Source organism: Cyclospora cayetanensis, unplaced genomic scaffold (genome assembly GCF_002999335.1).
Source record: "Cyclospora cayetanensis isolate NF1_C8 unplaced genomic scaffold, CcayRef3 CcayRef3_contig_67, whole genome shotgun sequence".
NCBI lineage: Eukaryota > Apicomplexa > Conoidasida > Eucoccidiorida > Eimeriidae > Cyclospora > Cyclospora cayetanensis.
The window spans coordinates 67,011-201,730 of record NW_020312667.1 but is presented as its reverse complement, the minus strand read 5'-3'; the positions used below and the strand labels follow the sequence as shown (position 1 = coordinate 201,730).

Here is a 134,720-nt window from a genome sequence, read left to right as displayed (position 1 = left end):
ACCGGCAGGGCGAGTGGGGCGAAGGCGAGGGATGCGGTGTAGGCTCGTCCTCTTGGAGATTGAATTGGCGCTGTAGATGACCCTGCGGCGGCTAGATCTTCGCTTGTAGTGGTAGATGTCTTTTGGAAGCCACGAAGAAAGCTCTCTGAAGCAGACGGTCCTCAGGGCAACCTGCGTGCTAGGTAGCTAGCTGATGTATAGGATTTCTTTTAGTTCCCAGGGCAGTGAGCTCGCAGACTAGATAGCCAGGGAGGTCACTGAGTGTTTTACATGAGTATCTCGGAAAAACCGACTGGGGGTTAGCCCGCCCAAAAGAATAGTAGAGTGGTCGGCAGCAGCTCTGCCTACTGGGGATCTTTTTCACTTTGCTAAAATAACTCTAAGCAGTGGAATGCACATGGCCGGTGCCTGACGAGGCAGCAAGCACAGCCCACATATATGCCGCTACTATAGCTGCATAGATCGCTGCAGCTGCCACTGCTCCGTCTGCAGTTACGGCTACGGCACCTGACACGCCTGTAGCAGCAAGGGCTGGACCAAAGCATGACGAAGGGTGGACCAGATAATAAATAACCAAAAATTCTGCCTTCGGCGTCTGAAAGCTTGGCTTCGGTCCTCTACCACTCCATCGCTGCCCCTCTGGCTCCCACGTCTTCGTGCAGAAGGCGTCCCTATACAGACGGCAAGCGTAAACAAAGAGGAGGACAGAGTCAAATGCCGACACAGCTGCAAAGTATCCAAGTGGCTACGAGCAAATATCTGGCCTTACCGCACAGTCCAAGGCGCAGCTAGCCAGTGTGCGTGTGAGCTCGCGGCCGTGCTTTATTTGACTTCCAGGCGCACCCTGATGAAATGCACGCGTTCACACATAGTCGATAACAGCTGCTTCTTACCTCAGGCAACTAGTTAGAGGCCTAGAGAGGTAATTCAATGAACTGATGCTTGTGCAAGATCTGCCCTCGCCAGCCATGGCCTAGCCACTTTTCCTGATGCGTGCTCATTGCTGGCTGATCGCTTCTCCGTAGGCTAGCATAAGCCACCGACTTATGACCCTATCTCTAAGGGTCCGCCACCAGGGATGCTTCAAGGCTTCTCGCACGCACGAAGAGCAAGGAGATATGCAGCAGCAAAGACATCCGAGGCAAGTGCAAGATATATCGTATGAGTACAAACAGCAGAAAGAATAGGGTTTGAGGGTGAGAGCAGTGACAAGAAAAAGCCATTTGCAGCGGAGAGTTGCATATTGAAGTCTCAGATAGGTGTGCTTTCAACAATGGCAGCTGTCTGCAGCGCCCCATTCGTGAGGCTAGATGCCCTAGATTTGTTGTGCCTAAGAAACTGGTAATATTGTATTATAAGGGTCTAGGATTGGCGAGGAGACTTTGGGGTTTTAATTTATGAGCACGGTCTCGCTGGCCGTCATGACATGAATGGAGCTGTCAAATGAATATTCAGAGAAGGCATTTACCTTTTCTGATGGGGGTTTCGAGCCTTCATAGGAAGTGCAGTCGAAATCGGCGTCCCTCTCTTCGCACTTCAGAAATCGCAGATCCGAATGCGCAGCACGCATCTCGATCAGTGGCGAAAGAGAGACAAAGGAAAATGACTTTGCGTTCAGCCAAACACAAAGCGCACAGAGCAAGCTGGCCCCTAATCCGAGCACACCCATGACGGGCAAAGAAAGCTGATCACTGACTACTTAGCTCACAAGGAAGGCCACGAAGCACCACAACTAGTACCGGCATGAGCCGAGAAATCGCGTGGCAAATGCCGTCCGCGAGTTTATCCGCAGGTAGTGTAGCATGAGAAGCACCAATAGAAGCCACCGGCCACCAAATCGAAGTCAGAAATTGTAGTCATCTACAAAGTAAGCAGCAGCAAGCTCGGCAGAAACAGAAACAACTACCGGCAGATCACTACAAGCTTTTTCAATGAGCCCACCGTTCAAGTTCCGAAGAATAAGATCTCCAAGTGCCTAAATATTGGATTACAAATATGGGTCACATGTCTCACTTTTCGTTGTAGCAGGGCCTGCGCAAAGCATCCGTATCCACGGCAAGAGAGAACGCTGCCAGAAGTCAATCACAGAGAAATAATGTAGGCGTGCTACTTGGGTAGGAATGCATTCAGGGGCGCCTGCATTGCGCACCCACATCATCTTGCTTCGATGTCTCTGCTAACTCCTCGTCCGTGTACATGGTGTACCGTCCCTCCAGCATTGGCCTGGAGACACTCAAAGCTACACAAAGATACTACATGTAGCTACAAGCCAACGAGGCAGCAGCGAAAGTCGAAATAAGGCAAAATAAAGATTGGGTAAGCCGAATGCATGGGTATTGACCGTTCCTTTTTTAAGTGCGGAGGCAGCCAACAAAGGTAGCCGCACACTGCACAAGGTGCACCGCCTGTGAACGTCATTCTACATCCGCTATTGGCCGTTCTGTTGCATTGTGGCAACGCACATCACAAGGAGGACGGCATCATTTTCTGTGAAGCAGGGCAAGTGGTCATTCTCCACGAGGGGCCGCTTCCGCTACATTAATCGAATACCTGTACAGACACGCATGCAGATGCGGAATGCGGGGTGGCAACTAGAGAGAGAATCAGTGAGACCGGTGCAGTGATGCCGGCCGAAGGGCAGTTAGAAGGCCATGAAGCATACAGTGAGGCAAGGGCCAATGCGCGAGAGAGACGGGCGGAAGAAAACCATAAATACGACCATCTCGATTTGTGCCAGTGGGGGAATAACTGCACCAGCATGTCCGAGTCCGCTGCGGTGCTTGGTGGCTTTTCTGCATTGCGAGAGGCAATATGCGAATCGTTACCCTCTTATCAAGTAAACTTTTCCAACAGCAGGAAGAGGAGCGCCCAGAGCAACAACAACTTGAGATATACGCTTTTCTTTTGTTCTCGCTTAGCCGCATATAATGGCATCGATTTTCCTACCCGTAATTTCTCTTCATTGCACCCCTCATGTTAGAGAAAGAGAGCAAATGTTGGGACTCATAAGCAGCTCAGTAGGAGTTTTCTTGCATCCTGGTGCAGCTACTGCTGCTATTTAAACGTCGATAGGCGCCGGCTTGCTGAGGCCCGAAAGGCGACAAAACAGGCTGAATCATCGGCTGCATGCAGCACAGAGCCGAAATCAGTGTAAGAAGTTGTTGGTGGCGCTCCCGAGCAGGAAGCCGGTGAAAAAGGCACAAGTGACCCTGGGTCTGCAAGCGGTCTCCCAGCAGCAAGACGGGGGGTATTCCGCATCTTTTCCTTCTTCATGCAGTTCTTTGAACAGAAAGCTACATAATTCAGCTAGAATAAAAAAGGATGCATGCACAAAACCGCCGCCGTTGCATGTGCTGTATAACACAGCACCATGTGTGTCTCGATGCATTAGGGCCTCCTGACGCACTAGTCCCCCGCGCTCAGGCCACAGATGTTCTCGCCTTACAGTAAATATGATCATATATTCTAGTATCTGAACAGTTTACATTTCTGTAGGTGCCGCTCCAGCAACCGCAATAGAAGCAGCGTCAAGGGCCCTCTTAAATTTCACACGCTGGAGCAGCAAAGACAGCAGCAACACCAAGGCTAAAGAGGAGTAGTTCTGGCCTCTCGCTGAGACATAGCATACGAGACAACAACAAGCGCCACCCCAAAAGGAAAGACGCTGTAGTTCCCCTAGCAGCAACAGCCCCTGCTACCTCATTTGCAGCCAAAAGGCGGTACTAGGAAGGAGTACCCACAATCACAGCCATCGCAGGAAAGAAAAAAGAATTGCACCAAAGCAACTGAGCAAAGTAGAATGTGTTGAGGTAGAGCATCGATAGCAGCAGCAAGATCCGCGGCGAGATCCAGCTAGAAATACACAGTAGACACGAAGGGGCCAGGAAAGAAGTGATTGCGCTTACTGAGGCAAAACTGATTCCTAAGTGCAAAGAAAGAGGGATACACGAAAATACATATGAAAAGCCACACAACGGTTGTAATGCGCGCTGCGGTTTTGGCATTTTGTACTACCGTAGTTGCTAGTGCTACTACAGCTACGGGCGCCACTGTTGCTGGCCCCCCTGGCAGCCTGAGGGGATATAAAAAGTGGGAAAACAAGTGAGATGTGCTATCCTTGGGGGCAGCAGCATCCGCGGCATGAGTAATAGGGGGAGGACGGACACTAGCAGCGCAAAACAGGCATGGTGCAGCGCAACATCCGCTGTTTTTCCTTTGTATGTTCTTTAGATGCATCCCTTCCATGGATTCCGTCTTTGCTGCTTCTCCGTGCGCGCCTCTTGAAAGGCCTAAGACGCCCATTCTCCTGTGATCTTATGCCAGCTCGCAGCCTCGCGAAGGCTTCACTGCCACGCCAGGTATGCCGTGGGCGTGGGCCCTCTGCTAAGCCCTCCAGCACGGGGGAGGGGGGCCCTAAGCCAATCTGAAGGCTTTTCTCTCTAGTTGATGTGCTCTGCTTTCCTTGTTTGTGGTTCTCGTGTTCCCAGTTGTGCTTGCGTTCTCACGCGCTACACGCTGTGTGCTAGATGCCAACCTCGGCGCTTATCCTGAAATTTGAGCCTGTAACTTCTGCGCTCTAGATTCTAGATGTCCCCATGTAACGAAGAAACGTTTAAAGGCATTGATCGTATATAGCGAGCTCCTTCTCGGTAACATGGCGAAATTCGCCCTTAAACATATCGATGACCTATGTGCATAATCCCCGTACACAGCGCGCAATCACTACTCTAAATTGCCTTGCCACTACGGCCTACAGTGTCGGCACTCGGGCTTCGGAGTTACGATCTGAAAGGTTTAAATCCTTTCGCAGAGTCTGGCAAACTCGTCGAAGTTGAGGAACTGCTTTCCTTCTAGGCGCTCCAAGAGGAAGAGTTGCTGCACGTCTGCCGGCGACAGCTGCTCCCCTAAGCAAGTCAGAATCTGCTCTATTTCATTTCTTGCACACACTTGAGTGCCGTCAGGGTCTAAGAGAGAGAAACAGACACGCAGTTCCTCGATCTCTGCGAGGGACAAGCCAGGGAAAGGATCAGCTACGGAGTCCCCTAGAGCACTGAGAGCATTCAAGGAGTTCTTTTTCTTTTGCTTCGACTTGTTGAGGCTCTGGAGCTCTGCCGCCCGTTTCTTCCTTGCCAGGGATTGGAAATCGAACAATGTGATTTCTCGTTCGCCTTGCTTGTCAACCACTTGCACGATTTCTGCAAAACTCCAAACTTGGCCCAGGGACCGTAGCATGGATCCCAAAACTCCGGCGGGGACACGACCTTTCTCGTGAATGTCAAAATACCTGAAGACGAAGGTGACAAGACGCTCAAACTGCTGCTGCGAATCCATCTTCTTCTGCTCAGCGATCTCAGCAAAGTGGAGTCGGGGGAGCGACGAGCAAGGGGAAAACCTGGAACCGGAGAGGAAGACCAATATGAAATGAAATTGAGTAGGAAACAAATGAATAGTTACGTTGAAAGCCACAATAAAGAGAGGAGCACCACTGGCCGGTCGATTCAATCAGCAGTGGTTAGTGGCACAAGGAAGCCGCTGCTCTTCTAGTTCGCAGAAAAATACTACCTAATAAGTAAACAAAGGAAATAATGCGTTTGGCGGGAGGGTATCATTGGATGAAGGAAATACTGAACAGAGTGCAGAAGGCTATTTGCCATGACTAGCACAACAGGGCTGCTGCATTGCAGGTACCATGATCAGGGGACACACCACCGCCGACCGGGATTTTCCTTCTGTTCTTTACGTTACAGTTTGCATCAATATGTGCATACAATGCTCATTTTAGTACATGGACTCTTATTATCACATTTTTGGGGTCTTGTCTCTCTCCCTGCCGTGCCAGCTGAACAGCTGAACCTCCACGCTTCTGCACGGTAGCCGACAAACACACCTTCCCTTGAAGGCCAGCGGTTGCAATTTTCCCTCAGTTTTCACTTTATTTGCTGTATGCATGTGTTGCTGCTTTGGTGTAGGCATCGTAAGCCACAGGTGGTTCTACTATCCTGAGCCATGCATGGCGTTCTAGCCCGTTTGCGGTTTAAGCAAATATAACCCGTGAGATGAGAGGCATAAAGGGCCATGTGGAATGTCCTCCGGGCATCGGCGGGCCTTTAGTGGGGAAAGATCCTCATTGCAGCAAACACTCACGCTTGGATACGCGCTAGAGAGGGCCTATATGGGCTGTGAAACAACTCAAGGAGTGGTATCTAACACCTGTACTTCTAAACTTAAGACCCTGAATCCTATTCGTGAAAATCTGGAAATCCGTTATGAAAAAGAATTGGTATCTAAAACGGGGGCAGGCTGCATCTGAATGTGAGACCCTCTAGTTGCTTTCCCCGTCCATTTCCTTGCACATTACATTGAATGTGGCTTGTCACAACGACATATCTGCTGAGGTCATCACAAATCATTCATAAAACCTACAGAACTCTCACAAATAAACAAAGGCCAGAGGGCACATTGGCAGTGTGCCAAGGCACTGCGCTCCACAACCGCAAGGGAGGGTGCCCTCAGAGGGTGTTCTCCTCATGCCTTGGCAGACAGAATATGAGGCGCAAAAGTGCATTTCCAGTCTTTGCTGGCTTGTGCTGCTGAGGCTCGTCTAGAGCCTATGCCTCAAGCCATGACAGAGGATCTCTGGTGAGACCCTCTTCTGGAAGACCTGCTTCGGAAAGGGAGAGGCCACCTGGGGCGTCGCGGGGCCCAGAGGCCCCAATAACGCCTTTTTGCTCGTCGGTAGGCTGATCATAGAGCGATGTTGGGCTTGCTGCCAGAGAGTGATTTTTGCTGCTGCTGCTGCTGCTGCTACTGCCACGTCGGAGGAGGTGCATGGCTTGGCTGATGCTCTTCCGGAAGCCTTTAAAGTTTTGCGAGAGCTGCAGGGCTCCACTAGGCGACTTAATCAGTGCCCCCATGGGGAGGCTACCTGAAGGTGTGGAGAGCATCTCAGCGCCCTCCTCACGGCGCTCCTCCTCAGCACCCGCTTCTCCCACAGGCCCATCAGTCCTACAGGCATCGTTTTTTGTAGAGGCCTCTTCTTTAGGAGTTTGAAGCCCAGGTGGCCTTTGATTGATGTAATCAAGCGGCTCGTCCTCATGCAAAGAGAGAGAACGACCCAAGGGTTCTCCTTCAGGGCCCGCCTCCACTGCAGTTTTCTGCAGGGCCTCCCCCACAACGTGAGGATCCCCCGGGGGCCCCTGAGGGCATTCCGAGCTGCTTTCTTGTGTACAATCGGGTAGAGCACCCAGTATATCTGTTGTGGGGGCTTCTAGGGAGCTGAGTCTCCGCTCAGGGCGTCCTCCACTGCTGGTGCTCTTGTTGCTGCGGCTATTGCTCTTACTAGAGCTGTCGCTGTAACAGCTCCTACTGCTGCAGCTGTTGCTACTACTGTGCATTCTGCCAGCGGAATAGCACCTGAAAAGTGCTTCCCTCCTAGCCGATGCATGAACAAAGGGAACCGCCTCGGAAAGGCCTGACTGGCATCTCAGTGGGGGTACCTGGGGGGCCCTCCTAACGCTGGGCGAAGTCCTTGGGGGCCCCTCATGCAAGTCGGAAGCTTCGTCTGCATCTTTTGGAGTTTTCCCCATTATACGAGAAAAAAGCTTGCGAGTTCCACCCCCGATAGAAGCGCCCCAACCTCTTTCCTCTCTGGGAGACATTGGTGTCTGCTGCGGCGGGTGCTGTTGCTGCTGCTGCTGTCGCTGTTGCTGCAAGGGGCTTTGCTGCTGCAGCATTTGTAGCTGAAGAGGTGGGACGAAGGGGGATGAAGAGGCTTTCACAGGAATGGCGCCCCTCGGCGAGTAGTACGAATTGCCATCTGGTCGCGGTTGCTGCTGCTGCCCTTGCTGCTGCAGCATTTTTTGTTGTTGTTGCTGTTTCTGCGCAAACGCAGCTGCCATACTAGGCCCAGTGCAGTGATCGTTCGTGTGTGATACGCCTCTGAAAGTTAAAAAGCCCCCAAAGAGGCTCTCTAGTCCCCTAGGCGAAGGTGGAGAGACAGTGCTCTGCTGAGGCGAGACCCCTTGAAGGGAAACTCCAGTTAAGGTGCGCTGAAGGGCCCCCTGACGTGCCCCAAGTTCTTCGTAGGCGCTTTCTGCATATTTGATTTTATACTGGATTAGCTGCGACTGCAGCTGCTGTCTCTCTGTTGAGACTGTTTCCATTTGCTGCTTCAGTTGTTGTAGCTGCTGTTCATGCTGCAGAGGTAGCGCAGAACCAATCGCAAAAAACAACCGGCGCTGCACGAAAAGCCGTTAGAAGGTTCTCCTCACAGGTCACCAAACGGCAGCAGCAAAAGCAATGCAAGCAGCGGCAGTCCCAAATATAACCCAAGCACTACCAAGGCGCCACAGCAGCCACAGCAGCAGCAGGAGCAGTCGCAGCGTTTGAAAAAGCAGTTCAGACCTCTTTGCAGGTAGCTGTGGCCTCGGTGAGCTGCGTTGTTAGCTCCTGATTCTTCTGTTGCTGATGATACAACCGGCCGATAAGATCATCGCGCTCAGTCTTCAACGAACTCAACTCCGACGAGAGAAGTTTCATATCCTGAACCACAAGTCGTACAAGAAAGCCTAGACAACCATCCGCCTCTTCCGTGAAATGCCTCGAGGCCAGGGAGTACACCCCAGCCCTCAGAGTTCCTGCTACACGGAAACGCGCGTGCAGCAGGGCGCCAGTGAGGAGGAAATCTTCCAAAAGGCCAACTAAGACGTACAGGGTGTGTGGTGTCTTCATTTGGGGCGTCTTTGTTCCTTCGTTCGGCTTCTGCAAGTGCTGCGTTTGCGGTGCCGAGAGAGCGTCTAAGGCAGTAAAGCTCTTCCAGGAGACCGTCCCTTTCCTTCTTCGCCGCTGCTAGGTCCTTCAGCTGTTGAGTGCTGATTGCTTCTTGGAGAAGCGCCTTCTGTTGGTGGTGGTAGTCCTGCTCTAGCAGCAGCTCCTGCTGCTGCTGGAGCTGCTGCTGCAGCGAGACGGCACGCTCCAGCCACAAGGCTAAGTCTCCCTCCACCTTGTAGAACCAGAAGCCCAGGGCCCCCAGTCTTTTCCTGAGCGATTCCACATCGTTCTCTTTCTCGACTCCCTCGAACAGCTCCCAAATTTCCAGATCCAGGAGCCGCGGAAGCCCCTCGCCGAGGACTGCCCGTACTTGGGGGGCCTCTCCGCGCGACGAAGACGCACCCTGCGGCGGAGCGGGAGAGCCTTCTTGCCAAGCAGGCCCAGCTGCAGCCTGGAGCTCGTCGGCCTCTGCGAGAAGGCGGGTGGAAGCAGCCGACGCCAAAGAGAATGCGAATCGGTGATTTCTGCCCACGCCCGAGCCACGGCTGCTCGTCCGCGAAATAAAGCTTGCCAAGGACCCCGCTTCGGGTGCCCCCTCCGCCTCCCCCTCGGAGTCGAATGCCAAGTCTTGGCGAGGCGCATGCTCCAGGGAGCCCACCAGGGAAGCTCCCAGAGGCCTATCCCTCAGTCCTCCAAAAGGGCTGCTCGCGGAGAGGCCCCCAAACCCCGAGCGCCCAGCAGGCCGTGCCGGTGCAACAAGGCCTAACGGCAACGCGAAGCCTCGAGCCTGCGTAGGAGCCGTGGAGGCTCTCCTTATGCGGATCGGGGGGATCGCAGAGCTCGAGCCTCTCGAGGCTCCGTCCTCCGAGACATCCGGGGAGAGCGGGGAGGGCTGGGGAGGGGAGAGGCCCCCTTCTGAGACAGAAGGGGCTTCGGAGGCACCGGGCACACCCATTAGTACTCCGTGATTCGCCTCGCTGCTGCCCGTGTGGCTCCAGCGAGAGAGAGAGCGAGGGAGCTCTGGAGGGGGTTCGAGCGGCGAAACGCAGGGAAAGAGAAGATCCCTTTAGTCTCAGTTCGCGAGAGCACAGTCAGGCATTTAGCGGCCCCCCCGACGCCTCTGGAGGCTCGAGGGGCCCCTGCAGTAACACAGAGTCTCCTCAGGAGCCACCGCTCGAGAAGTCGGCCACCTGACCAGGACGCTAGCCAGAAGAAGATACTGAAAGAGGCGCCTTCCTACCAAAGAAAGGGAGGGGATGGGACTGTACAAGGCAAGCCAAAGCCTCGGGGTTGAGGCTCAGAGAGCGAGGCGGACAGGGTGCTTGCGACCAAGTGAGAAGAACCTTCCGGGCTGGAGGAAAGGAGAAGGAATCGATCGAAGCATGGAGAATTTAGAGTGAAGGCTTTCGGAAGGGGTGTGCCTCAGAAGGACCGGGTGACAGAGTGAGACCGCTGGTGCGTGTTGCGGCTTCAAGAGGGGAGACGTGGAGGAAGGGGCTGTCGTTAGGGTGGTCTACTACAGCACTGTTATTGCGTGCGCAGGTAAAAACGGAGCAGAACAAGCTAAAAAAGCGGCTAAACGGGCAATGGGCTCCTAAGAAGAGCAGCCACAGCCCTAGTGCAACACGCCCCGCGGTTGTCGCTAGTGGCGCCGTTGCCTCACGATAACAAATCTTGAAGCATAGACCTCGTCCCTGAATTGTAGAGTCAACACCACAAACTTTAAAACAGTCATTTTCAGCAGAGCAGCGTCCAGGTAACAAGTACTAAAAGAGCTAGCCTTCGCCGACAACTCCTAACCACGGTCATCACAGCGTTGAGAGAGCGAGAGAGAAAGAATGCGCATGGATAAATCAGGAGGCACTGTTCTAGCGCTTTATCCTCAGGTCTTAACGTGTATTAATAGACAGCCGTATCAAGCGTTTCACTCCGCCTAAAATTCGGTTCTAATAGGTGTATCTAGCGCCTTGCGCTCCCGATGTCTTCACGTCTGTTTAGCCAGCCTTCGATGTCTCTTCTCTGCTTTGCCTTCTTCTGTGTCTATCCCTGCGTCCTCTTCTTCTTTACTCATACTGTTTCTCTTGTTTCGCTGTCTGTTCCTCTTTTACGTCTTCTGCACAGGCTCCTGCAGTGCTGCCCACCCCTGCACCCCACCCTTCCCCTGGACACGTTCCGCGGGATCTTTCCGTTGCCAAGCCTCCTACGGTCTCAGCTTGACTTTTCTTGCCAGTGCATTCGTCTCAACTCTCCCTGTGTCATGCTTTTCCCCCCCTGTCCGCGAGTTTTCCTCCAAGGCTCCTAAAACTGGGGTGCCTCCGATGGTCCACCGCCAGGTGTCTCGTGCTTGCTCGCCTTCCTCTTCATCCTCGCTTTCTCTCCGCTTTACCTTCTGCCGCGCCTCCTCCTTTTTGCACTCCGTGTATCTTCATGTGACTCTAGAGAGGCCTTCGCTGCCCGCAACTGCGCGCACGGCGTGGACGGCATCGCTCGTGGCGCCTTCAGGCTTTATTCCGTGGTTCCAGGGTGCGAGAGGGGCTAGAGCGAGAGTGACACAAAGCCTGACGAGCGCTCCCTCATTAACATGCGTTCGCCGAATCTTTGAATACCCAACTAGAATAGGCCCCTCTTGCAATGCATCCCGGAGGAAGTACAAGTCCCACGGGAAGGCCCCCACCCCCAAAACAACAAACCGCTCCACACCCAAAGTAGAATCGCCAAGCCATTGAACCTAAACATTCTCTCTCCACCACTCATAAGGGCCCCCCTTGTGCTTATTCCCCGACACGCAACGCCACGCAGAACAGCCTTCTGTGAGAGAACAGAGAGACCTCTATAATCGGAGCATTATTTCACGGGTTGGCGCTTCCCCATCCCCGTTCCCGTAGCCCGTCAGGGGTGGCAAGAGAAGATAAACTCAGCAGCGTACCACAGCACAAAACCCGGAGAATTCCGACTAAGAGACTAGCAGGGCTGGCTAACGGATGGTGCAGCGTGCACTGACAGAGCGCCATGAAAAGAAGCGGGCTACAGACAGAGAGCCACCGTCGCGAGGCCACGTAAGCACGGAAGCGCAACAAAAATTAGCGTCCTGACCCTCCAAGGTAAGTAAGAGAGAAGAAACGAGGCAAGAGAGGCAGGAGGGCAAGAGCAGCGTTCCATAGGCAAAAAGAGACGCCCCACTCTGCTCACGCGCCTCTCCCCTACCACCTGTCTCCTACTCTTTCCTTGCCTTGTTTTTTTTCGCTTTTGATGCCTGCTTCTTTCTACAAGAAGGCACAAGGACAGATGGATCGGGCTGCCTGGAAACCGCATTTACGCGCTTGTGCTTTTTTCTCGGAATTTGATACCCTGCTTCTCTCCCCTTCTCACTATCCCCACAAATACTCATTGCATTCCTCTGTGCCTCCATTGCTGCATGCCTCCCTGGAGCTTCTTCATCCTTCGAATGCTCGCCGCTTTCGGCATGCCCCCCCTCCCCTACTAACCTCCTATTTCCCAAAGTGGACTTCCCTTTGCAAACCTCCATCACCACGAGCCGCGTCACACGACAGCCCGTATGGATGACCCTGAGGTGCAACAACAAAGCGCTCCACAATCGGAAACACAGGCAGCAAAATTTTTAGGCAGCCAACACCACCAGCTTACAGTGCACAGCAAAGATATTTAGACAATGCACAGAGACACGTCTTTAAGAATGCCATACATCTTGCTATACTATACGCATGCGCCAAAAGTACATGCATATATGTATATAGCTGCATAGAGAATTTCAACACAACATCCAAAGACAGAGACGGCAGAAATCGCCGTTTTCGCAATGCTGCCGCATACACTCAACAAAAGGCAGCCATCCTGAGCGTGAATCCATGGATGTGCAGACATACTCCTTCCTGGAGATGTCGTACCTATCTTCAAGGATTATATAGGGCTTTGTTTATAATGATACACACATAACCTTGTACAGATATATACATACGTATGTGTGCTGGACGCTATCTGTGCGAGCACACATCGTCAGCCATGTGGGAAATGCTGTACAAATCAGCAGAGAGGGCATACCTGATAGGTTCGATCTGTGGAAGGGTTGCATCTCCCTTTTCGTTTCGCTTGCCGCCGTCCTTATTGGCCTGTGGGTTTAGAGCCGTTGCGTTCTTGATGGCTGCAGCTCTTTCGAAAGTCCAAATCGCCACGGTGCCGCTGCTGTCGGCGCTGAAGAGGCATCCCTTTGACGACTCTCTGGCGTCCTGACGGCAGAAACGGAAACAGAAGGGGCAGGAAAAGCGTAGCGTTGCATTCGGCAAGCATGAAGCAATGCCTAATTCGCTTTATTGCGCCTCTGCAGCAGCAGCGGGGGGGGGGCGGGTGGGGAACCCATGTCAGCGGTTGGCAATGCAAATTAGGAGAACGCATATCACAAGCAGCGCAGCGAAGCATGCAACACAGCGCTCTTCCTGATTCGCCATACCTTGCAGAAATAGCTGAGGGCTTTGATCCTCGTCTTGTGGGGTGAAACGAGAAGGGCCGTCTCCCTGATGTTGCCTCCCCCTGCTGCGTCTTCCGCGGCGCTAGCATTAGGGGAACAAGAAGGCCTTCTTTTGAGAGTTTGAGCAGCCTTTGTTGTGACTGCCGCGGCTCTGGAGGGGGCCCCCTCCAGAAGAGAGAAGCAGTGCACCCCTCCGAGAGAAGTTCCCGCGAAAAGTGTGTGCTTGTCCTCTCCGAAGCAGAAGGCACTCCCTGAGTAGCCGCCACGAAACAAGTGATGCATACTGAGTTCATCAAGTGTCGCTCCCTCCCAAAGTAGCCTCTCTCTCTCCCCTCTGCACGCTGCCTACAGGGATATTTGCATGCAGCGGCACGCGCTTACAAGCAGCCTGCGGGGTGGGTGTCGTCGTCGGGGGGGCCCCCACGACACAAGAGTCTCCGGAAGCGGCTTCCGCCTTCGCCAGCTCCTTTGTTAGAATTTTCTTCGCAAACAGTACGCCAAAGGAAGTGCCACAGGGTGACCAGCTCACGCTGAGGGGCCCTAGGGCAGACGCACATGCGCAAAAGAGCAGACGAGCACATCCGGGCAGTAGCTGCGCAGTCGCCTAGCGCTGTTAGCTTTGCGCGAGGAAGGCCCCTCTCTGCTACACCCACGCACGCTTACCCTCGTCGAGTTCAAACCTAGCCGTACAGACTCCGCGCATCAAATCCAAAAGGAGCAGCGCCCTGCTACCGTTCAAACACAGCGCCAGTTTACAGCTTGCATGCACCACCACTTGCGAGGCTGCTGCTGCCCCCGACAAAACTGCTTTCTTCTGCCGCTTCTCCTGCGTATTCTGCCGTGTTTGAATCGTCTTCAGGAGCTGCCAGTCTCCCGTGCGCCTGAGGGAGAGTGCCCCTCCCTCAGAGAGGCAGAGGCAGAGGGAGGAGCCTGCAGCTGCCAAGCTGCTGACGGTCTGCTGCTGCTGCAGCAGAATTAGGCCCTTCTCTTGCATGCTGCCAACGTCGTACAGCCTGCAGCGCAGCACCAGCAAGAAGCCTCTCGCAAGCGCTCTCCCACTAGCTCGTGTTGCACAGGGCTTCCGCCGAGACAGACAGACACGCAATACCGTGAGAGAAGACGACGAGCGCAAAGCGCCTCTATTGAGCCGCCAAGACACAGGCACGCCTAGAACCCCGCAGGGTAACTTTCAAGCAGAGAGGCTGCAGGGAACAGCACTTCCAAAGGGTGTGGCTGCAAGTGCGAAGGGCCTCACTTCAGCGTTTCGTCTGTGCTCCCCGAGACCAGGAAACGACCTACAGAGCAAAGGGCAGTCACACAGCCCTAAAGCAAAGCGCACAGAAGGAGAGGGATGCTGCACATAAACAGGCGAAGTGATGGCTCCACAACAAGGAACGGCCAGAGGGGGAGGGGGCTCCGGAGAAGGCAGGCGCTTGCATCGACGTAGCCAAACGCGAGATCGCTCATTTGTTCGGAGCCAGCAACAACCTTCGGGAAGTTCTGACAACAGCGCGAAAGGGAGGATGAGGCAGCGCAGGATCGACATCGGGGCGGGGGGGCTGGTTGGTTCGTCGTGAGGCCTTACGGCGTGCGCGTTGACAGCGAAGATCCTTTGAATGCCTTCCTCCGACTCCTGGCATTCGCTCGCATCCTTAAAGCTGCAAGAAGAGGGCCCTATCAAATGGGAGGCATCCACGCGATAGCCGACGAGGCCTCCCTCATAGGTCCCCAGCGCAAGGATCAACTGCGGGAAGGAAGGCTTTTGAGGCCCCTCTACGGGAAGCTGCGCCTCCTGGGGGCCCTCATGATGATCAGCGAGCGCTAGCAGCCTCTGCCGCTTTTTGCCGTGCATTTGCCGCTCGGAAGATGCAGGTTGCACACGAGCAAGGCCCTCCTAGCGGGCAGGCAGCCAGGGAGGGCGGTCAGCAGAGGCTTCGAAACCCACAAAAAAGACTCTTTTTAGACGGCGCTTCCCCTAAAACTGGTAACACAACTCAAAAGGGAGAGAAGTCTACTTGTATCGATGGGGACGCCGACACCCCTCACAACCCTCAGGGGGCCCCTCGTGAGGAGGGGGCCCCCTTCTTGTGCGCCGGCTTTCCCGACGGGCCGGGGCGTTTGGCCCCCTGAGCCGCTAATTACTTTGAAAGGTGCTATTTTCAATGAAAGAAAGAAGAGCTTGACAAAAATATCGGTCTCTTATTCTTGGAAAGGCGAACGACGCACGCGCGCAAGAGTGCAGCTGGCCCAGTGCCTCTATAGCAGTTGCACCGCATTTCCCTTCCCTTCTACACCGGCATTGTCGGGGGCCCCTTCAGTGAAAAGCCCTCTAAGGCCTGCTGCAGTGCGTCAGCGAGCACGCGGCTGTGTAAGAGCCCAGTGCGGTGTGGCGTCGGGAAGGCCGTTCCAGGAAAGCCCTCGCTTCCACGTAGAGGGCCCCCCCTAGAACCCCTTTTACGTGGATTGAGATGTCACTGCACGGGTAGTGCATCTTTTAGGCGCCTAAGAGTCCCGCATGGCACATGACACTCAAACTGTAGGCACCGAGCAGAAGAGCCGAAAATGCCAGTAGAACTGCCGCTGTAGAGGGAGGGGAGGGGGGCTGTTGTTGTAACTCTTTACTTTCCGCAGTAGCCGCTTATGCGAATACTGCTTTTACAAGAGCGCTCAGCCTTTGCGCTCGATCACCGGCCTTTCGCTTTCCTAAGGGCGATGACTTGTGGCTTTCGGAGGCTCCCTTTTCGGGAGCTCTCGCTACGTTCTTCCTGTAGGCACCAGGAGGCCCCTGAGGAGGGCCTCTTTGTTGTGGGCCCCCCTCCACTGCCGATAGGAGAGGCGCACCAGGCGCCACCCGAGGTTCTGAAAAACAAAGCTCTTGAACACAGAGGATCCGTCCAGCCTCTCCGTAAGGAAGGGGCTAAGGCCACAGGGAGCAGGCCTCCCAGCAACTCCTCCCTGCCCCCTCCCTTCTCGCTCTCTCGCAGTTTCTGCATTCGCTGCAGGCCACACAACCGTTACGAAGTGTGTGGGCCCGTCCACTTCGAGCAACAGACGCGCTGAGGAATTCCCTCCGTCTGCAGCGAGAAAGCGAGACCCCCCGAAGCAGTGCTCCTGCTGTAGCGATACCCGCAGACCGAGTAAGGGAGCGAGCGTCTCGAGGGCAGTCAACACCTGCAGGCACACTCACACGCGCAATTGGCGAAGAGCTGTAGAGTCGTTTTTGCAACAGGAGCTGTAACGCCATGCACAGGCCCGAGGCCTAAAATTTGTTGCGGTAAACAACGGAGAAAAAGGGCGCTAGAGAAACAACGGCAGGGCTCCAGGAAACTCGACCGAGAGTCTAACACGATGAAAGCCCATAAACGCCGTCGTTATGCCCCACCTCGCGCTGAAGTGCTGAGTGCTCGTCTGCTTCTTGGGCCCCAGGAGGAAGATGCGGACTCGCGTGTCTAGGAGCCTCGCGCTCGAGGGTGGCTTGCCACGCCAGCAGCTTACTATGCAGAGCTTCTAAAGATGTACTGACAGCGGCTTCAAGCGCCTCCTCAAAGCCTAAAGAACTCCTCTCGGTTGCGCTCCCCAAGAAGGCCCAGGGGCCCTCCGAAGGTTCGCGCAAGGTCCCTAGGGAGGGGCCCCAAAAACGTCGGTGATGGAGTGCTGCTGCCACTGCCTCTAAGGTAAGGGCCCCCTGTCGCGCCTGAGCCGCCTCCAGTAGCGGCAGCTCTGCGGGGAGGCCCCTTAAAAGAAGAAACAGAGTCTTCAGTAAGGGGCCCCACATAGACGAGGGGGGGCCCCCAGGGCCCCAGGGGGCCGGAGAGAGGGGCAGCTGCAAAGCGAGGCCCCAGGCCAAAAGCGCAGCGCAAGAGGGCCCCAGGGGAAACAGCGGAGAGACCACATGAGGAAGGCAGTGCGAACCTTGACAGCGCTCTTGTTGCTGCTGCTCTTGCTGTTGCTGCTCTTGCTGCTGCACCGCTGCTATACAGACGGCCACGAGATGCGGGCAGGCTTCGCCTAAGCGGGAAAACGCAGTAACTGCAAACTCAAGAACTTTCCATGCCTCTGAAATGTGGCTCCCCCTCAAAGGGGGGGTTACCCTGAGAGCAGCTTCCTCTTTTGGAGGCAGTGGGGTCTCCCAAGTGTACTGCTGCTGCTCCAGCTCAGGTACTCGTCGTTGCTGCAGCATCACAGCCTCCAGCTGCTTTGCTGTTGCCATGTCCAGCTGCTGCAGCAGGGGCGGCACAGAGATCCTGCACCGCTCAAGGGCCCCCAGCAGCTGCCTCTGTGCAGCAAAGGGGAAGGAAGGGCCCCCATGGGGGAGGGGGATTTCCTGGAAGGGCACTCGACAGGGCGCATCCAGCAACTGCCACAGCACATGGCTGCACTCCACTAGGAGGCCCCACTGCCGCTGCTCTGGCTGCTGATGCGCGACAGTGGAGAGGAATGCGGTGAGAGCAAGAGAGAGGTCAAGGCGCTTGGCAGGCAAGGGCCCCCCGTCGGTTGAAAATCCAGGCAGATGGTGCCCACCAGGGGCCCCCGAAAGCAGCCGGAGGCTTCGGCTGCAGAGGGCAGCCCCAAGAGCAGCCGCAGTGGGGCCCCTTAGCGCGCCGACGGTGGCAAGTGCAGAAGCAACCCCAACAAAAGCCGACAAAGGGGTGTTATCGATATTCGGGGTTGCCCAAGGCGCCCCGAGTGAGTCCGTTGCCGCTGAAGCGGCAATGGCCTCACTCGTGTGAAGGGGCTGTACACGTGCTGCTGCGCTGTGGGTTTTATCTTCTGCGAAAAAAGCGGTAGCCGCAGCAGCAAGGCGCTGGTCTGCCCATCGATGCAGTCGCCAAAGCGAGCACTCAGCGTGAGCACGCAAGTCCTCTGACGGGGCCTGCAGGCCTCCAAGGAGGCTTCCTTGCAGCACTTCTTCGGGAGAAGTTTGAGCGGATGGCTGCGGCGCATCCTGCAGCAGACGTCCATGGAAGAGCTGCGGAGAATCTCCCCGTGGAGTCTCCCCGTGGGGAGCCGCGAAACCATGCACTCTCGATAGGGGACCCCCAGGTTGGCCCCTGTGAATAGCCTCTTTTCCGTGTGTGAGCTTGTGATGGAGAAGGCGGGAAGCCCCTAAGAGCTGCGCCGCATCTTGAGGGCCCCACGAGGGCAGCACGTCGAGAGCTAGCGTGACGAATGCCTGTAGCGTTTCCCAGTTTAAATGGGCAGTTTTCGGTGTGTCGAGAGCAGAAGTGCAACCTCCTTTTCCTCCGCCTCTTTCGAACGCGGAAGGCGCTACCGGAAGGCGAAGGAGAACCTCCGAAAGCATCTGGATGTCAGCTGGAAGAAAATGCCACCGAGGAGCTGACTCTGGAGGCCCCTCTCCCGCCAGGTCCTTTGGGGCAGTTCTTTTTCGCGAGGCACCCACCAGAGAATCGGATGGTTGTTGGGCAAGCGGCCGCGTCTGCTGCTGCATATTCTGCGGATGCCACTTTCTCAAGAGGGCTGAAAGTAAGACTGCAGCATCGTTGTCGCCCATGGGTAGGGGGGGCCCCTCCGGGGCCCTCTCTTGCACAATTTTTGCAGAGGCCCAGAGAACGGTGCAAATGTGCCGAGCTCTCAGCGCTTGGTGTTTCGCACTAAGGCCGCCATGCGGGGGTTGCCGATTGAGGCTTTTTTGAGGATTCTTTGCCTGTGCAAGTGCTGCGAGGCAGGGTGGCTCTTGGAGCACCTCAACAAGGCGGCGTCTAAGAAGAGCCATGAGGGCCTCCAGCCGCTGTTGCCGTTGCTGCTGCTGCCGTTGTTGCTCTTGCTCCTGCCGTTGCGGCTGCTTTGTGAGCTCGTTGAGGACTGCCGCTGCCCAAGCGAGGCTGCTGCAGCCCACTGGACTGAACGCGTCCTGCTGCTGCAGCGTAGCGCTGAGGAACGCTTCCAGGAGAAGGGCTGGCGCGTCGAGCAGATTTCCGCTTGGCTGCTGCTGCAGGGTGCTGGCAGCCTTGTGCGAGTGTCTGAGTTTGCAAAGCAGTGCAAGCCCCCATCCCGCCATCGCCAGATGCCTTTGGGAGAGCTTCCAGAGGCCTCGCTGCAGCAGCCGCTGCAGCAGCTGCTGCAGCACCGGGCTCTCTAGGGCCCCTTCTACGCTGCTCGCTGAGGGCCCCGAGGGGCCTAGGGGTCCATAGCCGGGGGAGCTGCGGGGAGAGAGGCCCTCGGGATGCAGGCAAGAGGCAAGGCCAGGGGGCACATGAGGCAGCTGGCAAGCCTCCCCTTGTTGCAGGAGCCACGCAAGGCGGTGCAGGGCAGCGGCAGCGTTGGCAGGCGTGATCAGCGGCCAGAAGCGCCATAGATTGTTGTACAGGACGTGGGGACTGGTGGCACTTGTTAGGGCCTGGGTGAGCAACACGTTGAGCTCCCGGAGGGGCCCCCTATGGGGGCCCCCTGGAGGGGCTTCTAGTGCATGCCGCGGGGCGGAGTGGCCCAAGGCCTTAAGGGCCTCGACTGCAGCAGCGACGTCTCGAGAGCCATGTTGAGAAAAGGCCGCTGAGGGAGGGGCCTCTGGGGGGCCCTCTAGGGGGGCCTCCTTGCCGTCGGGGCAGAGGCTGCGTCGTCGCCGCCGTCTCCAGAAAAAGGGAGGCGAAGATCTTGACAGCCCTCCAGGTTCTCCCTGCGCAGGCCGTCTCTCGAGGGTGGCTTGCTCAGCAGGGGGGGCAGTTCCGTCTCTCCAAGAAAAGCCCTCAGTGGCTGTCGAGCGTCTCGCCTCTACGGGCCTCCTTTCGTGGTACGATGCGCAGGGCGGGGAGTCGGCAATTCTCGATGGACTCGAAGACAGGAAGCGGCTCCGTCCCCCCGACAGCACTACGCCACAGCCGCCTCCGATGGGCGAAGGCAAACACCTCCTTGCAGCTTGTCGCGAGGCCAACTGAAGTCGGAGGCTGGAAGGCGGAGAGGGGCCTCCGCAGCGTCCTACCCTAAAAACAACGTGCAGGGCAGTCGCTGTGCCGCCTGCACGGCAGCCGATTCCAAGGCTCATGCAGCAGGACACGTTCTGCTTTTCCTGAGCGCACAGCTGCTCTCGCTTGGGAAACGGGTTTCCTCGAAAAATCAAAGGCACGAAGCAGCAGGAAACACCAACAGGAGCCCAGGTTCCCCCCCTCGCCCTCCCGCGGAGGAGCAACTTTGAAAGGCAGCAGGGGGTAACACACTATTCTCACCTTCTGGAAGCAAAATGGCAGCAGAAATGATGAAAACCAAAATAATATTCGAAGCAATGTTCGCTAGTGCCCGTTGAACCTTCAGCGTACAGAAAAGGCATCGATGGATGCAGGGGGCCCTTGGTGAGGGGCCCAGGCGGTCTCGAGCGCCTTCGCCCCAGCCACTCTAAGAAACTACCGAATTCCCTTCCCCTTCAATTTTTAAAAGGAGAATCAACTTTGCCAGTGATTCCACTGCTGAAAGGGACATGTGTTCGCGGGGGTCTCTCGTAGGAGAGGCCGAGGGGGCAGCCGCTTTTTCGGCTGTCGGTTGCGCTCAACAACCCGGAGGGGCACAGACTGAAACGTCGGAAAGAAAACGGCATCCACTTCAATCACCGTTAAGTTTCGGAGCATTCATAGAAGAAAAAGCAACAGTACGTGGCTTTTTGCCCTGTATAACAGTATACGGCCTCGTTCGAAAATTTGAGCCTTTCTTTGTAAGCACGAGATACAAAAGAACACTGTACGGTCTACGCGTAGAATGTGCCTGACCTTTCCATGCCTGCAAATAGGAAGCTCCTTCTTAAGCAGGCAGATACGCAGAGTTCCTCAGCGTCTCTCAATAATTAGTCTCCCCCACCAGCAGATTGATCCCGCGAAAGTCTTGCTGAGTCTTTGAAGGTTTCTGCAGTTTTATCAAAAATCTTCTTCCGCGTGATATGCAGTCTCTCGACTCCATCGGGGGTTCTCAGACTCTGGTCTCGACAGATGAATGGCGTGAAGAATCGCCGCCACCTGTGCGAGTTGCCTCCTGGCCACTAGGGCACGTTGGAGACCACGAAAGCCAGAGTGTTTACACGATGCTGACTCTACGTAGCTTTCTCGCACACAGGCGACTAGAGAGCGAAAAGCAGGAACCTTATGAAACTACGATATTCAGAAGGAAAGCACTCCTCTCACTTGGCACGCAGCATTCCGCAGTGTCAGTGTTTGCCTTCCTAAGCGTCGCACACTGTATTCGCCCACAATCTCCGTCCTCAGCGGCTATAGAAGTGTAGTGGCAACACGGAGATTCCTACAGTAGGAAACATATCATATAGTGGGAAGACAGTAGAATAACAGGCTTACTATAGAGCGGTAGACACCGAGGTACGCTCTGCTGCCTCTCTTCACGGGTTGCCTGTTCTCAACGACCTAGTTTGCCAGCCCAACACCCTATCGGCGAATCGAGTTGCTAGCTTGCCAGGCAAAACGACCAAAGAAGTCACACCCGCAAGAGGAATGCATTCGGGGGAAGGGTAGCGTAGTGCTTCCGATGCATAGGAAAGGGGGTGTGGACGGACAGCTTGCCCGCTGTACATTTCTACACATTTCTGCCTCTTTTCCGTCCTCAGAAACTGGCCTGTGAAACAAGGGCGAGCAGGAGGCTGCAGCGCGACCCGGTACGTCGTGGACTATTGCTGCGGTCTGGGGCGTGCAGTAGTTAACATGTGCGATCCATCATGCCTTCGAACTGCTGAACTATATCTTTTGACGTATGAAGGATGTGGCAGCGCTCACCGGAAATCGGCGCGTCCGCCGTTTGTGGTGGCTACGTCGTCTGCCTGTCTGTATAGGTGTATTTCGTCCTGTTATGTAGCGAGCCAGTTAGCTTTTGCGGGTCCTTCTTGCCCACGGTTGCACCCCTTTACGAAATAACGGGCGCAGCATCAGCGTGGCGCTTTCACAACATCACGGCCTAAACCTGAACCTCTAGACCTTCTGGAAAAAAGAGAGAAAGAAGGAAATCTTCAAAAGCCTCAAGACGCGGAGGAATGCGCGGACAGCCCATGGGTATCGGTGCCGAGGTTTCCTACTCAGCATAAACAGAACAAGCCCGACAACGAGAAAGCTAGCCGAAAGTCAGGAAGCATCATGCAGAAGTGGGGACACGCCCGTGGCATGAAGCGTGGACAGAGATAGTTGAGGCTGGCCAAGAAGCGCAGCCACAGTTAAACAGGCAGAGGAGACAGGGAGATACACAGCAAACGGGGCAGGCTAGTGGCAACTGAATTGCACAAAAAGTGGCTGTCAAAGCCTTCATCGCCTTGGCGCCCACTTCTTACCTCCTCTTCCTCTTCTTCCGTATCCAAATGAACCCCCATTTCCGGCAGTACAAGCTCAGTTATAGGCCCGAGAAACGCGAATTCCGGGACTTCTTCTGAGCTCCTACGAGAAACAAGGCGTGAAATATCTACAGTCCTCTCTCCACCCTCCTTAAGAAGGCCTGTTACGTCTAGAGAGTCCTCTAATTGCCCCTCGCTGGAAATGTCAGTCCCCCAAGTTGCCACAGAGGCATCGACGGCCCCCACAAATTTTCTGGTGGGAAGGGCAGACGCATCGGTGGGCAGCCGATTGTCCGGAACAGAAGAATAGGGATGATAGCGTGAGGTTTCCCTTAGAAAGTTGGAAGGACTAGCACCTCCTGAGGCGAAAAGCCATACAACCACCGCCTCCCTCCGTCGCTGGAGTGATTAAAAGGGATTAAAAGAACGCAGAAAGACTGCCCTTTCTGCATTTTCGTTGATGGACAAAGACCTTTCGGTGAACAGGAATACACACATAGTATGTAGGCAGCATTTGACCACGCATCTTTGCGCACACATACGGCGATCGAGCACGCATAAAGGGGGGGCTAAAAGCACTGATGGCAAAAGAATTGGAGTAGTAAGGTGGATCGATAGATAGCAGTTTAGTTTTGAGCAAGCTCTGCGCCCCCGTTGCCCTGCTGTATGTGCTGCAAACTAAGAGCTTGGGGGAGCCACGAGAGTCCCCCTAAGCACAAGTTATTTTAGGGCCTTCCAAGCCAAAGGACCCTCGCCCCTACGTCGCTTTTGTCCTCAGCTACTGAGTTTGTACCTTTCAGGAGTGAGGAAATCTTGGGGGTTTTCTTGGTGCCTCCTTGCTGTGACTCTCCTTCAGCACGTGAGTCATCGGCTACAGCGGCCTCTCCTCTTTTCTTCTTTTTGCTCTGTCCCCTCCCAAAAGATAATGAGCTCAATAAGCCACGCAGCCTATACTGAGGGTTGGTGCCTAGAGCTCGAGGGGACCGTTGAGTGTCCGGCTCGCCTCCTGCTGCAGAACGTGCTTCTTCTTGCTCTTCTTGAGAATACACAGAACTAGGGTTACTCTCCACTGACTCCACGACATCCTCACACTCTTGCTACACAGGCAGCACATACGCAGGAGTAGGGAGGCTAGGCTTTGCAGTTGCTGGGATTACAAGGGCTTAACCCTGAATCGTAGGCTCCGCGTCCTCCTAGATGCGGCACCAAACTCTCAAGATTCCGCCCCCTACTATTCAACCGTAAACTCTGACGCTTAACTCACGTCTGCTGAGGGTCCTTTCATGAGCTCCCTAAGGACAGAAGTAGCAGAGACTGAAGGCACCAGCTCCCCTAGGGGGGCACCCATGGCCATGGCAAAAAATGCAGAGAAGAGCAGGCTAAAGCTTCCTGAAGGAACAGCCACGTAGGGGGGGGGTAGTGCCGAACTACTGTCCATTCCTGTCTCAGTAGAGGAAGTAACAGAGTCTGAGGCGGCCGACCCCTCGACAGGAATCGATGAACTTCTATAGTATCCAAGGGTTTCTGAGCGGACATGCCCTACAGAGGCATCACGCGGGGGGGAAAAGCTGCTCGCTGATTTTGCTCTTATCGCGCTCTTTGCGGGGTTCGGCGCCCCCATCTGAGGCGCCAGAAGGACACAGCGCATACAGAAGCAAGCGGCTAGCGGATAACCAACAGGGGGAAGGCAAGGTATGTGAAACAACAGCACAAGCAAAGCAGCCCTCGTACAAAGTCCACTTCTCTAAACCTGCAGGTGGCAAGTAAGATGAAGGCTAAAGAGGCTAGCTTGATCCCTCTCAGAACCAAAAGGAATCACACAACCCTCCACAACACCTCCCAACTTTGAGGCAACAAAGGTCCGTCGTATATATATGCCCCTAAAAGCCCGCGTTGTCCTTCGACGCAGGAGTGTGAGTCTTTGAAGCCACAACACAGCTCCTTACTCTGCAAGCTCTCAGTTTGAAGGCTGAGAACCACCAGAAGGCGATTTGGGTGCAAACGCGGACGCAGTTTACAGGAGCTATAGCGCACAGCCGATAGGGCTTGTGCTGTTGCTGACTCAGGTGCTCGCGGTGATGTTGGTGATGAGGAGGGTGAGGGACGCTTGAGGCGAGAGTTACGAAGGGGGCGCTCGCTTGCTCCAGACGCAGCTCTTCGCCTTGCTGCAGCAGACCATCCGGGGAATCGTTTCGGATGTGCCGTGACTTCGCTCGCCCCCTGAGCCTTCTAGGGTTGCCACGCTCCAGATGCCCCCCATAGCCCATCCAGTTGCCGTTAAAGCCCCAAAACGGACTGCTGGGTGCTTTTACATCCTCAGCTTGCCGCTTGTCTCCTCCAGAGGATTCCGCCGCCTCCTTACGCGGCTTCCTTGCCTGCCTTCGCAGCAAAGAATCCCTTAGCTCAAAGAGATGCTTCAGGCGCCGGCTCTGTAGCGCCCCTTGTACAACTGCTTGACACTCAGAGAACTGCCCTGAGAAAAAGAGACAGAGCACTACAGAAAATCAGAGTATGTGTGAGTAGCTTTATAAAAGACTGCAGCTCTGGCGGAAGGCATAACTGTGCCCGCAACAAAACGCGGGAAGAAAGCACCCAACAAGCAAGGAACACATCCCCCCAGGGCCCTCTTTCATGTTCATACACCCCCGTCTCTCCGAGGTGATTGATGCTGTTTGTCTATTTCCCTGCGTCTCTCCTCGCTCTTCATCATTGCCTTGAGCTCCGAGGGCTGCATGCAGTGTCCCACCGTCGATTTCTACACAAAAAATATTTGTGCCTTGCAGGGCCGCGAGTTGCTTGCGCCTATGCTGCTTTGTATCCTTTGAGAACGCCAGGACGAGCTCCACGAAAGGGAGGGCCTTCAGGGCTGGAGATCGGCAGCATACTCAAGCCTCGATGCAGAGCAATGAGCATGAAAGAGAAAAGAAGGCAGGACGAAGAAGAGGAAGTAGAGAAAAAGCACGATTGCCTGCCTGCCTTTTGCAGCACTCAAAGGCGAATTGAAATAAGATCAACAGGCTAGTCAATACGTTCTCCCTCCTGACTCTGCACAGAGGCTCAACTACAGCCGAACAAAGTGCTGGTACGGCATAACTCTACAGGTAGAAATGACATGCGGAGTGAGTGGAACAAAGAAGGGGATGCAGAAAACAATAAGAAAGAAATGCGGGCTAAACACAGGAAGCTAGACATGTAAACGTACACGAAAAGGCGAAGCAATCAGCAAAAAGCAATTTCCACAGCGACCAGCACAGCTGAGCACGGAGAAAGCAGCTCGACCCTCTCTCACCTTCCGCTGCTGCAACCCCGATGTCTCCAGTTGTTGGACATAGTAATATCATGTGAAAATTCTCCAGAGGCCGTTGCTGTAGGAAGTGCAGTAACTGGGCTGCGCGCAAATAATTGGCATTATTCCCGCAGCGGTCTCTAGCAGAGGCGAATGGAAATAGGCAAAAAGACTACTCAAGCGAACCAGAGAGAGACCTCTGAGATACTATGCATGCTGCTGTTCCTTTGCGCCCCCGTGATACAAATCTCTGCGCGTCTCTACCTACTCCCCCTCTAGCCCTTGTGCTTCCTGTTATCGACTTCTCGATCTGTACCTCCACCTTTACTCCACATCATTAGCTCTCTGCGTGCCCTACTCTCCTCCCTCCGCGTTTTCGCTTTCCTGCTCTCTTTCTATGCCTTGGGCCGAAATCTCCGCCTCCCCCCCTCCCGGTTCTTCACCCGCGCGCCCTCTCTCTGCCCACTCCCCCGTCTACCCCGTCTACCCCGTCGCCTTGCCGCACCGGTAAGCTTCAATGCGATATCCAGCAGTCTGTAGCTTATGCCGTCCTTCACACCCAACAGGAACACTTCATTCGTGTCTAGAGTGCTGTATTGCGCTGTTAGTCTCTGAAAAGGAGCCCCCATGAAGCTCGCTAAAACACTTCCTCGGGGGTGCAGTGTACGGCCATGTTTCACCAAAGGATCCTCCGGGGCTGTACTGCTACGCTGAGGGCGGATACGGGAGAGTCCTGCGAAGGACTTGCGTTCAAGATCATCCTGCGGCAAGATCGTGGAGGACTGCTTACTTAAAAGCAGCCTGGGAGAACCCCTGGGGGATAGAGGCGGACAAGTGGGCACTTCTCTGCTGCTTGGATGCTGCGGGACCTGCTGTTGTTGTTGCTGCTGCTGCTGAAGGTGCTGTCCTTCAACTCCAGATTTTCTGTGTGGGGCCAGGTGCTCTAGCACTGTCTGAATCCTCGAGGGTTTCCCGCGATGTCTGTGGATAGCGCCCCCTCTGCTCCTCGCAAACTTGGGACGTGTGGTGGGCTGGACACTGTCAAGCTTCGAAGATGCCCAGGAGGCCGGCGCTTCGTCTTGCTGAGAGGAAGGGCCCCCCTCTGCCAGCGAAGAATAATGCTGGCGCGAGAATCGAAAAGCTTTCACTTCTAGCGCCTCCGAGTCTAAATTGGCAAACGCCGTTCTGACCAAACGAGGAAGGGCCGTGGATAGTCGGTTCTCACTACTGTCTTCTTCTGTGGGAAAAAGAAGGGAGAGGAACGGAGAACGCAACACGACGGAGTGGAGGTGGAGCACGGGCATGCAAAGAGAAAAGGGTAGGAGAAAAGCCCGAAGGGGAAAAGCAGAGACAGCGGTCAATTGGGTGTGCCTTTGAGAGACTCCACTCAGAGCAACAGTGCATAAAAAGGGTGGCAAAGCCTCCAAAAACTTAGAAAACACACAGAAAAAGCTTGCCACGAGAACACACGAGCTTAACCGACGAAGCCGGCACGGGAGAAAAAGAAAAGCGAGGCAAGAGTTTTTGAGAGCCGAGTTGAGCAGAGGGAAAGCCGCACCTCTGGTGTCAATAAAAAGCTGCAAGATCCTCTCGAGCAATTCCGGAAAGGACAGCTGACTGCAAGCAGACACTTCTCAAAGAAAAACATCCTTTTATGCCCCCAGGAGGTTCTTGTATGCGGGCCTCCCCTAGGAGACTTCAGCGAACACAGCGATCGAACGAAACGAAAAATCCACAGGTGCCCAAGATACATAAACAACAGATGGAAAGTGATGCCCCCTCAAAGTCTGCTTACCTCCAATCTCTTTGGGTCTCCTGAGAGATTTCCGGGATGAATGCTGGCAGTAAGAGGCCTCCGTCCTCGGCAACACCTGAAGCCGCTACGCACAACTTTACACAGCCGGATCCTAGAGAGGGAGTAAAAGGGGTCATGCCAGGCTGTACTCCCTCCTACCTGCTGCTGGTCCCTGTGGTGTAGTGGAATCGGGCATCTATGTGCGACAAAGCGAGTCGAATTGACGAAGGCCTATAGTTTGGAATGACTACACTCTAAATTTCCTTTGCAAGCCCTCCTTTGCCTCTGGAATCGGCAGTGACGAAGCAGACAAAGCAGTGTATAGTCTCTTGAGACCCCAACAAAGGCGATGGGGAAGCATACCTGCGAGAGCCGCCTGGATGAAAGTGTACTGGCGGGGGGAACCCCGAGTGCTAACGAAGCGCATATCGGAAGGAGCCACAAAAAAGAGACTCTCTGGAGTAAAACCCCCCTTTTGTGGGGAGGAGGGGGGTAGTAGAGAAGGCGGCACTTTACTTGAAAGAGCGAATCTGCCGCTGTAGTGCAGCACCAGGTCTGTCTCAGGAGACAGAGACACTGGGCACCCTCTCAAGAGTATGGCCAAAATGGGTGTGGCAGAAAAAATCGGAAGTAGATAGTGCTGCGGCCTCAGAATTCTACAAAGGCTTTGAGGCTGTCGCAGAAGCGTAAAAGCTCATGTTCGGAAGGTACTTGGGGGTGTGCAACTCAGGGTGGATATTCGCGCAGAAGACCATTCCAAAACCTTCAGCAATGTATCGGATGAGCAAGCTCTACCTTCATTCTCGAAAACTATAGGCCGTTCTAAGGCTCCTTCCTCTGGAATTCCTTCACGGAGGATTTGACCAGAGCTTTCTTGGGGGCCCTTGCTTCTCTTCTCCTCACCCCTCAGTGAGACAAACAGCCACAGTCGTGCGCTAGTAAGAACCTAGGAAGAGAATCCTCAAGTTGTGGGGTGTCCACAGGGGCATGTTGGCATGGGGGCTCAGGTGGCCCACAACCAGTTTTCTTCGTGTCTGATCGCCTAATAAGAAGAAATGGCAAGGTGTGTCACGCTTGAAGGGAGTGTTAACAACGAGAAGAGGTGTATACGCTAAAAGGCCCCTTAGAGGACAAAAACTGCTAGGCAAAGGACATCGGGGCGTTGGCGAAGGCCCTTTGCACACCCTTCCTTGAAAGCGAAGCGTTTTACGAGATGAAGGTGCAGAAAAGGCACTGCTTCATGGCAAACCCTTCGAATAAACTTGCTGGTTGCTTCGCGTGTAAAACAAAATAAGCAGATTTTATACTCTGGAAGGCATGACATCAGACCCGCACTAGCTGCCTGTGGCACTGTAGGGGGCTCTCAGTGTAGGAAACGAGGCGCCTTTTAGGCAGCATTCGTCCGCAAATTTTCCATTACCGTCTAGCTGAAGCGTATATATTAAAGTCTTTAAGTGAGCCCTGTGCTTTGAGAATGGGGGGCGGGCTGAATCCCTCAAAGCTGTCGCTCCCTGCCTCGAAGTGCCACTGGTCACTTCCAGTGGTAAGGAGCTAGTATGAGAATTGGGGAATCTGCCTCATCTCAAAGGCACCCGAGAGGCCAAACAGAGAGCAATATCTTGCTGAGTTTGTGCAGAAATTGGTGTCTTCAGTTAGCTGACTAGTAATTTGTCTCGGCTCCCAGGCTTTCAAGTCGCACCAGCGACCCTCTGTTTAATTGAACTCTTGCACACTTCTTTAACGGGAAGGATGTTGGTTCCGTTGTCCCTTATAGAGGTTCTGATGATCTTTTATAGCCGTAATTTTGACGTATCTGCCAGCGTTTGCTGGGTTAAGAAGAACCTTATCGGGGCCTCACTATAGAGGCCCCTAAAGCTCCCAGGAGCGTCGCTCGTTGTGCGCTTTGCTTTGAATAGGATGGGAGCTTCTCGTGTGTTGCGCGTGAGCGCCTTGTGTATAGCTGCATGTGCCAAGTTTGAAGGACTTACTTGCCTTTTTTCCTCTGATTTCCTTTGGTCCATGTGGCGGGTGCGTTTCGTGTTCGTAATCTGTCTGCTGAACGACTAAGCTCAATTCTTCTTGGCTGAATATTTCTTTATGCTGTTAGGCCTAGGAAATGCAGAGAGCCGTAAACACAAGGCTCTGTTGGGCTGCTAGACTGTTGCTCCTCTCTCCAGTTCGTGCAGCTAAAGAAATTCCACGGAAGAGCATAAGGCCACGGTGTTCCCTCGTGGTCTTCGTACAGATGCGGCAAGGAGGTGGGACATACTCGTGGTCTCCTGCCCATGTGTGTTGCCACACCAGAATCTGCGCGGGGTGAAGGTTACTGAATGGTGGCTAAATGCATTTGCATGTGGCACCTGGAAGAAGGCAGAACCGCGCTTGACCAAGGCTGCCTAAAGGAACCCTGCCCAACGTGCATGTTGCGGTCAAGAGCAAGGGGAAAAGCTGTGCTAGAGAAAAATCAAGGTATCCCTACTTGTGTGTCTTGAAAACATTCTTCTTGTGGGTGTGAGGGTGAGAGGGTGCTGGGTATCAGAGACGACAAGCACGTCCAAACAGAAGTGTAGGAGAGGAGCTGAGATATTAGGGCAGAAGCCTCCTGCACAGATGCCCTCTGCAGCTGCATCCAAGGAGAGATGAAATAGCAGAAAAGGGTTGGAACGGTGTCGACCCCTGAGGAATGTAAAACTACCCAATGACCAAAAGGTGCTTCGGTGCTAGGCCAGCGTATAGGAAGCAGAGTTGCTGATGCGGAGACAGTGTGTAAAAGACGTAAGTTTCTTAGCAACACGCGCAGCCCTTCCAAGCTCTAGTGGCCCCTCCAGGTGTGGATGCTTCAAGTTTACATAGCCACCACACTGCTTTATAACTGAAGGAGACCCCTTGAGGTCGGTCACGAGAGCCGTTTTTTAAAGTAGACGTAGACATCAGCATGCAGTTTGCCGTAAGCCTCTCCAAGGGCTTGAATCTCTTGGGAGCATAGCAAAAGCCTCCCATCCTTGGTGGCATGCAAATTCCATCATCCTGAGGATCCGTTGTAGGCGGAAGCAGCACCCACCTCGCCTGAGGGGCCTCACACAGAGCGACCGACTTCGTGGCTCTACCGTGCCAGGGGGCATCGACCCCTAAATTCCTTCATAGAGCAAATCAACAGCACACAGCATCCCAAAGCACGGTGGATTTTCTGCCCTTCACTAATGGAGATTAGACACCCTCCACGCAAGCCTGAAAACCTATGGCCAAGCAGAATCTCCTAGCTGGACGCGGTCCTTCGACAGAAAACAACAACCAAAGGGCACAGGGGCGAGCGATCCGTGTTGCCTATTCTTGTACTGTCCGAACAAGCTGGCATACGCGGCAAGAGGCAACAGAGCGCGCATGCTTTGATAAAAGCCCCCCAAAACACGAAAGTGGATCGAGAAAGAGATACAACAGAAGTAGCTCCTTTCTGAAGAGCGCGTCAGTTCTGATTTGATTCTCACGCGCACGACACCCGAAGACTTTCGAAAGTACATTGCGAAACACGCTTGTTAAGCTTTGCAGACTGCTGGTGAGCCGTTGCTCTTCCACTACACAAGATTTGTGCTGCTAGAGCGCGCTGCACGGGCGCATCCATCTACAGCTGCGGAAACTGTATTTTACATTGATATTTCCAATGTACTTCGGCGCTACACAGTCCCCTGTGCGTTTTCTGGCCTTTTAACGGGCTTCTGCCTCCCGCAACGTGTGAGTGGTATCGGCTTCCTGCTGCCTGCGAGGAGGCTCAACCCCTGTGCTTCTGCCACTGGTAAAGCGGGTTAAGCTGCGCGAAGGCCGACACTACCACACTCGTTGTACTTGATTGAAAGTTGATAATGAATGGACTCATTGGTTGAAGTGTTCGGATATCTAGCTTGTTGTCGAGTAACGCCAGCTAGATGCAAAAAGACGCATCCTTGCTGGTGCTTGCGCTAGCTTTCTGTGCGGCTAGCTGGGAATGCTTTTGCTTGGAGAGCTGAAAGTACGTGCAGCAACACGCACCTTAGCGGCGCTTTTATTCTGTTGCTGGCACCATGAGGGGCGCTGGCATGGGGGTATCGGTTTCAGAAGGGTCCTCAGTAACGCGATGGAGTGTATTTCGATAGGCTGAGTTGAGTGTTTTCCTAAATAGACCTTAGATAGAGCTGACAATTCATACATCCATCTAACCTATGACGTGCAGCTTTTCTGCTAGGCTGCCCCCGCAACCACGTGGAGGGGTCTCCTCCTTTCGAGTTGGAAGAGGGGTTCTGTGTTGTTAGCAAAGGTGGGAGAAGTGCTGTGGCTAACCTAGGCCTGCTTTCCTCTCATGGGGTGTCGCAGCTCAATCTTAGTGTGCATACACTCTACAACTGTGGGTGTGCTTCATAGAAAGCGTCTTATACTTCTCAAGCCAAGGACGTGTATGAGCGGGAAGCACGCCTCTCCTGCGCTTCGCTGCCCCCCCTGGAACCGCCGAGCAATGCAAGAAACGAGCAGACAGCCTGCGACAAGACCCTCCGCACTGCCTTAAGAGCCACAGCGTTCTGCAACGTTGGCAAATGTGGGGAGTTGAAACGGTGATGAGCCAAAATCTACTAGGGGCAGCAAGCGGAGGAAGTAATCGGCAGCGTTCCTGAGGGCCCCCCGCTGCATTCGGAACCTCGCACGCAGCACCGGAAGCGGACACCCCACGAGACTTCAAACACCCCCAAATGAGGCTTTTCTTGCAAAATTGTCTGAGAAGAAACGCAACTACCGCGCCATCGGCGCGGCATACACGCAGTCGCCCAGCTGCGCAAGGCGACTGGACGCGCAAGAGCATACACCCGCACACCATATCAAACGTCTTCCTGTACTGCCGCCATTGACACAGCTGGACAAGGCAGGAAAGTTTCGATGTGCACAAAGTTTCGCTTTGACTCCCAGCCGCCTCCCTTCCTCTGCGCGCGTAGTGGGGGGGCCCCCGTCGAAGCCCCTTGTCCAGCCAAGGGGGCCCCTGCTGTCTGCCCGTGCCTCCTGCGTCCTCGGTAGTGCTGCGGAACCGCATTTTTCGTACTGAATCTTCTGGCATTTCTCTTGAAAAAAATATCCTCTCAAGAGCGCGCGGACGGACAGCTGCGCGCGTACTGTCCATTCGGCTTTTTGCAAGGGCCTCGAAGACAGCGGAAAGGGACCGACAGCCCGCCACAGCAGGAGACTCAGCGTCTGTCGTCGAAAAACACCCTTTTTAGCGCTCTGCCCTCTTCCTACTGCTGTTCCTTCCTTCTTGCATCTAGCCTTTCCCGTCTCTTTCTTGAACGGCCTTCATTAGCGCCACTTTCCCCCCCGTCGAGAGGAAGGCGGGCACGCGAGAGCACAGCAGCGTCAAGAGAGACTGTCGGCTGCGAGGGTACATACACACACGCCTTTCTGCTGCTGCTCCTCCCCCCGCTCCCCGAGAAGGCGTGTCAACACATTTGGTGAATTCTGTGGAGCAGCTCGCCAGGCAAGCAGGCAGGCAATGGAGCTCTTCTCGGGCATGGCTATCAGGGGGCCCCCCCCCCAAGACCCCCCCCCAAAGGAAGCAACACCGCCCCTGCAGGGCCTCCTCGCTCTGGGGCGGTGGGCCCCCCTGCTACGGGGGCCCCTTCCACGGCAGGAATAACGGGGGCCCCTTCCACGGCGGGAATAACGGGGGCCCCTTCCACGGCGGTAATAAGGGGGGCCCCTTCCACGGCGGTAATAAGGGGGGGGGCCCCTTCTCCCCTTTCCGCTGCCCCTTCGAGTGGAGGCCCCATAGGGCAGCAGCAGCAGCAGCACGACGGGGAAGATCCCCGCCTGGCTGCTTTCCGTCCCTCCCAAGGAGGCCCTCCTGGGGGGCCCCCAAGAGGGGAGGGCCCCCCCCCCCCCTAGCGTGGGAAGTTCGTACGCATATTCGACGCCATCCGAGGGCAGCACTTTCGCCCGCGCAGCGTCGTCTGCGTTCTCCTTTCTTTTTGCATCACGCAGCCGGCAAGAAGGCCATGCTGCCCCCCCCCTCGCTGCCAACACCTCCCCATCAGCAATTTCCTCTTCCCATGCAGCACAGAAAGGCATGCAGGAGACCTCCCCCAGCCGGATGTATGGCTCTGGCTCTGCACAGCCAGCACCCTCAGGCACACCTAGGCCTCTTCCCGTCTCCCTAGAGACTTTCCAACAAGAGCGCCAACAGCAACGCTTGCAACATCTGCCATTGGGGGAAGCCAGCCTCTCCACTGACGGACTGCCATCCCGCCCCCCCCTCCAAAAGGCGCATGCTGAAGCCTCCAGTTCTGCGGCTCTTCTTCCCCCAAGCAGCAGCAGTGAGGGGCCCCTGGAACTGCTGCAGCATGCCTTTGCAACGGCTCACAGGGGCCCTTTTGTCGAAAGGCACGAAGAGGCTTTCTTGCCGGAGTCTTTGTTTCCCGCAGTGTCTTCAGAAACCCCCGTGCAGCCTTCAGGACAAATGCCAATTCTACAGGCACCAAAGATCGTTAAAAAAGCAAAACGCACAATTCTACCAGGTGTTGCTTGCTGGTTGCAACAGCAACAGCAACAGCAACAGCAACAGCAGCAGCACAGGCAAGAAGTAGAGCAGCAGCAACAGCAACAGCAACAGCAACAGCCGCAGCACAGGCAAGAAGTACAGCAACAGCACCAACAGCAACCGCACCAACAGCAACAGCAGCAGCAGCAACAGCACCAACAGCAACAGCAGCAGCAGCACAGACAAGAAGTACAGCGCCCGTTGCTTACCGAGGAGCGTCCGCAGCTGCAGACGCAGCTGCCACACGAGCCGCAGCAGAAATCGCTGGCTTCTTCGACTCCAACGTTATTGAAACCAGTCTCTCCATCGTGCAGCGCAGTTTCCAGCTACTCGGAGACCTCTCACTGGGTAATGCCTCTCAAGGAAAGCACTACTTCTCAGTCTCAAAATGCTGCAGGCAGCAAGGAGGATGTCTCTACGGGCGGAGGCTTCATCGCATCTGAGAGCTCCCCCAGCAGTCATAGGACGACGTCTGTCCTCGCTGGAGTCTCTTCTGTGACGCATGCAGCACAACGCCTCTCACAGCTGCCAGATGCTGCGAAAATCGGGGAGGAGCTTGAAGCTTTTTACTTCATTTGCCGCAGCAGCGCTCTGCAGGACCAGAGTGCGGTGCTTGCAGATCTCCTGGCAACGGCAGAGAAGGAAGCGCAAGCCGAAAAGGTGGCATGTTGCTGCTGCTGCTGTTTATGCTGCTAATCTTTATGCTGCTAACGCTGCTAGTGCTGTATATGCTGCTCATGCTAATGCTGCTAGTGCTGTTCATGCTGCTAATGCTGCAAGTGATGCTAATGCCATTGCTGCAACTGCTAATGCTACTAGTGCTGCTAACGCTCTTGCTGCCAGTGCTGCTAATGCTACTAGTGCTGCTAACGCTCATGCTGCCAGTGCTGTTTATGCTGCTGCTGCTGCTAGTGCTGCTAATTCTAGTGCTGCTAATTCTAGTGCTGCTAGCGCTAATGCTGCTAATGCTAATGCTGCAAATGCTAATGCTGGTAGTGCTGCTAGTTCTAATGCTGCTAATGCTCATACTAATGCTGCTACATCGCGGGCTGTTGCTAATGCTGCTATTGCTAGTGCTGTCTTTCCTTCGTGGTGAATTCTATTCCTCCGCAAGGGCCTTCTCCGTGGTTTGCTGCTCTTCAGAGCACTGCAGCGTTGCGGCGGGAGCAGCAGGAGCTGCTGCAGCAATTGGAAGACGCGATCGAAGCGGAGGATTTTACGGCTGCCGCAAGCTCAGACGAGCACGTTGCCACTTCTAAAGAGCAGGTAGGAAAGATCTTCACGAAAGCGCCTTCTACAGCACAAGTTTTTCCCCGTTGCTGTGTGTGGGTGTGTGTTTCTGTCTGTTTTCGTCTTTGCTGTTCTTTTCCAGCTCAGCGTAATTTGGCCTTGCGGAGTTCATGCCTCGCCTCCCTTCCCCTTGTGTGCCTCCTGCTGCTGCAGCTGAGCGACTTACAGCAGCAGTCCTCCCGCTTCCAGCAGCAGCAGCTGCAGCAGCTGCAGCGGCTCACAGACATCACTGGCACCGTGCAGCAGCAGCTGGAGCAGATGCTGCAGCAAGCGAAGCGAGAAAGGGATAAACTTGTGGATCAGGCGAAGCAGCAAGTGCTTGAGCAGATAGCAGGGCAGCAGCGCCTTAGAGACACCACACAAGAGGTAAAACTCGACGAATACGGCTGTAGCTACACACACTCACACACAATGCTTTTTTGCACTTGCTTGCTGCTGGTGCTGTTCGAAAGCAATCCAGCAGGCTGGCTGGCTCCAAGTGCTGCTACTGCTATCGCTGCTACTGCTGCTGCTACTGCTGCTACTGCTGCTACTGGTACTGCTACTGCTGCTGCCGCTACTGCTGCTGCTGCTACTGCTGCTGTTGCTGTTGCTGTGGGGTTCGCTCCTGCCCGTGCAGCGGCTGAAGCAGCTCGAAGAAGAGGACGCAGTCTGCCGAGCAGCTGCAACAGCTGCCGCGGAGTCCGTGCAAGCAGCAGAAGCGCGCATGCAGCAAATCAAAGAAGAAGAAGGCGCTGTGCTTTCAGAGCTGCAGGAAGAGCGGCAGTAGGTTTTTCTTTTCTTGCTTCGTTCTGCTGCATGTGCTGCTAACAGCCGTTGTTGCTGTGCTACTTTTTTTTTCTCTCTCTCTGCCTCTTTGTCTCTTTCTCTCTCTACGCTTTTAAGACATAGTCCATCCATTCTTCTTTTCTCGAGTCGCAAGTCTTGTGCAAAAGGGCTTCAAGGGGCTTTTGCATGCGCCTTTCGTTCTGACAAGCAGCCGTTAGTGCTGCGCTGCCTGCGGCTTCAGACAGGTGCAGCAGCAGCTGGAGGAGGCACAACGCCGACTGTCTGCCCTAGAGGAAACCGAAGAGATGAAGCGAAACGTCTTTCGAGTGTAAGGAGATTGAACCTTGTTCTCTCTCTCCCTGCGCCTGTCCTACGCGGCTCTGGTGTACTGGCCCCTCACTCTGTCTGTCTGTCTTTCTGTCTGTCTCTCTGTTTGTCTTTCTGTCTGTCTATCTGTCTGTCTATCTGTCTGCTTCCTTGTGCCTCCTTCAATCTGTCTGTCTGTCTCTGTTTGTCTCTCTGTCTGTCTCTCCGCTTCTTTGTGCCTCCTTCGATCTGTCTGTCTGTCTCTCTGTCTGTCTCTCCGCTTCCTTGTGCCTCCTTCGGTTTGTCTGTCTGTCTGTCTGTCTGTCTATCTGTTTCGTCCCTTGGTCTGTCTGTCTGTCTGTCTGTCTGTCTGTCTGTCTGTCTGTCTATCTGTCTGCTTCCTTGTGCCTCCTTCGGTTTGTCTGTCTGTCTGTGTGTCTGTCTGTCTGTCTGTCTGTCTGTCTATCTGTTTCGTCCCTTGGTCTGTCTGTCTGTCTGTCTGTCTATCTGTCTGCTTCCTTGTGCCTCCTTCGGTCTGTCTGTCTGTCTGTCCCTTATGCCTCCTTCTGTCTCTCTGTCTGTCTGCTTCCTTGTGAACCCCTCTGATGCTATACGAGCTTGCCGATCTCTCGTGTTTGCGCTTCCTCCAGCAAGTCTGCCTCTCACTGTCTGTCTTTGAGCAGCCTTCGTGTTGCTTCCTATAGCCACACACAGCGCACACGCATGTACCAACCCCCTAGCACAGCCGCAGCTCTTCACTTGCGTCCGGTGTAAATGCTGATGCAGAGCATCTGTGGAAGCGGCAGCAGCGGCAGCTGATGCGATACAGCAGCAGCAGCAGCTCGAGATGCAGCAGCAGAAACTCACCGAGGAGAACCTGCAGGTACACCTCCACAAGCGTCTGCAGCCGCAGACGCGAAACAGAAGCAACCAACGAGAGGGCAGGAGCAGCACTGGGAGATGGGTAGTAGGATGTCTTTCGTGTCGTTGTTTTCTTTCCCTCTGTATGTTTTTCAGCTTAAAGAGCAGCTAAAGGAACTCGGATTCGCCACGGAAGCCTTGGGCAAGCTTCAGGAGGAGTGCGTACTTGATGGCGTCTTGCAGTTAGCGCTGCCTTCTGCCTCCCAAGGCTTTTGTCGATTTCTCCTGTGCCTCTTGCCTCTCGACTTTCAGATCGCTCTGCCAACACATTTTCGCACATTTCCAATCGTGATATCTCCATGAATGAGGGGCTGCTGGAATGGGTGCCCAATGCATGAACCTCTGGAAGCCTGGCCTGGAGCGAAGGGAGGGTGTGAATGTGTGTATGTATGTGTGTCTGTGTGTATGTGTCTGTGTGTATGTGTCTGTGTGTATGTGTCTGTGTGTATGTGTCTGTGTGTATGTATGTATGTATGTGCATGTATGTATGTATGTGTGTCTGTATGTATGTGTCTGTATACATTTATATGTATGTGTATGTGTATGCGTATGTATACATATATGCGTGTGTGTCTGTGCGTGTCTATGTGTGTCTTTGTGTGTGCAATGCTGCTGGCAGCGCTCGCTTCTTTTGCCGTTTCTGTGTGGGTGGATCTGTTCTCAGAGGCGAGCAGCAGGCCGCAAAGCTGTCGTCTGTTTGCGGCTTTTTGGAGACTAGGGAGGCTTTTTTCAGTGCGCTTCTAGCTTTGAGAAGGAAAATGCACGACAGTACAAGCAGCGCCATGCAGCGGCTTGTCGAGCAACAGTAAGCCGCATGCGCGCCCCCTCTCCCGCCTCTTACATTCGTCCCTGTGGCATCTTACTCTGCTCCCTTTGCATCCATCTTTCGCTTCGCTTGGGGGAGACAAGGGAAAGCAGGGCAGGTGCATGCTTCCGTAGCCATGATACACCCTCTGCGCGTGGGTTCTTTCGGCGTTCTGTGGCGCGCTGCCTCTGGCCTTTAGGGACTTGTTGCAGCAGCTGGAGAGACGTCGGAAAGAGCTGCAGCAGCAGCAGCACGAAGCGCAGCAGCAGCGGCTCCTGCTGTGCGCGGAGCAGCAGCAGCTCGAGTTGCTGCTGCCAGTGCTGCAACAGGAGAAGCGGCTGTCTGCTCAGACACGTGACTTCAAGGCCGCAGCCTCTCTCGCACAGCAAATTCAGGTGTGTTTTGTTTGTTTTACTTTTTCTGCTTTTAAAAGTGGTGTCTCTGTCTCTGGGGTTTTTGCCCATGTGCCTTTTTCTGCCCTGCGGGAGGTGTTTTCGCGCTGCGTGCTCTTAGCTGTTAGCTGCTGCTGCCGCTGCTGACAGGCTGCCTGTGTGTATGCGTGGAGGATGCGGCTTTTTTTCTCGCGCTCAGGAGTGTACTGAGAAAATCGCCGTCCTCAAGACAAAAACTGCGAGTCTGGATGCAGAGAGAGCAAGCATTTTGACGGTCCGTGGCGGCGTCTTGTTCGCAGCGTTCTTTGTTTCCAGGAGAGGTAGCGTGTGGAGTGTTTTCGACGGCTTGTTCTGCAGCCTTAAGTGCTCCTGTGCGTGAGCATGCATGCAAGCTTTGGGGCTTGTTGGTTTTTGTTTGAGCACAGGCACTGGAGCAGTTGCAAAAGGAGTTTCCGGAGGCGGAAAGTGTTGTCTCTCGGGAGGAGGCCGCAGCGCGAGTCGCTCGCCTTCGTTGTCTGCTGCAGCACAAGAAGAATCTACGAAGACTGCGTGCGAACTGCCCCAAGGACAGAGACGAGGTGAGCTCGGTAAAGAAGAGGTAGGGACGCTAAGCGGGAAAGAGGGCAGGAGCAGTCTCTACGGTGAGGCGTGTAGCCGCTGGTGACAGGCCCTGTGCTGCTTGTGTTGTCGCTGCAGCTCTTGTATCAAAGTCTCGATGGAGAGACGCGCTTGTACGAGCAGCTGCTGCAGATCCTGAAGCAAGAAACGCGAGAAGAAATAGAGGATGAGGAAAAGAGGGAGGATGACGAAAAGAGGGAAAGCTTAGACGTCTCCGATATACAGCCAGGAAGAGGGGAAGTTGCGAGTTCTGCCTTCGAGGAGAAACGACTCGAGCAGGCAGACGTCGAGCCGCCCTCCGGAGAAAGCGAAGAGGAGGTTTTGACGCCACGCAGTGTGGCAAACGCGGCCTTTTCAGCAGCAACGGGGGAAGAATCGGGAGTTGCAGAATCGGATATTGCGGCTGCTGCAGACTGCGGGGAGTGCCTTTCTGAAAGCACACCGCATTCGCTTGCTGCTGCGGAGTTGGCAGCAGCCTCTGCCTCTGGAGAAGAAGCGGGGAATGCTGGAAAATCCTCAAGAAGCCTTTCTCCAAGGGGAGACGCGAACGCAGTCGCTGCAGAAGCGGGGGTAGTAGCAAGCATGCATCGAGGAGAGCAGATGTCTCAAGGATGTGGGGAGGAGCATGCAGCTGCAGACTCAGGACCGCTGTCGGAGCCGTTGTTGCAGCAGAGGGCAAAGCAGATGTTGGCAGCAGATGATGAAGGCGAAGCAGAAACAAGTACAGAAGAGACGGCCACAGGCATTGTGGGGAAACTGCGGAGGCTGCACATTCCCCAAGATGACGCTGGTGTTTATGGTGGTGGTGATGGGGCCTCCGCGTCTCAGAGCGCCGAAAGCACAGGCACTGTAGACGTGGAGAGGCAGCTGCAGCAGCAAGAGGAAACGCAGACAAGAGCGGCTGGCAGCTTGTTTGCAGGCCTTGCCCTCAAGGCTTCTTCAGGTGTAACCGGTGTACTCTCGAAGCCTCAGCAGCAGCCTCAGCAGCACGAAGCGGAGGAGGAAGAAGCGAAGGAGGAGCAACAACAGCAACAGCGGCGAGAGCAAGGGGAGGAGAAAGAGAAGGAGGAGAAACAAGAACAGCAGCAAGAGGAGGAAAAGGAGCAACAACGGCAACAACAGCAAGAGGAGGAGGAAGAAGAGGAGCAGCAGCAGCAGCAACGGGAAGAACAAGAGAACGATAAGAAGTTGCTTACTCCGGGGCCTCTTCCGACACAAATGGAGGAGGCAGCCTATGCACCAACGCCATCAGAAGACGCAGCGGCTTGAAAAGAAATACCCCCTAATTGTCAGAGCGAACTATCCCGCAGGACGCGCAGCAGCACACATTTGGCATTTTGCCGTGTTCAAGCAGCTTGCAAGATCGGCGCATGTGGCGTTCATAGAGCTCTAAAAGCGCTGGGGATGCCGCTAGAGACGCTCCCACGGTATTCGCTGCAGCTTCCAGAGTTGCGTCTACGCCATGGCGTTTAGCGGAGTCTTATTGTACCGGCATCTAGGCTTCCTAGGACTCTCCAAGTGGCGTGGGTATGTGTATGTGTGTGTGTATGTGTGTAAGGGGAAGGGGAGGCGTGTGTTGGGGAGGCTTATTTGTGAGAGGGTGTTTTTTTTCACGCGTATTATGACAACTGAGGCCTCCGGCATTTTTGAACACGACGCGCTTGTGGAGCTGTTCCTTCAGTGTTGCCTTTTTACGCGGAGGCGGCTTTTGTGTGGTTCGCATCAAGTGCTGAGCTGCTCTCTTGAGGACGGGAAGGCTGTTGCCTTCGAAAACGCTACAGAGCAACAAGCAGAGGGCCTCCTTTCTTAGCAGTTGCTCCCTGTTTGGACGCAGAGGGGGCAAAAGTTTTGCTTGGTGGCTGCGTTGAGGGGGTTTCCCGAGGGCAGCGGACGGTGCCTGTCTTTCTTTCGAGTTAGGCAGTGTGTATATAAGCTGCTCTCTCTCTCAGGAAGCTTCCTCAAGAGTGCTTCCTCTGCATGTTTATCCCGCGGGGAAGGAGGGAAAAAGGAGGAAAAAAAGACGAAAAAACGGGGGGCGTTGGCGTTTCGCACTGCGTTTCTGTGGGCATGTATGCATGCGGAAAAGGAAGCGGCCTCTAGAGGCCCCTTTGGGTACTAGTAGCTAGACATTTTAGGGGTCGACGGATTCAGCTCCACATCTTCTATTTAAAGTATGTGCGTCAGTGCAAATAGGCATATATAGAATAGGAGGACGCGAACGCTTGCCTCTCTGTGCAAAAGGCCCCCTCTTACATCTACCAGTGCAGCTTAGGGGGGAATTTTTTTTCCGCTAAGGTGTTTCCATTTGTGCAGCGTTTTGTTTGTGTAATGCTTCATTTGCCAAAGCAAATGCCTTTGAGCTCTCTGGAGATGTGCATGCGAAGCTGCCGCCGCCTCTATGTACAAGCGGCGGCCTGGTGGGGTGTAGCACAAGCTGCCCTGCAGCAGCAAGCGCACGACAGCCTTCGCGGATCTAACTTCGCGAGGGGCCCCTACTTTGCACCCTTCCCAGGAACGCGAGCTAGCAAGCAACACCTCACTTTAGGAGAGAGCGCCCTATGCCGCGTCTGCGTTTTTGCACTGCTGCTATCGCTCGTGCTTCTTTGGCCTTCCCAAGCCTCTCCCCGCGCGCGGCAGCCAAGAGGCAGCAGCCCCCCTTGAAAGGACGCCGCAAGAGGAGAGGCCGTGGAGGGAAGGCGGCTGCTGTCGAGCGAAAGGGGCAGACGCGTTAGAGTGAGATGGCTATTCTTTCCGTCCCTCCCGCGCAGCGGAATCTTTCGCATGCCTTGCATAGTGTGCAGGCTTGCTGCCCAGGACCTCCTTGGTCGCTTTTGAGCCGCTTAGTTAGAAGTACATTTGGTTGATGCGTGTGGGGACGCTGCTGCTTGAGCACCGCCAGTTTGTGTCGCTGCTGCCGATGCGGCTAAACAGCAACTGGCCGTGTCGCACTTGCTGCGGGAGCAGCGGCGGCAGCACATGCTGCCGCAGTTCCTGCAGCAAGCCTCGTTCCACGCCCTCCCGAGCAACGCTCTGTGCGGGCTGTACACGCGCTTTGCACGCTTGACGGCGCCGCGTAGCGCCACGCAGCCTTCGCCTCAAGAGGAGCCGCAGGGGGCGACGGCTGCGGGAGCAGCGGCAGCTGCTGCGCCCAAAGAGCTCAGTCTTCATAGAAGCGAGGGGCAGCAGCGCTGAGCTCCTCAAGCGATGCACAGAAGGGGTTTTCTTGAGGGCCCCCTGGGGCCTCTAGGCTGAGGGCCCCCGGGGCCCCGTAGACGTAGCGGAGGCCCCCAGGCGGATAGGGAGTGCCCCTGGGGAGGCCCATGGTCTGGGGGCTGCCGTACGCTCGGGGGGGCCCCGGGGGCCCCCAGAAGCCGTTTTGACTGTGCATCAAATGGAACCAGTACTGCGTGTCGAGGCCCCCGGCCATGGGGCCCACCTGCGGATACACCGCGTGCGGAGGGGGGGCCCCCGCCATGGGGTAGTAGGGAGAACCCCCCGCAGTGAGCGGGGAGAGGGGGGGAGCTCCCATGCCTCTAGAGGCCTCCTGCTGGTGCTGCGCCAGCAGCTGATGGTGGTGCTGCTGCAGTTGCTGCATGTGCTGGTGCTGCTGCTGCATTTGGTGCTGCACCTGCTGCAGCTGCTGCTGGTGCTGCACCTGCTGCAGCTGCTGCTGGTGAGGCTGCTGCTGCTGCACTTGCTGCAGCTGCTGCACTTGGGCCCGCTGCTGCTGCTGTATAGAGCTTCGACCGCCGTTGCTTTGGGAGGGGCCCATGCTGCTTCGCCGCGAGTCGGATTCGTAGTACGGGGAGACTCCCCGCATGCTGTCTGCCACTGCAAAGGGCCTCCCCCCTGCCTCTTCCTCGGGGTGCTCATGCTGCTGCTCTGCATCCGAAGGCGTTGCCGCTGCCGCGTGCTCGGCAGCCGCTCCAGGGGGCCCCAGCTGCCGGCTCTGCGTGCCGTGCTGCAGGTTCGACGACAGCTGCTGCTCGAAGGGAGAGGCCTCCGGCGCGTTGGACTGCTGCTGCTGCTGCTGCTGCTGCTGCAGCAGCAGCAGCTGCTGTTGCCGCTGCCCCCTCGTCCCATGCTGCGCCTGAGCGCCTCCTTCCCTTGAATGCGAGAAGCGACACTCGGCTTCCCTGAAGCACCCACCCTTCCTGTTGATGTACGGACAGAGGAGCTTCCCGTCCTGCTGCTGCTGCTGTAGATCGCCCCCCCCCGGAGGGGGCCCCCCTCCCCCCCCGCCTGCTCTGTGGTGTGGCCGCTGGAACCCCCCGGGGGGGCCCTCCAAAGGCGCACACCCGTATGCGTCGAGGGGCCCCCCCCCAGGGCCCCCTCCTCCTCCTGCGCTGCTCTGGTTGTGGTGGTGATGGCGGCGTGCAGCAGCAGCAGCAGCAGCAGCAGCTGCTGCTGCTGCTGCAGGGCCTCCTGGCGCGTATCGCGACTGCCGCTCTCCTCCTCGGTGCGCGAGGTAAGGAGGCTGCTGCTGCTGCTGCTGCTGCTGCTGCTGCTGCTGCTGCTGCTGCAGATTTGAGGCCCCCTCGGAATACCCCTGCACTGCCGCTGCTCCCCCCCGTACGAGGCCCCCCACCCCCTCTTCCGCGCCTTGAGATTGCTGCTGCTGCGCATGCTGCTGCTGATGCTGCAGGGGGCCCCCCCCGTGCCGGCCCCACCCCCTAGGATTCGCCGCTAGGCTGCTGCCATCCTGCAGAAGATGCTGCTGCTGCTGCTGCTGCTGCTGACGCGTTCCCGGAGGCATCCTTTGCGCATGATGAGGCCCTCCGCCTCCCCCCCCTCCTCTGTAAAAGAGGTTCCCCTGAGCACCCCCCCCACTACTGCCGCCCCCTCCACTCCCACCGCTGCTATTGCCACTGTTCCCCCCACTACTACCACTACTGCCGGCACTGTCTTGGAAGTCGCCTGGGGGATGGCTCCCTGGTGTTGGAGCGCTGTCAGGCCCCTGCGAGACTTCCGTGCTGTGCGCAAGCGGAGGCGGATAGGCTTGCTGCATCTGAGCACTTCCAGCAGCACCGCTGCCTCCTGACCTCCCCTGAGATCCGCTTCCTCCCGAAGTCAGGCTGGCACTGAAGCCTTGCTGCTGGTGCTGCTGCTGATGCTGCAAGCGCGATCGCGCAGAACGCAGCTCGTTTTCGCTGTGCGCAAAGCTGCATTGGGTGCCATAGTTGCATCGCCCCTCAGGATACCACGGGCACATCTTCAGCCTGTAGACAGCGTTGTGGGGGGGCCCCTGAGAGACCCCCCCCTGGGGGCCCCCTCCCCGCTCATACCCCGCCGTGGCACAGCGGTGGTGGTGGTGATGGTGCTGCTGCTGCTGCTGCTGCAGACGGCCACTCGGGGGCCCCCAGTGACTGCGCGCTCCGTGCGCGGGCTGCTGCTGCTGCTGCTGCTGCAGCAGCAGCCCCTGCTGCTGCTGCTGCCGCTTGCTGCCAGAGGCCCCCCCGCTGCTGCTGCGACTGCCGATGAAGGAGGCTCCAGGAGCGTTGGGCGAGGAATGCTGCGCAGTGGGAGGCGATCCGCCACTAGCCATCCGAGGAATTCGCGACATCCCCGAAAGGGGGGCCCCCTTGCCCCCGTGCTGCTGCGCTGCCTGAAGCGGGGGGCCCCCGCCTGCCGCTGGGAACGCCTTGGAAGGGCCCCCCCCTCCCCCCACCGCTACTGCACTGCAGGCAGCGACCCCGCAGGAGGCTGCTGAAGGGGCCCCCCCCTCCTCAGCAGCCTCCTGCGAGTGCTTCGCATGCTGCTGCTGCACGGATTGCTGCTGCTGCTGCTGCTGCTGACCTCCTAAGGCTGTGGCAGCGGCGGAGAGACGCCCCTGAGGAGGCTGCACTTTTCCCGTCGCAGCGACAACGACGCTTGCAGCGCCATGCTGCTGCTGCGGCTGCGGCTGCAGCGGCTGCTGCTGCAGCTGCCGATGTGGGGATTCATTCATTATCAGTTCTCAAAAAAGAGGCTAAGGACCGCCGGAGCGACTAAAAACGGCTGGAGCGAGAGACGGGGGCCCACAGGGTTGGGGGGGGCCCCCGTGCTGCAGAGTTGCGTGGAGTGCTGCCAGAGTGAGGCATACCTGCAGCAGAGAGAGACGCGACAGACACGGGTACACACACAGACACAGACGTACAGCGCACGAGGCATTTGCGCCACTGCTAGAGCCAGCACATACATGGAGGCGGATCTTTCGGAGTGGAGAAGGGGGCGTGGAGTAGTAGAGGGGAGGGAAAAGACACGCTATTTTCTGCACTGCAACACCATGTCTAGAGGCATCTTCAGCACAAGCAACGCGGAGCAAGACACAACAAGCCATGAAAGCCTCCACTAGGAAGGATCAAGGCAAACGGCGAAGAGCAGCCTCCCCGCAAAAGAGAGATGAGGTTGAGTGAAGGCTGTTGGCTGTGCGCTGGCTCCTTGCAAAGTCTCGCCTTCATTTTGAGACTACAGTCATAGTGACGCCGCTGTTTTTGCGCATGGGCATGTGGTGCAGGTTTTGAGCCGCGGCGATATGAAGGCTACATAACGGAAGAGCATCGGGGTTGCCTTACATACATTTATGAGGACGCTGCGGCAGAGAGCCTCAGGAGGATGAAGCCTTTACCAAACAGCAACCAGAAGGGGGGCAAGGGGGGGGAGGGGGCGCCACGGCGCAAGGGGCAAAGGCGGAGTCGACGAAGAGGTTTGGCGCGAAACTGCTGACCAGCTATATCCTAAGGGGCAGGCAGGCAGAAAGGCAGGCAGAAGAGTAGCAGGCATGGAGGCATGGAGGCATACACACACACACACGAGACAGCTACATCCGTGGAGGAGCATTGGGGGAAAGAGTCGTGCGAATGCGACACAGCTGTAATGCAAAAGGTCTAAGGGCGTCTTTCCGCATGCAGAGCCGAGCACGACGCGAAAGGGGGAGTCTACGAGGGAGGGGAATGCAAGACGGCTTTTGAGCGGCAGAGCGGAAGGGGCCCTCTGGGGGCCCTTCCGTCGTCTAGCGAGCAATTGAGGGAGACTCTACAGAGCCAAATTGTCAAAGGACTGGCGACTGAGCGGCTAGAGGCGCTGCTGCAGCGCCTCTAGCCGCTCTCTGTCGTGCCTCCCCGCCGATGCAGCCGCTGCTGCCCCAGAGGCGAGGAAGAAATCGTTGAGGGAATTTTTCGCTCAGAGTCGCTATTTCGCATTTAATGAAGCAACGGACCTGTTGAGCAGGAGGGCGGAGACAGCAGAGGGGTGGCGGAGGGCGTAGCAGCACACAATTTCCCTGCGAGGAGTATCCTTTCGCTGGCGCGTGAGAAGGTAGACGGAGCACGCACAGGGAAGGGGCGTCTCTCCCTGCTTCGTCCTTGTTGCGGCAGAAACAGGCGCAAGAGGATGTCGACAATGAAGTCTGGACGTGGGAATTAACAGCCCTCTGAAGAGACACAAAATGCGCTGGTGTCGGTCGCTACACTGCGGCTGTGGTGTTTGCATCGCAGTCCTACGCTGTAGCGGTGGACGTGCAGGGGCGAACGGCCAAGAGGCGTTCCAAAAACGCCACACACAAGGTTCTTCTATAGGTGCTTCGATTTCGCGTGAAAAACAAACACAAAACCTGGAAACGAACGGCATTGCAGCCTTTCTTTCGCTGCTGCTGCTGCCGCCATTATATATATATATATGCAGCTGCGCCCGCGCTCGCCAGGGCAGCAGCCACGCTGCTGCTGCACGGCACAAGTGAGAAGACGGTAGAGGCGGCTCTCTCTGCATCCCTCCTTTCGTTTCTGCACATAAACATTAACTCCTTAGCCGCTCCAGAGGGTCTAATCTCACTCACAAGCAATTTTTTTGCTCCATCTACGGCCCCCTGTGGGGGGCCCGTGCCGCCCCGAGCACAACGCAGGCGGTGAGTGCCACGACGGGAAAGGCGGCGATTTCTTCCAGCCGCGCATTTTAATTATGCGCCGTTTCGCTGTTCGTTGCAATGCAAATACAGAGAAGCGATCTCCCCGTAGCACATCGGAGAAAAAAGCCTCGAAGCTTCGCTGCATGGACGGGGCGAGCACGAAGCTCGCGCTGGAAGGGGCACCAAAGGAAGTTGGCCGCTCTGCCCTTCCTTCCGACTGTAGAACGCAGCGAAACAAAGGCATTTAAAAATTCCCCAGGCTCCTTGTGCGGCTGTGTCGATGATTTCCGATCGCTTGATAGTCCTCGCCCGGCAAAGCAGGACGGATACACCAGGCCTGTCGTTACACGAGCATCGGCGGCAGCCTGGAACCTCCATACCGCGCCAGCAAGCGCTTCCGCGGACTGCACTTACGCCACTCTCTGCACACACAGCTACTTCCTGGAGAGCACTATTAGATATCCCTAGCGCCTCCAGTTGCACACCCCACGCAGGGCACTATCCCCTTCACCAGGTCATAAAAAGAAGGCAGCCGCGCTCTCAAGGGCCTCTGTAGGAAGATGCCTCACTCCCCGCTTAAGGCGAACTCATAAAACGTCATTGGTCGCTTCTCAAAATAACACCGCCCTCCCTTGTCCATGCTCCTCAGTCTCGCACGCCAGGTAGAGGGACAGCTAGGAGGCGCAAAATATCTGCAGCCTCTAAGCCTTCCCGGCTCGCACAGCTCGTTGCACATAGCCTCTATCGCACATGCACACAGCCTTTCGCGTCTTCTAGTAAAGGCAGGACTCTGCAATCATTCGATTTGCCCACAAGCAAACAATTCAAAAACCTCTTGACTACCTCGCAGATAGTATCAGTAGGGTAGCGTGCTGCAAAGAAGTAGAGCGTAGTGTAGTCCACGCCACCCTCCCCCGACTTCCAAAAAACGCCGTGCTCTGTGCCTGTACTTAGCTCAACTGCGTGGAGGACCGCGGGCTGGAACCCGCAGCATATATCCCCACTAACCAGGCAGGCAGAACTGTTATATGAGTGCTAAGGAAGCAAACCTAGTGCATATCGGCTGCCAGAGAAAAAGACAAGTGGTCTTTCACCGAACTTCACCACAGAGGACGCGTTGGCCTCTCCGACACCCCATCCGCGTGGCAAGCATCGTTCTTCTTCCCTTGCACGGCTACGGCAGATGTTCGTAAACTGCGGCAAACGTGGTGACCGTTTCCTTGTAAGCGCCTCTGCTCTGTCATCGGCTTGCTTAGGCTACACGTGCGTGCTCAAGGTGCTGCGTGGGGACTCTTTCCCGTGAGCTGCCTGTGGGAACGTGAAGCAGTGCGAGTGGACGGAAGCTGTGCTGTCTACCCCGCGCCTTCCGCGTGCTTAAAGAAGCCCTCTCTCTCCTTCCGCTCCCCTCTGAGCTCTAGAGAGACTACCACGTGTGCACTAGCGAGTCTCGCTGTTGCAAGCCGTCCAGGCTTGTCCCCTACGCCCGTCTAGCGCCTCCTCTTCGACCCGATGCGCCCTCGTCCTAAGGCTTTTTTGTAGATCGCAACGCGCGCGCTTGCCTCTGCTCCTGCTGCGATTTTCAGTGCCGCCCACCTTCACTCGCCTACTACAGCCCCCTGTGGACAGCACGCATGTGCACGTCTCTGCAGGAAGGTTGCTGAAGCGCTATTCAGTTTTCAGGCTTCAGGAGTGTCGCTGGAAGAGTCTGGAGCAGCTATGGCGAAGGCAGGGACTGCCTCCGATTCGGAGATGCGGCCTATAGGACTACGTACAGTCGCGCGCAATTCTTCGCAGAGACTCCTACTACTGTTTTCTGGAGAAGCGCATGCGTGCAGGAGAGCTCTATCAGTCAATGCAAGCCTCTGCTACGGCCTCCCAGACCGCCTACGGCAAAAGGCTCCTGGAGTGCTGAAGACCAGCACTACTTTTGAGGCAAGGTGCGATGAATGGCTCGCACTGCCGTAGGTGTCGCTTGTACATTGCCTCAGACAGCCTTCTCAGCTCATTTGTGCAAACTGCCGGTACGTTACAGAGACTCCAATACGGCAGCCAGCACGCCTGCCTGCTCTGCAGGAGCAAGATCAGCAGGCAGTCGCTGGCACAAGCCTCACGAATCAGTCCCCCGAAAATGCAGGAGCTCAGGAAGCGTGGTCACTGTCTTCGTCTGTCTCAACCTCAATGAGGAGCACAACACAGTTGGGAAACAGACCCGCATCTTCCAGCGTCCCTTCCTGCAGCACACCATACACAAGACAGTGCAGCCGCTGCGCAGACGGACGCGTAACAACTGCAGTATCTGCAGCCAGCAAGTATCTGCAGCGAGGCAGCAGGCGGCGCGAAGGCGCTGCACAAACGATGGCTTGGCGATTTGCGATGGTAGGGAGCTCCTTGCCTCGAGGAGCGTCCTCTTTGGGGGCACAATGAGCTCAAACCTCTCAGGCACCGAGTGGGAGGGCTGCTGCTCAGAGGACGCACAAAACAGCAGTGGCAGAGCAGCAGCAGAGTCTTGCCACAGAGCAACACGTTCTGCATCCTTGAGCACGATTGCCCTTGCAGGAAACAAGAGGGGCACAGAAACGGGAGAGACGGAGCGCAGCGCCCGACATGTTTATTATCTGTGCATGTGTGTATAGGTATGGGTGTGTGTATGTGTGTATATATATGGGTGTATGTGTACATGCACATGTACATGTACATGGGTGTGGTACAAGTGTAAACAAAAGTATGTCTATTTGGTACATACACATACATAGATACACGGATATATATGTATATATATGTGGATAGATGTGTGTGCAAATATGTGTGGAGAAAAGGAGGAGAGATTGGCAAACAGAGATGGGAAGGGAAGGCAGGGGTAGGGAGAGGCTTTTTAATGCATGCGCGGAGGGAGAGAGGCAAGGATCCTGCTGGAGAACGCGTCGTGTGCAGCTATCCGGCAATGGCAGGGAATGCCACAGGCAATCCGCCAGAGCAGCGGGGAGGCTGCAACGGCGAAAGGAAGGCGAAAGAAGAAGCGCGAAGACAGAGGCGATGCCGCAGGACGGCGTGTGCAGTGTTAAGGCGTGCAAGCAGAAGCAGCTTGGTGCTTCTTACCGCGCAATACTCCGCAGCGCAGCCAGCCCACTGGTGGAGGTGCCTCAGAGAAGCACCCCTGGGGAAGACGCGCGTTGCTCGCAGTCCAGAGGGAAGTTTGAGGCAGATCTGAGCAAAATACGCGAGGTGAATCCCCCACAGAAAACACACCAGCCAAACGCACTGAGCCTCCTACAATCCTTACTGGCTGGCTGCAGCTGCGTCTGTGTGGGCTGCTGCCTCTGCATTGATCCTCTACGGCTGCGCGCATGCGCAAGCGGCCCCTCTCACTGTGGTTCTCTCTTCTGGCGAAAGCCTCTCGCATTCTGCATCCTGCGTCTTGAACTCTGCCGCAGCAGCGGCTCGTTGCTGCCGCAGCAGCTGTTGCCGCTTCAAGCGCTCCTCCCTCTTCTGGAGGCGACGCTGTGCTTCCTCCTGCTTCTTCTGCTGCAACTCGGCCTGCTGCCTCCTTTCCTCGCGCTGTCGAGACAGCCTGGCAGCAGCAGCAGGATCAGCAACGCGAGGCACCACACAACACGCATACCACAGCAGGCGGCTTAACGCGGGAGCAGCAGCAGCAGCAACCCCATTAGTGGCAGCAGCAACCCCATTAGCGGCAGCAGCAACGCCATTAACACCAGCAGCAACGCCATTAGCGGCAGCAGCAACCCCACCCCCACCAGCGTCAACATGCTAACGTCAAGAGAGAGTACGCGGAAGCAGATCCGCAAGTTTCACTGCAGCGGCAAAACGGCCAACCTGAGAGATTCGTGGCGCTGGATTTCTTCGAAAGCAACTTCTTGTTCTCGACGTAGGCTGCACGTATACATGCGAACATACATACACACATATACACATACATGCACATATTCATATATACATACATATATACATACATACACATATTCATTCATACATACATACATGCATGTATCCATACATCCATCCATACATATATACATACGTACATAGATACATACATACATATATACATTCATACATACATACATATATACATGCATAGATACATATATACATACATATACATATACATTTATACATACATATATGCATACATACATATGTACACCTATACATACATACATGTACACGCACATCCCTGCATACATATGTACACATATCCATACACACATACAAATATACCTATATATACATACAAGCAGAGATGCCGACACGCATGCACACGGCTAATAGCTGCAATGTGAAGCCCTCGATCTTTCCATGACGCAGAGTCTATCCAGCCTTCTCTCTAGCCTATTTTCTCCCCCTTGTTGCACGTTTGTGGACTCAACCGTCTATCGCACGCTGTTAGTTCCCCTTCCACCCTCTCTTTCCCCCTCCCCCTCTCCCTCGGTGCCTTGTGCTTCACATTTGATTTTCTGCCGCCTCTTGCTGGCGTCTTTCGCACTCCTTCTGGAGCTCCCCCAGGTGATCCACGGCACTCAACGCTTGTGAGACAGCTTCAGCCTCTCCCCAAAGCCCCTGCAGAGCCTGAGAAAGCGCGTAGGCAGGAAGCAGGGGAGAAAAATCCCGCAGCCACTGCTGCCGCATGCAGCACACGCACCCCGAGCGATCGCCTCCGCAACGGGAGAAGCAGCAACGCTTCCAAGCGCTCACGCTGTGAATCCACCTCTGAGCAAGAACCTGCCACTTCACGCGAGGATCTCTTGGGGGGGTTCTTGGAAGCAGCGGACTTGGAACGAAGAGCAGCAGGCACGGCAACTGCTGCACGCGCAGGAGCTGCTGTAGCCATGCGCCTTCGCTGCAGCTGCTAAACAGACCCACAAACAAGAAGTTGTGGCTTTGCTGCACGAAAACAAACAAACGCGTCTGCATATACACATATACACAGAGAGAGGGAGAGAGAGAGAGAAATAGAACAGCCAAAGATACACAAACGAAAGCCCCTACACATACACGCCCCTTCTAGCCATTCAACAAGAACGTCCCTTCCCTGTTCTATTTTGCATCCTGCATGCATGCGCATGCATGCAAGATGCATGCAGGGTGCCAAATGGAAGACGCCTTTCTTCAAAAGCGGCAAAGCGGCACACAATCCGCAAGGCAGCTTCTCATCGAAGAACTCCCCAAAACAATGCTGAACGTCCACAGCGGCACGCGTAACCCCCCTGGCTCCCTCCTCTCAGTTCCCCTTCCCCTGCATGACGCAAGAAAGTGGCTGCCACTCACAAAGAGTTCAATCAGCAGCGAACTTCTGAGGGCCCCCTGGCAGACGGCTTCAGACAAAGGGCCCCCCTCGTCGATGTAGACTGCCAGAGGTTTCTGCGAGCTTCGCGCTTCCAGAAAAGCCTGCAGCGTATCCATTCTCGGAAATTCGCGAAAAGACTGCGCAACGTCAGCAGGAGCGAGCGAGCGAGCGAGCGAGCGAGAGAGAGAGAGAGAGAGAGAGAGAGAGAGAGAGAGAGAGAGAGAGAGAGAGAGAGAGAGAGACAGACAGACAGACAGACAGACAGACAGACAGACAGACAGACAGAGACAGAGACAGACAGACAGACAGACAGACAGACAGACAGAGACAGACAGACAGAGAGGAGAAGGGCGTCGCATGCAGCCGCAGTTTGGAGGTGATGTTGCGAGCTCTTTTTTTTCTTACGTCTCTGAGGGATCCTTGGAAGAAGGGGGGATGTCTGTCGCCGTATCTGCTCTCGAATGCCAACAGAAAGCTTGGAGGGTAGAGGAGTCTCGCTGAGCAGTCACGCAGGACAGGTGCTCGCAGGATTCTGCAGATGCGTTTTTGTGTGGAATGTGGGTGATTGCAGAATATTACTACTGCCATTCCTGCTGCTGCTACTGTTTCCGCATGCAGAGCGCCTCTTAGAACCAGAAGCACGTCGAAAAAGAAGCAAGAAACAGCGCAACAACGAGACACTGCCTAGCTGCCGCTGCTGCGAGAAAGAGATATATATATATATACATATATATATATATAGGCTCATGGCAGAGAGGCCATAAGAAAACAGAGACTCTCTCGCGTCGCAGTGCAGACAGACAGACAAGCAGACAGGCAGACAGGCAGACAGTCCTCCTCCTCTCTACGCCCAAGAGCTTGGAAGCCTACTCATGAACTCGTGACTTTGCAAGACTATCCTTCCAAATGCCGCTGTCACAAACTCGATGACTTCCCAACACTGCCCGCAGAGAGTGGCGACGATGCTCGTGAATCGCCATAGCAACGCCTCGCTTTGCCGTTCATCTCGCGAATGCCTGTCGCCGTCCTCTTGGAGCGCGATCGCGTCAGACACCCCCGCAGCTACAAAAGAGGCTCCCCCCTCAGTTGAGACTTCCTCCTGCACCCTTCGACTTCCTGGAGAAACCCCTTCGTTAGTCGGCGAGCCAGAGGAGGCCCTCCCGATCTCTCGATGTCGCAGCTCGCTCATCTGGGAAATGCAGAGCAAAGAAAGAAAGAGAGAAACAGAATGAACCATCGGGAGCACGAGCAACCGCGCAAGCTTCGACAGGTATCCGCATGCCCGTAGGAATGAAATACATTAAGATAATATACATATGTATATATGTATGTATCTACATCTGTATATATGTGTGTGTGCATGTATATACATACCCCTATGCATAGATGCCCATGCATGCATAGATGCATACATTTATACATTTGAATAGGCATTCATACACGAAAATACTCAGATAGGGGCGAATGGACTGGGGCAAGAATCCGTAGGCAAGCGCCTGCTGGCTACACAAATACACGTGTCTTGAGAGATGTGTAGGAATGCTGCCATCAGTGCGCAACGCTTCCCTGCATGCATGCGCATGCGCATGCGCATGCATGCAGGGAAGCGCAAAAATGAGGCCACATCCTCAAGACAAAATCAAGCAAGGCCATGGGCAGAGGGGTGCAGCAGCCACCATGACATGGCGGAAGAAAGACAGGAGGAGAATGTGTCTGCTGCTGACGGCTGCGTGACCAGCGCGAACGCACGGGTATTCTGAATGAAAAGCGTCTTCTGTGCCTTTCTTCCGCCTTGGATTGGATTAGAATTCGGCAGAGCTGAGAGGCCTCCTGCAGGAAGAAGCAGCTGACATGCGACAGAACGGCGTCTTCGCGTGGATCTCCTAGGGGCCTCCTAGAGCTCCCAGCGTTGTACTTGAGGGCACTCCAAGCCTTTCTAAAAGCTCAAAAATGCAGGTTCTTAGTTCCCAATGCTTCCGTCTTTGCCCAAAAGCGAAGCGCTGTGCTCGGCAAGCGGTTCCGTGATAGCCGCCCTAGGGAGTCGCTTGAGCTCCCGACTTCGGAGGCGCAAACCAAAAACGAGGCAAAAAGGCGTTCGGCTGCCTCCATTCGAAAAAATGAAACGTGAAATTTTCCTGTCTGTGCTCCTATCAATTCGGGGGGGGCCCTCCTGCCTCCTAGGGGGGCCCCTCCCTGAACTGTTGCTGATGGGAGTCTGCAGGGGGCCCCTTGCACACGTCGCTGCCCCCCTGCGCGCTGGTAGAGGGGCCTCTGATAGGATGCGGTGTAACCGTCTTTATTTACTCGTAAAACTGTTTGATCGCTTGCTGACGACGCTGCAGTCTTCCTTCGTCTCTCGCAGATAGCTGCCGAAGAAGAACGCCTTTTTCCAATGCGCACTGCTGTACTCCGCCTCTCGCGAGGGGGCCCCCCTCTGAGGCAGCCCGCCGTTTCTTTTGTGGCAGGAAACGGCAGCGCCAAGCATCTCCTTTGCCCCCTTGAGCGTCACGGGGGAGGGAGAGCTGCTGGCTTGGTATCCTTCGCATCTCTCGGGGGGGGCCCCCTGCGCGCCTTTACGACGGGGGGCCCTCGAAACGCCGAGCAGTTCACATCGTTCGGAAACAGGACAGTGCCGATTGAGGAGAAGGAGAAGCTCGTGGGAGGCGTGTTTGATTCCGTTGCAGGTGAGGGGAGCCTCTATCTGCAGCTTTCTTGAAGAGGACAGCTCACATCTTCGCTTCTCCCTCTCCCTTTTTCCTCCCTCCAGTTTCGTGCCCCCTCCCTCCCCAATGCACCCCGCTTTGCAGCGTCTTTTTCACGGCCGTTGCGTGCCCCTCTTGTGTGCAGAGAAGTACGATCTCATGAACGATCTCATGAGCTTCGGCATCCACAGGCTGTGGAAGGACCACTTCACGGAGCTCGTCAATTTTCCCCCTCTTCAGGAGGCTAAAGTGCCCGCGGCGAGGCGCTCTGCAGAGGAGGCCTCTGCGGAAGCCGCCGATTGCGAGGCGGCGACGCCCTTTGCCGTGCTGGACCTTGCGGGAGGCACTGGAGACATTGCCTTTCGACTGATTGACAGGGCGTTGCAGCAGCTCGAGGTGTCGCGAGGGGAAGAGCAGAAGCAGCGACAGCAAGAACACGGGTGTAGCGGCGTGGAAGTGACAGTGTGCGACATAAACGCGGAAATGCTGCGTGTAGGGATGACGCGGGCTTGCGAGCGCGGTCTGCCAGTTCGCCCGCTGGTCGACGCCTTGGCACCTTGCGCAGACGAGGGGGAAAAAGACAGCAACAGCAGCTCCAAGATTCTGCTTCCGCGCTCCTCTGACTTTGGACGGGTGGGGCCTGTAGGCCTGCGGTGGGTGCGAGGCAGTGGCGAGTGTCTTCCTTTTGCGGCTGGATCTTTCGACCTTGTGACGATCGCGTTCGGCTTGAGGAATTTCACTTCTCCGAGCAAGGGCCTTCGGGAGGCGATGCGCGTTTTGAAAGCTGGCGGTCGGTTTCTGTGCTTGGAGTTTTCCGCAGTTGAGAACGCTGTTCTCAAGGGGCTGTACGACGTGTATTCTTTCGCTGCGCTGCCGCTGCTTGGCTCGGCAGTCGCGGGCGACTCCGGGGCGTACAGATATCTGGCCGAGTCCATTCGCCGCTTTCCTCCGCAAGCAGAGCTCGCGAGGATGATGCAGCAGGAAGGCTTCAAGCACGTGTCTTTCTCGAACATGACGGGAGGCGTGGTGGCGATTCACTCGGGATTCAAGGGGTAGACGCTCGTGTGTGCCAAGGAAAGCGGAGCAGAGGCTGTGTCGCGCACTAGCTAGCAGAGAGCTGCACGTTCCACTGAACTGATTCCTCTACAAACCTCCCTCCCCACCCGACGGCGCAGTACGGCCAAACAAAAACCTTGCAGAGCAGAGGAGGCCTCGCAGCAAGACAGCGCCCTCCCATTAGAGGGAGCACAGCCCGCACAGTGCACTCCTTTCGAAGTTCCCGCTTTTCTAGCACCTGCCTTCTGCCTTGGCAGAGAACGCTCTGCCGTGTAGCGGCACTTTTCTGCGGGCTGCCTTGCACAGAGAGAGGCGAGGCCCCTCCAACGCGGGGAGGCCGCTGGCTTTCACGGAAGCAAAAAGCAGCCAGAAAGGGGTACTGGAGGGAGGGGAGAAACTGCAGGGAGAAGGGTTAACGCGAAAGAATTTCCCGAGTAGCAATTTAGCCGCCATCTCGCGGCTGCCGTCACCGGGCATAGTAATAGCGTCCCGTGCATAGAGTACGGAGGCCACGTTGCTGAAGGAATAATTTTCACGTGTTCCTACTATTTTGAGACTAGGCATTGTATTTTAGGGATCTTAATATTTGTTTGAGATCCTGGAACGCCTCTTTTTCGCCCTCTTTCTCTCACTCGCTCTTCCTCTCTCTCTGTCTACGGCAGCGTCTACTGCCGCCAGTGGGCTGGCAGAAGGCCCTGCCAGAGACGACGTCGCAGGATAGCAAGTGATGCGTGCACTGAGCGCTGTTCAGTGCGGAAAGCCAGCTCACGACAGAACCGCAGAAGCGCCAAGGGAGCCGAACGATGACTGCGCGATCATGCACATGGGAGGATACGACACCGACATGGTGAGATTCGCAGTTTAAGTGCTCCTAAGGCTACCCCTGTGCGGAGCGGCTGCTTTTGCCGCATGTTGACGACGCACGCGCCCAAGAGAGCAGCGCTATCAGCAACGGCAGAATCAGCGACAGCCACAAGGCACTCCTACCATGAAGAGGGGGGCCCCTGCGGCGATGTCGTGTGAGGCCTTCATGAGGGGGAGAGCTGCAGCGGCGGATGCGGCGAACTGGCTTGTCTCCCTGTAGCCAGATATTTCACTCGTATCCAGGGGACGACCCGGAACGTAAACGCAGCCCGTTGAATTAACGCGCGTTCCGTATTCGAGCTGCAAGCGTCGCAGGTGTCAGAGGGAGCAGCACAGGCAGGCAAGAGGGGGTGGGATGTGCACACGCGCTGGGCAAAGCTTGGAAGTCACGGAGCCGCCAAGAGAGGGAGTAAGGAGGAGTCTCCTGGATCACAACAACTAAGGCCTTAAAGAGACAGGCAGCGGGCTTCTTCGAAGCTGCACAACGTGAAGTAGAGTACTCTGGCCTTTAGGTCGTGATGACACTTCCAGTTGATAAAGACGAGAGCACCCTGAAGCAAACGAGCGTACAGAGAGCACCTCACGGGCAGAATGTAGGTAGATAGGTGGGGGAAGGAAGACGGGACGTTCATGACTGTAAGCGGGCGAGGCACCTCTCTGCCACTGGCAACATGAATGTACACAAGTGCGAAGGCAAGAGGGGGTGGGAAGGCAGCACGTTCACGCGTTGGCGTGAGGGCGAAGCACTGAAGGCGAGTGAGAAGATGCGCGTTGCTCTGCTAGCGCTGGACTCAGGAAATGCAACGAAGAGAAGGCAGACAGAAAGGAAGGAAAGGAGGGGAAGATGCGCAGAAAGCAGAGCCGAAAATCTTGCCTTCCAAACGCAGAGGAAGATGCTAAAGATCTTGGATATGTCGTGCATGTCGGCTTCCGCTGAGCCTGAAGACGCATTCATGGCTCAGATGCAGCACAGCGCCGCCGTTCAAAGGTTTCGCATGGCAGAGGCGAGCCGCGCGAGTGCTCCTTTTGCCGCGAAGAAAAACATTGAAGCGCAACATACGCGGTCCCATGCAAAGCTTCGATCTTCGCAGCTTTTTGCACCAAACGAGGAGTATATATATATACATATATATATATATACGGCGAAGACTCACCAAGCCTCCACGCGTTGAGATAGACACGGAGCCACCAGAGATCAAAGGAGATGCCGCTGCACGATTAAAGACGCAAAAGCAGCAGCTCAGAGAGATAGACAGAGAAAAAATGCCCTTGCAGCCTTTTTGCGGCTAGGGAGAATGGCGCTTGATCTTCGCGAGTGCCGGTCAGGGTAGATACTACGCGCAAAGAGAGCAAAGACACGGCTCTGCTTTCCCCCTTCCTGTGCGCTTACGCGATGCATGCGAGCATGAGGAACGAGTAGCGCCCAAGCGTCCATCGCTGAGGATCTACACAAGAGCGTGACAACGCGCAGACCGTGGAAGGCAGGTGTTTACGTGTTATCCAGAGGGAGAAGGGGAGGGGGGAGGCGACAAGACGCACAATAGCAGGAGGCAAGACGGTTTCTTAGAGGACAAAGGCATTCGCAGATGCCAAGTGGCTGTGTGCATGCATGCATGCAAGGAGGCACACACAGCTGCACGTGATAGTGCCCGCACAAGCGCCGTTCTGCATGCGTGCGTGCATGCGCTTTTTTCTGTGGAGAAGGAGTAAAGTGGGCTCGAGATATTCGCGCGAAAAAAACAAATTAGAGGGCAAGGCGATGGGAATGCGAGAGGAACGAAGGAAGGCACCCAGTCCAAAGCGCAGATCCTAGAAGGGGCAGCGTTGCGTAGGTGCCAGAGAGGGAGCAGCGGATGGATGCATGCGTTCTCCACGAAGACAGGCACAGAGCCGCGTTCATTCACGTGGCGAGGGTGAGGGCTAATCAACAACAAGCGGCGCCGTTGGAAGCGTCTTCGTGGAAAAAAAGAAAGAGAGCTGCAAAGCTCTTACCAAGGTTATTCCAAAAGAGGAAAGCAACAATTGCCTGGTCTAAAAAGACCGAACGCGAAAATCCCGCGATGCTCGAAAGGAGAAATGTCAAAGCTACCGCATACTGGCTCGTCAGCTGCGAAGCAGATCGCAGTCATCATCAACAGAAAACGTGTCCGTGCTTGAAGTTCTCTCGCAGCCTCCCTAGCTGCCTGCAGAGACAGCCCTTGCTTCCTCTCGATGCCTCCTTTTTGCTGCCTTGGCCCCTAGTCTTGGGGATATTCCAAGCTGGACGCTCTCAGGAAGACTTACGAGCCACCCAGGCAGCTTCAGATAAGTCTTCAGATCGTCTAACTGCCTCGAGAGAATTTCTGGAAGCAGAAATATCCAGCCGCAGATGCCACCTCGCCCTGCCTCAACTGTGCAAAAGGGCCTATTCAGCTTGTCCAGCTGCAAATATATATACACATGTATATAGAGATGTTTATACACATGTGAGCATACTACATATATACATATATATTCATATATATACATGCATGCATTAACACTTAAACACATATCGCCGCCTGATAAGCTTATGGCTTTTAAAGGAACCTTCTACAAGCACCAGCTACTCTAGAGGTTAGAATCGTCCGCGTAAATTGGTGTGTTGGAAGCTTTAAGTGCGGGATGCAGCCTTGGCCTGTGTTGCAGCACATACTTCTTCTTGATAGTCTGACAGCTCCCGAATTTTCGCCTCTCTCCGCAGTGTGAACTCCTGAAGATACTGTTCGTACAGCGTGCGCTGCAAGCGAAAAGAGGGGGGCGCAGGAGCAACAGGGGGAGGATAAGCGCGTTAGGTTGCGAATGCATGGTGAGAGACGCTTTTTCGGACGCGATAAGGGCATACTGGCATACTACCCTCTGTTGCGGCTGCCTTTCCGCCGCCTTCTCCTTCAAGCTGCACTGCTGCGGCAACCTTTCGAGCGCAGAGAGCTTTTCGTGAAAGCCTCACACTCTACCGACCGCACATGCAGAGCTGAGCCCTTGAAGGAGCAGCCGCAACTTCTCCTGTGTAGATATTTATAAATATGTATATATATAAATATATATGTACCTTTGAGAAAATCCACTGGCAGGAGAGAATGATTTCTCCCGCATGGCCCCATATATCTTTCACGATTTCTCGTTTTTTCTGATCTGAAGGGGGCATGCGCAGGCGCAGGGAGCCGAGACACACACACAGACACACGCATGCCAAGCCACCAAGCCGCCGCAGGGGAAGCAGCCCGCCAAGGATGCACAGCGACTCTCCAGTCATCCGCCCTCAACGGCTTACCCGCTAAGTCTTCTAGCAGCACTGAGCAGTCGCCAACGAGCTCCTCCGCTCCAGACGCTGGATCTACCTTAACCAAACAGATTCGGAGGTCGCCTTCCCTGACAGCGATCTCGAAAGAAAACACTTCGTTAAAGTAACAGCTGCCGCCCTCCACTCGAGCAGGCGCTGTCTCGATGACTTGTTGCTGACATTCCAAGTGCACTTTGAACACGTCTGCAAAACGACGGAGAAGAAGGAAGCAGACGGGATTCCCCCCCTCGCATTTCCCTGCCACCTCCCCTCAATATCCTCCCCCAATACACCCCGCCCCCCCTTACAGGAGCTGCACGTCTTGCCGCCAGAGCAGCAGCAGAAGCAAAAGAAGCACGCGGCAAAAGGCACAGTGCTGTAGGCATGCATTCAATGCAAAACACAACACAAGGATTTTACCCCAAACACGCTAGAGCGTCTCAACTCGCGAAAAAAAGACAAACTCACCCCCGTCAGACGCCGAAGGGGAGCCCTGGTTTAAGTTGTGGAGTGAAGCGATTTGTGCCGTCAGTTTGCTGTCTTCTGCCTGCATGCAGAGGACAGAAAAGACGTCTGCAGCGCTGCGCAAATTGCCCCCACACGCGGCAGGAAGGCGGGGAGGTAGCACCTAGCGGCGAGCAAGGGCACCTTCCAAGCGTCCAAGGAAGAACCTCTCTCTCTCTCTGTGTGTGTGTGTGTGTCTCTCTCTCTCTGTGTGTGTGTGTGTCTCTCTCTGTGTGTGTGTGTGTCTCTCTCTGTGTGTGTGTGTGTCTCTCTCTCTGTGTGTGTGTGTGTCTCTCTCTCTCAGGCAGGCAGGCAGGCAGTCGAGCGGTAGGCATAACGCAAGAATGCAAACTTGCGAGACTCCAAAGCTAAAGAACACGGCTAAAATCGGCAGAGAGGGAAAGTGAGGCGGACAGCCCTCGCAGCCACGCCGGCAGAGCAGACTTACGAGTGCAGCGTTCGGATCTACTGCAAGATTCGCGAGATGAGTTTCTGCCTGCTGCAGCATCATCTCTGCACTGTCCAGCTCTCCGCGCGCAGACTCCAAGACAGCAACTAGCTCCCGCCTCTGCACGCACGCAGCATGGCCTTAAGAACCTGTGTGTCAAACTCGATGGTCAGACACGTCTTTCTGACACGCGGTAGGACCCCGCGCACAAAGCACTACTAGACAAGGAGCAACTGAGCAGGCGAACTCTCTCTCCCGTTGGCAAGGGGCGGGGGAGAGGGGTTGAGGGAGAAGATTTGCAGCGAGCACCGCAAAGGGCACACAAGAACAAACGCACAAGCGCATGCATGCATGCGTGCCTTCCCTCCCTCGATGCAGAAGCAAGAGCAGCGGCCTCTAGAATGAGGCTTTTGCGTGTTTTAGGGAGTTGTCACACCCGTTTCATGTAGGCCTCAATGAAGACACGCCCCGTAGTGTAGGCATCGCGTGAGCCCTTGTACGAAGAAAGCGCCGCATAAATGCGCTGCACCATTTCTTCGTCATACTGCCGACTTGAACTCTGCAAACGCAGAGTGCAGGCACTACCGCAAGGCACAGTGTGTTCGAGGCGGCAAGGATGGAAAGACAAAGGAAAACAGACGCCGACCGACCATACTACTTCTTCGCGCAGCGCAGGAAGCTGAGCGGGCAAAAGCTGGCGATTTTCAGAGGCAGCAGCACTGCTAGCGTGAAGTGCACACCCCGCAACCTTACGAAAGGGCTGACAGGGTAAGACATTAAGAAACGCAAGGATCATTCTTACAGAGCACATACATCCCTACAGAATAAGTGCGTTGGCGTACTAGGAATGCAGGCTCTCAACGACACACGCAAACAAGCAAGCATGAAAGTGCATGTATATATACACAGGTGTATCTATAAACAGATGTATAAATAGATGCATAAATAGAAGTATATGTAGAAGACTTATACATTGAGAGGTAGATATGTATAAAGCTTGATATATACTGAGCCACGATGCGAAGGGAAGGGAACTCCTGGGGGCGTGGGGGGAATTTCAATGATTGCGAGCGCTCTACCGCGAGAAAAGCTCAATAATCAGCGGTCGCAACTAAAAAGACACCCTCGCTCTTTTCCGCCTTTGCGGGTTGAGTCAGTGAGCACTTTTTTGCCTAGAAAGGCCTCGAGTGGTCTGTGCGTGGCGAAGGGTAGAGGGCTGTTTGTTGGTATCTTGGGGGAATGCAAACGCACTCGAAGGCGCATCAGAAGCTCTGAAAGGTTCAATAAGGACTCCGGTAAGATTCCACACCGCTGAAAGTCATCATAGAGCAGCCGCCTGCAGAGACGCGGGGAACACAGGTAGCGAAGGCGGAGCTGGAGGGGCTGTGTATGGAAGGAGCGCGCACATAGTAATGCCCATTGACGGACTCGACTATTGAACAGTGCGCCATGCAGAAGAGAGAGAAACACGACCGCTGTTGAGGGAGATGCCTCATAAGGTGAATCGTGCAGGGGTAGGGTTGTTCATGGACAAGGTGTCACTGTGCGCGCGCTTCAAAGACTGAGAGTTGAGAATGTCGATAAGATATGCGGAGATGAAGCAGCGCACCGCTCGACCTCCTCCATTGCATCTCTGCTTTCCTGAATGTTATCTGGTGGCGCTATAAAAGCATCTTCGATGCTTTCGCTAGTTCCTGAAGGGCGCGGTCCACACACATGCGAACGGGATGAGGCATGAGGCAGAGAAAACGCTCCAACTTTCAAAGGCATCCACGAAACAAATCTTGGCATGTTTTGACGTAGAAGAATCGCCTGCCAGCTAGGCAGGGGTAGGAAGCGCGAGGGTGGAAGGAAGCCCTCAATCCTTGTACTGTTGCAACAACCCCCTTGGCAGGTGGCTGCCTACTGGCAACTGGACCCAGCCACGAGGCTGCCGCTGCAGGTAATTTCTAGACTCTTGTTTCCCCAACCTCCACACGCCGTAGGATTCATGCACCACACGACCCTACTCCCAGCGATGGCCATCTCTATGCCGTTAACGCTCTGCCACTCTACAGGGGAGGGCGATCAGCCGGTCGGTGCAACTAAGGCCCTGGGAAACACTAGTGCCACCAATGGCGCAAAGGCTTCATGTGCACCTCAATCCGAGCAGCATGTTCAATTCCATGGGCCTGTGTATTGTATGCGCTGCGATGTGCCTCGCTAGCAGTGGCGAAGGCTGGAGGCCATCGAGTTTCCGACTGTTGCCTTTTTTGTGCTTTGACCTCACCGAAGGAGAAAGGCTGCAGAAGTTGTGCCATTTTCCTGCTCTTTGACGCCCTCGGGGCCTAGAAGCTCCGTGTCGGCTGCGCTCCCCTGCGTTTGTGTCTGCTGGTTTCGTTTGCCCTGCTTTTGAGTTCTGTGCTTTCAGCACGACGAGGCTTCTTCTGGGTCTATGTCATTAAATTTTAATCCCAAAGACATCGCGATTAGTGAAAAATTAAAAGAAGGGGGGGCAAGACTGGCAGAGTTTCAGTTCGCCGCACACAGGGCGGCGACGGGCGGGGCTGAATGGTCGGTTGCCTTATGAACAAGTTGACACGTAAAACAAGGATAAGTTATATTTGTGGAAACGGATCATTTGCTTTGACTCTCATGTCGCTGATTTTCATGAAAACTGCTCGCGGGCAGTGCATATCTTATGTGCCAATATCTTTGTGACGGTGTCGAAAAGAACCGCTCATATGTGTTCGGGGAGTTTCTAGGGACATCCCAAAGAATACACGCACTTTTCTTTACTGCGTTCTTAGGCATGTCGAAATTTTAGGCGGAAGGTCACAGCAAACATGCCGAATATTATTATTCCTTATGCGTTCTTTCGCCGTACTGGCCGGGGGTGTCCTGCGTGGGAAAGAGAACAGTTGAAGACCAAAATATATTTTCTTTCACACACGGACAATGAGAAAAAAATCCTTTTTCCTATGCATAGCTCACTATGCTTACCGGTAGCATAAAGGTTGCTTGATGATTCATATACTCGACAGGAGCTGGTGTATAACTCGGTGAGGGAGGTGGCGAAGGAACAAATTTTTTCAGTCTACAATTCCGTATTTTAGGCACACCGGACATATTGTCTGTCCTTTGCTTCTATGCTTTTGTCGCAAGTATTCAGACAGTCGAAAGCATATTTGCTGACGTACCCGTCAACTAGCTCAAGCCACAGTTTCCTCTCTTGGAGGCAGCTTTTAAAGAGGTTCCGGTATTCCAATTGGCATCGAATAATAAGTATGAGTACTTCATATACGTGCATTTATACCTAGAGTTATTCGATCACGTTTATGTTGTCTTGATTCGTATGCGAGTTGATGAAACAGTACGACACTTCTCTGACTAAACGGCTTGCCTGAAAAAACGAGGAAATCCTTCTCAAAGCCTTTTCACGTCCTTTGACATTACCTACTTTGATATATGCCCCATTTTGTTTAGGTGTGTGCACGCTCGTCGGGTGTCTGCTGCATTAGCAACGAGACTATTAAGGAAACAACGACGGAAAAGCATTGTGGAAGCATGAAGGCTTGGGGGTAGCACTTGGAAAAGAGCTGCACCGTCTGCTATGTACCGCCGGAATAAGTGTAGGAAAACCATGATGTATTGGAGAGGGTACATGTTTGTGACGCGGCACATGAGGTCCCCGTAGGGAGACAACAACTCTCCGATGAGTTTGTATCACTAGGGCTTTTTCCGTAGGGCTCTCTCCTTTGTCGTCAAAGTTCCCACATGAAGGGAACAATAAAGCCAGGATGTTCGCAGCTGCGTCATTGAAGCAGTTCGGAGCATTAACCAGTAGTGGCACACAGCATCCAGCACAGCAGCACAATATTGAGTTTCCTTGTGTAGAGCTTTCAGCCCTTTGTAGGGAATACAGTATCCAAAAAACTAACCAATTAGTCGACTATTTACTGATTCCTAGCTATATATTGCCGTTGTACTAGAGAGTGTATACGCACAGCTCATCTCACTACCAATAAAGTGTGGTGGGAATCTGTTATTTGATCATCTGATTTTATTTCGCAAAAGTCCGATGGGAAACTTTCTGCGTATAAAATGGACGATGGCACAACGCCCTGGGGTCAGAGAGTGGCCCGTGAGCTTATTTGAACGCAGTAGCTCAGCAGCTGGTATAATGGCATGATCTGTCAAGAGATAAACATTAATAACTGCGTCGCTAATGTATGTAATTTCAGAATATATGGCGAACGTAAGAATGGAATAATTATCGAGGATCGTATGAGCCACCAGCAGGTGTACTTTGCCTGCTCATCCAGTTGACGAAAAACGAATGTTCGATGCGGGCGGTGGTCGCAGGTTAGGCAGTTATTCAGCGCTTCAACAAGATGCTGGTGGGGCAATCACAAATAGTGGACTGTTCGAGGCTTACAAGGCAAATGAGCGCACATCCTGTGGCTTCAGCATGAAAGGAAGAGCTATCTGGGGGATTTTAATCTCATAATATTGCGGCTCTGTCAGCCAAGACTAGCTTACACTCTGAGGTGAACGTGATAAGAATGCCGGAGGGAACAAGCGCTCCTCTGCTGCCCTCCTCTTACGCATCTGCTAGTATTGTGTGAGCTCATGTCATATTATCCAGAACTGCAAGCGTGCAGAAAGCCAAGGAACTTGTATATGGGGGGAGTATGACTGGCGAGAGCAGGCTGCTTGGTGAGCATAGCACTTTCACGACGGAAAAGGCAAGTTTCATGCGCAGAAAGTCGCGCAGTAAAGGGGTCCACAGAGGCTATCGTAGTACCGGGGGGGCCCATCACGGACCTCTGCGTAGATTCAAGCTCGCATTGGTGTCATGAGTTGAGAGTTATACTTCACACTGGGTGTAACGCGGATTCATCATTCGGGAAGAGGAGCAAAAGTCCAATCTGCATGCTCACTCGTTAACAAAGTCCCGAAAAACAGTTTTGTTGACGGAAGGTAGAACGCAAGAACTGGCACGACATTGGCAGCTAACTCATGCTTAAAATCAGATTCTGGACCAACTCCAGGAGTTTTTAATTAAAATCCGGCACCTTGATATTTTCGTGGGTACTTCATGATGACTCAGTTGTAGGTGCACAAACAGCCACAGCTGCTCGCTGTGGAAGCTGGTTTGCTGGGCAGCTCTAGAAACAAGGAAATCCTGGTTTCCTCAGAAATGGTCAGTTTACCTTAGGTAGAGGGTAGAGTTGGTGGCTCATCATTGTGGGGCAGAGTCTGTAGACCATCGATTGAGCAGCGCAATAAGAAAATTGCTTTGGGCCTGCATTTCTTTTAGGCTCTGCGAATGGCTAATTATTAAGGATTTTCGATGACATTCTTAGATAAGCAGGGCAAATTAATAAATCTTAAGAAGGTTATTCATGCGCTAAATAATGACGAGGTGCAAGCAGGCAGACAATATGCTCTTCCTCCAGTCCACGTATTGAGCTGTAACCGGGATCTACCCCACACTACCGTACGCGCTGTTGGAAGCCCCACAGCATAAAGTAAAGTTTAAGGGGCAGAGTGATGATCTGTTGGAAAAGGCAAAGCAGAGGAATTAACCAGCGCATTGGGATGATCTCCTGTGCTGATGTCCGGAAAGGATGGAAGGTGGCGCATGTGTGTTAGCTTGAAGGCACTCACAAGATCACTGTAAAACAAAAGCTCCTGACAGTCCTTGGTGGCGAGTGGCTTGATAAGCTACGACGATACACACTTTACATGACATTTGACTTCACATGCGCTCTCTTTAATATCCTCATACACGCTGATGAGATGCGCAAGTCGGCGTTTCATACTCACCCTCGCAAACTCGGGTATACCGTTATGCCTTTTGGACGTGGCAGTGCCTCAGCTGGACTATAGCTGCAATCTGATTGGGACCCATGTGAGCCTACCTAGGATGGCTGGATGGGTGTGTCTCTGGACGATATCTTAGTTCGCAGCCTGAAAGTTCAAGAACACGGCCAGCTCTGAGGTGTACACCTCAGCTGATGTGTGAGATGCAGTAGTATTTGAAGGTATACAGTTGTTTGTTCTCATACTATCACTCGTTCTTCTAAGATTGCGTGCTCCGGCTGCAGAAACTAGAGTCAGATGCGGCAAAACTCAAAGCAAGCAAGGTGTGCCCTTTACTTTACGCGATTCAAAGAACATTTCGCGGAGCTCTGTGGGCTCGCATTGTATTGCCAAACCTTTAGTCCTGAATTTATTGGGTAAGCTCATCATGCGTCTGATCTACTTGAGGCGAAGCCGTCGGTCACCTGGACAGAGGACCGTGATGCTGTAGCAACGATACTAATCCACCTCCCGGCAACGCCTCCGGAATCGGCACTGCCTGATAATGAGCCTTATTTACTGCCAAAAAATATAACTAGTGACGTAGAGGTGAGTGGAGTTATTCCCGAGCAGGCTACGAGTTTTTAAAGCATCAAAATATTTATTATTCTCACTGCTTCAGCGGAACCGAGCAGTGGTTTTCGATAAGAACAAAATTTATTGTGCTGTGGCCGTGGCTCAAAAAAGCCTCTTTTATATAGATGGGCGTCTCTTTGTCGTCCACACGGAATACCAAGCTTAATTCGTATTGAAAAGAGATTTCGACTTCGATAACCCTGGAGACGTTCGCCAGCCAGGGTGCTTCCTAAGGAACGACTTCACAGTAAAGCGTATTCAGAGCATCACAGCGTGGTCCCCGGAACGCGTTAGTGGCGACCCAGCAATTCAGCTTGCGAAGATAATGCATTTAGTCCAAGATGTCCCGTGCATCTTGTGTAAGTTGTCGAAATCGTTTTCTTTTGACTGCAGGACATCCTAGACTATTGCTAAAAGGGATTGGCAAAGGCTCAAAGTACGAGCACATCAAGCGTGACTTGCTCTGGTTCAAAACAATGCGGGGAGACGGTTAGTCGCACATACTGACTTTGCTCCGGAGTGCAATTTTGCGCATAGCCCATAATCATATCTTCTGCACATGGTGTAATTAAAATACAGTACGAAAAGTTCTATGGCGACTTTCAGGGCCTCGGATGCATCCCGCAACAGTGTAGTATGCACTGTCGTGCTTAGATTACCAGCAGCTGCAGCTGCTCAATTCTTCTAAAGCCAGCCTTTTTCAAAGAACACCGGTTCCTGAACGGTTTTGGAGTGATCACTCCATGAAATATATTATTGAATAGCCAAAAACGAAGTGTCAGGATGATATCTACGTCGCTGTAGACAGCCTTAGCAAACATGTCCACGTCACCCTTGTTCCAGCTCTTTCACGAGTAAAAGACTCTCTTATTCTTTGTCAGCTCATGTGTGGAAGCTTCATGAATTTCCCGAAGTTACCACTACAAATCTAACTTAAAGGTCTTTAATACACAGTGGTGTGGCTTGTTGAGCCGCCTACATTTAACCACTAAACGGCCACTTTGTACGGTCCTAAGGCAGACGAGCAGACAGGGCGTGCCAGCAAAAGTTTTTGTGCTAGGTGCAACTCTATGCCCACACAAATCCGATTTCCTGACCTGACTCTTTTTCCCTGTGCTGAAAGACTTTTTAGCACGTCGCTGCACTCACGCATCCGTTGTTCTCCGTGTTTCGTGGCTTACTATGAGGAATGTCTTGTCTAGTCGGACCTGTATCTGGTGGGCCCCGATCGGTAGTTACCTACAGGAGCAGAGGGTTTCAGAGCACAGCTGGGTAGTGCACGCCAACTATGCACAAAGCTTATGACAACCAAAAAGGTAAATAAGGTAAGTGGCTGCCGGCAATATATTTCGCGTCTAGAGCCACGATTTCGGTTAATTGGCAGGCTCTCCAACGTGCATCAGATGGTAACTAAGTGAGGAAGTTTGCGGCCAGGTTGCTAGGATCATCTGCTGTCTTTGCATGAATCGATGTCATTTATTTCTCTACATATTCCTCAAAAAGCTTGAGATGACACAGAGCTAACAATATTGGCCTCCTGAAGGTATGTCATAACCTCCGGATCTCTCGCTGACTTTTATCGCAGGCAAGCGATCCGTGTGGAGGCGTTAGATGCACAGGAAACCGTTGATGCATTACATTCTAGATACGAGTGAGCGATGCTTACACAGTGAAAGAAATCGTTTTGAGATCGATTGAGGAACACCAACCGCAGTGGCTAGTCATTGAGCAGATGTAGAATCAGTTGCATGCCGAGAAACTCGCAGCTCTGGTTAGTTAGTAGAGCTAGTCACCGTGGACCTTTTCCCTCGCAGTCGGTTATTTGCTCCCCTTTCCCGCCTCAAACGCATATTTTGCCTGAAGCAGCTACCTACACCTATGGGTTTTCCTCGAAGCGTTCCCCGTTATTATTGACAGGGCAATTGTATACTTTATTTCATGGGCAGCCACACTCAGAGCCGGCACACACAGGAAGGTTGTCCCTATGTTTCTTCTTCTGCCCTGTTTTGGGCTTCGATTTCGACCATGCTTGATATCAGAGCTGTACCTGCATGCATCTATTGCTTAATGAGGTGCTTTAGCACAGCTGAACTAGTGTTCATTTGAATTGTTCTCATCACAACTTCAAGTTGTTCCGTGCTTTCTTGTAGCAGCAGGGTCACACGGCTCAACACTCTGACACAGGTGAGACAACACCGCAAACTCGGTCGTGTTGGTTTGGTCGCTCATTCTCTGTTGACTAGTGTCTAGTCTTTCCGTAAGTTCCACTTTAGGGTAAATGCTCATACTTTTCTTGTTTGCATCGTTCTCGCGTCACTTCCTGCCTGGTGAATGGCTATAGGGCAGGAATCCTCCAGCTGTCCTGCATGCAGCTCGTATCGACGTACAAGTATGCGTTCGAAACAAGGGGTAAGAAGTAGCATGCTAAGCTACACTTCAATACTTTTAACCACACCTGTGGCTAATTGGTTTGACTGTTCTCATATCTGCCATCCTGTAGAGTGCTTTTAAATCAAATCAGCAAGACGCAATGCAGTGCGTGTGTTTTTTGGTTGCTGTGTCCAGCTAGCTATGAGTGCTAGGATGCATGAGGGCCTAAGAACAACCTAGCTGTTCACCTCCCTTAATTTCGGAAACCCGAAGGTCGCAGGCAGGGGAAGGCGTAAAAGCTTTTTAGAGCTTGCTACTAAGCTTGTTTCGAGTCTAGAACTTAGTGTTTCCGTACGGAGACCTTTAATTGAACATTGCAATGGAGCCTATTGCCCAAGCTCACAGGAGCACAGTGTAATAAAAAGCTGCGCCAACCCTGCTATGCAACAAATCAGGTACCAGAGCGGATTTAACCACTATTTCTTCCTCAATATAGATGAAGAACGCAGCAGAAGGCTTTGTGTCTAGCGTGGCACCGTACATTCATGCACATTTGGGCTTGCATCAAACAGCGCTTCTGTAGGCTACTCTGTATACATGAGGGTAAAAACCAGCCACAGATGTGGTGTAAATCAAGGACGATACGGCAATCTCAGGAGCTCGTTACTTTTCTTTTTCCCTTGAAGGAACCATGGTGTGGCTGCTCTCATGAGATGGAACTAACTGGATTTGGAGATAACCACAGCGATTCCTTAGCACTTCTGGATTCCCATACAAGCATTTTGCACAGTATGAATGCATGTTTAGTGTATACTTGGTTTGCTCTCACTCTTTGTGCCGCATCTTAGTTCTGTCCATTTGTGCAGTTGTTGTGGCGAGTCAAGGGTAGGTGAGGGGTACTGATCTGCATGTGTAGCAGTAAAACATGAACCTTGGGCCAATCCTTGAGAGCTTATGACATATATACATGTAAAAGTGAGAATGTTGTGTCCCTAAGCCGCCATTTTCTTTCCCTACATTGGTCCTGGTTTCACATTTATGGACTAGGAGTAACGGTGGCGACGGCTTGTTGTTCGCTGGGAACATGGTGAATTATTTTGCGTTAATCTCAAGGATTAACAGCTCGATTTATTGCTTTTGGAATCAACTAGAACAATTCTTCCTGGATTCTGAGGTTGGTATCGCTTCATTGAGCAGAGGCCACGTTCGTGGCTGTTGTTGAATCGACTCAAGCAGCGGCCTCACACGAGACGCGGGATTAGCCTCCGTTTTCTCCCAACTTCTTTGGAATTTTGGCACTAAAGTGCGAAGGACAAAACTAGATTACATGGGCATGGGTCTGGCACTAGTACGTGAGCGTTTCTCCCTCATTTGCTCCGCCAAGGCCTAAACCGTGCATCCCCTTCCACTCCCGGTACCAAGAGTGCCAGCCTATGCTTCTTCAAAGCTCTTCCTCACCGTAACACATCTACATGATTTTGCATAGATACGAGTCTGCGGTTGGCTCTGGATCCTGTTGTTTTAGCTTGAGCTCCGCCAGCCACGAGCCTGTCGCATCGGCTCGTTGTTTTTTCGTGAACTGTGGTCAGAAAGTGTCCATCCATTCAGATAGGATGAGTGTCTATTTGCGATATCTGTTGGGGTTTGGCAATAAGGGATGCATAGCTTCAGTTCTGAGTGGTCGCTAATTGTTGCAGGCGCCCTAACTTGATGCCCTTGGCCCCGAAAAAGGACTTTGCGTCATTTTCTGCACCTTGGGCTTCGCCTCTTGCCGCATGTAGGTACGTTTCCTAGCAACCTGAAGTTCCTTAGTCCCTGTAACACCCTGTTAATCCCTCAGCGCAAGTACACATGTGCTGCTGGCAGTAGCTGCGCACGGACTAGCCGGCTTCAAATGAGGGGGCTGCCGCCGCTGCCATGTTCCGGTGGTGGCAGTCCAGAGGGTGCTTTCCAAACGCCCTACACGGTTCCCCCTCTGAAGGGGGGAGCGGGCCCCCCGCGCCGTCTCACCTCTCTCTTGGCAGTCCAAGGCGGTGTTCGACGGATGATGCGGAAATTTCCCTCGTGGAGGCAGGAAACGAGGGGGGACTGCTGAGAGGAAAATCGCATCAGCGGCGGTGTGGCTCATTCCCACCGTTTCGGAAGGCTCGAGAGACTCCCAAGAACCGCCGGCTTGCAAGCAGTTGTGAAGATCTGAGGGTTTTCGGAGGCCCTCAGGACAGCACTTTTATTCTGCATTCATCTCCGCCTGAAAAGCAGAGCAGCCTGGAGAACCCTTCTCTCTCGGCTAGCAGCTGTGGCTTGGCATCCAGGGGCAGTGTGTGGGGCTCGCCGAACGGCGAGGAGGAGTACTTGAGTGCCTGCAGTGGGCGCAGTGGTTCGCAAGAGCGATTCGAAGGGAAAGAAAAAAAATTCTGCGGGGCGTCTTCTTTCAGCCTGGTGCTTCCCACAACTGCAGATGGACTTGATCTGGTGCACCGAAGATCATCCTTTGGGGCCTGTGGGGATGACACAGTCGCCAGTGCACAGAGGAATGCCTCTTCTCCTGAGCTACCTGGAAGGCCTGCTCGAGAATGCACGGCTTCGGGTGTGAGAACTCACTCGCTGCGCTCCCAGCGGTCTGCTTCGGGCAGGTTCTGCGGGGCGCCCATGAGAGGGCCCCTTCAACCAGAAGGAACCGTAGGCGAGCAAGATTCTAGGAGTCTGCTCGTGCGGAAGGCTGCTGTTGTGGGTCCTTCCTGGTGCCGTAGCTCTACCCTTCGCACAGACAACATGACATGTACAGTTTGGCCGTCAAGGTTGTTAGCGGAGGACGTGCCAAGCGGCGAGGGCAGCCAGTCCTGTGCTGGAAACCCTGCTCTGCATGGGGTGTCTCCCTTCGGACCGGCGCATGTCTCTTCCTTGGTGCATCTTGGCTGCTCGCGTCGCAGCAGAGACACTGAGGAAGCTCTGCCCGGCAAGGAGGCGTTGAAGGCATCCGCGAAGTTGCTACCTCGTCTGGAACCTCCTGCATCAGTAGACTCTGGAGAAGAGGCGCCATGTAGGTCTTCCTCTTGGGGGGCTGTAGACACTCGCGCTTTCGTCGTCGAATGCGGGGCTGGAGCCTCGCTGTTCATGGGAGTGCCAGAGAGACACAGAGCTTGGCCGGCAAGTGAGACATGTGCTGATGTCACTACTGTGGAGGCGCCAGCCGGGAGAGAATTCGCTGCGAGAGGGGCCAAGAGAAGAAGTACGAGCTGGGCTTCTTGCGATTGGCAGGAGCGTTCTCAGCACCTGGTAGCGGCCACAAAGTCTGCTGAGGGGTTCCAGGGCTATGGAGCTGTGTGCAGCTACGTAGAAGCTCCCACAAGAGTGGCAACATGCACGGTGAGAGAAGCGGATACTTGCACGTGCAACGAAGAGCAGGGGACTCTAAAAGTGCCAGCAAAAACAAGAAATACTGTCAGTCCAGATGCCGTCGAAGGGGCCTCGAGTTCCAACAAGATGTGCAGTATGGGAAGCAGCGAGTGTAGTGAACATACTCACAATAACACGATCCTCAGTTGCAGCGGGCCTAGCCACCGCGGCAGTTGCAACCGAAGCAGGAGTAGCAGCAGTGGCAGCTGTAGCAGTTCCAGCAGCAGCGGCTCAAGTGGGGGCTGCAGCAGGGGAAGCGGCTGCTGCAGCAGGGGAAGTAGCTGCTGCAGCAGGGAGGGCAGCTGCTGCAGCAGGGGAAGCAGCTGCTGCAGCAGGGGAAATAGCTGCTGCAGCAGGGGAAGCAGCTGCTGCAGCAGGGGAAATAGCTGCTGCAGCAGGGGAAGCAGCTGCAGCAGCTGTTGCAGCAGCGCTCGTAGCGGGGAGTGGCCCAGCTCTAACGGCATCTGTAAAAGACGCAGCAGCAGCCAAAGCAGTCTTAGCAGCTTGACGGAATTTGAGAATTCAGCAGCATGCAGTAGCTCTGCAGCTGCGCTAGTGGAAGGATCTTTTGAGGAAGAGGAGAGTGCTGATGTCGGGTCTGAATGCCTTTCTGAGAAGGCGGTGATGCCGTCTCCTTGTGGAGCAGAGGAGGGAGATGCCGAGAGCGCGGAAAGCAACGGGTGCTTGAGCTGCAGCGATATCAGTGCAACCCGTTTCAACAGCGGAGGGCCTCATAGTGAGCTCCCGTGTCGAGGGCCGTCGTCGTCGGAGGCATCCGACGCATCCTGCAGTCGCACCTCCGTCCACTGTATAGACGACTCAGTCCCTGGTGCAGCTCAAAAAATTCAGAACGCAGATAGCTCTGCAGAGCACACCAGGAATTCTGTGGTAGTATGGGAGTCTCTGCCTGACGGAGACGGAGAGCGGCAGCCTGCGAGTGCGGGCTCAAGCGGCCTTGACGCAGCGAACTGGGGCCTTATTCAACGTAAAGAACTTAAGAGACTGCAGCCGACGGGCTTTGACAACATGGCCGCAGCGATGGTAGAGAGCTGCACGGATGAGCCATTAAACGGGCTATCAGGGTGCCCGCCTGTGCCTGAATTGGCGAGGGATGGAGAGGGGGGAGAGGCAGCAACGCAAAAGGAAGGCTCGGCAGCACTGCATGCGCTTCTTGTACCTACTGACACTTGGGCAGTCGATTCAGAGGGTTTGGAGAAAGACTTGCCTCTGGCTTTCAAGGGGTCCTCTCCCGTTGGCAAGCATATAACGGAGGCATCGGGTACGCCTGTGAAGAAATTGGGGCGTCTTGCCGCTCTGTTTGACCCGAAAGACAGAAGAAAGGCGGTTAAGCAAAAATCCAAGAGGCGTCAGTCCGGGAGCCTCGAGGGCGCTGAGAGGGACGGTATTGTGCACGTGGACCCTCAAGAGCAGTCTTTGGGCGAAACGAAAGAAGGCGCTTGCGCGTTGTTGATGGCCATGTATCCGGGGGCAGAAGAGCAATGCTTTACCTCGAATGATGAGGAGGATCAGTGTGGTGGGGCGAAAGTTCTGGTTGATGAGACGTCTGCCACACCGCTAACACCCTTTCTGATAGAGCGGCAGGAGAAAGTTTCGGAGCTCCTAGAGTGCAGCTCCCTCTCATCTTCCGTCTTGCTACCTGACACAGAGGGGAGGGCGTCGCACGACGGTAGCCGTCAGATCTCGCAGAACAATCAGGAAGATGAGAGTGACAAGCAGCCCCTGTCCAGCTCGCAGGACTGTCCATCGTTGTGGGCCTCCTTTGGCTCTGAGAATCTGGAAGATGAAGAAGGAGGGACGTCTTTCCAGGATGCTGCTGAGGCGTTGGAGGGGGACGCTGTGGGAGGGGAGGCGGAGCACGCAGGGGAAGGAGAGGCTGAGCGTGCGGTGGGAGGAGAGGCTGAGTACGCAGTGGAAGGAGAGGCTGAGCATGCAGGGGAAGGAGAGGCTGAACATGCAGGGGAGCTGTTGGCAAGCAGTAGCTGTCAGGTCGGCCAGGAGCCGCAGGAGGGCCAGAGCAGCGATGGTGGGCCTCTAAAGACATATTTGCATGAGGCTTCGCCGGCATGGGGTCTGTTGTACTGTACAACCGAGGCTAGTGAGGATCCAGAGAATTTCCAGGAAGTGGGGGAGGTTGAGGACGGGAAGCCTGTGGAGTCGCAGGGGAACGAAATGCGTGGCTACAGTTCTGAGATTTTTCGTACCGCTGAAGCGGCATGCCAGAAGGGGCAGTCGCACGAGGCGCGCCAGTCGAGTGACTATGGACTTTCCTTAGTGGACAGCTGCGGGAACTCTGCTGCTGAGCCAGAGGGGGGGCCCAGCTGCTTACTAGATGGCTCAGATGTCGGTGGTGGTAAAAACGTGGAGTTACCGGGGCAATCGTTCCGTAAGAGCAGCCGTCAGAGCTCCTTATATGAGGCCCAAGAGGCCCCGAACTGCGAGAGCAGTTACCATTGCCGCGAATCCAACTTGCATGTTGTTGCATCGCGTTGTGTCTTGGGTGACTCTCGTGCGCAGCTACATGAAAACGGTGCTGTACGCTTCCAAGATGCCTCAGAAATAGTTGACCGGAAGGCATCCTTAGATACGACGCACGAAGGGCAGCCTTTTTCGCAATGTGGCATCTGTCAGAGCTTTTCTCGATGTGGTGAGGGCGGGAAGCGCCAAGAACTTCTTCAGGCCGTTTTGCAAGAGCCTTTGACACGTTGGCATCTGCGTGAGTCTGGGGAGCCGTCCACAGCAGCGCTCAAAACCTTGCAAAACACGGCAGCATCCGAGTCAACAGAGGTAGAGCGGTGCTCGTGCTGCAGCGGCCCTCCAACGGCAGATATGGTGCAGCTGAAACAGGGACCTGAGAGCAGCCAGCGAAGCCACACTCCCAGCATACCCCTTGAGAGCTACCACGATGCTGCAGAGGGGGCGCATGGCGAGGTGCCTGAGTCTACAAGGGCAGAGGGGAGGGCGTCGCACGACGGTAGCCGTCAGATCTCGCAGAACAATCAGGAAGATGAGAGTGACAAGCTGCCCCTGTCCAGCTCGCAGGACTGTCCATCGTTGTGGGCCTCCTTTGGCTCTGAGAATCTGGAAGATGAAGAAGGAGGGAATTCTTTCCAGGATGCTGCTGAGGCGTTGGAGGGGGACGCTGTGGGAGGGGAGGCGGAGCACGCGGGGGATGGAGAGGCAGAGCATGCAGGGGAGCTGTTGACAAGCAGTAGCTGTCAGGTCGGCCAGGAGCCGCAGGAGGGCCAGAGCAGCGATGGTGGGCCTCTAAAGACATGGTTGCACGGGGATATGTCGATTTGGGAGTTCAGAGGCTCTTTCACACATTCAGCAGGTGTAGAGCACGCGTCTTTGGAGGCTAACCAAAAAGATGTTGAGGCCAGAGCAGCAGTCGAGTCTGGGGAAGAGGTGTCGTGCGGCGGCAGCAGCAGCAGCGAGAAAACGGAGCAGGCGAAGGGCCCGCAGGGCTGCGAGACACAAACATCGTGGCAGTCTGGCATGCATGGGGAGAATCTCTCGCTTTGGAGCCTGGATGGCAGGGCTTCAGTTGCATGCTCAGGTTTTAGACGTTGCGTTGATGACGGCAAGGCGGTCACTCTAGAGGGAGAAGCTGGGGAGCAGACATCGCGCGTTGCCAGCCGTCAGAGCTCGCACGAGAGGCAGGGCACCCTTGTCAGCAAGGACTGTATCCAGCTTGTTGAGGAAAAACTGGGAGTGTTCGAAGTTGGAGCGGAGGACCAGAAACCTACGCGCTCGGAGACGTTATCAAGTGCACTAGATAAGGCACCTGCGGAGGCGTCAGAGCCGAGGGGCCCAACGGAGGCGGCTATGGAGGTTGGGGGGCTTCGGTCTTGTAGCGTGCCTGAAGCAGATGCAGCATACAGACGCTGCATCATCGCGCACTTGTCCTTGTCTGAGGGGAGTCTTTCAACGCTTCATATCAACCTGCACGCTTCTCAGGGAGATACCGCAACCTTTCGCCTTACGCAAGGAGAGGCTGAAGCTTATTCAGAGCCGTCGACTCCGCGACAAGTCCCGATGGCTGCACCATTGTCTAACCCTAGATGCTTGTTGCCGGGAGACAGCAGGGACTGTTTTTGCGGGGGGCAGATGGGCTGCAGATGGAGGTCGCGCGTGCGCAGGCCGCTGGGGAGGCTGCCGCAAGGCTCACGAATTCAAGTCAAAGCCTCAGTTGGCAGCAGTAGGCAGCGATCTCATGGGGACTGGGTGTCGGCGACGGTACAGAGGGAGTCTGCGCCAAGAGAGGCGGCCGAGCCAGTCTTTCCTGCTGGTGCCGCACAGGTGCCTGCAGCTCAGAGTGCAAAAACGATGGGAGGAACAGACGCGTCTCATGAGAAAGTTGCAGAGGCGAACCGGCCTCAGCGTAGTTCGTGGGATGCGGAAGCGCGGCGCTCTCCTAACGTTGAGGCCAATCTGCACCCTCCTACGGCCCTTCGTAGCAGCGGAAACCAGCCGTCTCTAGCAGGGATGCAGCTGGATGGCACTCTACCCCCAGTACATCCTCCTGGCCATATGCATGACCAGCAGACTGCACCAGCCTTAGGGGGGCAGATGCCTGCGGAGGGAGGGCCTCCCGTAGTAGTGGTTGACGGGGGTGGCATGCAGACGGGCATTTGCGGCACTGAATTGTCAAATGCGTCCCGCACGAGTTCGTCAGAAAGGGCACCTGCGATAGCCGGGGTGGAAGACACTCGCGAGTCTATCGAAAGTGATGGCAGCGGGAGGGAGCCGTTGTCGCACAGCTGCAATGAGTCGTCTAGCGCCGGAGATGCTCGCCAGCAGAGCCACAGAGACAGTGGAACGGGGCGGAGCGCGCGCCCCAGTAGAAGCAGCAGCCTCAACGAAAGCGATACCTCCTCCTCTAGCGAGGACAGTGAGCGGCGCAGAAGCAGCAACGCCTCTGACACTAGCAGCAGCAGTGACAGTACTACTGGCAACCGAGAGTTTCTCGCCGAAAATCGTGTCAGCGATAGCAGAGCCCGAAACGCCTCGGGGGGCTATCAGAGATGGAGTTCACCTGGAGAGCTTCAAACTGCAGCTCATGATGCGGTCCCTTGTACGGCACTCGTAGACGGGAGGGAAAACCCCTGCGATGCGGGGTCTTACTCGCTTCCTTTCGTGTCGGTCTCATCTGAGGGAACGCCAGAAGGCACGAGTCAAAGTGAGAGCAGAAGAATGTCGCCGGGAGGGGAGAGTGAGCCAGTGCGCGACGAGGCCTTAGAGCACAAACCGGAACAGCCGCCGACGATGGCGCAGGGTGCTCCTGCGAGAGCAGCAGATGAAGCTGGCGCTAGAGCTCAGCCCCATACCCCACACGCCTCGGAGGTTCCTGTGCCCTTCGCTGCTAGCAGCGAGTCTTTAAAAGGCCTCGTTGCGAGTCGCCAGTCATCTGTCTCGGCAGCGGAGCATCCGCCTGTCGTCCGTAGGTCTGCGACTTCGGCATTCGGCTTCGCTGAGGCCTTCTCCTCTTTGGCGAAAATGGTTTTTGCTTCTCGCGCTCCCTCGCGGGCGGTTACTCACGAAGCAGCTAGAAGAGAGGAAAGCCACACTGGTGCTGGACACGAGAGCGTTGAACGCGAGGAGCGCCCTGCTGATGGGGGCTTTTCGACAGTTGCTGCAGGCGGGAAGCCGACTTCGACGCCTGGCCCTGCTGTGCAGCCCCTGCCTTTATCGTCAGCCTCCGTCCCCCGCAGTGCGAAGAGTGAACGTCCGACGCCTGCGTTCGCACTTACGCGCGCTGTATCTGAAATGACAGGAAGCCACGGCAAACACCACAGGGAGGCTTCGCCCGGCACCGAGGCTGAAGGCCCTCGCCAGATTAGCGAGGATTGTTTAAATGTACTAAAGCAGCGCCCGCTGCAGACGCAAGACGATAAGGGCACTCGGAGCGCTGCAAAACGCTACAGCAGCCTCACGGCTGATCCGGCTTTGCGAGAGGGGGCTGAGGGCTCCCCTGACCACGCAGGCGGGCGGGACCAAAGATATGAGTTTCTGGAGAACGCAGTCGCGTTCCACACCCAACCGTCGGGGGGCTTCTCAGACGCCATCGAGGAGCATCTTACAGGAGGCGTTAGCAGCTCGAAGACGTCCCACGACACTTCGGACGGCTCAGAAGTCGGCAGCGCTCCTTGCGAACATCTGCAGCCGAACCTGAAAGGCCCTCCAATTAGAGGGACCAAGGTTCTGGGGGGAATGCATGGGCATGGGGAGGCGGGAGACCAAAGCCCGTCAAGCGTGCATGCCTCTGAAGGCGCAGCTCCTACAAAGCAGCCCTTCGACGTTTCAAAGTCTGCGGAACGGTTCTGGAGAAGCACTGATTTCCGCAATGCTGCCTCGGGCATGGTGGGAGAACTGAGGCCATGTGGAGGAGGCAGGGCCTCCGCGGACCGCGCTGCGCAGCAGATCGAAAGAGACTTTTCCCCTTCTCGATCGAGTGAGAGTGAGTCTAAGAGCCCGTCTGACAGTGAACTGAGCGGTGAATCCTCGAACCAGGATTCCCTCGAATGGGCTGCGCGCATGGGAAAGAGGAGTTCTCCAAAAGCCTGGCGTTTGGCGTGGCCTCAAGGGCTGGAGTTCAGTTCTCAAGGCTCTGAATCTCCCGGAGGGCTAGCGAGCCCTAGGCAGCATAAGGCATCCGCAAGCCTCAGAATGGCCTCAGACGTGCCCGTAGATCGCTCTGTTGGTTATCCCCCGTGGCACCAGGAGAACGACTGGGATCTGGGAAGGCGATCAGTATCAGGCCCGGTGCCTAGGGCGTTTCAGGCAGCTGCTGATCGGAAAGTTACACGAAAGGGGGGTGCCTGGACGCCGAGGCTTCCTTTCGAGGCGTCGAAAGCCGCTGCATACGGCCAGCGCGGGGGATCGAGCGAAGGGGACGTGGAGGCGTCGGAGGCAGTGTTGCCTCCTCCAAGAACTGCCGCTGCAGCGCGACATCAGACGTCTCTAGATTTAGGTACAACGAACAGTATAGTGGAGAGTGCCATTCAGCTTGCAATCCACAAGTCGGCACCCCGGCAAGATATTCGACGGCGCGGCCGTCGCTTATTGCGGGACGAGAAAATGGACTTGATCTTCGAAGAATTCGGATGGGGGGCCTTCTCGCACTCGCCGGCCCTTGCGGAGGGGGCTTTAGGGTCGACGAAAGGCGGTTTCCTAGAAAGCCGTTCAGCGCTGTCGGAGTGTGCTACGAAGGGGACACTGGCGAAGCGAATAGCGCCGCCTCCCGCTTCGCTGGCATGCAGCCTGCCTCCTATCTTTTGTGGTAATGCGTTGTCTGACTCGTCTTTGTGGAATCTGCAGCTGCGGCGGCGTTCACCCGGCGGAAGAGCACTGTTGACGCGAGCTAACAGTTGTGCAATACTGGAAGAAGATTTGGCTCGAAGACCTGTGAGGCAAACAGGACAGCGTGGTCTCCCTCAGGCGAAGACTTTACGCTTCGCATCAAGAACACCGGTACTGGGAGGAGCCAGTGTGTTGCAGCAGACAGGCAAGCCACTGCAGCAAGCGTCTCTAAGCTCGCTCTTGCAGGAGCTGCTGGATGCCCCCGACACTAGATTAGGAAAAGCTGCGGGTAAACCGACAGTCTGTGCCACAATACGTGGGGTTGCATCCCGCGCAGGTAGACGAGAGGTTGGAAGGTTGCGTGCTTCTACAATGCCAAAGCCAAGGAGGCCCTGGGCCTGCGGAGAGCCTATCTCTTCCCCGTCAGCGGAAACTAATTCGGCGTTTCGCACTTATGTCCACAAGCCGGGTTGCAGATGCCCCTTGTGCTCCGTTGGCTGGATTTCTAAGAGAGCCTTGGGGACCAATGGCACCGTCCCTAGGGAGTACAACGGAGAGGCACTTGCACCTTGTGAGATATCTACGCCACGGCTGCAGGGAGGACTGCCTGTAGTGCCGCTTCCTCCGGGAGGCTATGCAGCGGCATCGCCGATTCGCATCGGCTCCTCGCCCATAGGCCCCCATCTGGGGTACGGGGTCTGTGGCGTAGGCACCCCCAGTTATCAACCTCAAGTCAGGATGCCTCATGGTCTAAGAGCCACTGCCATGACCAACGCCACAGGCTACTATGATCCAACTGCTGATGGCTACCACCATCATGGCACCGCTATGCAAGGGGGGGCATTCTCCCCCCGCCAAGAGCCACGGAGTCCGCGGGTGCAGACAGCTACTTCGGGGGAGTGGCCGCCTTTGCACGAATCCCCCAACAGGGGGCGCTTGACGGTGCCAGCCTTTGTTGGCTACCCAGCAGCCCAAGAAGACACCCAGGTTGACGACAAGCACTCGTACGGTACCCCTGCCTTTGCCACGTCCCCTCCACCAGACAGTGAATCGCAAGAGCGCATGCAGAGCAAGGAGCGGCCCTCTGTTAGCCTCAGCCGATGCGTCAGCTCCGAGGAGCTCGAAAAGATTAAACAGCAACAGCAGCAGCAACAGCAAGAGCAGGAGGAGCTGAAACGGCGTCAGGAGGAGCTGGAACTGGAGCAAAGCAAACAGCGAGAGGAACTAGAGGCCGAACGCCAGCGTCTGAGAGAGCAACGCGAAGCCCTCGAAAGACAAAAAAAAGACTTCGAACAGGAAAAACAGGATATCCTCCAGGCAAGACTTGAGACTGTTGCATCGAGCCACAGAAAGGCTTGTGGTGGGAGCAACGCGGAGCTGCCAGTGTGCAGCACTGAGAGGCTTCCTGTAGGAAGCGATTTCGACCTTCCGCGGAACGCAGCAGCGCATCGGCCCCTTCGACACACGATCTCCACTTCCAATATCGTGCGCTCCATCACGGGATCTGGTCTTGGGGATATGCACTCGGAAATCCGGCACGCGGGAGTAGGTCTAGAGGGCGAGGGGCTCGAGAAGGAAGGCTGGAGTACTGTAGGTGGCCGCCAACACAACCTTTCCCATCCTGGTCACTCGCACCGTTTCTTCAGTCGCACTGCAAGTATTGATACAGTAGAGGACAAGGATACCAGTAAGTCTGATGCCGTTCCTCGAGCACTGACCTGTGTTACAGACTATATGCAATTGGGCTCCACGTTTCTAATCTACGTGCCCTTGTTCCTTTGCACCTCTTTTCAATTTTGAACTATTGACGCCGCTTTCAAACACGTTCCGTTTTGTGGGTGCATTTCAGCTGCGAGCCCCCAAGAAGAGCTGCACACCGATCCCGCTATGGCGTAAGTGGCGAGCGATACACTATAAATCATACAGCAGCACTGCCATCTAGCGTTCGCCTCATAATAGGCCTGCTTCCTACGTTGCTCCTCTTCGCGTAGGAAGGATAGAGTGGCTGCTTAGCGCCACTGTTCAGCTCGGACTTTCAGTAAATTAGCTAGATTTCAAAATTCAGAATGCTGTAATGTAGACGACGTGTGAAAACAATGAAAGTTTGTGCACCGTATGGCTTTGTCTCAGACTATCTACTGCTCTAGACAAGGTTGCGAAAATCCGAATGAAGCTCGACACGTTACAGCAGCAACTTGAAGTGCAGTCCCATGAAGTTGCAAGCTACTATAGCTCTCTAAAAACGGTGGGTCCAGTGCATATTTCTATGAAAAACTTGCGCTGTTTTGCTTCATAGAGAAGCATGAATAGTCCACCCCTTGCTTACGAAGGAGTGCCGATGGAAGTGTGGCACTGCTGCGTTGCGTGACATACCGTGCTGCATATCTACTGTCGTGCTTGTGTGTCTTGAATACGGTGCCTTTATCGTGTTGCATAAATGTTTTGCCGATTTACCCATCTTGTGCATTTCTGTTGTTGCGCTACAAGGCCGACCAAGTTCACAGTTCGCTGCAGCAGACTGCCGCAGATTGCCGTGTCTGCTATGGAAGACGGCACACGCAGATGCAGGAAGTAGAGAAGCGCTTAAGTGTACTGACAGTAAGGCGCTGCCACTCAAACCCAGTACATCGCTTGTGGATTTCTCAGGATCAGGTAGTAAATAGAGAACCATTAGTGCCGAAGCCTTACAGGCTGCCTACACGCGTTGCGCATGTGATATGACTCTTAGGCGCAAGATCTACAGCCTTGCTCGATTGAAGAGCTTGAGGAACTCGCTCAAGAGCTAGAAGGAAGTGCGTGCAGCAATGTAGACATTTATGTGCTCCCTGTACTCAATGTTAATCTAGAAGGAAGCTAGAATAGTCGGTTACGCAGAGGTAATGCATTCATTCCACGAAAAGCAAATGTGACTTATTAAGCTGTAGTAAGTCTTAAACGCCATTGTATCCGTATTCGTTCCTGTGATCGGCGTAATGCATACTCTTCGTCCAACGAGCGCCTAGTGTATTCTACGGTGCGTAAGCATGTCTGGAGGGTCGTCTATGTCTTAAGTGTATATTTCTTCTGCAGCTCAGTACAAGCTCACAGTGGTCCAGGCCCAGAGAGCTGGGGGCTCATCAGAGGACAATCGTAAGAAGACCAAGCAGCTCCTACCCTATTCCTCCAGCTGCCTTCCAGATCCCAAGTCTTCGGTGAGTCCGCAGCATACTACAAATTCTATTCATACGCATACGGCTTATTTTGATTTGGGAGACGTAGTGCAATATTTGTCCATATATCAGTGCTAAGGGGCGATTAAATGCGTCTCCTGAACTGTCACTGAACCTCTGTCCCGCTATAGACGCTGAGTTCTTACCTTGACTCAGAGCGACAACAATTGCACTTCCGAAAAACTAGATAGCATGTGCTTTTGTCTTCACGTTTTGTGCCTACACTAGTCTTATTTTTCTACAGCGGAGTACATTGCATTTCACAAGTCGAGATGTTTTATCCTTTGCAAAATCCACTCAGCACATCTTGATTTAGAAGCTTTTCGAAGAAGCCCCTTGATTGAGCGCGTTTATTTTATTGAAAGGGACCACACAATACCAAAATCTGAGGGACTATTCGATTGTTTCTGCAGTTTGCAATCCCAGAGGAACCCGTTGCTAGGATTGGTCCTGACGACTGTGTTGCAATGCAAGAATCGGCCATGCAGGAGATTAAGGCTTTGGGAGAAGATTTGGAGCACATTAAGACCGTGCACTTTCAATACAAGAAGGCTTATAAAAGGCTGCAGGTGCGGTTCCTTCATAAACGTGGCCCACTATGGGCGTTCCTAAAACGTGTATGACTCCTAGAATACCATCAGCATGGTGTAGAGTGAGACCTCAACAGTGCGGTCTCACAGTTCGTAGGTCTCTGTCTTGCAAGGAATCCACTGTGGCATTTACACTACATAACCATACCATGATGCACATACGCGTGTAGAAAAGATTGGCTAGTGTTTATGTACTGGAGTACACAGGGCATCATGACTCAACAAGTCAACAGCTATGACGTCGACCTACAGCGCCTCGTCGCTATTGAGAAGAACCTAGAAGACAAATTGCGCAGACTCTTGTTCCTTAATGGTGACGCCAACTACTCCGGTATGCTGTCACAGTTAATCTACTACGTGCATTCATGTGTATGTAGCTACCATCTTCAAAAGTGAAACAGCAGTGTATCCTCCTCCGAGCGTGTAGGCTTTTTTTGTATGTAAAGCATTGTGCTTTGTGCCAAGGTCTTTGATATATAAACGGGCTTCAGGTCCAAAGTGTCTTTGTTTGAAGCCAAAATAGGCTGTTCTATGATGGAAGTCTTAGCATGGTCCTAGACACAAGGGGCCAATAGATGCATCAAACATATAGCCGCACATACGCTTTTTCTGCTCACGGTCAGACATCAGCATGATGTTCTTCTGTTCTGCGTATGTGTACCTGCAGAATTGTCAGACGCACAGATGCAGGAATACTTCCGTGTAGTAAACTTGTCGATCCGGAAGGTTTACAGAGAAATTGCCCTCAGAGAGTCCAATGACAGGAGGCAAAACGAGCCACGCGCCAGCGGTGGGTGGTTTGAATAGCCCAGGCCACTTGCGCAGGGAATCCAAACCAACCCGTAAGAGCATTAGTGCGATTGCCATTATCATGTCATAAGTAGAGTATAACTTGAATGTGTAGCTTTCAACCTCGCTACACTTTTCATAGCATTTCCCGAAATAGTTATCGCAAGTACAGGGATTCAATACATATTTTTGTACAATAAGCAGGCGTCAGAATTTTCCACATAAAATGCGTCCACTGATGGAGAACAGCTTACCATGGGTATGTAAACAGGATTTATTCATTATATGGCTAATGTATGTGATGGTGACTGTTGGAATGTATTGGCTTGTGCAGCACCCATACGCGGGGTACAGTGTTTCGAGTCCAAGAGCTGTGAGAGCAGCCACGAAGATCAGGATCATGCGCCGATCAACATTCCACTGTGGAACAGCGAAGAAAACCACGTCACTCTTTTGGCTTTCCCTGCCAAAAGTGGCAATCGGCGTGTGCCTCGCGACAGCTCACGAGAGCAGTCGGGTAGTTTAAGCCGCGTTTGTAGTTCGGTTCACATTCCGTTTGTTGCCGGCAGCAAAACCACCAGCCTCGTCGCTCAGCGGATGATCGCGCAAAGAGGGCGCTTCACCCATCACCGCATGTCTGGCTAGGGGTTCTTGCTGTGTCAAGGCGAAAGAGGATGCTTGACGAGGGATCAGGCTCCGGATTTTGTATTGAAGAATGCAATGGTGACAGGGCGCCTTAAGCCCTGTGCATGGTGTCTACATATTATTTACACACCCCGATTTACATAGAAGGCTTCTAGAACAATTTCGAGTTGTGTGTGCACTCTTGGGAGCTCAGAGAATTCGTAACACACCCGCTTCTCATGGACGCATGTGTTCTCATTTCAAAAAAAACATGCTAACGTCTGGAGCAGGGCATCAAGGTTCGTAATCATGGAGCTCTTTGCTGTATTTAAAGGAGTACCGCCCATTAAGGGGGAAGCAGGAACTCGATTGAATAGTGAAAATGGTCATATAGAGCGTATGCGTACTGCTTAGACAGTGACGAACGTTGGGCAACTGAGAGGCTCAATCATGGATATCAAACCTTTTTCATCTAACGAGAATTGTGAATTGAACTTGTATGGGATTTCTACGGGATTATGATGGAAGGAGTGTGAGTAATGCTTAACGTAGCCTCCTCATCTGTTAGCATATTCAGTTCGCCCCGGAAGGCCAACTAGTCCACTAGATCTAATGAAGGAGTTCAAAAAGGCCAGTACTTCCCATGCTGGCTCTCTGAAGGAACGTCTGTTCCATGTGAAACAAATTATATGTGTGGTCCCAGGGGCAGCAACGCAGAAATTCCTCATCAAATGATCCATTATAGTGCTTTTGCTACTACGTACTCTGGGGCACGAAAACAACCGAGAGAAATAAAAGTGGACTTCTCGCGTTGTGCAGGCTATGCACCTTTAAAACAATTGAAAGACGTCGTCTGTGAGGGACTGCAGGGCAGCTTCTTCTAGTTCTCTCCTCCTCTTTCTGATTTTGCTCATCTTCTTATTTTCTTCTTCGGCTTCCCGTTGCTGCTGTGCCGCTCTTGCCGCCTCCCGTTGCTGCTGAATGTCCTCTTCGTCTGCTGCCCAACGCCACAGAGCGCACTGCTCCTGCATCACTCTCTCCGTAGTCCATTTCCCTTGCACCCAGTCTTCAGGCAGCGCTGCGAGTGCCGAGTCGAGATGCCTCAAGACTCCACGCCTCTGCTTCTCTAGCAAACGCTGCTGCCAGTCAAAAAGATCAGAAGGCATAATGCTCTCTTGCAGGTGTGACGAAGTCTGTGCAAGCATGGTGCGTATGGCGCTGCTTAGGGGTCCTTGCTGGTGCTGCTGTGACACACGGACTGGGGGTCCTTGTGGCCTCCCCCGTTGGCACTCTGCAAAGCGTCTCAGATGTTCGTTTTCATCATGTAGCGGCTCCCCCCACTCTGCACCGACCTCCCCCCCTGGAACGGTGAGGGGCTTGTCGGCATCCCAGAATTCGTACATAAACTTCTGGTACATTTCAGAATCGTGGAGGTGTGCCTTTTCGGCTCTCCAGGAACAGCGCCGCGCGATCATTGTTGTTAAGTATGCAACGAAATCGGCCGACTTTTGCATGTCGAGGTGTGAGGATAAGGCGACGCTCTGCTCGAACTTGTAGATGATTTCAGCAGCTGCAGCGAACGGCGCGACACTGTCAGTCGGAGGCGTGGTAGCCGCAGCCTGGCGACTGCCTCCCTGATGCCTCAGTCGTCTACCCAGAGCCAGAGCGGCACCGAAGGGGAGAAGAGGCTCTGCAAGCTGCTGCTGCTGCTGCTGCTGCTCCTGCTGCAACCTTTCAAGAGGGATCCTCTGCGGCACAAGGGCAGAGGCCACGCGTCTCCAGAAGAAAACTCGCTGTGCATCCGTATGCCCCCCGACATCCACGAGGGAGTCCGAAGGAAACACATGATACTGAAATATTCGAAAGCCTACGACATGACTGACAGGGCCGCCGCACAATACCCAGCCGACAAGTTGATCTACTGCGTGGCTCTGTTGTTGCTTCATGCGGTTCTGTTGAGCAACGACTGCTGGATCGTCTCCTGGCTTGAAGGTTTCTTCCTGCTTTGCCCTCAGGAGTACTTGCAGACGACGGCGAGTGCGCAGCAGAGGCTGCAAGTAAGTGCAAACGAAGGCCAAACTCGGAGGCGTCAAGAGCAAGCGACTCTCCAGCTTCAGTTTCGCCAGAGAGGCCTTCTCATCGTCTAGCAAGGGGACCAGGCGATGCGGAAAGCGGCAGCCTATCACACAGCTCCAGTTCTTGCAGGCGCAACGTTCTGCGTCATCCCGAACAAGCAGTCCCTCGCAGTAGCACCTGGAGCAGCTACTCCTCCGTCTGCGCTCTGCCCTCTCCGTATCGAGCACCCACAACTCGGGCTGTTCAGCCGTTTTGGGAGTACTGCGCAGTTCTTCCACCAGCGTAGGTGTGAGCAAGCGAGTCTCCTGCAGCCACTGAAGCAGAGTCTCCTGAACGCTCACCCCTTTGAGGTGAGTTCTCCTGGATAGCGGCAAGAGAAGCTCGCGCGCAGTGCCCCTCCCTCCATGTGGTGTCTCGCCAGAAAAGGGGCCGTCGCCGTCTGCGTCTGGCTGCCTCTCCGCGGAAGGACTAAGCTCTTCCAGCAGATACTTCAGCGCTAGGATTGCCCATGAGGGGACTGCGCTTGGCAGCTGCTCGATCGAAACCCGCTGCAGCTCTGCAACTACACCCAGGGGAACCCTGCAGCAGCTGTTGGCGCACTGCAGCAGCAGCCGTTCTACGCACGCAGTCCGATCTGTCGGCGAAAGCGCATGCCACGGGGGAGGAGTTGCTGCCTTCCCGCCCGCCAGGGGAGGCAGCTTTTGCTCGGAATGCTGCAACATCAACAGCGACACTGGGAGGCCCCACATGGAGGGCTTTGCACTCTCAGGGAGCAGAATAGTCTTCGACGCATGCGGACCCTTTGCGAATTCCAGCGATTCTGCCAAGGCTTTCGCCAGAGGATCCCATCCCCAGAGCCTTCCAGGTGCCTCGAGCGAGCAGCCGACTGTGGAATCCGGCGAGGTCTGACACGCAGCTTCAGCAGTGCGCTCCGACAGCGGGGGCGCAGAAAGCTGCGAGGCTGCTGCAGAAACAGCTGCAGAAACAGCTGCAGTAGAGGCCTTAAGGCTCGGCGAAATACTCACAGCCGCCCCCTGTGTACTCCAAACAGCTATAGAAGACGCAGAAAGCTGTGACTCCCCCTCGCGTTCCTCGCGTTGCTGCTTAGCTCTGTCCAGCTTCTCCCAGCAGGGGGCTGCGAAGCCACGCGTGTCTGCAGCCGATGCAGGGATGCGGTTTTCAGCCTTCGGCAACTCTGCTGCTCCTGCTTCGTGTTCTGCTCCCACTCTGGAGCGCAGATGCGCAGTCGCTGTGGTGGCTCCAAGCCTTTGGGTGTACTGCAGTCGCGTCTTTGGCCTCACGAGCTGCTCCAAAAGGCTGTCGAGGGAGGCCCCCGCCGCAGCTGCCGCTTGCTCTTGAGAGCCGCAGTGCCCCCGTTGAGGTTCTTCAAGAGTGTGCATGCAAGCCACGTGGCGCGTGGCTTCGTCTTCCTCTTCTTCGTCCTCGATCCATGTGCCTGCGAACTTATCCGAGTTGCCGGACCCCTGAGCCTTTGTCGCGAGCGTTCTGGCGGCTGCGCCGTCATCGAAATCGCACCTCTCCCCCCCCCAATCCACGCGAATGTCTGCGACGGGTCTTAAGACGCTGTCAAGGGCAGCTCGCGCCTCGTTCAGCAAGGCTATATCCGGCTCTTTCCACAGGAACTGCGGCACGAAGGCGAACTCCCTGAAGCCTCCAAAAGACACCGTCGCGTAGCACACAGCACGCTGCATGCAGAAGGCGCAGCAGCGTTTCCTGGCTGCCTTCTTGCCAAAGCCAGCCGCACAGCGCGCTTTCCCTCCAGTCTCTGCTTCGGAGGCTCCGCTAAGGGCCCCGTGCCTTCCCTGGGGGTTGCAGGGGCAGACTTTGCAGCAGTAGCAGAGGCAGCTTTCGGAGACGAAAAGCGAGACTGCCGAAGCCAACAAAAACAGCAGCAGCTCCTCCAGATGGGGAAGAGGAGGCAGCAAAGATGCAGCCACCACGTCGGACCCCCCGCTGCCAAGGCCTGCAGACGTATCCCACTCGCTGAGACTCAGCAGCAAAAACTCTCGAGACTGACCTGTGGAGCGCAAGAAGGCAGCAGAATGCAAGACACACGCGCGCTTTGCGCCGGCTCTGCGCCTCCTTGGCAGTCGCAGACGCGAGTTTCGCGGAGGGGGAGCGCACCAGACGACGCTGGAGGGCTGCCTCTTCCCACGAAACGGGAGGCATGCAGACCTGGAGCACCTGTGTATGCGAAGATCGAGAGCAGCTATGAAGGTGCAGCAAAGGGGAGGAGGAGGAACAAGGAGAGGCAAGTGCAGGCGCGACTTAAGCCGACATGTAGGTTTCTTCGAATCGAGGAAGCAAAAAGCAGCAGCAGCGGCAGGCAGGCAAGTTCATCGAGGAAAAAAACATACTCTCCGGATAGAAGGGCCCATTGCTGTGGAGGATCGACTGCTCCGCAATGCGGCACACACGGGCGGTACTTGGCCTCCCCGTGAGTCTCCGCTTGCTCCTTCCCTCCGCATCGAGCGCGAGAAAAGCCTTCAGGAAGCGATGGGAAACACTGAAGAAGGGGCCCTCGTGTAAGGCGTAGCGGCGCTCTTCTCTAATCCAGTGGTCTCCCCCCCCTTGCCTATCCTGCACAACTTCCTTGGAGGCACCCGAGAGCGTTGAAGCGGAAACCTCTTTCTTGGGGGGAAGCTCTCTGCCAGCAGGGGCATGCGTTTGTTCTGGGAGTCTGGAGCAGTGGGCGAGGGGACGCTGGGTGCGATTTTCGTCCTTAACGCTCTGCGTTTGCGAGTGGGGATCTAGGGAAGATCCCTTCCCCCTCGAGATCTGTCTGCGCCGATTTGAAGAAGCCGCGTTTCGACTCGACAGGAGTGTTGAGGACGGCTCTGCAAGCGGATGGCGAGACGCTCTGTCGAACACCCCCGTGTCGCTCGCATCGGCAGTAGGATCCAGCAGCCTCCCTCTTTGTGGGGCCTCTTCCGCTGCGTCTCTCTCCTCAAGAAGTCGTTCGGCTCTCTCGAAATCCGCGTGCTGCATCTCCAGAAGCCTGCCCGACGCGGAGAGAGCCAAAGACGCAAACGTTCCGAGACAAGCTTCCTGCATGTCTGCGCCTCCAGCAGCGGCCTGGGTGCTTTGAGCCGCTTCCAGCAGGAGCTCCTCGAGGAGTCTATCTGCTGGTGCAGGTGGCTTCTGCGAGGCAGCCGCTTCTCCCTGAAGGAGAGCAGACGAGTGGGAGCCTGCGAGCGGTTCTGCAGTGCTGCTGCGCTTGTCGGCGAAAGGCAGCGTAGAAGCCCACAGCGGCTGACTGATGCATTCGAGTTCAGGTCCTCTCATCTCGCCTTGCCTCTTCCTCGAAGTCGCCAAAGTGACGGCATTCGCTGCTCTGTGCAGCCACTGCAGAAGCGCTCTGCGGTGGCTGTCTCCGAAAACGAGGATCTGCGATTTCCTCGCGTTCAGCTGCGCATGGTCAAGTGTGCAGTGTCTCCAATACGCGCTCACAACCTGCGTGGTTTTCGCCGCTTCTTCCAGCAAGCGTCTCAGCTCTCCGCTGGGCGCAGCGGCAGAGGCAACATCAGCCTTCGCAGGCGCGCTTGCCAGCTGCTGCGCAGTCTCCGCTGAGGCTGCCAGAGCGTCTATGCATTCTTCCACGAGCGACCTCCAGACGGAGAAAGTCGGAACCTGCAGCTCGCGCTGCTGCGCGAGGAAGCGCAGTCGCCCCTCTCCCTTCGCCCTCTTGGTGTTGGTGCCGCGCGCCTGCTGCCGACACGCACGCACTTGCTTGCTGCTGTAGAACTCCTTCACCGCTTCCGCAGCGCCTCGAATATCCAGGGGAAGAAGCGCGCGGCAGCCAGCGCTCAACAGCGGCAGCAGCAGCTCCTGCACTCTCTGCAAGGGGCCTGTCTGCTCTCCAGAGTGCCTGCCGCGGGAAAAATCGAAAATCCACCCCTCGCAGAGCAGCACATCCGCGAGGGGAACGCCGAAGTCGACACGCAGAGAAAAAAAGTGCAGGGGTCCTAGCGCGCTTGCCAGCTGCTGCGCAGTCGACGGATGCGTGAGGACTGCAGCGAGCTCCGCGCGCACCCTATCCATCACATCAGTTTGCGAACGGGCAGCCGACCAAACGCCTCGCTGCTGAAGCAGCAGCTGCTGCACTTCGTTTGGCCTTCGAAGCAGCAGCGCGAACAGCGACTTCATCACCTGGCGCGTCTTGCTGGTAGCTGCAGCGTTGTGGAGACTCCGCGCGACGAGCGCGTCGAGCTCCCGCACGACCTCTAGCCACTTGCTGACACATGCAGTGGCTTCGCTGCTGCTGCTGCCCTCTTCGTCGTGGGAAGAAGCCGACTCTCCAGCGAGCGCATCCGCAGCCTCTGCGCAGCCGTCGAAGAAACGGGGGATCTGCGCCGCAGGGAGGCTCAGGCCCTTCCGCCAGGCTCCTCCTTGAGAGGCTTCCAACATGCCCCCTGCACTCAATTCGACACACAGCGCGTCGAACGCCGCGCCAAGAGCTGCGTGCGCTTGCTGCTGGCGCTGCATCCACGTTTTGAAGGCGTTGCACAGCAGAAGTTTCGCGTTCTGCAGGACGAAGCGTGAGCCCTCCCAGCCGTGCGGAGGCATTCCAAAGAGAGTCTGCGGATCTGTTTCCTGGAGCAACGCCGCAGCCAGGTTTACGCGGAAGGCTACGCTGCAGCTGCAGCGCAGCAGCTGCTGCGCCTTGTGGACAAAGTGCAGCTGCGACCAGCGCTCCCGATTCAGCTCCGCGTTCGTGGCGAGACTGACATCGACTTCTGCCTCCAAGTCACCCCGACGAAGGGAGGGAATGTCAGTGCCGCCTTCACAAAGCACCGCTGCGCAGCGGCAGGCAGGCGTGTGCTGTTTCGCATCCTGTTCCCCAGTCGCAGACTCTCCGGAGGAGACACGCGCAGCGCGCCTCGTCCTGGAGAAGGAGGAGGAAGAGGCACTGCTTTGCCGCTCTGCCGCTGGCGAGACGCAGTCATTCTGCATTCCACGAGCCGGGGAGGGGGACGAAGACAAAGCAGCGCGAGAAGCTGCCGCGGAGTCTTCTTGGAGTGCGCCGCTGCTGGGCAGCAGATCTGGACGTTCTCGAAAGGCCTCGTAGCACAAGACGTTGTAGGCGAAATGCGATCTGCGCTCCTGACTCATGTTGAAGGGTGCCTGCATGGAGCTGTCGCGGATGTGGCTGAATCCGAAAGGCATGTAGGCAGCGGCAAGGACGAGCTGCAGACGCCAGACGAGGCTCTCGACGCCTCCAGCCAGCTGCGCGTTCGACGTCCACATGCAGGCTTCACCCTGAAGATCCCCCCCTGCTGCTCCTACAGAGGCTGGCATTGCTCTGGAAGCGCCGCTGAGGCCGTTTGCGAATTCGAGAGATGCCAGCTTGCGATCTATCGAAAAATACTGAGACGCCACGTCGGCAACGCCTTGTATGGACACTCCGCTTGCCGCGAGACAGCGCTTCAACTCCCCCATCTCGGCTGCAGTATACTTTCTTTGCCTGCCGTCTCGTTGCGCAGGCTTGTCTGGCAGCAGCTGCGTCCCCCTCGCCATTAAGTGACTTTGCAGGTGCTTTAGGCAGTCGCCGAATCGACGGTGGAGATGCAGCATCGCCATCACGTCCACGCATATGTCGCAGGGAATGAACTCCCCCCACATGAAACGGCTGGTGTCGCTGGTACTTGGCTTCCCGCCAGGCGTACGGGGGTTTGTTGCAGCTTGTTGCCACGGCATCCCCTCCTCTCTCTTCACGTTCCGCCGTCGCACAGGCTCCCGCTTGAACTGCCGATAAGGCCGCATGCGCTGCAGCGCCTCTGCAGCCTCCGGAAACAGGGGAGCCGTGCAACACCCTGCAGCAGCTAGACGGGCTGAACGAGACACCAGCCAACGCAGCACCACTGCGTCGGGGGGGGAGGAGGACGTCTGCAGCTTAGGCCCTCGTGCTGCACAAACGCATGCGCTACACGAAGCAAACGAGGTACAGTAAAAGGCGCCTTTTCCCAATCAGCGTGCAATGCATAGCAGAGTCTATCGTTCAAAAGGACTGCAGAGCAGTAACACGCGGAAAAGGAGCAGCCCCGTTGAAAGGCGACCTCTAAGAAACCTCATTCAAAAAGCCTTCCCTTTCCTCCCTTCCTCTTCCTCCCCCCTTCCTCCTCTTCCTTCCCCCCTTCCTCCTCTTCCTTCTTCCCTTCCTCCTCTTCCTCCCCCCTTCCTCCTCTTCCTTCTTCCCTTCCTCCTCTTCCTTCCCCCCTTCCTCCTCTTCCTTCCCCCCTTCCTCCTCTTCCTTCTTCCCTTCCTCCTCTTCCTTCCCCCTTCCTCCTCTTCCTTCCCCCCTTCCTCCTCTTCCTTCCCCTCCTGCCCTTTGAGACGCTGCAGGAGACTCACGCTGGCATTCAAAGACGCTCTGTCTGTCACTGACGAGCAGAGAGGCAGCCCACATGCCGGCAGGCAGAATTCCGTAGGCCTTAGAGAGAAGAAGTACTCTCGCTACTCGTACAGGAAGCGCAAGGCAGCACGCGAGATGCCCTAAAGGCGTCACTTGCGTGAAGGGGAAGTACGGCGATCGCAGCTCTAAAGCCCCTAAAAATGCAGAGCAGCAACGCACTTCTAAGCGAACTGAAACGCAGCGTCCCTTCAAGGGCAGCCGTGCATGCATTCGTTGCAGGAGCAACGATTTCTGCCGTGCATGCATTTGCTGCGGGAGCAACGATTTCTGCCGTGCATGCATTTGCTGCAGGAGCAACGATTTCTGCGGCTGCGCTTTCTGCGTACAGAGACGGCGCGAAAAGCAAACAGTTGCACTAAAAAAGCAGCGGCATGGCGGAGCAGCTGAGGCAGACTGCGACTGTGCCGCTCTCGCAGAAAAAGCGATGCTTGCCTGATGCTTCCATGCTACAAAGGGCCTCGTGTGCCTTGCCCACATCTGGAGGATCCTGAGCTTGGGAAAGGAAAAACAAAGACGCGTCACTGCTCTCTGCAGGCAGCGCAGCCATGGTGTCTATGAGCACCTGAAGCAGAGCACAAAAAGTAGCCAATCTAGCCAGCTCGTGATTAGGGGGCATATGTTCACGCGGTCTGGATCGTTTTCTGCTCTGGGATGCACAACGCGCCATGCACGCGTTCCACTGAAGAACGCCTACACCGCTTTCAGCAGCCGCTTCTTCTCAAAGCTGTGCCTCACGTCCTCCAGAGGGAGACGCTGCAGCTCTGGCAGAGGAAATGGCTCAAGCACCTCGTAAAGCATGCGCGGAATAAGGCACATATAAACACCCTCTCTGACGCGTCCTGCAAACCCGCAGAAAAGAAGACCTCGCTGTTAGCAGGAGAGACACTATCTTTTACCAAAAAACAAGACACACAGTTCTTTGGAATCTAAGCCACGTGCCATTGCATTGGGCACTGCAGCCCGTGAGGCAACTTGTCAGGCAGCTCTGAAGCTCGCTCCCGTGTGTGTTCCGAGGCAGCAGGGAAACAAAACGCTACCTAGCATCCCAGATGTCTACACTCAGGAGCCATCCGTTTGCATGCATGCCCTTCACTTGCCGCTTCCTATATGCCCTCAAGTGCACTCTACAAAGCTAAGAGAAGATACATCTACGCCAAAAGAAGCCGGAAGAAGGCGCGCAGTAGGAGATGTGCATGCGGTACTGTGCTGACTGGCGTTTGTTCATGCATGCGAAACGCTTCGCGCCAAAATTCGTCCCTCGACTCGATACACAGACGACAATGCACACCATACACTTTGGGGTGTGTCTAAATAGGCCACGTGCCTGTTCGCCCTTTGCGTTGATCCAAAGCCGCGCGGCTTGCCCATCGCAGCTGCAGGCGATGAGCCTTTGTTACAGAGTGCACGTGTTTTTCCTGCGGGAAAGTCATACAGGCCCTTGTAAGACTGTTTGTCGTCTAATATCTTAGTTTTGCGGCGCTGCCTTATTGGATGCTACTCGATCCTCCACCGTTTCACCAAGCTCCATGCACCCTACTACCTACGCACACCCCCCTACGTCCTCCGAACTTGTTTCAAGCTCCATGCGCTAGACAGCGTGTTGCCGTGCCGTCATTTTGTACTGGAGACTACGCCTCGTTGCGCATGGAGCCTATGCTTCGCAAGACAACTAGGACGGCGATCCAAAGAGGAAAAGCTGGCTTGCCTTGACGAGAGCGAAGTCCATAACAATGCAGACGTCGACAAAGGTGATGCTGCTTTCCGCGATATTTGTTGCGAGGATGATCTTCATGCACGTAGACCTTGGAGCATGCTGTTTTGCATGCTTCAAATCATCTGTTTCTGCGTCTCTATGAATACGGAGCACCTGCACATCAACTCGCAGCCGTATTACGGAGTCTTCCGTCTCTCCCCGGGAGTCAGGCCTTGTGCCGCTTCTTCGAGCATTCTCCATGGCTTCCAAGGCTGCAGCTGCCTCATTTTTCGCATGATCCAGTGCACTCATCATGCGGAATATCTCAGTCTTTCCTGCACCAGGCACACGAGAGAACACTCCAACACTTGCCCTCAAACGCCGCAAAGCCCACTTGCGCCAAAAGTTTTGAAGTTCGAGCGCAGCCGTCCGCGCTTCGTAAGTAATTAGAGAAGAATCACAAACCAAGTGTAGCGTATAATCCGAGGGAGCGTTACAAGAACGGCTGAGGCAGTGAAGCCTACCAGGAAGGAAGACGAGGACTCCGAGCTGGGGCGCATTTCGAAGCAAGCACTGAACATGGATCAACATCAAAAGCCGTGACGCTTTCTCGAGACACGAGAAGTTAAGCCTGGGCTTTTCAAAGCAGTAGTCATTCCTGCTAGGCATAGTGTCGTATTCGCTCTCCAACCAACTGGCACCTTCTCCCTGGTAAGGCTCCGCTGGATCTTCTGCACTGCCAGTTTGTGGGTAGATCTGCGGTTTGCATGCGTGCAAGAAACTCCGGGGCACGTCTCCCGCCGGCGTAAACGGGCAGCCAGTGTCAGGATCTATTCCCAAGCAGCGCAAGAGAGTAGGACTGGCAGCAAGACTCAAAAGATCCGCGGCTGCAGAGGCCAAAGACGCACTTGCCAGATCACACAGGTCCTCCCAGAAGAGCTCCTCGACGGGGAAATTCGTGCGCCTAGCCACTTCTACACAGTTGGCGTTCACGCGTGCGCTGCCGGATACGTGCCTCCACTGCAGCATGCCGCAAGCGCCACGCAGCTTCATTGAACGCTGCTGATCTTTAAAAACGTTCACCAACTCCCTAGAGCGACGGTTCTTCCAAAGGTGCACAAGCTCGTTAAGGGGTGATGACAGATTCCTCGCTAAACCAATCAGACGCTCGCGCCTCCCTAATTCACAGCGCTGATCATTGAGGCCTTTATTTGGGAGATGGGGAAGCTGGCTTTTCATTAAGGTTCCTCTGATACGCAGCAAAAGGGTCTGGTCGGTCCATGCTGCGTGTTCTGCCTCGAACATGTTCAAACTCTCCCCCGCAAGGAATGTGGCGAAGTCGTGGGCGCTTATGGTGGCAGACATGACAACTATTCGGAAGACAGGTAGCGGCGCTCTAGCGACGGAGGCAGCCGCTGTTACCTTCACAGCAAGACACTTAAGCAGCAACAAAGACATATCACAGTCGACAGTACGCTCGTGAACTTCGTCCACCAGGACGAAATCATACGGAAAGGATGAACGAAAACTGGTGTGCATCATCGATGACACTCCGTCAGAAGAGCACTCCAACCGACACTGCGGCTTCTTCCCAATGATGTGCAAATGTCGTAAGGCCCTAGTGACGTACTTCCGCAGCATCCCCGCAGTCACAAACATCAAACGGGTCGCTTCTGACTTGCACGGTTCTTCATGACCAACGTGGTAGCCAACCGTTTGCCCTGAGAGAATACAACAGCGCGAATGTGTCCTAATGAATGAAAGTCGGTGAAAAATTCAAAACCAATCGTAGACTAGAGTATACATATATATATCTTATTCTTGTCCCATGTTCTCCCCTACGGCCTGCACCAGGTGGAGCCATGATCTGTGCTACTGCCCAAAGGCGAAGCAGCCACGCGATACCAAAGCCCGAATCTTAGTAATTACTTTGCTTTCTTTCTGCCGCTACATTGTTTCTCTACGCCTACCAAGTCGTTCCTCGCCCAGAAGTTGCCTGAGACGCTCTGCAGCCATCTGTGCAGCAATACGCCGAGGCAACGCAATGAGAAGCCTGGCATTAGTGTGCTGCAGCAGCAGAAGCAGCGGCACAATGGTGGTCTTCCCGCACCCCGTAGAGCCTACGAAACATCACAACGTCACAACCAAATCGATCGATTAATAGCTAGGCATACTGATCTTCATGTACAAAAATACGTAAACAACATAGCAGTGGTCCTCAGAGTTATATCATGCAATTGGCTCCTGACAGCGTGGCAAATAAACAGATCCAAATATTTTCACACCCGCAGCGTTTGAAAATCGGTTTTACCAGCTCAGTGGCAGCAAAAGGAGCCATAAGATAAAAACAGGATGAGGAGTTCAGTGAGCTTACCTGTGACAACTGTGACCAGATTTGAGCGGATAACATCTAGTAACTCAGCGCCGATTCTCAGAGTTGGAAGCCCTAGGCTGGACGTGATGGCTGTTTTCACGGATTCACTAAGGCGTAGCGGAGGAAGCTGATCCTCAAAACACCACATTCAAAACACAGATATGAATGATCATTGCGGTACCTTTCATATAAAAATACCTTAAAGCATGCACGGCCACATTCAGGGCAGATTTGGGTGGAAATGATGGGTGTAGCACACCTGCATTCCAAACAGACGCCTAAAGTCAATTTTTGTGTGGTAAGGCACTTGAATCCGTTCAGGAGGGGCCTCGCGCTCCCTCCGCCAGTCGGGCACCCATGGAAAGGGACCAGTGGAACACACGACATTTGGCTGGGGATGTTTAGCAGGAAAAAAATTTGCCGCCTCTCGTGGCAAATCGCCAGGCCCATCCTGTTGCTCTTTCCTCTCTATGTGCTGGTCGTCCTCTTCCGCACTTGCCCTAGGTGACCCCCCCCTCGGGAGCGTTCCCTCTTCCGAGGTGTCTAAGCACTTTGTGCCTAGCATTATCTGCAGCGACACTGACTTCTTTGGCCAAAGGCTACCCGGGCCTGTCTTTGCTGTAGAGAGGCATGGTGCAAGGGCAAGCCGAGAGATGTTCAGGAGGGAATCCTGGTTATTCGGCTCCAATCACACAAAAAATGTGAGGGAGTCACGACCTCGCATACCAATGTTTCCTGTAAGCAATTTAGTCTGTAGTTCCTCTTGAGACCCCCCACATCGATCTTTTTTTGCTTTTTCACGAGAGCTGTTCGCCAGCCGCACACGGGTCCACGAGCATGCATGCCCACGTGAGACGCAACTGGAAAAAACGTATCATGGAAGTCTTCTACCATTTTATGTGGTTTTCTATCACTGTCCTTCTTTATAGATGACTTAGGAGGGGGATAAGCCCTTGTCTACATCAGCAAATACACCAGAACCATTGGCTGTCGGGAGCCAAGGCAGTTCATGGCTGCACACCCGAGGATGCTTCTGTTGAATGTCTTCTCTCCACTTTTGCAAAACAACAAAGTACAAGCCAATGATTGACCTATGAACACGTTCTGTGTCTACTGCTCAGATATTTCTATCATTTGGGATGCAAATTTGCTGCATATTTGAACCTGGCTTATGGGAGTATGGCCTTTTAGGAAACATGTGCAGGGGATTTTATAATTTGAGCTTTGGCCCCCCCAAAATTTGTATGCATCGCGAAATTTATATCCTGTATTGCATGCGCCTACGCGAAACTGAATATGACTGCTTGTCGTAATACTGAAGGGTTTCAACCCCGAAGTTCAACGGCCTCCAAAGGCTGAATTGGGTTGTTATGTGTGCTCTGATGATAAACCATGGCCAGCGGTAAGCCTTTATAGATTCTGTTTTCATTGAGAAGTGGGCTATCCAATCTGTTCAATGACGGCAAACCCACCTGCTTCTTTCAAGAACTTAAGGCCAGCTCCACAGCAGTGAATCCGCTCTACTGCACACAGAAAGAAAAGAAAACCTTTTTGGTCAAGTATCGAGAGTAAAACCTAATTGCGATAAAACCCGGCGAGGTCAGTGCCCTGCTTCGCTCCTTCATGGTGGAACGATACATTTATTGCCTCCTTAGGAACTTGACGTCAAACTGAACGCACACTTAGCAGAAAACTATTGAGTGCCCTCAAAAGAACTCCCGCCTTATCCCTACCCCGCCCTTTATTGCCTTCAGCATAATGGCAGAGGTACAGCTACAGTACGCGCTGCTGCCTTGAGCACTATTTGCTACTAACTGCAGACACCCTCTAGCGCACGCGCATCCACCGATTCGTCTTCTGTATCGAGCTAACAGCACTCTGCAATAGAGAAAATACACTAAAAGGAAAGGCGATTTTCCAGGTTTGATACAGCTACTGCAGTATAAAACTTTTACATGTAGCTTAGCCCACTACAGATCGTCTTTCTTCTCTTCCCGACGGCACATTTGCGTAGCCCAGTACAAGTATTATTATGACTCGGAAATTCGAGTTCCAGCTGGGTATCTGTTTATTGCATTCTAGAAGGCTCTTCGCCACGCTTGAATGTTGCCGGACTCTAGTCGATACTGTGCGGTCCTATCGAACGTCATAAGATGCTGGAGTTGCTGGGAAATTGAGCACGAATCTAGTTTCAGTTTTGCCGTGGGGCGAAAATAAGTAACAATTCATTTAGCAGAAAAGCCATTCCCTGCTATATGAAGGAAGTTAGGATGCACAGTAGACTGTAAACAACTTTCCAGGCATATGCAATACATTGGGCTTCCCGGGCAACATCCGAAAAAATGAGAATAGCAATGCTATAGAAAGTATTTAATGTACAACAGAGGTGTACCTCTCCCACAGATGGCGCTGACGGAGAAAAAACTGTTTGCCACAATCCCGCCAGTGCAATGCGCGCACTTAACATTGAACAGATACAGCGGTCGCCTGTTCCAAACAGAACCAAGAAGGCATTCATGGTATTTAGTCAGCGGCGCCTTGCATGCACAATGGCCTAATTCGAGTTCAGCTGAGTTCTTATGAGCTATACCTTCATTGTCCACCGTGGTACGCGCCTTGCTCTGCCCCCTTCCGTCATTTCTGGATTCCATGTAACCAAACTTGAATTCTCCAGCGTAGACCTCAGGCTTCACTGGCGCAACCTAATAGCTTTGACGCCATGCAGCTATACGGCAAAGCTGTCCTCAGAACGTCAGCATCAGGGCAAAGTTGGGCCCCAACTCCTTCGAGAACCGACATCGCTACAACGATCTGCATCACGCACCATAAAGTATTTGCAATACGTGGAATAAATAAGCCCGGACGCATATCATGGTGCCAATAGCAGTAGATCGCCAACTGTGTGTACAGCTGATCGCGCATAAGAAATGTACCGAAACAAAAGAAGGGTCCAACTCGACAGAGTACTTCTTGGACAGCGCGAGCATGCGACTCATCAGAGAAGTGAACCGGACGTGGCTCATCTGCATCGATTTGCCTTCCTTTCACAAGCAACAGCGCAAACCAGTCATCTTCAAGATATTGGGCGAAGTAAGCGCAGATCATTCTGGACTTCCACAGCGCAATCAAGGGCCACAATATAGGGAAACTGAGCAAATTTATCTCAATTGCTTTAAACGTCTAGAAAATTGCATCCTGGCGTCTTACAAAGCTAACCTCAAAGTGATATTCGTTGATGAGAGCCTCCACCTCGGAGAAAAACCCCTCTTTGTCCTTGCAGGCGTTCTTGCGAGCCCTTTGCAACATCGCTACACCTGTTGACGGTTTCACAAACACCCTCAAGTGGCTGTCCTCGTTCACCAGAGCTGTCATGTAGATCTCGTTATTGTTCACATGCACCTGATCTACTATCAGACCCAACCAGTACCCAATTCGTTCATGCAGTCAATTCCCATACATGATCTGTGAAGACGGACCGATCGTTACGTAGCCAACCAACTAGCTCTCTACGGTAATCAGGGAACTGAGGCTTTGTTTGTTACGCATAGTAGCAAATTACCTTCCCACATTATAATGCACTATAGCTAGTCCGGTGTAGTACGTGAGTAACTGCTGCGCACCTGCGTCTCTGCCGTGCTTCCGTCGAACAGCTTCAAGCAGGGTAACAAAATTGACACGATCAGCTTGCTTCAAGGAGGCGGCCAAACCGCAGTCCAACACAACCAATTCCAGGGGGCCTTTGAAAGACACAGGCATAAGATAATAAGAGCTTCTGCGCTGCAAGCAGCCACAAAAAGTGGAATCTAGGCAGTAGTGGGCTCAGGCAGATGGAGCACGGGCAAGAAGCAAGAGCCTTTTTGCTGAGTGACGCGGCGTTGCTCCAGTGGAAGCGTCACTATTGGCATATCTTCGAAGAAATGCGTGGCCATTATGCACTGGACTGATGAAACAGAAGGGTACACTAACTAACCATCCAAAGATACAGGTTCTGGAGAGACGAGGGTGCGGGGTGCATCAGGAAGCACTGGAAATATGAGCTGCGAGGCAGAACGGATCTTGAAAGTAAAAAATCACGTTTGATGGGGTTGTTGCGCACAGAAAGGATTAATCCATACATAACGTCAACCCCACCCCGTTCAAAAAAAATCTGCCTTAATGTGGAGCGCCTGAGCAGTGATCAAGGTGACGAAGCAAACAGGGTAAGAGCAACGAGACACACAGGTAGAGTGAGCACGGCTGAAAGTGGGAGGGGAACATGGCCACCACGATTCAGGGGCAGAGCTCGATAGATAACGACAGACCATGTGCGAAATTAAGGAAATCGGAAAGATTGTGTTCGCGAAAAACATTGTACCTCTTTGCTGCTACGGGCAAAGCGGCATAAGAGGTTGCCGCTGTGCATGTCGCCATGGAAGAAGTTATCGAGGAAGACCATCTGGAGGAAGGAGTGCAGGCAGATCATGCCAACGCTATTAAAACGCTGAAAGAGACACGGTGCATGCGCATGCCGCATAGGCACTTGAGTCCATTTCCTGAAAAGGCGTTGACCGTACTGCCACATTTGAGTGGGCGCACAGAGCTTGAGACGAAACTTGATGAAGCGATATTACAAAACAAGATGAACCGTGTTGAGTGCCGCTAATAACACTACATGTTGCTCCTTGCTACGACCAATATTCTTCTAGGAACCTCTTAAAGCTTCTGCACACGTACTATTTCATTTCACATGCTTGCAATGCACCACATAAAGTTACTTTGCGTTGCAGCAGAGTAAAACATTATTCACTTGCCTGCGCACCTCAATAATCCTTTTTGCAGCAGAATTCAGAGACCCCCCTGCGTCCTGCGTTCCGCCTCCAGTGGGGGTATTCGATATAAGTGCATCCCACTGAGACTTTGCCATATTGGTTTTAGGCTGCCCTTGCTTGGTACCTTTGAGCTTGACTCTTGTTTTGAGCAGCTCATTCAGGGTGAAACCTGGTTCAAGAGTCATAACGAGCACCTCACTGCTGCTGAGGCTCTCGAAGGGGTAAGGAAAAGTGACTTGACGCCTCATGCCGAGGATCTTTCGGGACAGGGAGCCGATAAAACTGTTGTGCTGCCCCTTTGTCTGAGGATCTACGGCAGGTGTAGCTTCGTGTGTGGGCTCTCTCATCCGTCTGCATTTGTTACGAATCGGTACTACATCGTCTGGAATAGAGAGGGAAGGGAGGCCAAAGCTGTTGCGGAAACGCTTTAAATGATGCTCCTCCAGACCGAAATCCAGCTGCCGCCGCATCGCCGTTGCGAACTCCTCAACACTGCGCAGAAGAACAGCACGGGCCATGCTAAGCTCATTCGGCACACTGACAGGTGTAAGTATCCAACAAAACGCTGGAAAGACATTTTTCCCGCATGCCATCTGCAGTCACCTGTTCTTAATGGCAACAAAATCGAAAGCAGGAAGCCACTGCAACGCCGACGCCAACATGAGCATAATGTAGAGATCTGCAGCAAGGACACAACAATACATCATCAAATGCAAAGTACAGGCGTTCACAAGCTTAAAAAAATTTCGCTCTTTCGAAAAACAACTGTTGGCCCTTCAGTGATATGCCCTACACCCCAACACCAGGAAACACCAACGGTGTTACACAATACCTAGCAGCTTGGTTCAAGCAGTTCCTTCTATACTGGAGTACATCCAAAAGTGCAATCAGCGATGCGTAGGGGGCACACCGAATTCCATTGCTTCTCGCACTCCCGGCCTCATGATTTTCACTGCAACAGCGACTGGGGGTAACTTGCCGCCCTCTTCAGGCTTTGAATCAACAGATTTCAAAGTACTGCCCCCAAGAACGAATGCGTGGTCCAGGAAAAAACGCTTAGACTGGTCACTTGCTCCAGCAGATAAAAGGAGATACGCGCGGTAGACTTGTGCGATGCAGCCGCACCCGATGGGCCTGAAGAAGAGAAAAACAACCTGAAATGCATCCTAGAACGTTGGAGCAAGGCATACGATGCTGGTGCAGCTCTACCACAGTTGTGGCTTGCTGTGGATATCAGCCTCATTGCTTGCAGGAGGAAACCCACGAACAGCCCTCCTACCCCCCGCGGCAGAGTCCAGTGGACTTAAGAGGAATGGAAAGGCACTAGCTTACGTTGGATCAAGCACTAAATGCTCCTCAACATCTTCACCAAATTGTTCCCGGAGGAGAAGAGCAGCTCGGGGGTAGGCAAAGGGCTGTACTGCAGTCTGCAGCCTTCAGACACCCATACGGCAGGCAGCGATATCGCAGCTGTTCAACTTTTTACGGGGGCTGCTGGGTCGTCATTTGAATTCTGACACAATGGAATATCTACGTGGCAAGAGGTATTTTGACTAAGCAAGGACGGTATAAACATACAATTGCCAGCTTGAAATCAATGGCTACATGTATACAGGGAAAACGTCCGTCTTACTTTGCACACCGTGAACAGAGAGACTCATGGAACAGGTCAGGCCGAGTAGCAATCCACTGCAGCAAACTTTCAAGCACAAAAACGCAAGCCTAGTCTGAAGGGAACACAAAACAATGAAGACCACCTTAGGTGACTCACCAACCCAGGCCCTCGACGCCTACTACCCCAGTACGGCTTTCGATTATGAGGAATAACAGGCAAATCAGGGGCAAAGGAAACGAGACTATACAACAGGAGACGTGTACAGCACGCGCCTGCAGAAACTTGACATAAGTAGGCCCTGCAGCGGAAGCTGCCGCAGTCACAGCCGTGAAAATGACTTCTTCCAGTTCGCGCTGAGCAACAGATTCCCAGTGTACGACCTTCTCGCTTTCCAAGCCACAAAAGTGCAGCGCGCTCGAAACGATGGGCAGCAAAAGCAGCCAGAACGCCGCAACTGCTGCGGAGAAGGCCAGCGGTACAACATATAGAAGTCGCTGACAGACGGACGCTGCCATTCCAAAGAAAAATCCAAGCGGACGGAACCAGGACGCTATCCCACCGAGAGAAAATCCTGCTTCGTCCCCTGCCTGCCTGCAATTTGTATTTTTCTCCAAAAGCTCAGGCTCTTTCGTCCACTGCGATGGTGGAACGACACCACAATGCGCAGCCTCTGCTGCTACATGTATCGCTTTCTGTGCGTAAGAAGTGCGCACCGTGGTTTTGGAGGCATGGCCAGCAAATATTTCTTGATTGGTCGAAATATCTCGCGGCTCCGTTGATTCCTTTGCTGCTGCATTCGCGGTTGCATCTCTCTCAATGTTCTGCTCCTGCAGGGCGTCTTCACTTTGCGACAACCCTGCATCAGCTGCTGACGGTATGGTTTTCTTATTCGCATTGCATTCCTTCATCACTGCGAAATTGGCAACCTCGGAAGCATTTCTAGATGCAGCCCACAGGAATAGAAAACGTTGCCAAACGGCCCCCCATAAATAGTGCGCATCCGTATATTCCGATCCAGAATACCCCCCGCATCCTACTAGAAGAAGTTGACTGGTGTATCGGGTCAGTCGCTGCTGGAAGCTCCGAAGCCGTCGTTGCAGAACGGCGATTTCGAACAGTCTGCCACTGGAGCTGTTCGTCTCCCCTGGTTCGTTCTCGTCATTGATGGCAACAGTGTTGTTAGCACCGCTAGAGGTACCCACAAGGCTTTCTGAGTTGCAAGAAAGCAGCTCTCCTCCGCCATCAAAACCAATTGGAGTGTCCTCGTCAATTATCAGGGGAACAAAGCACACAGCGGCAATGGCCAAGGAAAACGCACGTATTCGAAATAGAGGGTGCCGTTCGTCGTGCAAAGGCTGCCGCGACTTAGAAGACTTCGAAAGGCCTAGCCTACTGCGGAAACAGCTTCCGTGTAAGCTTGTGGTGGTTTCCTGCCCGTCACCAGGCTTGGGATGCACATACAGCTGAGCAGAACCCTGCTTTCTTCTACGGAGGCCAGCAGACGGCGGAAAAGTTGCTATACAGTGTCGTTCTTGGAAGCCTGCGCGGCTCGCACTGAATGACGGAGAACGTTCACACTCATAGTTTGAATGAAAAGCACAGTTCAAGGCACTACGGCCAGGCTGCCATGAAAGCAGATGGCTGAACCTCTGACCACCCTCGCGAGGAATCGTCCCACGAGGGCCCCTGTTGAAATACTTGCAGTAAAACTGGCGAAAGCCGAGGTCGCTGCATGCATATGGACTGCCCCAGTGCGTTTTGCAAGGCACTGGATGTGATCCGACTAGGAGGGGTGAAGATCCAATGTTGGGGGCCTGCGAAGAGAGAGACTTAGCTGCGTTGGGAGCCGCGGAGTGGTGTGCGAGGCTTTCTGCCTGAACATCTGTGCGCCGTTCACAGCTGGAATGCAGCTCATGGCCTGGTTCCCTCCTATGAGCAGACAAACAGCCTCGGTTACTGCCGATGCCAACGGTGCTTCTGCTTACAACGGTTCCTCTGATACGAACAGGCCCAGATGAAGCTCGCCGGAGCAAGTCCATTGTGCAGTGCTCTAGGGCGGAGCCATTTGGATATGGAAGGCTGCCGACGAAGGATTCGGATGCCTGAATCCTGTGGTGCTACACTTAGCTGCCTTGCATGCGAGAGCAGCGTGCAACAGCGGGGGCCTGGGGGGACTGTAGATATCTCCGCTAAGACTTCCGAGCACCTCTGGTCATAAGGAAGCAGAATGTTCGCCAGTTTCCCCACCGAATATCCAGTGAGCCGGGACGGGGGCTTTTATCGATGATTTTGTGCGTGGGCACGTCCACCAAAGAAGCTGCTTATAGAAAAGTTGAACCAAATAATGGCAAATCACTCCAGCCGCTGACAAACCGCGGCGCACCTTGATATCTTTAGGAAAGTGCCACCATTTCGACTTTTCCCGCTAAAATCTCCACATCTGAGCGCAGCGCAGCGTCTTCGTCGTGCGGCCGCTTTCAATGGAGGAAAAATCAATAGCAGAATGTACGGAAGGATAGCGTTTCAGAATAATTAATTAGCATGCACTAAGTCATTGCGTGTCTTGCCTCCGTACAGGTTGTGTGGCTCTCTACAGGAACCCGCCACGCAGCGCGCAGAGGGCTTGGCGCTGGGATTATTTGCGCGGTGTGTACTATGGCTTCACTTTTTCTGGACTAGATCTGTATTCAAGCAGAATATCCAGAGATGAACTGTAAAATTTGAGTACTTTTCCTGGAAATGCTGCCCCTTTGAGCCTCATCTGTCACAATGTCAACACGGTCGGCTACCCGTGTATATCCCCGCCAACACACATACTCATGCATAGCTGTCCCATAATATTCACTTTTACACTGGAGCAGGAAAAGGGCCAAATTTTCTCACTTCGTGCCGCACCCTTCCGTGCAATGTTTCCACTCTCTTGCAGGCAACACGCCTGACGTGCACAAAATGGTACACAGTCAGCCTAAAGAGCGAGCCTGCTAACTTCGGCACTTTCGACTACGTTAATTTCTTTCAAGTGATAATTAGATAAACTGAACAATGAGCTTGTTGGATGCTTGGCAAAAAAGGTAGGCTGGATACAAAAAGACGTAATCGTGTATACGTGTGCGCTAGATGTTATGTGTAACCAGCTCTGGGTGATTTGAGTGCTTAGAGTGTGAAGCTACAAGCACCCTAGCTATCCATATCCCGCGTGTCTGGAGTTTCTAGGCGCGAGAATGAGGGTAGAGAACATTTTTTTTGAAGGACACTCAAGAAATTCCTCTCAAGCCTTTTGTGTCGTAAGTTAGGTCTCCCCTAAACGAGACCTTAAATGTAAAGATTCACCTGAAACACTGAATGGTTCGACGCAGCAATTCCCACTCACGTCCACTGGCTGCGGATGCTGTAGCGGGCTGACTCACGCGTAAAAACGTAGTACAGTACTAATACTAGGGAGAGAATTCGCTAATTCATTTGCCTGTTCGTATTTCTTTATTGCTGCGAGGTCCCGTTATCTCGATATACGCTGATACAGTGTTATGTGCATGTGCGCCGGTATTCATAGACCTGAGTAGTATTGCAGGCAAAATGTGCACTGGGAAAAGAAAATTGCCAAGAAACTAGAGAAGTCTTGACCATGGCGAGTAGCGTTTTTCATCAAAAAGAGCCCCAAACTCTCTAGCTAGCAGCAAAACCTGCAACTTCTCTTCCACTAATTACTCAAGTTGAGGTTTCCATCCCCAATATACCAGGAACCCCCCTCTAGTGTGTTCTCGGCGCTCAATAGTCCGAAAACACAGGACTACCGAGAATCCCTTTCATTTGACTTCGTGCTGGTCAGTTGCCTGTTCGGCGAAGTTCGCGTCTAATTCAATGAGTTTTGAAATTTCTCTAGGAAGCTACATTGATCGTTCTGCCGCACCCCCAACTTTAAGAAAAATCGACGGACTAAAAAAGAGCTGTGATTTGCTAGAGGATTGCAAATGATCGTAACTAGCTGGCAGCAATTTTCTTCATCTGATTACTTTATACCGCATCTCGTAGAGCGTGCCTGTCCATCAGGACCAGACTCGAAGCGCACAGCCGACCACCGCTATTCATAAATGCGTCTCTTTCTCTGAAACATTGCATATACATTGTCATGTACTAGTCATTGGTTGTTCACCGAAACACTCTATTGCAAAGGGTGCCTGCAAAGCCCGGACCAGCAGTCAAGGTTTGAATTGGAGAGGAAATCCTCAGTGTCAAGAAGGAATCCGGGAGACCTTGGATGGACGGGTGCACTGTTGAAAAGTACACCAACTAAGCATAAGGAGGAAAATCAAGCCAAGCAATAGGATCTGTGCGACCAGATTATCCAATACACTGCGGAAGTGCGTGGTTGGTGTACTCTGCCTGTCAATCTGCCACGTGGTGGTTGGCAGTGGCCACATAGTGTTCAATATGTATGAGGTTCCTAAAACATGCAGAGTGCACTGACCAGGTTTGTATCCTTATCTGTATTATGTTCCTGAGGCATGCCTGAGTCTTTCGCACATAAGAGGCGAATAATCCAGCGACTTCTTAAGCCGTGACAGCGGTGGAGCTAGGAATAATTGTGCACATTAGCTGAGTCTATTGGAAAGTGATAAAGCTATCCTGACCCCGATCTTTAGCATTCCAAAAAAATAATCCATAGTTACAACAATCCGAACCTTTTTCAGGAGCCAAAGGGCGTTGCACGAGGCCGGGCTTGGGAGCATCGTGAGGCTTTGGTTGCTAACAATCTGAATCTGACAGAGCGAACTCTACCACGCTACGCATCCCAGGCCACCGGCAGGACTCTCAGAGCTCTCTGCACTCTAGGGTGAATCCTAGTATGGCCTGGAACAGCATGATAATATGATTGCACAAACCTACTCCGAAATGAAGTCGAAAGTTGAAAGCACCAGATCCTTCGTGTTGTTTTGAATCACAGCCAGCGTGGCGGTGCTCCATCCTTTTGTCAGCCTGTATGGTGGCAATGATTGCCATTCCAGTGGTGTCAAAAACCAAAGAATTACTTAGTCGCGCTATGATCCGTAAGAATATCACAGAGAAGACGCATTCACGCCCTCATACACGCCCAAACGTATCGGTTTGTACCAAGATCAGTTCTACAATCTGGGAATTTTTTTTAAAAAACTGAAGCAGAGCGAAATATTATTATTACTTCTACTTAGAAATATGTAAATTTATTTCGGAAATGCCACAACGTGGAAGAACAGCTTCTTTTTCTGGCTTGTCTTAGGTCTAGCCACGGTATCACGTCAGATGGTTGCAGGATGGGCAGTGACACACCGATTAAGCAATAGACCGGTAAGACCGTCACAAATGTCAAAATTTGCTTGTAGCAAGAAACAAAGCAACGCATTTCCTGCGCCTCTGGCTAAAAAGGAGGAGACAGGTCAGGACTTCGAACCTCTTGTCGGGCCTCTGCCCACCCAGCCTACTTGCTAGGTTGGGGAAAACTGAAGCCAAACAGTAACTCGCGCCCTTACGTAGCTTCAGGCAGTTTCCAACAGCCCAACTCTTTTTAGTTCAGGTGACTGTGTCGTATATACCGGAAGTGAAAGCCCATGGAAAAGTCAAAGAAGTCGAACCACGAGGCTGAGCCCAGCACAATCAGGCTGCTTGGCGAGCGGGGAAATCGCATCAGGAAAATGGAAAGCCTCCTTGCAGGTTGTGACGCACTGAAGGGGGTTCAAGGACCTAGGCTGCAGTTTGGGTCCACAATGGATCAATTGTACGTTGATACAAGTTCACACTGTTCAGGAATTTCCGATGTTACTTGACTCTGGATGGGAGGTAGATGGGCCATCTGGGGAAACGGCACCGAAGCGGAATCTGCCTATTTATTAGTTAGCGCAGTGCCTAAGAGTCAGATTTGCTGAGAGTGGCAGATCGCGAGCATTGGCAAGGCTAGGGGGCCACATCTGTTTGCGAACCGTAATTGAATCCTAGCAGCAGGGTCCGTGACTTTAAGTTGGACCCGTGCATCATGACATAATCTTTGGTACTCCTTGAGCGACCCAATAAAAAACGTTCCTGCCACCACAGCTGCGCGCTATGTGGTTCATTTTACTGGGAAGCGATAGGAAGAAGCAGCTCGTAGTCTTCTCAACAACACTCCTTTTCCTTGTGGGCATTTGGGGGCGGTACCTCAACGCCAGAGACTTCATGCATGCGGCTGCGCAATGCTGTGAGAGAAGACAGTTCTGATCATACTCATTGTTATTGGCTATGTAAGCGATAATCGATTTAAAAATTCAATAATCTCGCAACTGATAAACAGCAGATATTGGCAAACATCATACGTGAATTCGAGGATGTGCTCAATATTGACGAGATGCCAGCAGGCTGACACCTGCTGATATCCGATGGCACCGCATCGAGCTTATGCATCGGTCCGCTTTAAGCTATATTTTGCCGTATTGGAAGGCCCCTCAGCACTTAGAGAAAATTGAGCGGCAGGTGGATGATATGCTGAAAAAGGCATAGTGCAAGAATCGACCAATGCCTTTGGGGAAATACCAGGTGTCGGTACCCAAAAAGGACATACGGTAGAGCATACGCACTAATTTTGAGCAGCTCAGTAGGAGTACTGTGAAGCAGGAGTTTCGGAGGCCTTATGCTCAGGAGGTAGGTAGCAAAGTACATGGATCAAGAGTAGACTCAGGCGAGGTGACCTCACAGACACCTGTGTCACTCACCCATATGATAGGCACTAAATGGCGTCTACATCGGCACTCGCAAAGTCGAGATACCTCTATTCCGTTAAGAAACCCAAGTTCCCCAGCTGTACTGCAACTCCTGGCTACCGCGAGTCAATCAAGGACTTACCGCGTAATCCTCACCTTGTGCGGCATTACCGGTGGTTTGTGAAGGTACGCAACTGCTTGTTTTTATCTACTTGAGAGTTCCTGCAGGAGTGGAGCCAGACTCGGCAAAAATCGAAATAACCCAGCCATGGCCTTTAGCTTTACGCACCCGTAAAGGCAACGAGAAGTCCCTCAAGCTTGCTTGTTGCCATCAAAAATTCACTCTGAATATGCTGAGACTGTTCATTGATTAACTGATATAATGAATCATACAGAATTGCTTTTTGAACGAAAAATGCTGATGCCACCGATACTCGTGTTGCTTACATGTGGGCATCATTCCTTCCCCACAACCAATGCTAGTGATATGGCACTGGGCGATAATCTGTCCCCAATGGCTATGGGTTCTCTAAAGCATTAATGTAATGGTTGTTGTTCTCCTTATTTTCACCAACATTGAGCAGCGCTGTCCAATGCGGGGAGAAGTAACTAAGTTCAGTGTGACAGGGCATGAAAAAATGCTGGCACATTTTGTACCGCTGTCATTGCGGTCTCCTGACAGACCCTCAGCCTTCAGTGTACCTTGCATAGAGCTTTCTAAACTTTCAGAGCCCTACAGCTGCGCGTTGACTCGTGTTGCTCCTGCAGTACGGCTAAACAGTCGAGGACGGGACGATTCTCAAAGCGGTCGATCACGCGGTCTCACTAAGCCTCAACTGTTCACTGGTGCGCAAAAAAACCGGAATTTGTGTCTGTGAAGATTCAAGGGCTTGTTTAAGCCGCGTTAGCCTTGCTTCGAATACCCATGCATCCACCTTTGTTGCCGAGATCGGGAAGGGCCAAAGGGTGAAGCACGGCCACGTTGAGGATAGCCTCTTGTGGGTCAGATCTCCTCACTTGCTTAACTGACTTCGCTCTGCAATACGATTTTGTGCAAAGCACCGGTTTGTCGGATTAAAGACGGATGCCTACTACATTGGAAATGCGTATACGCTCTTTTTGTTGAGCTGGGTTGCGTTCCGCGGCAGGGGAGTATGCACTGTCATGTCCAGATTGTCAGCAGCCGGAGCCGCACAACTCTCATAATGCCCAGCTTTTTGCAAACCCTCTCGGCTTCTGACGAAACGCTGCATGATATGATCGGGCCTGTCTCCCTGGACTGCAGGAGGTCAAGGATGAGGGGAACACCTACATCGTTGTGGAGGGAGACACCCAGCATATATGCCCATATCATGCCTTGTTTCAATTCTATCATGGTTCGGGAAGCCCCTCACTTACTCTTAGCTCATGTTCTGAAGCTCTACGGATTCCCCAGTAGTATCTTTACGACTAGGGACCCCAAGTGTGCTAGTGTTTTTTGACGTGTCTTCAAGTCCCGCCCCCGTATTGCCCGTGAAAGGAGCATTGCCCACCACCATACGACAGCTGGCGTAATGAACTACCAGCGTAGTTCACGTCTATTGAGGGTGTTGTCCTTAGCTTCTAATCATTTAGCACCAGATTTCGGTCAATGCGTCAAGCCTAGACGCCGTCGTCCTGATGAGCCAGCCTTCGGGATGTCAACTGATTAGATGCAGCAGCACCCCATAAAAATGCGAATCAGGTGCTGCACATTCAAAATTTGCACGCACTAGCAAGTCACAATGTTGTCACGTAGGTGCACGAGGCAGGAACACGGTAGAGGCGAAGTTGTGAGGCAGCGGTTGAGCTTAGGTAAAAGAGAGAAGCCACTAGCACACGAAGTTATGCTCCCCAGCATCATGCTGGTTCTGTAGTATAGGTGGAAAGCTAGGGCCATGCCATGTGGTGCCTGGGTATATCCACAATAGCCTTGTGGAGGATCATGCATTTGCTGCTACGTTCAAGAGGCTGACTACATTGCAGAGTTCCTAGCATGCCTATATTTTTCCTACAGAAGAACAGGGTACACCAACTGCACCCTTCTCCAGAATCTGCAGCTCTATGTGCACAAAACAAGTAATTGCATGGCTAGACCTTCTTTGTTGTGCCCAGTGAATATATACTGCACCAGCTCACTCGTCTACCTGGTGCACCCCCGCATCCCCTGTCTACACTGAGAAGCCCCTCCCTTGTCCGGGCCTGCATCTGGTAGTCCACGGTCAACAGCCACCCGTAGCGGTTGAGACATTTAGAGCACAGCTAATTAGTGCACGCGAATGCCTTGGCAATGCTCAACATACACAGAATTATTGTAAGCTGCGGTCCTGTGGATGTGTCCAGCCTGGAGACTTCTCTCTGATGAATCAATAGGCTCTACGTGGTGTAACAGGGGATCAGACGAGCGCGTTGGCGGCCGTATGAGCAGTATTATTGATTTTTGCCAAGGCTGAAGGCAGCGCAGAGCTAGCAATGTTGGCGTTCTAGAGATTTTCTAAAGTCGCCTGAATTTTAAGCCGATCGCGCCGCGTGGCAAGTGTCCTGTGGAGAAGGAGGCTTCAAAGGGAGTTGTATAGTTGCTAGGACTATTAAGCGCCGAGAACACATAGGAAAAGTGTCTCAGTGATAAGGAGTAGGGATCGCCACCTCAGTGGCTGCTGGAGGAGCAGTTGCGATCATAGCCGCCTGTGAGAGAAACTGAGGTTCTTGTTAGCAGCGATGGCCTTCATGGAAAGTATTGCTAGCATCACTTGATAATTGTTGTTTCCCAGCGCATTTTCTGCCTGAAGGAGTTATTCTTGTCTGTAGTTATTGCTTTAAACGTTCCCGGGTGTGATAGTTGTTTTTTTTCTAGATTTGAGTTTATACGCAAGCAGTATGAACAAGGCTGTCCATCCATTCTACTTTACGCAGCTTTGGGGGCGATTAAAATGTCTGTTCTGCATGCAACGGTAGTGTTTGCACGTAGGGTTTGGTTCATGTGAAGCCGAGGCAGTGCTCAACTAGAGTATAATTTGACTATTTGTCTTCTATTTTCTCGCATTAGGAGGCGCACGAAATTTAATATGGGCCACCGGTCATAACTGTATGGTGTATGCGTCGTTCTGCCTCTCAATTTATTTAAACTAGTTGGTGTTCTGCTTTTCTTACGAGTCTGTCTGCGACGGGAGTGGCTATAGGGCAGGAACGTGCTGTCTTATATCCAGTTCGTGTGGAAGTATAGGCACGGGGTAGAAAGACGTGTGTTTGAAGTAGAGGCGAGGGGAAGATTCAGTGAGGTAAGCTAAGAAAACCCTTTTAGTGCACTAGTTATGTTTACCTATGAATTGGTACAAGGCTAAGTCACTGTGTTGTGTACTTGTACGCCCTATATATTGGAGGGAAATACGAGATGACAAAAGGAGAGACAATACTGCACGCGTTTGCGTTAGACGCTATTTCAAGTTGCCGTTCGCGCACCCTGGTCTTACCTCCCGGCTCTAGCCGGAAATCCTGAGGAAGCGAGCGAGTAAAGCTTATATGGAGCATTTATATGGCGTTCATTCGAGTTTACCTCGAAACGCTTGAAGCAAGTGCCTTCCCTATGGAGACAGATGAAACGGTTCAGGATGCACAGTACACACCCGCCATTGGGCATTGTTAAACCGAGCAAACAGTTCTCCCTGATATTTAAGAAAAAACGACAGTCACATAAGCTAAGCAACCTTTATAAAATCCTTGGTTACACATCTATTGTAGTAGAAAATTCTCGGGAGGAGCCTTGTTCAGAGCACGGATAGAAGACCCTGACTGGCTCAAACGCAAGCAGTTAATCTGACAGAACAGAACGCATATGACAAGCACCAAGACAGCATAGAAAAAACGGTATTGATACGTATATCACCAATAGGGCATGGAACATCCCAAGCACTGCAGCCGACCGCGGTCTTCCATGCCTCGTAGATCAGCTCGCCGATCCACGGGTGCGCTATTGATGTTTTACGGGTAGAAAGTCCCTCTACGTATGATAGCCCAGGAATAATACACGTCTCCTAAAAAATCGGTTGTTAGCTAGCCGGGCTATTGACGGTACGGTGCAATCAAGCACACAAGGAATACCAGATTGTGTTAATAGTGCGACCGACCCAACACGGCGGAGAGGGCATCCCTCCTAGTTCGGAATCAATCCACATAGCAGTTTCCACAAGCATTGAGGAAATCGAACTACAGCTTTTGTTTCCACTGCTAAGCACTGCTTTTATTGGGTATTACCAAGGAAAGCTCGTCATTGCCGTCAGCAGCGCTACACCCGAAAACCCGCTTTAGCATGTTATTCAGGGTGTCTTGGAATTTCCGTTGGCATTAATTGTGTGGTTTAGGCCTTCTGAGCGTCACCAGGCCATCACCGGCAATTCTGCTCCATCGAATACTCGGCGCTGGCTGTGCCGTTGGTCAGCTTGCAGGGCGTAAGCATCCTGACCCTTCTCCGAATTGACACCAGGGGCATCAGCGCCAACGCCACAAAGTTTTAGCAGTTTGATCACTTAACTTCTCATGCGGATTTTGTTTAGCTTTACTGGGCACGACCTGTACCCTTGAGACAAACGAAGGCCCAAATGACTCAGTCGTGCTCCAGTTGTTTGCGCGCATACCGGCACGTGGTGGTGGCCCTAAGGGGCGGCTGTGTGGGGGCCAGTGGTGTTTATAGCCAAAATCGCAACAGCAGATCAGCATCTGCCGGCCTCCTCTCCGCAACCAACTCGCCCTTCGGCTGCCGAAGCTTCCCTCACAACCCCCCCTCCATCAATTGGATTGATGGGCCCCATCTCCATGGTTCGAATTCCTACAGCCCTTTTATTGGGGCTTGCGCCGTCATGGCTGCAGCGGGTCTTGCGTCGGCCCTGATGTTTCGGGACAAATCTGCTGCACAGTGCTGTGGCATCGTTGGCTACATTGGCACAGGTAATGTGGAGCCCGTGCTGATGGAGGGAATTGAGACCCTTCAAAACAGGGGATACGATAGCTGCGGCATGACGACCATTGACAACGAGGGGCAGCTTATCACAACGAAGTTCGCCAGCAGAGGCTCAACTAGCGACTGCATCCAGCTGCTGAAAACTGAGGCTCCCGCCGTTCACGGGGGGCACCATATTGGAATAGCCCACACGCGCTGGGCAACGCATGGGGGGAAGACAGATACAAATGCGCATCCTCACATGGATTGGAAGAAGCGGATTTCACTTGTGCACAACGGAACAATAGACAACTTCGCTCAGCTTAAAAAGGACCTGATTTCGAAAGGCTGTGAATTTCTGACACAGACAGATACGGAGGTGATTGCCAACCTTATTGGCCACCATCTGGATGAAGGACTCTGCTTCGAAGACGCCGTGGCGGAGAGCGTCTCGCAGCTACAGGGCACATGGGGCCTCTGCGTGATTCACAAGGACTATCCAGACCGCATTGTGCTCGCGCGCAACGGATCCCCTCTTCTTGTTGGCAGCAGCGATGGGCAAGTATTCATAGCGTCCGAGCCGGCAGCCTTGGCGAGGCATACCAGTCAGTACCTGATGCTGCAGGACGGGGAAATTGCAATCGTGACGAGCAGGGGCATCGACCAACTGCTGGAATCTCGAGATGTGCACCGGATTTCAACGGAGACAGTGGAGATATCTCCAGACCCTTTTCCTCACTGGACTCTTAAGGAGATATATGAGCAGCCACAGAGTCTGGCCCGCGCCTTGAACTATGGAGGGAGGATAATGGCGCATGGAAACCGCGTGAAGCTGGGGGGCTTGGATCAAAACACGGACTTACTTGCAATTAAGAACCTGTTGCTTGCAGGGTGTGGCACATCCCTCTATGCGGGGATGTACGGGGAACAGTTGATGCAGTGGCTGGCATGTTTCGATCAAGTGCGCGCAGTGGATGCCACTGAGCTGGAGCAGCACTCTCTTCCCAAGCACGACGCCGGCATTCTTCTACTTTCACAATCCGGGGAGACACTAGATACCATCCGAGCTTGCCAGGTCGCCGACGAACACGGTGTGAGAAAGTTCTCCATCGTTAACTCTGTCGGCTCCCTCCTTGCCCGCATGACGTCTTGTGGAGTGTACCTAAACGCGGGAAGGGAAGTCGCCGTGGCATCTACAAAAGCTTTCACCTCGCAGGTGAGCAACCTCCGTGCCTTTTCACACATGTTTGCAAATGCACACACGCCTCATTCCTGAAGACTCGCACAGGCATGAGCCTTTTGAAAGCCTTTGTTCTAGTATGCAAGCTTGGCTGCATAACAGGGCGGGAATGTACGGACAAGCAGATCAATCTCCGAATTGCTAGTGGTCTGCTGGAGTGCCCCAGCAGCAAGTGTAAACCTGCTCTATAGCTCTCTTCTCCGTCTAGTAGCTCCTCCTTTTTGAACAATCAGAAAATTAACATTGGACTAGTTTCTCCTTCTGTGTGTCAGGTAACAGTCCTCGCCTTGGTCTCCAGTTGGTTCTGGCAGAACCTCCGGAGTGAGGAGTACCCGGACCGGTGCAATGCGCTCCTAGACGCCCTGCACCGTTTGCCAGTCTACGCCGGCATGACTCTTAATTGCCACAGCACATGCAAGCGGATCGCTGAAAAGCTGAAAGATGCACAGACTTTGTTTGTGCTCGGCAAAGGTTTTGGCTACCCCGTTGCGCTCGAGGGAGCTTTGAAGATAAAAGAGATATCCTACATTCACGCTGAAGGATTTGCAGGGGGAGCGCTGAAGCACGGTCCGTTTGCTCTTATAGATGACCAGAAACGTACACCGGTCATAATGATTGTCTTGGCGGACCAGCATGCTGCGTTGATGATAAATGCAGCGCAGCAAGTGAAAGCGAGAGGGGCATATCTCGTCTGCATTACGGATATTCCCGAGCTTGTACAAGACGTAGCAGATGACTACATTGTTGTTCCAAGCAATGGACCGCTTACGGCGCTGCTTTCAGCTATCCCCCTCCAGCTTCTGGCATACGAACTCTCTGTGGGCAAGTCTATCAACCCCGACAAACCCAGGGGGCTTGCGAAGACAGTAACAGTCAGCTAGAGGGGACGAAACACGGTGCGGCTATTTCAATCGAAGCAGCGCATCGCCTTGAGCCTTCGCCTATGCATTTTGTACGGGTCAATGAATAATCCTGCCGTATTGAAGGGTCCAAGCACTCACTGCGTACGCCGTGAATTAGAAATGTGGGTTTAAATCAAGTGTTTGTGCCGTGGAGTCCAAGACTAAAGTAATGTGATTCGTTGTATGAACCAAGCGCTTAAAGCCTCTGAGCAGAAGGCGCGTTGAGAGCAAATAATCAAATAAGATGTATAGAGGGCCTGGAAAGCGCTTTTTTGAAACTGTTTAGCATGCCAAGCCAGCCACTAATATATCCATTAGCGCAATTAATCAAGGCGGAGGCACACGCTGTGCGGACGGCTGCCCCACGTGTAACCTATTTTTTACTGTCCAGGCTGAGCATGGTTGAGGTTGCAGTGCTTCACAGTAGGAGCTTTTCGAAGTACTGTTATTCAAGCAATAATCCCACATTCGTGCAACAAGGCGCTTACACAGCTCGCTTCTATGGATGCGCAGCCTTGCCACGATAGTACTCCCCCGTCCCACAACCCGACCATTTACCAATTCTAGCAGTTTACATCTCTTTATGATTAATCAACAAGCAAGAGTAGTGAGTGGAAGTTGTGTTTAAAATGTCGGAAGATTTGGACATCTTTAAACTCAGAACCGAGGACGGCCAAATGCTGTCCAGACTGCGGTGCCATGGACAAACATAGAAGCTGTCTTATTATTGAGAGCTCATATTATAATATTAGAACAGGCTCCGAATGATACCATTTATTAAATACGATGGATTCTTCATCGGCACACGACAATACGAAGAAAGGCCCACTAGTCTGAACACGCAATGCGTAGTGGCTTAAGCGACTGTTGCTCAAATGGTGCTCCGCTGTCTTACATCACTTTCGGAGAGAACAAACTTATAATTTAATGCATTGCCGTCTTGATTCATGTAGTTCGTTCTCCTGGGGGCTGAGAAATGCCTGCGTCACCACAAGGCGCCGCTCTGGTCAGGTGATGCTCGGACCGGATTGAAATGCCTTCATTGTCTGCATTGCACTTTTGCCAACGACAAAATACTAGGCATCATTTTTATATGCCACAGGAAGCCATCTTCTATGTTCTCTGTTACTGGATGGAGCTTTTGGTCACTGATCACCGATTAGTTCGCTTCGGGTGTATGCACGCTAAATGTACTAACGCATTGCGCGATGGCGGCTTCAAGGACCCACTTATCCACAGGAGAACACTATACAGGCGTAACACCACTGAAAAGAGAGGCTGGAAGCGTTGTTGTTGGCCCCATCCTGAACGCCGCGAAGCTCAAGGCACTCTTGCTGGCGGACGGGAGCACTTCACGAAAATGCAAGGCCTTGGACCTTTCCCACAACAACATCCGTAAGGTAAACAATGTTCCACATTTCAAACCTTTACACTCATCCTGCGACCAACCAGTTGTGCAGGTGAACTGAAGCGTGCTTTACTGCACAATGCAGGAAAATCGCGTTGCTGCTCAGCATTGGGCTCCTGATCCACTTCCATGCTTTAGCTGACCCCCTAGCTTAATGAAACCCGCAAAAGTGGAAGTTTCCTCCCTAGGGAGTAATCTTGTGGTGTAACCGGATGCATGCATTGCTGACACTGCCGGTCTCACAGACGTATATGCGAGGCCCCTCAAATTGAAAGAGGCGCAAGTGAAGCTCTAAAATGCATGGATGACTGGTTTGCACGCATCTAGTCTCGAATCAGCAGCTGCACTGGCATTGTACTTTGGATATGTGCAGATAGAGCTCTCCTTAGGGGAGGTTGCAGCTTTGGATTTCGAAGGTCTACGGGAGCTCAACGTACACGGCAACATGCTGGTCTGTCTGGATGGGCATACGTTGCCTTTTCCTCATCTTCAGAATCTGTTTGCCAGCAACTGCCGCATTAGGGATATCGTGAACTTTGGCTCGCATTTCTGTCTTCGTCAACTCGACCTCAGTGCCAACCAAATCACAAATATTATGTAAGTGACAGAGCATTTAGCATACAAACCAGCGTAGGAGGACCAGGGAGAGCTAGGCATGAGGTCTAAAATCTATAATTACAAAATTAAATGGAATCTGTAAACATATGTCCCCAGGTGCACATACAGGAGCAGTGAAACAGCTGTGAGCTTCGAGGTTAGACGTTTCTGTTGGCTGCAGGGGCCTGGCCAATACGCCTTTGCGATTCACACTGCAAGCACTTAACTTGGCTAACAACCAAATCAGGTATGTTTTGCCTTCTCCCTTTCACGTCTAGAATTGTGCTCCTGGGTGCAGTGTAATCGATGCCACGATCTATTTAGGGTCTAGCCCTTATCACGGCGAAATCTTTCCTTCCATGCATCGCCAACGAGCGGCGCTGCCGTGTTTTTGTATACTTGCCTGTCCGCCGCTCTCAGAAGTTCGTGCCAATGTGTCTGCCTCTTGGCTTGCCTTTTCCGAATATTGTATAGGGATTTTAAGGGCCTAGCGCCGCTGACTACTTTTGAGTCTCTCGAGGCTTTGGATTTGCGGGGAAATCCGCTTTCCGACTTTGGAGTTGTTGTGGGTTATAGTCCACTTTGAGGATTTCCTTAGAGTCAGAAGAATAAGGGTTATTTGATAGAGCATCGGCGTTTTACATCAGGTTGCCAGCTTGCAGTTGTGCTGATGTCACGAGCCATCGTGCGGCTGTTTCCCTTTTCCGCTACAGGCTGAAGGATTTGCATTACTGTGTTGTGTCACTCTCCGGAAGCTCAACGGCCGAACCATTTCAGCCGAGGTTCGCGACGCGGTGGACACTTGGGCCCTTGAAGACTCATGCGGTAGAGCAACTACGGCAACTGTTCAGGCCTTTCAAGAGGCTATGATGCATCCTGAAGGTTAGTACAAGTGACACGCCAAATAGAGGGACGAACGGAAGACAGGAGGGGCCATGACAGACCGCTACTCATTTTCTTTCTGCTTTTGGGTGTAGGTCCTGCACTCTTTGCCTTTGGAAATCGGTCGCGAAGTTTTGGACGCGTAAGTAACCCCAATAAGTGTGAAGACGGAACAGGCGACAGGAAACACAACAGTGCATCCACTACCCTTGTCTCAGCTAGCGGCAGCGTCGTTGGTTTAGGCTTAGAAACACGCGTGTCATCGAGCAGCAAGAGCCATGATGCACCCGTTCAGGGAGCGTGTGTATCATCCCGTTTGCCTTATGCGGGGAGCGAAAGCTCACGTGTTGCTGTCACACAAAACCCGTCGAGAGATAATCAAGCCGCAGAGGAGCTACCGCTTCGGGTGCAAAATAGTGAAGCCTCCACGTCTTCATTCCCGCAAACGCCAGTAACAGCAGCAAGCGAGGCGTGCAGACGCACAGAAGATGCTGAAGAGGAGTGCGAACGCTGTTATTCAAGAGCTCCCAAGGAACAGGGGTATGGACAGTCAGGCATAGAGGCGCGGGCGGAGGAAGACGGGTTTGACGAGGTTACAAGTAGCCCCTTAGCTGAGTATCAAGTGCAGAATTCTGTCCTGTCGCACAGTGCGCGGAAACTGAGACACTCTAGGGGTCACGAAGCAGAGGGCGCCCGCGCTTCCTGTAAGCTTTGTCACTGTACTGTTCTCCCCTATCGACAGTACTACCACCGTACGCGGCAGCAGGGGGGCTATAAAACACGAGCCACCAACACATGGGGCCCAGCACACCGCTATGGAGGGCCCCAGGGATGCATCCGCTGTTGCACCGGCACGCAAACCCCCGCGGGGTGGATGCATCCGTTGGAACTACAGAGTAGCACTTCCTCTATGAGCGGTGCCTCACAGGCTAGCTCAGATTCGGGGCATACTGCAGACTTAGAAACCGAACACTCGAGGACAGCTTCTGTGCCCCTAGGTGAGAGAGAGGCCCAGTCAGCACTCCCAGAGGACGAAGGCAGAGCGCGAACCACTTGCTCTGAACAAGGGGAAGGCGCAGCTCACCACTGGACCGGAACAGAAGGGATGCCGGAGGAGACTTCTCCAATAGAGCCTACAGAGGAAGGGACCATAGGAAGGGCGAGCGCAGGACAGGAGGATAGTTCGGGGAATGGAGACGACGGTCCCAAGAGAAGTGAGGATGCAGAACAAACAGAAGGGGCCTAGACTGAATAAGGGAGATGGAAGATAGGGGAACATCTGATTTAAGCGGCTGGTTGCTAATGAGGTGGTTGAGACAACCCCAACAAAGTGGTCAATGAGGGTTTAAGTCACGCCATTCTTTTTTGGCCCATACAATGTTTAGAAAGACAGTCCGAATGTATTTATAACGCTTGATTTAAGGGCCTCGTAGGACTATACAAAGCTCCAGACTTAATGCAAGCTTCATAAGAAGTTATCGTTTTTTTCTCAAAGTGCCTCCTTATTCCCCAGACCCCGCCTCACAAGACTCTTACATGGGGGAATAGGGCTAGCGAGGAGTGGGCGTAGCTGCATTGTCTAAGAACTCTTAGGATTCACAGCCATTTGCACGTGGCATCTAACTCACACAGGCAGTAAGTGGCGTATCCTGCGTCGAGGCACAGCACCAGACATAATATAGTACATTGAGACCAGCGGGTCAAGCATTGCTAGTTTTTTAGTTAAATATCAACAGTATGATCAAAAGGTTCAAAATGATGCATGTCGCGCAACAGCAATAGTACGATGCCCTCAATCTAGTGTACACAGCACTTCGTTTGCGGTAACGTCATTTTGGACCTGGAATGGCAACAAGAAAACGATCTTGAAGTAATGAGGGTGATAATTCATGGTGGATCTTTTCGAATGAACATTGAGTAGACGTGGCGGTAGGCAGCGCTCCGAATACGGCCCATAGAGGGAGACCACTGGACGACCTGGGTGTCGAGATCAGTAGGGGATAGTGGCCCCCGATTAATAAATTGTGAAATAAGAAAACACTCAGTAAAGGAGAAGACGTGCTGATGCAATGTACCATAAAATGAAGGGAAGGAAGAGACTCTGCACAGGCCCATTGCCCATTGCCGCGAGTTGTTGCTCAGCATGCCGGGGGCTTGTGCTCTACCTCTACCCTTCTCCTTGCCTTTTTCGAACATAATGATGATTTCAAAAGCTGAATCAAACCAAGCTTCAATACAAAAGTACACGTATTCCGGTCCATGGGTTCTTATAACGAGATTCCATCGGTTTTTTGTTGTCTCATGCCGGACTCAACGTGCCAGATGATCTGGGGCCAGCCCTCGGCGGCTAAAGCCGAGTTTGCTTTCACTTCTTTTACGGAGACGCTCTGCTGAATCCAAATACAGCCAAAATGAAATATGTGTCTGGGTTATTCGTTCTATCCGTTGCTGTTACTGCCCCATGCCTGTCTTCCAAAGCTCTACAATTTGTGGAGAGGGGACACCCAAATACTCTAGGGGCAAAAGGTGACTCTTTCATTGAAAACGCAGCTCATTTACTCTCTGATAATGAAAATGCTGACAGTGACGGCGCGTTTCGCCATGATTCTCACAAAAAATCCAACCTTTCACATCTGAGAGGCCAGAATACAGCCCTCATGTGGGCCAGGCCCCCTCCAATTAAAACAGGTAGTATTTCCTTCTCTCAACAACAATCCGACTCGGAAGCTTCCCAGTCTAGAGAGGCGGAAGAAAGCTCTGCAGAATCAAGCGAGGAGAGCCACGGGGAAAAGTCGAATGCGGAGGCGACTTCTGCTGGTCCAGAGGAGGATAGAAGTCAAGGGGAAAAGCACATTGGCGGACGACTTAAGCCATCGGACAAAGAAGTGGACAAAGAAAAGCAGGCTGATAGTGCCGAAAGCCATTCTGGCTCTGGCGTAGAGGAAAGTAAAAGTGAAAAGCGCGGAGAGCTTACACTCCATCAAGGCGAGAACCAGATGAACCACGATAAAGAATCAGATGCGAAGGATATAAATAGAGTAAAACAAGAAGAAGCTGGCTCTCCGAAGGAAGAATCAACTCAAGAAAATAACCCTCAACACACCCCTGACGACGAAAAGCCCAAAATGAGCCACGATGATCATGAACCAGCAAGCCACACTGACAACAGCAGTCAAAGTGAACCTGAAATTCAAACTCAACACGATCTAAGTGGTGGAGAGAGCCCAGAAGCCAGGTTCGATTCTCTTATTGATAGGATGCGCCTGTTGCTGAAGGCATCAAAAGGCAAGGAGATCATAGGCCAGCTGGCGAACATACTCGAACTACACGGTGAGCGGCATTCATTTTCTCAGACAGCATTAAACTCGAACAAGTAAACATGACGCTCCGTTTTACAAGAGCGAACACATGTGTCAAAGCATCTAGTACTTATGCATAGCTATACAGTGTGCTGATGTGTGCCGAATGAAACCCACATCATATTTTGCAGCAGCTGCTGCTTACCATCATACCCTGGTTTTGGTAAATGAAAGAGCTTTACCATATGATCTGCCTTTTTACGTCGCACGACGTCTTTGCGGAGTATTTACTCTGCAGTGTGTTGTTTGTAGTCATAAGTTCTGCATGCCTGGCTTGCACTACTAAACATATCGATATTCTGTTACTGCGTTGCCTTCTGTATTTTAGAGAAAACAGCAGAAGCACAAAAACAGCTAAAAGAAGAGGTAGAAAAAACGGAGAGCCAAGATGGAAGTGCGAAAGAAGAAAGCAAGCCGAACCTCGACGTTCAGCAGGTTAGAAGTTTGTTGCATTCTATGGATGCATCTGCATCAATTACAGAACCGTTGATAAAAACCAAAGAAAAGTGCACATTCATCCCCTTTCCCCCAGCGCTAGTTGACGTGTTTTTGCAAATCCTATGTGAACGATCCCAGTATCTATCCAAGTGCAGCTGAGCACAGCATTTGTTGCTTCAGCAAGCATTTCCTCTCTGACGCTTGGCTGATTTTGCGATGTATACTTTTCCGCTTCGCTGCCCTTGTGGTGCACAGGATTTGCTGCTTAGCCAGCAGCTGAGCAACATGTGGGCACTGCCTTTCTATGAGGATGAGAAAAGGGCTGTCTGTCTTTCCGGCTTTGAGAAGCTTACCCATGAAGTGAGATGCTTCGTTGGTCCACTTTATTATAGCATGCTGGAAACTCCAGGTTTCGCCTTGACTTGCACTTCTGAGCACAGCATATGAATTTCGTAATATTTATTCATGACGTGATTGATCTAAATTTACAAAAATGCCTCTTTTACGTTTAGGCAACTATCGAGTGCTCTGATTCCGAGTGTTTCAAGTTGGAAACTCAGTCAGATCAGTGCCCCTACATGTCAATTGTCTCTATAATGCGCAAAGAAGATTTAGACAGAGTCAAAGGACTCCCCGAAGCTGCAGAGAAGCATTCTGCTCATGGAACAAAAGATCACATGTTGCTGGGATTCGACGGAGAGTGCAAGAATTCGGAAAACCTAGGAAAAGAAATCTTGAATATGCTTCAAGTAAGTGTCTCTTTGTAAACCTTTCGCAGCCACCCTAGCAAGCAAATGTGAACTGCTTTATGAAAGACTGGAAAAACAATGTTTTCGGTGCCATTTATATCGCCACGTATGATTTTGTATGGCCAAAGATGTTCTACTCATTTCGTCAATTATCTGCAAGCCCATGCTGGTTCTCTTTGTTTGGCTCATTTCAGCGGCCTAAAAGCTTGGCTGAAAAACGCACACTGGAACAGTTTAACGGTACTGGAGGGACAGTGCCGCTTCAACAACACCATTTAGATTTGATTTGCGACACAGAGGATAAAGCGGAGTGTAAGCAGCAGAGTGGGAGTACTATGAATCCATAAAGCCTCGCATATCTAAGGCAATCAAACGCATCGCTAGTAGAGTGTGATCAGCAGTACTACAGCCCTACATTTTTCCATGTATTTGTGCAAACCTGTGGTGTTTGTTATGCTTTCTGCAGATCCTGCATGTAAAACCGTATTCGAGGCCCTTCAGCACTTTAAAACACCAGAACCAAGGGTACACTAAACTGCCTAAAATTAATGCCCCTCTGGAGACCAAAGTTGCATGTGACTCAATTGATTATACTAGTGGCAGGTAGAGTCTGGCATATTGACGCCGTATCGTTACACTCGTATGAGAAGTGAACGAAACCAAATATACTGGTGTATGAGCAACTGAATAGTTGGTGTATGAATCTCGTCTTTGTTTTTTCTATGATTTGCCACTCTTGTAGGCTTTACCGGAGCTTCTGGTTCTGACTGATATAAGGGACTTAAAAAACACCCTCGGATTGTACAGAATCAGTTTTCTCTTTGAAGGACTGGTACAGTTTACCTCGCCGGATGGATCTAAAATTGACGCCTCAAAGCACAAATTACCTCTAAAAGAGGCAAAATTCGTGTACGAGCACCGGCATCAAAACATTGCATCTACCGTGATGCTAAAGGGTGACTAGGAACACTCAGGAAGGCGGGGAGGTTTAACACAAGGTGCTGAAAGCATATCAAGCTTAGAGGCTAATTCGGCAGTAGATTCGAGCGAGCTTTGCTGGGCTTACACTATTCCATGATATAAAAACTTTAAAAAGGCACATGTAACAGAACTACGGCTGGATGACCGCCAGGATGGCTTTCAGCATTCGAGTGTACATTGTTTTGCAGGCTGCTCATGTAGTGTAGCTCAGCTGCAACACCTCTTTGTAGCTCTAGTGCAATCAACGTAGCTGTTTTTTTGTTTTTGCTTCTCACATCTAACCTTAAGACTGGTGCATCTGGCAGTCTGAAGATACCACTGCTCCTAATCAAAGCGAAGCGCTAAGCTAGCGGGTTGATTCTTCTTTGCAGTAAAATCAATACCGTAAATTTGTAGCATTACTTGCGCTCTAGCTAAGGTGGATGCGGAAGGGTTTATACTATGTACAGCAGACCCTGAATGTTCCCAGTGCAGCAGCAAATCTACCGTCAGCAATATTCATTTTGTAGGAAGCTGAATCTTTAATCCTTAGGTTTTCGGCTCTACAGGGCAATCTACAGATACCTATATATCAGGAATACTATACTACTGCCTAAATTATGTATACCAAAAAATGTACTTCTGAAAAGTCCAGACCAAATCGTTCTACCTGAAATGCATGTACCTCAGTCAGGCAGCGCCCCTAGTAAGGAACTAGCAAAACATACATTCAAATCCTATGATTCGATAGCTTATCAGTGTCTGCGGCGTGGCCTGGTCTACTGCACGACGCATTACACCTTCTGGCTTATATATGACTGCACTAGCTGCACGATATGAAAGGTCGGCCTAAATGACCACTTCGAGCTTGAATACTATATTGGGAAACACTTCCTGTAAGCAACCATCCTCCCCCGCATGCAAGTTAACAGCATGCATGCGCATAAAACTGTCCGTCAGGGTAACATGAGGGGGCAAAAGATAGATTTGAAGTAGGTATACTCTCAGGCTACGGCAGTCATGCCGGGCTATGTGTACGCATGTACAGCTTGTATTGGTTGACTTTTGCCTAGATATGACGCACCCCCACACTAATTATCAAACTTAACCATTTTGACAAAGTACCTTAGGAGCCTCCGCGGCTCAATGCTCTCAACTGTAGGGGCACTATGGAAGCCTTCAGGGGAAACGCAAACAACGTATACAAACACTATTCTTTAACAAACCTGTTAAGCACTGCTGTTCGCTGTCGCAACGCCGAGCCAGAACCCCCATGGCACACTCACTTTGTTGCTCGCGTGGCTATTCTCCAGGCTGTTTCAGCATGCAAATGCGTATTCGTTCTAAAGACAACAGACGGCCTGCAATAATTTACTACCATGACGATGTTTTATAGGCCTGTGTTAGTGCCCAGAGTACAAAAACGCCCTCATTGGCAAGCTTCCAACTACCTAGCTTGCTTGTAGCCACTCACGCACATGCAGGCACGCACACTTGGTCGAGCAAAATCCTTTCTCATTTTGCCCCATGGGCTCTTCAATTAGACAGGTTTCTATTACTTACTTCGAACAGCGAGCCGATCAGGGTTCCATTTGACGTATTGACTTCCCCTCAACCAGGTGTGCATAGGCGTAAACTGCTTGCTGAGCAAAGGAACTATGGCAATATCCTGAGAACAAATCTTATCTAAGATTATAATGCAGTACAGCTCGTGGCTCACGCTTGAAGGAAGTCTCAATTAGAAGCCAACATGCAAGTGTGCAAACACCCTCGATGCTAGGACTTGTCTGAGGAGTAGGGCGAGCCGAAAGTACATCCGTTGTAATCAAGAAATGGAAGAAGGTGAAGGCCGGATCACACTACAGTGAGTACTACGCGGAGCGTAGGATTAATTAGAATCTATGGAAGGTCCTGGTCTTTACTGCACAGTCGTTTCAATCAGATACTGCAAAAGGCACATGGGAATGACCCCATCACACCTGTGTGACCAATTATCACTTTGGTCGTGCCACGCACTTTTTTAAAAGAAGCACTTATCTGTTGTTGCTTGTAAACAGAAAAGCCAACTTTATGAGGGCGTATAGTTGAGCATCGACCTACTACAAGGAAGCTTGACGCCCAGAGAAGCAGTCAGCATGGATTGAGAAGGGATCAATTTGCCCTCTTTGAAGTGCTGCTTTCGTCGCTTGCTGTATCGGACTTAACGTCAACTAGGCACTTTGTACTAAAATAACTGGTTGTATTTAACTAATAATTAGCTTAAACTTCTCTACTTGCTTAGTTTGTTTGTGTACCATATTTATTGCAGGGCTACGTTAGCTCGATGCAAAAAGGCGGAACGATAAGTATGTGTGCGCTATTTGTTATCTACAGCTAGTCATGAATGCTCTGGAGTGCTTAGAGGGTGGAGCTGTGCAAACCCTAGCTGCTGTTCTCCCCTTATGTGGGGAACTCTGGAAGATGCGCGCAAGGAATTCCAGGAGCACTTAAGGAGTACTAAGCCACTTTGTACTGTGCATATATTGTCTGGAGTTGAGTGCTCTTATACGGGGTTGCAGAGCGGTAGAGATTACAAAAGCTCTAACGAAGATACAGCTAAATGGGAGACACACATTTTCCCACACAGTGCGATTCGCGTGATCGCTCATGCCATCCCGGGAACAATACCAAATATAATCTGAATACGAGCGGACCCAGCGACAAAAAGCAATGCTTTCTCGCTTGTAACGCTCCATCTAAGGTATAGGTAGGAAACACAGAACTCCAGACTCAAGAAACGCTCAATAGAAAGTTATCGAGTAATCTCCTAGGAAATTGCCCAGTTAGCCTGCCCGCGCCCCTCTCAGTTCCTGACGTGGGGAGGGAGGGCCAGCTCAGGTCCGCTTAGCTGCAGCCTCTTGGCACTCCGAACATTCGCAGCTGGGTGCGAATTGCATTTTTCTTATGCACACAGTATGGCGTTTTCTTTCATCAGCTAGCTGTACTGTGCAAAAGACAAAGTATACAAAGGGACAAAAGAATTAGTCAACGTTATACTAATCCTTAGCCAGATATATCTGATGTGGAAGAAGGTGTTTACGTGTAGCTTCAACCTGCTGAATCTTTCCCCCTTCCTCCCCCCCTCGTGCCGCCCACCACTACGGCGAGACCAGATGACTGCAAGAAGGCCACGTTCGAGCATCACTTTCTAAGCAGACAGGTACACGAAAACAATGTTAGTGAGCACAAACACAGCGTGCAGCAACCCGTGAAGAGATATTAAAGGGAAAGACGTATTCAATAGCCAAACGAGAAAAAGAGACCAAATTAACAAGAACGTGGTGGCGCGATGGTTCACGTCCGTCGGGGCGCTGAAATGCTTGAGCCTCCTGCTGTGAAAGAACACAACACAAGTGAAACGGATACAGGAGATAACGGACCTACAAGTTCAGCAGTGTGTCCACGCGTCATTGAGCATTCAGTGCATGGAGATGTAGTCGGTGCATACAGCATGGTCGATTGCAAGGTTTCAAAAAGGCGCATGAAAAAATCTAGGGACGAGAACCTCAAAGTGCCTGCGCGTGACTCTGAATATAGAGTACAGCGTAATCATATAACCTCGAACTTTGTAAGCAATGCCCATAAATGAAGGTAGTCTTTTTAGGCAGAACACATGCGCTGGGAAAGGACAATTACAAGAGGCGCAAGAAATACGGTTTATGGCGAATAGCGTTGCCAATCACTTAGGGCAGCAGGTTTCCTCATACGAAAAGAAGGGTGCATCTGGTGCTCCGGCACCCACATGCGTTAGGGGTCCTTACATTTTTTTCACTAATGCTCCCATCTAACTTTTCTTCGCTTTGATGCTGCCAGAATCCACACACGTGTACAGTTCCCTGTGACCTTTTCGCCTACACACGAGTCAAGGTATCCGAGGCAAGACTCGCGAACATTTGGGGGAGTTAAAAAACTTCTCTAGAAAGGCAATATCGGTACTTCTGTGGCGCCCCCAGCATTTAGAAAAAAAGACCAAGTAAAATCGAGCATTATCACACAGAGAAGTGACAAATATTCCTAGATACCTGATTGCGAATGTCTTTACCTGATGACCTGATGCACCTTGCAGTGCCAACCAGCCAGAATCAAGTCTCCAGGCTCGAGAAATACAGCCGATTGCAACTATTTATAAATTCGTCCTGCACTCTCTTAAGTTGTCCGCATATTATATATACACGTGCAGCAGCCAAATGTGCTCTAGATTTGTCCACCTTTAACGGTGGGTTCTGCCTCCGGGCCACCACATGCAGAGCCGCGGAGAGGGGCTTTTCACCGTAGACCGGGGATGCAGGGGAGTAATATATAGACGGTTAGACTGATATATTTTGCACCCACACGGTGAAAGAATTAAGCCAAGCAACCGGATTTCTGTGGGCAATCGGTCGAAGGTTCTGCAGAAAAGACGGCTGGTGTAACGTTTCTGTATATTTGCCTCAAGGTGGTTGGCAGTGGCCATACCAACGGCCAGTGATCTTTAGTCAGATCGCTGAAAATCCTCTCGTTAACCACACGGCTGCGTGAAAATGCAGGGTGACCATAGTTGCGCGGCTTAAGTCGCTGACAATCTGAGCGGAACGCCGAAGGCCGCGAAAAGGACTGAGAAATTTGAAGTGAAGCGTGAGTCCCACCTGGCCCGAAAAATAAAACATGGGCTTTGCAGAAAATGACACTGCAGAGCCAAATCGGAATGCATGAGCAACGCAGTTCTCAATTCGTCTTCAGCCACAGTAGGCCACCCTCTACGTGAAACTGCTTCATCCTTGTCTTATTCTGGATTTTGGCAATAATTGCTGATCCATGGGTGTGAAATGGGTAAGACCGACGCACTCTCTACAAAACTGTGAATCGTTACAGGAAAAAACGAATGCACAGCACGAAGATCTGGAGCTTCGCAAGAGCGCGCCAGCGACCATGTCCAATATACTCTACTCTGAAGTCGTACTGCGACAGGGACCTAAGTTGGAATACAGCTCTACGATTATCAACGTTCTAAAACTTTCTCAGTAAAGTTCACTAGAGGCTGATGATGGCAGATCGAGACAGTAGAATAGCACCCATAAGAAAAGTGAGCACTTTTTCCACATCTCGTCACACTGCATAGAGCTCTTTTCCGGTATACAGCGCTGCTCCGTTTCGGCGAAGCGTGTGGAACGTTGCTTTGTTCATAACATCTAGGTGAATGGGGGTTAGTCAAAAGGAGTCTGTGAAGTCAAATGCAGTTGGCTTTTGATTTTTTAGTTCGTCATGCAGCTGGCAAAAATGAGGCGTTGGCAGCTTTTACATTAGAGCGATTCTGTTTTGCGGCGCTTAAATAAGCCTACGCATATGCGCCACCTGCCGTCTTTTTCCGACGCTAAGACCTGATTATGCCAAAAGCGCTGGCCTTTGCCTTTTTCAACAAGTAAGCTGCCTGTTGCTGAATCCTTTTGATGCTGTGGGGGTTTCCAGAACCGTGAATCATGGCTTGATGTAGACCTAGGCAGCAGCTCAGTGCGATGCAATGAAGGACCAGCAGGTGGTCAGCCTGTTAGCAGCTGCCCAATTTTTACAACACCCTCAAAATACTCTTCGATATATATATATATATATACATCAATTTTCGTTGTATCTGTGTTAAGCGTTATACTTTAATTTCCAATAAAGAATTGCCTGCAGAGACAGCAAGAAGAAGTGCATGGTCACAATGATTTGTTCTTCCTGCTCTGCTAAGCCTCCCGCGCAAAGCCTCTGCAAGTACCGACTCTACACTGCCCATCAGAAAAAATTGAGTGTTGTTAACGAAGCCAGGAGTGTTTTTTCTAGCGTGTTCCAGCACACTGACATCAGGATCATGCAGCTCTTGCGGCATGTGCGCCTTCCATTGAGCCACCCATGGCATGCCCAGAATTTCGTTCTGATGCACTTGTCCGACATAGAAGTGACGGATCATTTTTATAGGACTAACTCCGAGCTTAGGTGACATTCAACTGTCGTAGCCTTGGCCAATTCTCCCATGCTGCGGATGGTCACCAAACGTGAGTCCTCAGGAATGCGAAAACAAATGAACAGGGAGATTACCATTCTGCGCATTATTCCAGGGTAGCACACCCTTTCACATCCAGTTTCAAGTAACGGTAGCATTTTTCGACCATTTGTTGGGCTGGCATCCGCTCAGAACTCGCCCGTGGTGAGCTCCCAACTGCGGCGATGTCCTCTGCGGCCCCCTTCACTGCGCCACAGCTTGCAAGGGAGGCTTTCTATTTCTTTGAATTGCCTTCTGTAATCCTCAAACAGTCTGCTTTCGCTGGACCCAGCTTCATTGCTCAAGTTCCTTGGCTTTTTGAATTCGCTTGCACTTGCGGAGTACATGGAATCCCGGACCCTTCTGGTTGGCATAACCCTATTAGCGAATGCATAGACATGCTGTCGACAGAGAAATTATATGTACTACATCTGGGAAGCTACTGTGTATCGATAGGCTTCCAGACCGCCCTCTGTCTCACCAACAGCCGCTGCGTCAACGTCAACTAACATTGTCACAGGGTGTCACGCCGTCTAGCGTATTACCACAGAAAATCAAGTTAGTGAATAACCAAATGACTGTTGAAACCCGATAATTGATGTAGGGTAACCTGACACTCACTAAATCTATAGATGATCAGGAACACATGCATCGATCCATACGGCGCTACCAACCATGAGGCTTTTCAAAGGGAGACACTTAAATCCACATCCAATACAAACTTAGTATAACGTTACCAAGTGTTGTCAATTTTTCCCCAAATGTCCACGTTCTTCAAAGTTCGCGCCATGAGGGGATAAGGCCAGGTAGGGTGCGTGCAGCTGCACCCTTTGAGCACTGCGAGTACTCACAGCTTGTTGCACACAGCATGTAGAACAATTGTACGTAGCATTGCAGCTCCCAATCGAGCCAACAGTATCCTCTAACAAATATATTGTGCGAAAAACCAATCAGTGATCCGATTCTTTGCTGATGCGTAGTTAAATGTAATAAATGTAAGTAGAGTACTAGGAAGTGCCTGTGTCTAGGTTAGCCTGGTATATGTGGCCCTTCTTTCCAATAAAGTGGTGTGTTCCTGCAGGTATGTGCTGATTTGAGGAATTCCACACGAAGCCTTAGCAATCGGATCAATTTCCTTTAGAATTAATGTCAACGAAGTATGTTCAAGAATAGCTTCAGCTGCATATAATCAGTCTTTCGCTCCGACGCAGTGTGCTTGTGAGTAATTCGTCAGTAAGTGGACGCTGACTGTTATTTCCTACTAGATTAATGGCCACCATTTTTCAAACCTCTCATTTGCTGTGAGTCGGCATTCATTCCAAAGTGCTGAGAATAGAGTGCTTTTGGTGATTGGAGTCCTGTTTAGAAAAGAAGGAACAGTGGAAGCAAAGGTTTACGGGGCTGGGCGTCTGCCTGGAGGTCCGCACTGGTTAGAAGTGGCATGCACGATGAAACTACCAATC

The 134,720-nt window shown here is 53.1% G+C and overlaps 15 protein-coding genes across 15 annotated transcripts; 7 read left to right on the top strand and 8 right to left on the bottom strand.

The window, feature by feature from the left end:
• Nucleotides 1-4,794: 4,794 nt before the first annotated feature.
• Nucleotides 4,795-5,331, bottom strand: LOC34619621 (calmodulin). The gene has a single exon (XM_022732905.1). It carries the CDS (start codon nt 5,329-5,331, stop codon nt 4,795-4,797), a length of 537 nt encoding a protein of 178 aa, XP_022590633.1.
• A 1,277-nt stretch (nt 5,332-6,608) lies between these two features.
• LOC34619620 lies at nt 6,609-9,724 on the bottom strand. The gene is made up of 3 exons (XM_026335380.1): nt 8,656-9,724; nt 8,404-8,567; nt 6,609-8,195 (listed from the first exon to the last, which is right to left on the bottom strand). Exons 1-3 carry the CDS (start codon nt 9,722-9,724, stop codon nt 6,609-6,611), a joined length of 2,820 nt encoding a protein of 939 aa, XP_026191165.1.
• A 9,248-nt stretch (nt 9,725-18,972) lies between these two features.
• On the bottom strand, nt 18,973-20,252 carry LOC113146839 (caskin-1-like). The gene is made up of 2 exons (XM_026335379.1): nt 19,707-20,252; nt 18,973-19,647 (listed from the first exon to the last, which is right to left on the bottom strand). Exons 1-2 carry the CDS (start codon nt 20,250-20,252, stop codon nt 18,973-18,975), a joined length of 1,221 nt encoding a protein of 406 aa, XP_026191164.1.
• An 18,763-nt stretch (nt 20,253-39,015) lies between these two features.
• On the top strand, nt 39,016-40,747 carry LOC34620031. The gene is made up of 3 exons (XM_026335378.1): nt 39,016-39,228; nt 39,381-40,111; nt 40,645-40,747. Exons 1-3 carry the CDS (start codon nt 39,016-39,018, stop codon nt 40,745-40,747), a joined length of 1,047 nt encoding a protein of 348 aa, XP_026191163.1.
• A 1,658-nt stretch (nt 40,748-42,405) lies between these two features.
• On the bottom strand, nt 42,406-42,777 carry LOC34620030 (formin-like protein 12). Its single transcript, XM_022733300.1, has one exon. The coding sequence runs from the start codon at nt 42,775-42,777 to the stop codon at nt 42,406-42,408; it is 372 nt and encodes a 123-aa protein (XP_022588018.1).
• Nucleotides 42,778-42,911: 134 nt separating this feature from the next.
• On the top strand, nt 42,912-46,118 carry LOC113146838 (ice-structuring protein 4-like; the record flags this gene model as incomplete). Its single annotated transcript, XM_026335377.1, has 5 exons — nt 42,912-42,980; nt 43,170-43,307; nt 43,725-43,775; nt 44,631-44,663; nt 46,062-46,118. Coding segments are annotated over 5 exons (348 nt in total), but the record flags the coding sequence as incomplete, so codon positions are not given.
• A 3,150-nt stretch (nt 46,119-49,268) lies between these two features.
• LOC113146837 (trichohyalin-like) lies at nt 49,269-54,981 on the bottom strand. Its single transcript, XM_026335376.1, has 5 exons — nt 54,740-54,981; nt 50,965-51,021; nt 50,497-50,698; nt 50,227-50,334; nt 49,269-49,361 (listed from the first exon to the last, which is right to left on the bottom strand). The coding sequence occupies exons 1-5, from the start codon at nt 54,979-54,981 to the stop codon at nt 49,269-49,271; spliced, it is 702 nt and encodes a 233-aa protein (XP_026191161.1).
• A 71-nt stretch (nt 54,982-55,052) lies between these two features.
• LOC34622866 (ubiquinone/menaquinone biosynthesis C-methyltransferase UbiE) lies at nt 55,053-56,193 on the top strand. Its single transcript, XM_026335374.1, has 2 exons — nt 55,053-55,119; nt 55,283-56,193. The coding sequence occupies exon 2, from the start codon at nt 55,297-55,299 to the stop codon at nt 56,191-56,193; it is 897 nt and encodes a 298-aa protein (XP_026191159.1). The 5' UTR covers nt 55,053-55,119; nt 55,283-55,296.
• Nucleotides 56,194-57,685: 1,492 nt separating this feature from the next.
• LOC34622865 lies at nt 57,686-63,610 on the bottom strand. The gene is made up of 14 exons (XM_026335373.1): nt 63,580-63,610; nt 62,920-63,004; nt 62,562-62,646; nt 61,747-61,869; nt 61,311-61,430; nt 60,827-60,905; nt 60,350-60,562; nt 60,128-60,210; nt 59,732-59,815; nt 59,341-59,478; nt 59,050-59,164; nt 58,448-58,502; nt 58,212-58,267; nt 57,686-57,996 (listed from the first exon to the last, which is right to left on the bottom strand). The coding sequence occupies exons 1-14, from the start codon at nt 63,608-63,610 to the stop codon at nt 57,686-57,688; spliced, it is 1,578 nt and encodes a 525-aa protein (XP_026191158.1).
• Nucleotides 63,611-72,875: 9,265 nt separating this feature from the next.
• On the top strand, nt 72,876-86,052 carry LOC34622864 (serine-rich adhesin for platelets). The gene is made up of 11 exons (XM_026335372.1): nt 72,876-73,593; nt 74,026-82,506; nt 82,669-82,711; nt 82,950-83,064; nt 83,307-83,417; nt 83,548-83,611; nt 83,889-84,010; nt 84,442-84,597; nt 84,826-84,949; nt 85,286-85,408; nt 85,679-86,052. Exons 1-11 carry the CDS (start codon nt 72,876-72,878, stop codon nt 86,050-86,052), a joined length of 10,431 nt encoding a protein of 3,476 aa, XP_026191157.1.
• Nucleotides 86,053-86,861: 809 nt separating this feature from the next.
• Nucleotides 86,862-99,172, bottom strand: LOC34622861. The gene is made up of 13 exons (XM_026335371.1): nt 98,963-99,172; nt 98,608-98,734; nt 98,204-98,353; nt 96,758-97,954; nt 96,246-96,568; nt 95,865-95,955; nt 95,276-95,379; nt 94,973-95,102; nt 93,039-94,034; nt 92,469-92,981; nt 90,486-92,423; nt 87,763-90,145; nt 86,862-87,681 (listed from the first exon to the last, which is right to left on the bottom strand). The coding sequence occupies exons 1-13, from the start codon at nt 99,170-99,172 to the stop codon at nt 86,862-86,864; spliced, it is 8,982 nt and encodes a 2,993-aa protein (XP_026191156.1).
• Nucleotides 99,173-101,289: 2,117 nt separating this feature from the next.
• Nucleotides 101,290-107,069, bottom strand: LOC34622860. The gene is made up of 10 exons (XM_026335370.1): nt 105,303-107,069; nt 105,049-105,104; nt 104,748-104,849; nt 104,326-104,549; nt 104,019-104,094; nt 103,406-103,907; nt 102,578-102,644; nt 102,228-102,344; nt 101,824-101,921; nt 101,290-101,418 (listed from the first exon to the last, which is right to left on the bottom strand). The coding sequence occupies exons 1-10, from the start codon at nt 107,067-107,069 to the stop codon at nt 101,290-101,292; spliced, it is 3,138 nt and encodes a 1,045-aa protein (XP_026191155.1).
• A 9,278-nt stretch (nt 107,070-116,347) lies between these two features.
• LOC34622859 (glutamine--fructose-6-phosphate aminotransferase [isomerizing]) lies at nt 116,348-118,806 on the top strand. Its single transcript, XM_026335369.1, has 3 exons — nt 116,348-116,501; nt 116,616-117,901; nt 118,198-118,806. Exons 1-3 carry the CDS (start codon nt 116,348-116,350, stop codon nt 118,804-118,806), a joined length of 2,049 nt encoding a protein of 682 aa, XP_026191154.1.
• A 1,229-nt stretch (nt 118,807-120,035) lies between these two features.
• Nucleotides 120,036-122,960, top strand: LOC34622858 (dynein assembly factor 1, axonemal homolog). Its single transcript, XM_026335368.1, has 6 exons — nt 120,036-120,225; nt 120,796-120,832; nt 121,014-121,079; nt 121,307-121,397; nt 121,546-121,714; nt 121,810-122,960. The coding sequence occupies exons 1-6, from the start codon at nt 120,036-120,038 to the stop codon at nt 122,958-122,960; spliced, it is 1,704 nt and encodes a 567-aa protein (XP_026191153.1).
• Nucleotides 122,961-124,125: 1,165 nt separating this feature from the next.
• On the top strand, nt 124,126-127,224 carry LOC34622857. Its single transcript, XM_022735998.2, has 7 exons — nt 124,126-125,044; nt 125,402-125,508; nt 125,767-125,871; nt 126,024-126,260; nt 126,455-126,572; nt 126,727-126,785; nt 127,003-127,224. Exons 1-7 carry the CDS (start codon nt 124,126-124,128, stop codon nt 127,222-127,224), a joined length of 1,767 nt encoding a protein of 588 aa, XP_022587624.2.
• Nucleotides 127,225-134,720: the final 7,496 nt, after the last annotated feature.

Excerpts from the sequence above, each read along its gene's own strand:
- LOC34619621 (XM_022732905.1), bottom strand. The coding sequence starts at position 5,331 with ATGGATTCGCAGCAGCAGTTTGAGCGTCTTGTCACCTTCGTCTTCAGG.
- LOC34619620 (XM_026335380.1), bottom strand. The coding sequence starts at position 9,724 with ATGGGTGTGCCCGGTGCCTCCGAAGCCCCTTCTGTCTCAGAAGGGGGC. Across the intron at positions 8,568-8,655 it reads TCACTGGCGCCCTGCTGCAC|GCTTTCTTGTACGACTTGTG; the intron begins GCGCGTTTCCGT and ends ATGGTTGTCTAG. Across the intron at positions 8,196-8,403 it reads CCACAGCTACCTGCAAAGAG|CATGAACAGCAGCTACAACA; the intron begins GTCTGAACTGCT and ends CTACCTCTGCAG.
- LOC113146839 (XM_026335379.1), bottom strand. The coding sequence starts at position 20,252 with ATGAGCCTTGGAATCGGCTGCCGTGCAGGCGGCACAGCGACTGCCCTG. Across the intron at positions 19,648-19,706 it reads CTGCAGTCGAGGCCCTTAAG|GGGGCCCCTCCGGGAGCTCA; the intron begins GCCTTGGGCCAC and ends GGGCCCCCATAG.
- LOC34620031 (XM_026335378.1), top strand. The coding sequence starts at position 39,016 with ATGCAAGCTTTGGGGCTTGTTGGTTTTTGTTTGAGCACAGGCACTGGA. Across the intron at positions 39,229-39,380 it reads GTGAGCTCGGTAAAGAAGAG|ATCCTGAAGCAAGAAACGCG; the intron begins GTAGGGACGCTA and ends CAGCTGCTGCAG. Across the intron at positions 40,112-40,644 it reads GGCACTGTAGACGTGGAGAG|CGCTGGGGATGCCGCTAGAG; the intron begins GCAGCTGCAGCA and ends GAGCTCTAAAAG.
- LOC34620030 (XM_022733300.1), bottom strand. The coding sequence starts at position 42,777 with ATGGGAGCTCCCCCCCTCTCCCCGCTCACTGCGGGGGGTTCTCCCTAC.
- LOC113146837 (XM_026335376.1), bottom strand. The coding sequence starts at position 54,981 with ATGCGAAGGATACCAAGCCAGCAGCTCTCCCTCCCCCGTGACGCTCAA. Across the intron at positions 50,699-50,964 it reads CAGCGCCACGAATCTCTCAG|GCTGTCTCGACAGCGCGAGG; the intron begins GTTGGCCGTTTT and ends TGCTGCTGCCAG. Across the intron at positions 49,362-50,226 it reads GCGCTGCGGAGTATTGCGCG|GAAGGGACGCTGGAAGATGC; the intron begins GTAAGAAGCACC and ends GGTGTGCTGCAG.
- LOC34622866 (XM_026335374.1), top strand. The coding sequence starts at position 55,297 with ATGAACGATCTCATGAGCTTCGGCATCCACAGGCTGTGGAAGGACCAC.
- LOC34622865 (XM_026335373.1), bottom strand. The coding sequence starts at position 63,610 with ATGGCACAACTTCTGCAGCCTTTCTCCTTCG. Across the intron at positions 61,431-61,746 it reads TTGAGGCCTACATGAAACGG|AGGCGGGAGCTAGTTGCTGT; the intron begins GTGTGACAACTC and ends GCGTGCGTGCAG. Across the intron at positions 59,165-59,340 it reads TGAAGCTGCCTGGGTGGCTC|CTGACGAGCCAGTATGCGGT; the intron begins GTAAGTCTTCCT and ends TCTGCTTCGCAG.
- LOC34622864 (XM_026335372.1), top strand. The coding sequence starts at position 72,876 with ATGACATGTACAGTTTGGCCGTCAAGGTTGTTAGCGGAGGACGTGCCA. Across the intron at positions 73,594-74,025 it reads GAGTTCCAACAAGATGTGCA|CAGCATGCAGTAGCTCTGCA; the intron begins GTATGGGAAGCA and ends TTGAGAATTCAG. Across the intron at positions 83,065-83,306 it reads ACTATAGCTCTCTAAAAACG|GCCGACCAAGTTCACAGTTC; the intron begins GTGGGTCCAGTG and ends TTGCGCTACAAG.
- LOC34622861 (XM_026335371.1), bottom strand. The coding sequence starts at position 99,172 with ATGCTAGGCACAAAGTGCTTAGACACCTCGGAAGAGGGAACGCTCCCG. Across the intron at positions 92,982-93,038 it reads AGCGGCAGAGCGGCAAAGCA|AGTCTGCGACTGGGGAACAG; the intron begins GTGCCTCTTCCT and ends TCTCCTCCGGAG. Across the intron at positions 87,682-87,762 it reads CAGAGGATCCCTCTTGAAAG|ACGACTGAGGCATCAGGGAG; the intron begins GTTGCAGCAGGA and ends GGCTCTGGGTAG.
- LOC34622860 (XM_026335370.1), bottom strand. The coding sequence starts at position 107,069 with ATGGACTTGCTCCGGCGAGCTTCATCTGGGCCTGTTCGTATCAGAGGA. Across the intron at positions 105,105-105,302 it reads CTTATGTCAAGTTTCTGCAG|TGGATTGCTACTCGGCCTGA; the intron begins GCGCGTGCTGTA and ends AGTTTGCTGCAG. Across the intron at positions 101,922-102,227 it reads GAAGCACGGCAGAGACGCAG|GTGTAGCGATGTTGCAAAGG; the intron begins GTGCGCAGCAGT and ends AACCGTCAACAG.
- LOC34622859 (XM_026335369.1), top strand. The coding sequence starts at position 116,348 with ATGACTCAGTCGTGCTCCAGTTGTTTGCGCGCATACCGGCACGTGGTG. Across the intron at positions 116,502-116,615 it reads CGCAACCAACTCGCCCTTCG|CGGGTCTTGCGTCGGCCCTG; the intron begins GCTGCCGAAGCT and ends TCATGGCTGCAG. Across the intron at positions 117,902-118,197 it reads CAAAAGCTTTCACCTCGCAG|GTAACAGTCCTCGCCTTGGT; the intron begins GTGAGCAACCTC and ends TCTGTGTGTCAG.
- LOC34622858 (XM_026335368.1), top strand. The coding sequence starts at position 120,036 with ATGGCGGCTTCAAGGACCCACTTATCCACAGGAGAACACTATACAGGC. Across the intron at positions 120,833-121,013 it reads AACCAAATCACAAATATTAT|GGGCCTGGCCAATACGCCTT; the intron begins GTAAGTGACAGA and ends TGTTGGCTGCAG. Across the intron at positions 121,715-121,809 it reads GGCTATGATGCATCCTGAAG|GTCCTGCACTCTTTGCCTTT; the intron begins GTTAGTACAAGT and ends TTTTGGGTGTAG.
- LOC34622857 (XM_022735998.2), top strand. The coding sequence starts at position 124,126 with ATGAAATATGTGTCTGGGTTATTCGTTCTATCCGTTGCTGTTACTGCC. Across the intron at positions 125,872-126,023 it reads TTGAGAAGCTTACCCATGAA|GCAACTATCGAGTGCTCTGA; the intron begins GTGAGATGCTTC and ends TTTTACGTTTAG. Across the intron at positions 126,261-126,454 it reads AAATCTTGAATATGCTTCAA|CGGCCTAAAAGCTTGGCTGA; the intron begins GTAAGTGTCTCT and ends GGCTCATTTCAG.